At 45.0% G+C, this 144,179-nt stretch overlaps 1 protein-coding gene across 10 annotated transcripts; it reads right to left on the bottom strand.

Moving 5' to 3' along the window:
• Positions 1-24,979: 24,979 nt before the first annotated feature.
• On the bottom strand, positions 24,980-125,540 carry KIAA0232. 10 transcript variants are annotated; one of them, XM_054682744.2, is made up of 11 exons: positions 125,304-125,413; positions 122,578-122,733; positions 83,374-83,873; positions 65,845-65,982; positions 50,807-50,873; positions 49,530-49,611; positions 43,851-47,133; positions 41,771-41,842; positions 36,351-36,459; positions 31,272-31,369; positions 24,980-27,553 (listed from the first exon to the last, which is right to left on the bottom strand). In XM_054682744.2, exons 3-11 carry the CDS (start codon positions 83,602-83,604, stop codon positions 27,374-27,376), a joined length of 4,260 nt encoding a protein of 1,419 aa, XP_054538719.1. In that variant the 5' UTR covers positions 83,605-83,873; positions 122,578-122,733; positions 125,304-125,413; the 3' UTR covers positions 24,980-27,373. The 10 variants fall into 10 exon arrangements, with proteins under 10 accessions (XP_054538719.1, XP_016806755.1, XP_063665416.1 ...); XM_016951266.4 differs by lacking the exon at positions 122,578-122,733 and having other exon boundaries at positions 125,304-125,492; XM_063809346.1 differs by lacking the exon at positions 41,771-41,842.
• Between the last annotated feature and the right edge of the window lie 18,639 nt (positions 125,541-144,179).

Below are 144,179 nucleotides of genomic sequence, written 5' to 3'. Positions count from 1 at the left end.
CATTAACATCCCTCGCAGTGCTGCATCACAGAAACTTTATAAATGCTTAAATTTCTGGGGGTTTTAAGTAAAAATAATACGAGGCCTCCTTCATACCTCTTAAAACAAGGCCTCCCCAGCTTTTTCTAAGTAAACCCTAGTGGAAAAGTACAGACTGCTTCAGTCGTGACTTAATTAGCAATTTTTTAATGCGTTGGATTAATAGATCTGCTTGGGGCTCCCAAATCCCTTCCAGCCCTAATTCGGAGTCTTAGGGTCTAAAACCCTACAATGACAAGGAACCATTGTTCTGTATCCAGAACCGAAGTCTGTGGTCCTGCAGATTTGCACCTGGCGCCCTCTGCCTGCTTTTTCCTCACTCGCCATCCTGCTGCGCCCACTCCGTCTCTCCCGGAGCCTGTCATCACCTGCACCTGCAGCGTGATTTGACCCACGCCTTACCTGTTGCCCTCAGCGCCCAGACATGTTCTAGACAAATCTTCATTGCAACTTGAGTCTGACAAAATTAAGAACACGGCGAACAGGATTTAGCCGTGTGGCTGTGTGCGGTCACTTCACCTTTTGGCACCTCCCTCACCCCCATCTCTGATGTGCAGATAATCCCGGGATCAGGGCGGTCAGCCCTGGATCTCAGCTCTGCTGGTCCTTAGGCGTAGACCCCCATCATAACTGGCTAGATGAAGCCATCTCATTCCCCATGCAGACTCTACCTGAGGTTTCCAGAAGGATTATCTCCCCGCAGTAAAGCCATCGCTTAGTGTGGACAAGATCCAGGCCTCTTAGCTCCCTCTCATCAGTTCAGGCAAAGGACCTACGCATGGGAGCCCCTGGGCTGGCTAACTCCTCAGGTCTCCCGGAAGGCTTCCCTGCTCCTCCCCAACCTTCCCATCTGTACAAGAAACATGGCGTCTCCACCTCCCAAGTTGAGTTGTAGTGAGGATTAAACAAGTCTAAATGAAATGAAAGTTTCTAGCATGGTTGGAGAACTCTTGGCACGCCCCCCTTCTCCTAGGACACCCCATTGAGGGACCTTTTCCAGCCTGACCTCGGAGCCTTCCGAAGCTTGCTAGGCAGGAAGGAGCCAGCTCAGCTTGGAGTTGGGGAGGGGAGTGCCTTTCCCAGGGTGTTCAGTGTCCATGGAAGCCAGCCCTGAGCACCCGCTCGTTGCCCGCTCGTTGCCCGCTCTGGCTGGGTGCTAGGGACACCAGGGTGACCCACAGCCCACAACTCCTGCTCTTTCAGGGCTTCCAGGACAGACAGAGGTGGCATCTTGAAAATGCAGCCTTGGCCCTGCACCTTGGCTCATGCCTGTAATCCCAGCACTTTGGGAGGCCAGGGTGGGCAGATGTCTTGAGTCCAGGAGTTCAAGACCAGCCTGGGTGACATGGCAAAACCGCCTGTCTACAAAAAAATACAAAAATTAGCCGGGCTTGGTGGCACACACCTGTAGTTGCAGCTACTTGGGAGGCCGAGGCAGGAGGATCGCTTGAGCTGGGGAGGCAGAGGTTGCAGGGAGCCAAGATCACACCACTGCACTCCAGCTTGGGTGACAGAGCGAGACCCTGTCTCAAAAAAGAAAAGAAAAGAAAAGAAAAATGCAGCCTTGTTCCCTTGCAAGGAAAATGGTTATCTGACCAGACGCATGCCCCAGGAGAGTCATCAGCAGGTGTGAGAGCTGGCAGGACCCTTAGCATCAAGTCCCCTCTGACTATTCAGAGGGAGAACTGAGGCCACAGAGAGGTGTGAGGAATGGCCCAAGCTCGGGGGGGTGGGAGGTGCACACACAGTGAAGCCAGGGGCTTCCTGCCCTGCCGAGCACCCCCGCATCTCAGGAGATTTGGGGATCTATCTAGTTTCCCCAACACACGTTTTGCCCCAGCCCTTTCTCAGCCCCTAGATGTGAGCTCCATTGTGGAGGGTGCATGAATTTTGCTGGTACCTGTGTCTCTACCTGGAACCATCCCAGGTGCCCTGGGCTGTGCTGGCTGATTCACCTCTATTACCACAGTTGATCCACACAAGCTGCCAAGCCGGCACCTGGACTCTCATTTTCCAGGCAAGGACACAGGCACCAGGTGGTGAGGCCACTCAGCCCAGGGCTCCCAGCTCTGCCCCCCGCGTCCAGAAGCTGCTGCCCAGTCTCCATCCTCCCTCCCAATCCCCTTTTCCCAGCTCAGAGCCACCAAGGGCAACAGCATGAATAAAAGTAACAGCAGCTGTGATGCCACACAAGGAGCTCAACTGGGCAGTGGGCCCATCCCTATGGGTTAGGGGCAGCTTGAGAAGCATTAATTTCTTTCAAAAGAGCTTCCCTTTGGCCCAAGGACTGTCAGCAGTCCATGAAGAAGCAGATCCTTTCTGCCTCCATAACTTGGAGTGTCATCTCCTTCACCATGGAGACAGGACTTCTCATTTTTAGGACACAATGCCTGGAATTGAGGTTTCTCTTGTTGGTTCTGGAAATTGAGCAGTATGAGGAAAAAAACAAAGGCAGGAATAGCCCAGATGGCTGCAGATCAGCAACCTCAGGCACACAGAAGGCAGCAAGAGACACCGAAATGGAAAAGTGCCAAATAGCCAGGGGAGCCTCCGAAAACCTCTGCACTTGGCGGCAAGCAGCAGCACTCAGGCCCGCACGCCAGAGCCCAGCCGCTGGCATCTCACGGTTAACAAAGGCACTTACCTGTGTCCTAGCTTGCAGTCCATTCAGAGCAGCAAATTCAGGGAGGCAGAACTCCTAGTAGCCGCACATTCACCAAAGGGCAAAGGCATGGGTGCAGCCAAAGGTGGCACGAACGAAAACTTTCTAACACACAGAATCCCTTTGGTCTCATAACACAACCGAAGGGAGCCATCCTTTTATAAAATGACCCCCAAGTTGAGGCAGACTGTCATCAAAAAATGTTCACCACAGTTTTACCATTCATAAAGTGGCAGCAGTCACATGTTACAAAGGTAACATAGACATAATGTACACGTCCAGCAATGAGGGACGGGAATGAAGTAACTCAAAAGTAGCCATCAGAAAAATCTTTAAAGAATTGGGCTGGGCGCGGTGGCTCACACCTGTAATCCCAGCACTTTGGGAAGCCGAGGCGGGCGGATCACGAGGTCAGGAGATCAAGACCATCCTGGCTAACACGGTGAAACCCCGCCTTTACTAAAAATACAAAAAAAATTAGCCAACATGGTGGCGGGCGCCTGTAGTCCCAGTCCCAGCTACTAGGGAGGCTGAGGCAGGAGAATGGCATGATCCTAGGAGGCAGAGCCTGCAGTGAGCCGAGATTGCACCACTGCACTCCAGCCTGGGTGACAGAGTGAGACTCCACCTCAAAAAAAAAAAAAAAAGAAAAAAAAGAATTGACAGCACAGAGGAAATGTGGAAGCTCCCCAAGTGTAATCAAAGTATGTGAATGCACTCCATTCACAGCAATCAAAGAAGATGGGAAGAAACACCAACATGGGCATCCCAGCTCAGGCAAGTATCTGCTGCCTGCGGGCTTTTTCTGTTGTTGTTTTTGAGACAGGGTCTGGCTCTGTCGCCCAGGCTGGAGTGTGGTGGCACAATCACAGCTCATTGCAGCCTTGAACTCCAGGGCTCACACAATCCTCCCACCTCAGCCTCGCCAGTGGCTGAGACTACAGAGGCACACCACCATGCCTGGTTAATTTTTTATTTTTTGTAGAGATCAGGCCTCCCTTTGTTGCCCAGGCTGGTCTCAAACTCCTGAGCCAAAGCAATTCTCCCACCTTGGCCTCCCCGAGTCCTGGGATTACAGGCGTGAGCCACCGTGCCTGGCCTAGGGAAGGTTTTTTAAGCTCCTTTTCAGAGATGAGAAAACTGAAACTCAGAGAGGTTGTTTGCACCACTCATAGGCCGCAGATCTGGAAGCTCTAAAGCTCCAACTCAAGATATGCATAACATGTGGAAGAGAATGACTGAAAGGAAATGTACCCATATTTCAGTGGTTACCTCTAGAAAGCAGTATTACAAGTACGACGTATTTTCTTCTTTGGACACATCTGAATTTGCCATTTTTGTTATTGTTGTCTTTGAGACAGGGTCTTGCTCTGTCGCTCGGGCTGGAGTGCAGTGCTCACTGCAACCTCTGCCTCCCAGGCTCAAGTGATCCTCCCACCTCAGCCTCCCAAGTAGCTGGGACTACAGGTATGCCCCACCACACCTGGCTAATTATTTATTTTTTTTCAGATGGAGTCTTACTCTGTCACCCAGGCTGGATTTCAATGGTGCAATCTCAGCTCACTGCAACCTCCGCTCTCCCAGGTTCAAGCGATTCTCCTGCCTCAGCCTCCCAAGTAGGTGGGATTACAGACGCCTGGCTAATTTTTATATTTTTAGTAGAGACAGGGTTTCGCCATGTTGACCAGGCTGGTCTTGAACTCCTGACTTCAGGTGATCCACCTGCTTCGGCCTCCCAAAGTATTTGGATTACAGGCATGAGCCACCAAGCCAGGCCTATTTTTTGTGGGTTTTTTTTTTTTTTTTTTTTTTTTGGTAGAGACAGGGTTTTGCTATGTTGCTCAGGCTAATTTCAAACTCCTGAGCTTAAGTGATCCACCCACCTTGGCCTCCCAAAGTGCTAGGATTACAGGCAATAGTCACCGTGGCTGGCCTGCTTATATTTTTTGACTTTTAAATTTGCTCGCAACAAACATATGCTGTATTTATGCTATATGCTACGCTCACTGATGGGTAACCAGCAGGCCTAGAGAAGCACAGGAACCTGGGGCCATCAGGCAAGGGTTCCCAGCCGTCTCCCCAAGGCCAAGAGAAGCAAGACAAGTACGGCTTCCATTTTATGAATGGGAAAACTCAAGCTCCAGGAGGTTAATGAATCAATACCAGGCCAAACAATCTTTGCCATTACTGGGAGCGAGGCTAGTAGAGTTGTGTGTCTGCTGGGCTGTGAGACCTGCCCTCTTCCACAGCATCTCAGCCCCAATGCCTCCATTGTACTGGGGGCGCTTGAATCCAGGTAGATCTGGCTCAAAACCTAAGGTCACTCATTCCCACAGCATCCCAAGTAATTGATTGGAAGAAATCAGGATTCGTTTGTTTTCTTTTTATGAGACAGAGTTTCGCTCTTGTTGCCCAGGCTGGAGTGCAGTGGTGCGATCTCGGCTCATCGCAACCTGTGCCACCTCCCAGGTTCAAGTGAGTCTCCTACCTCAGCCTCCCGAGTAGCTGGGATTATAGGCATGTGACACCACGCCCGGCTAATTTTGTATTTTTAGTAGAGACTGGGTTTCTCCATGTTGGTCAGGCTGGTCTCGAACTCCCGACCTCAGGTGATCCACCCGCCTCCACCTCCCAAAGCGCTGGGATTACAGGCGTGAGCCACCGTGCCCGGCCAGAAAGAAGTTGTAATGAAACAACGGGTCCTCCAAGGACTGGAGCCCATGGCCTGAGGTTGGGGGAGGAGACTTGGGGGATCCCGAGTGGCCCTGGCTCAGTGATTCCTAAGAGGCACCCAGTGCTGGAGGCCATGAGGCTCTAGGTGCTAAGAAAACAGAAAGCGCTTGGGGACGGGGCTCCAGGTGACAGCACACCAAAGTGGAATTTTCCAAATAGCCTTATCTTTAAAGGCGTCACCCAGCTGCCTGCTGCCACCACCATCACAAAGAAAAGCCCGATTTAGAAGCAGGCAGGAGTCAGGGCTCACGTGGAGCTGCGTGGGGGCTGAAGAGAAGAGGCGGGCAGGGGATGCAGGCCCAGCTCCTTCCCACTCCCGTGGGTCCTCTGCGGGGACCCCCGCCCCGCCACACGTGAGGCCCCGTGTCACCAGGCCTGAGGTCTCCCCAGGCCCACAGAACCACCCGGGCATCCCCAGAAGTTCCTGAAACTCTCTGGAATCCCTGCCTTTGCACCCGCTGTGCCCTGACCTGCACCCCCAGCGCGACCCCCATTCTCCTCTCATCCCTACTTCCTTCGGTGCTTGGCCGGGTCTCCCAGGTGCTCTGACCCTCAGGAAATCATTCCTGACTCTCATCCGCCTCCCCACCCCCGGGCTGCCCCTGGGCTCCCGCAGCCCCTCCCTGCGTTCTTGAATGCCTTCGTGTTCCTGGACCCTGGCACCCAGCCCAGGGCCCCCACAGGAGGGAACAGCAGCAAAGGCTTGCTGAGCCCCGCACGGTGTGTGCGTCCACTCTTTTCACCTTCACACCCACAGGGACAGAAAGGACACTTAGGCTCACACACGGAAACCTCCCTGCCCGCAGCCCCACGGTGGCCTGTCCTTCCTCCCCACTGCAGCTGGCTGTTCTCAGATCTCATGGAAACACTCTTGGGTGCCTTCTTGCCTGTCTCCCTCCAGAGCTGCTGCCCTTCCTCTTCAGGGCGGGAGCAGGCCTCAGTTCCCCATCCCTGCCCCAGGGGCTTCACTGGAGCCCCAGGCCCGGGGACCTCCTTCTCAGCCACGACCACCTGCCAGGAGACGCCCCCCGCAGCTGCCCATCTGCCCACAGATGTTCTAAGCCTCCCCCGTGCCAGGCATTGTGCACAGAGTGATTGCAGGGTAGGATCTGTTCTTGTTTTAATGGTGGTGGGAGAGGACGTAAAGGGGAGAGGATGCCTGAGATGGGCCTGGAAGGGTGAGGGTGAGTTGGCCAGAGAGGAGCAAGGCAGGGGCCACCCAGTGTCCCAGGAGGAGGGACCTCATATTTCTGGGGCAGGCTGGGGCGACACAGTAGACAGAAACACATCCACCTCCAATGCCGCTTCATTTCTACCCACCAAGGCCACCAAGATGCTCTGTGGGGCCATCAGCCCCGATCCTTCCTATACCTCCTCCCACATCTGGCTCCAGCCTAAACTTGCAACCCCATCCTTCACTCTCCCACCCCGTCTGATGTGCAGTTTCCAAGCACACCAGTCTTGGATGCACCAGTCCAAGCTTCCCCTGTCCTGTTCCCCTGCCCGGACCTCCCTCTTACCTTCTCCGGCCATCACAACCCTGCCCCTGCCACGTACCTCCCCACCCCTCCCCTGACTGCCCGTGCCTGGCAGAGCCTGGCTACTCCCTCCAGAGGGGCCTCCAAGGCCCCTCTGTGGCTGGAGGCAGCAGCAGAGTTCAGGGCTCCCAGCCCCGCGCGGCACGGCCGGGGAAGGTCTTGGTAGTAAATGTCTGCTGAATGACCAGTCCTCCTCCTCCCACACAACAGGGAGCGGGTGGGACTGCCTTTGAACTCCAAAACTGGCCAAGAGATTTGCCAAGGAGCACACCATGAAGGGTGCCGTCCGGAGGTGTGGGTGGGGCTGGGGCCTGGCCCTGTGGTCTCCAGTCTTTTCCGTGAGTGTCCCTCTCCCAGCCCTTAGACATTCGCCTCTCCTAGACATTTGCCTCTCCCGGTCCCACTCCATGGCCTCTAGCACTGTCTGACCCTCTGCGTCCCCCATTAGACTGTGAGCCCACCCTGGCACACAGGAGCTCAGGACAGTTGGAGGCTGGTGGGTCCAGGTTATAGGATCTCATCTCCAGACATTCCCAGTCCCGGGGAGCCTGGCCCTCCTGGAAGATCCGAGCTTCACCCAACAAACACAGAATCATCCTCCCCGCAAGGTAGAAACCCAGAACAGGTGGGCCTGGGGTTGGAAACACAGCGGGGGCTGGGGTTCAGGGCAGGGAAGGAAGGAGCCACTCACCTCGCCTCCCTGAGGGTCCACCAAGCACCTTCCCTGGAGGCCCAGGAACAGCAGGCTCCTCACACCCACAGCCAACCCAGCCTCCAGCCTCCGCCCCCGGAGCTCAGGCCTCTCCTCATCACCAGCACCTGCCTTCAGCCTAGACTCAGACTCAGCCGCCCCTGCCTGGAGGAGAAACCGCTCCAAGGCTTATTCCTCGTGGCCTGCCAGCTGCACCCACTTCTCTCCAACCCCACATGGTCAAGCTTCCAGAAAGAGTGGTCTACACACACCGGTCTACACTGCCTCCCACCCTTTCTCACAGCATTTTTTTTCTGTTGTCCAGGCTGGAGTGCAGTGGTGCCATCACGGCTCACTGCAGCCTCAACCTCCAAGCTCAAGTGATCCTCCCACCTCAGCCTCCCAAGTAGCTGGGACCACAGGTGCATGCCACCATGCCCAGCTACATTTTTGGTTTTTTTTAGAGACAGGATCTCACTATGTTGCCCAAGCTGGTCTCAAACTGCTAGGCTCAAGCAGTCCTCCTACCTCTGTCTCTCAAAGTGCTGGAATTACAGGTCTGAACCATCATGCCTGGCCCACAGCATTTTTTTAATGGACGGCTAAACCCCTCACCTCAGCTCCCCAAAATACAAAAAATTAGCCAGGTATGGTGTTGCGTGCCTGTAGTCCCAGCTACTTGGGAGGCTGAGGTGGGAGGATCACTTGAGCCCCCGGACGCAGAGGTTGCAGTGAGCCGAGATCACACCACTGCACTCCAGCCTGAGCAACAGAGCAAGACCCCGTCTCAAAAACAACAACAAAAATGGAAAATTCAGATGTGTTCAAAGAAGAAAATACATTGTACTTGTAATACTGCTTTCTAGAGGTAACCACTGAAATATGGCTACATTTCCTTTCAGTCATTCTTTTCTAAATATAATATTATGAGTTGGAGCTTTAGAACTTCCTGATCTGTGGCTTATAAGTGGTGCAAGCAACGTCTCTGAGCTTCAGTTTTCTCACCTCTGAAAAGGAGCTTAAAAAACATTCCCTAGGCCAGGCACGGTGGCTCACGCCTGTAATCCCAGCACTCTGGGAGGCTGAGATGGGAAAATGGCTTTAGCTCAGGAGTTTGAGACCAGCCGGGACAACAAAGGGAGACCCCATCTCTAAAAAAAAAAAAAAAAAAAAAAAAAAAATTAACCAGTAACCATGCATGGTGGCACATGCCTGTTGTCTCAGCTACTAGTGAGGCTGAGGTGGGAGGACTGTGTGAGCCCCAGAGTTCAAGGCTGCAGTGAGCTGTGATTGTGCCACTGTACTCCAGCCTGGGCGACAGAGCCAGATCCTGTCTCAAAAAAAAAAAAAAAAAAAAAAAGAATGCTCACAGACTAAGTGGAAGTTATATGAGACAGAATAATTTGGAGTGTTAGTAGCCAACCAGGACAGGTAGTGGCTGCTTTGTGATGATGAGTAGAGTGTAGGTTTATTAATTTACATCTATCATACGGCCAACTCCTCATTTTCCAGATGGAGAAACTGAGGCCCAGGGAAGAAAAAGTTACAGAGTGAAGGAAGACCAAGGCCAAGAACCCACCTTTATTGTCTCCCACCCAGGACCCACTGGGAACCTCTCCTACAGCCTATTCTGTGCTGTAGCAAACAGTAAAGGTTCTCGAATGTGCCTGTTTCTTCCAGGAAGCCGCCTCATCTGGCTGAGATGGTTTGCAAAGCATTTGTTTATGCATAAATGATTGTGGTTATTGAGCTTCAGTGGGAAACAGTTGGAATGTCCAGTAAAGGTGTGGCCAAGCGTCAGCCCTGCCTCATGATGTGAAGCATCCTTTAGGTGAGAGATTTTATTATTTATTAATTTTAATGTTTTTTTTTTTTTTTGAGACAGAGTCTCTTTCTGTTGCCCAGGCCGGAGTGCAGTGGTGCGATCTCGGCTCACTGCAAGCTCCGCCTCCTGGGTTCACGCCATTCTCCTGACTCAGCCTCCCGAGTAGCTGGCACTACAGGTGCCCGCCACAACACCCGGCTAATTTTTTGTATTTTTAGTAGAGACGGGGTTTCACCGTGTTAGCCAGGATGGTCTCGATCTCCTGACCTCGTGATCCACCTTCCTCAGCCTCCCAAAGTGCTGGGATTACAGGCGTGAGCCACCATGCCTGGCCTATTTTAATTTTTTAATTTTTTTTTTTTTTTGAGATGGAGTCTAGCTCTGTCACCCAGGCTGGAGTGCAGTGGCACGATCTTGGCTCATTGCAACCTCTGCCTCCCGGGTTCAAGTGATTCTCCTGCCTCGGCCTCCTGAGTAGCTGGGATTACAGGCGTCCGCCACCACACCCAGCTAATTTTTTCTATTTTTAGTATAGGTGGGGTTTCACCATGTTGGGCAGGCTGGTCTTGAACTCCTGACCTCAGGTGATCCACCCACCTTGGCCTCCCAAAGTGCTGGGATTGTAGGTGTCAGCTACCATGCCCAGCCTAATTTTTTAATTTGTTTGAGAGGGAGTCTCACTCTGTTGCCCAGGCTGGAGTGCAGTGGCTCTATCTCAGCTCACTGCAACCTCTGCCTTCCAGGTTCAAGCAATTCTCTTGCCTCAGCCTCCCAAATAGCTGGGATTACAGGTGTGCGCCACCACACCTAGCCAATTTCTGTATTTTTAGTAGAGGTGGAGTTTCTCCATGTTGGGCAGGCTGGTCTCAGACTCCTGACCTCAGGTGATCCACCCGCCTCGGCCTCCCAAAGTGCTAGGATTATAGGCGTGAGCCACTGCGCCCGGCCAAGATTTTAGAATATCTTAATGGCATGAAAGGCATGAGTTGTTTAACTCTGTGACCTTCTCGCTCACAGAGTAAGATGTAAAATTAGACCTAAGGAATGCTGTCAATTGTGAAAAATGTCCACAGAAAACAGCCTGTAGTAGAGTTTTTAGCATGTGTACTTTACACTTTTTATTAATTTTGAAATTTTCTATCATCTTATTATATCCTTTACAATCAAACAATTTCATTAAAACAAGGTAGTTCAGGAGAACAGAATACCAGGTTTGCAGGGAGAACATGTTCACCCATTCACAAGTTCTCAGGGCCAGGCACAAGGAGAGCAAATGCAGGTGGAGGGCACCTGTAATCCTAGCTACTCAGGAGGCTGAAGCAGAGAATTGCTTGAACCCGGGAGGTGGAGGCTGCTGTGAGCTGAGATCACGCCACCACATTGCAGCCTACGTGACAGAGTGAGACTTCGTCTCAAAAAAAAAAAAAACACAAAAAAATGCAGGTGGAGTCCCACCCTTGTGGAAATCTGTGGTCTTAGGGGGAAAGGGAGATGCTGATCAAATATTCACAAGAATCAGAAAGATACTGCAACTGTGGCAAATGTTATAAAAACATACACTGGGGGCTGGGTACGGTGGCTCATGCCGGTAATCCCAGAACGTTGGGAGGCCGAGATGGGCGGATCACGAGGTCAGGAGATCGAGACCATCCTGGCTAACACAGTGAAACCCCGTCTCTACTAAAAATACAAAAAATTGCCGGGTGTGGTGGCGGGCGCCTGTAGTCCCAGCTACGCAGGAGGCTGAGGCAGGAGAATGGCGTAAACCCAGGAGGTGGAGCTTGCAGTGAGCCGAGATTGCGCCACTGCACTCCAGCCTGGGCAACAGAGCGAGACTCCGTCTCAAAAAAACAAACAAACAAAAAAATACACTGGGGGCACAGGAGATGATTGGTTGGCTGTGTCTCCACCCAAGTCTCATCTTGAATTGTAGCTCCCATAATCCCCACGTGTCATGGGAGGGACCCGGTGGGAGGTAATAGAGTCATGGGGGTGGTTACTCTCATGCTGTTCTCATGATAGTGAGTTCTCATGAGATCTGATGGTTTTATAAGGGGCTTTCTCCCTTTTGTTCGTTCTACTTCTCCTTGCTGCTGCCATGTGAAGAAGGACGTGTTTGCTTCCCCTTCTGCCATGATTGTAAGTTTCCTGAGGCCTCCCAAGCCATGCTGAACTATGAGTCAATTAAACCTCTTTCCTTTATAAATTACCCAGCCTCAGGTATGTCTTTATTAGCAGTGTGACAGCAGACTATACTATATTGGCACCATAAGGGAAGCTGATACCTGAAGGCTGGTTGGCATTAGTCAGGGGGATTGAAAAGAAAAGACACCCTTGGCAGCAAAAACAGGGTACCCTGTGGTGCTGGTGTGTCCTAGTCCATGCGGGCTACCATGACACAATACTGTGCAAGAGCTTATCAACAACCAAAATTTATTTCTCACTGTTCTGGAGCCTGGAAGTCCAAGATCAAAGTAGCAGCAGATTGGGTGACTGGTGAGGACTCACTTCCTGGTTCCTAGATGGCGCCTTCTCAATTGTGTCCTCACACGGTGGAGGGGGTGAGGGGCCCGTCTGGAGTCTCTTTTATAAGGACACTAATCCCGTCTATGAGGGCTCCACCCTCATGACCTCATCACCACCCCAAAGCCCCACCTCCTAACACTAGCACAGTGAGGGTTAGGATTTCAACATATAAATTTGGTGGCGGTGGCGGGGAGTGGATTAGACATTTAGGCCATAGCAGCAGGGAGCAATAAAGGAGGATCTATCTGCTTGGAGCTGAGATGGAGGTAGATGTGAGGGGATGAGATCAGATTTGCATTTTGCAAAGATCATCCTGACTGCAGGGCAGAGAACGGCTGAGCGCCTTGAAAACTCGGGAATTCCAGTTTCCAAATGCCCAGAGCTCCTGTGAGTGGCAGCAGTGGGGGCTCAGCCTGCAGCAGGGTTGTCCGCTGTACCAAGCAAGTAACTGTCTAGCTTCTCAATGAGGCATCTTTAGAGGAAGGAGAGTGTCTGCCTCCTGGAATGTTCTTGAATACCACAGCAAGGAAAAGCCTTCAAGGGAAACCTCATGATTCTTTTTTTTTTTGAGATGGAGTCTTGCTCTTGTTGCCCAGGCTGGAGTGCAATGTCGCTGTCTTGGTTCACTGCAACCTCCACCTCCCTGGTTCAAACGATTCTCCTGCCACAGCCTCCCGAGTAGCTGGGATTACAGGCGCCCGCCACCATGCCCAGCTAATTTTATTGTATTTTTAGTAGAGATGGGGTTTCACCATGTTGGCCAGGCTGGTCTCAAACTCCTGACCTCAGATGATCTGCCAGTCTTGGCTTCCCAAAGTGCTGAGATTACAGGCATGTGCCACTGCGCCTGGCCTTTCTTTTCTTTTTTCTTTCTTTATCTTTTTTTTTTCTTTTTTTTTAAGAGTCTTGCTCTGTTGCCCAGGCTGGAGTGCAATGGTACAATCTCGGCTCAGTGCAACCTCTGCCTTCTAGGTGCAAGTGATTCGCCTGCCTCGCCTCCCACGTAGCTGGGACTACAGGCGTACACCACGCCAAGCTAATTTTTGTATTTTTAGTGGAGATGGGATTTCACCATGTTGGCCAGGCTGGTCTCGTACTCCTGACCTCAAGTAATCCGCCTGCCCTGGCGTCCCAAAGTGGTGGGATTACAGGCGTGAGCCACCACACCCAGCCAATTCTTTTTTTAATGAGACGATCTGGTATTGCTAACTGAGGTTGGGGCTCAATCAGAAATGGATGGCGGGCATTTATTTTCAAATTTGACAGGCAAGGAGGAAGTCATCCATACAGGAGCTAAGCTGCACCCCAACGGATACAGGATGGCGCAGGGAAGTGAGACTCTGGTGGCAAGAGGAGGCCCGTGCAGATCCGTGGAGCCCTCAGCTGCTTCTCCGCAGGAGCTCAGGGACTGGTGGGAGGCCCAAGCTCTGAAACGGTGGGAGAGGTGCCTCTACCACACCTGCCCAGCTGGTAAGTTCAGTTCAGCAAGGTGTCCGGCAACCCTGGGAGGGGCGTGGATGCTGAGTTTACACTCCCTCTGAAGCGGGAGGCCTTTTACTGGGAAGCACTGATGGAGAACCCTCCCCGGTCCATCTGCCTCTGGGAGAGGGGTTGCCCTGCGTGCTCAGCACCCGGCAGCCTGGGGATTGCTGTGGGATCCTGGAGAACTCACCACGGGTTCCCAGGCAGTGGGTACCAGCAACGTCCCTATCTCCTCCTCCCTCCCCTAGACGGCCACCAGGCTGTGAGGGGTGAGAATGAGATCCAAGCATCTGCTGCAACTTTTCCTGCTGATTCTACCTGGGGTCTCCAGAATTATGCCCCATTGCTGGCCAGAAAACCTATTTCCATCTCTAACATTTTAAAAATCTTTTTTCTTTTTTTTTTTTAAGACAAGGTCTTGCTCTGTCACCCAGACTGGAGTCCAGTGGTGCAATCATAGCTCACTGAAGCTTTGAACTCCTGGGCTCAAGCGATCTTCCTGCCTCAGCCTTCTGAGCCACCATGTCTGCCTAATGTTTTCTTTTGTAGAGATAGGAGTCTCACTATGTTGCCCAGGCTGGTCTCCAATTCCTAGCCTCAAGAGATCTTCCAGCCTTAGACTTCGAAAGCCATTTAAAAAAATATTTTCAAACAAGTTTTATTATGGAAAATGTCAAATACATACATAGTAGAGAGAACAGTATAATGAACCCCTGAGGCCTACCCTAACAGTGATCAATATTCTGCTCTTCTCACCTCCTCCCCATATTCTTCCTATTGTAAATTTCCCTGGATTCCTTTAGAGTGTATCTCAGATACGTCAGTTCACATGAAGATACTTCAGCTTGTTCTATACATGTCTCTAGAAGTAAGACTTTTTTGGAAGTGTAGTCATAATACTGCCAGCATTCTAATAACACTGACAATTCCTCAGTATCTCCCACTAGCCCAGTGTTTCTCTAACAGTGTCTTTTTACAGTTTGTTAAATCTGGGTCCAAAGTCCACATACCGCACGTGGTTTATATTAGGGTTGCACAGTGGTGAGACCTGGTTTTTTTTTTCAGTGTATTGCAATGATGACTTTGCTAATTCCTCGTGTACAGTTACAAAGGGCCTTCCCTTCCATGAATGAGTAACCAAACTCACTGCCACGCTGGAGCTGGGGTGGGTGATCTCCATTTTCTCCAGACAAGGACACTCAGGGCAGAGGAGGGCAGTGGCCTGCACAGGACCCCAGCTCAGCCATCCCTGCACCAGGCCAAACCCATGCCCAGTCACCAGCCCAGTGCTCCATTCACATTTGTACACTGAGCTCATCCAACTGTGAGAAGGAAGAAAATACCATGGTGATCTTCTCTGAAAAGCTACAGAAGTTCTAGCAGATTCTCTGCTATGCATCAGTGGATTTTTTTTCCCAGACCTGTTCAACAGGCAGTATTTTTTTTATCATGATTTGTTTTTTTGTTTTTATTTATTTAGAGACAGGGTCTCACTCTGTCCCCCAGGCTGGAGTGCAGAGTCTCTCACGGCTCACTGCAGCCTTGATTTTCTGGGCTCAGGTGATCCTCGTACCTCAGCCTCCCAAGTAGCTGGGACCACAGGCATGTGCCACCGTGCTCAGCTAAAGTTTTTTGTATTTTTTGTAGAGATGGGATTTTGCCATGTTGCCCAGGCTGCTCTCCAACTTGTGGGCTCAAGCGATCTTCCTGCCTCGGCCTCCCAAAGTGCTGGGATTACAGGTGTGAGCCGTGGTACCCAGACTGCACCAGCAGATTCTAAAATCCCTAACCTCGGAGACCACTGCTTGCCCAGGACACAAATGGTGCCCCTGCTTACAACGTTTTCGTGCCCCCTGCTGCCTCCAGGGTGAAATCCAGATGCCGCTAGGAAGCATTCAAGGTGCCCCAGCCATCCCTCTATTCTCGTTTCTTCCCACATCGCCATACCCATCCCAGACAAACCCAGCTGTGACACTGAAGTTCATATTCTGATAGACCACTAGAGACTTCTGGTATGGCTTGAGCAGCTGATTTTAGGGGGCACCGAGGAAGAAACTGGCACCTGTGGAGCACCCATGTGTGCCAGGCCCCTCAGTCCCGGGTGCTAAAACTCCAGTTTTACAGAGGAGAAAAGGGTGGCTTGCAGAGGGCGAATGACCTGCCGAAGGCCACACAGTGGGAACCAGGATTAATTTCGAGCCAGGCACTCTGGCGCCACACACTGGGTTCTTCCTGCTCCCTCCTCCCACAGGGCTGGGAGTGGGGCTTGACCCTGGAAAAGGGGAGGGCGTGCACTTCTGTCGGCCAGGGCTCCTCCCGCCACGCCCTGTTCAGCTTCACAGTCCCTGGGAGGCTGTGGCCCCCAGAGGTTTCCGCTGCTTTCTTTGATCTGCAGCCACTTGCCGGAGAGCTGGACGCTGCCAAGAAGGAAACCACACACTGTCAGCGGCTCATCTGCAGAGTCATGGGGTGGAAACGGACCCTTCTGTGTCTCCTCCAGATGAAACGCGTAACTTATTCTGCAGGAAGGGCTGCACCCCGAGTGTATAAACCCTGACTCTGCCTCCCTCCTTGCCCACCCTGCCCCACGCTGCTGGTCAGGACAGAGCTGGGACCAGCCTGCTGACTTCATGAGGCTCCTGGGGGGGCCACCAGGCTGGGGAATTTGGGGGCAAGATAATGACACATCTTCTCATGCAGAGAGTGGGGCTTCAGCCCAAATCCCTCAAACTCCTGAAAAGTGGAGAAAGAGGGTGGAGCAGCAGGCTGGGGAGGCCCTCTGGAGTTTATCTAGGAGAGGTTAAAGAGGAAGTTGTGATGCTATCATTGCCAGAGAACTAGAGCTGAGGGAGGGTGACTGATTCAGAAAAATAAAATGTACTACCAGCATCAGGGTTAGGGCCTAGTACGTAGTAGGTCCTTGATATACGTTGTTGAATAAAAGTTTCCAAACCCTGTATGTAACAGCTTGGGGCCTAACCCTGGAGAGTGGCTACGGTGACTACCTCATTCTTCTAAATACTTTCAAACTGGGCCATGGAACTCCTTGCTGCCTAGTCAACAAGCTGAAAGTAAACCTTAGTAACACAACCCTTGGACTATGATAGAGTTTGGACATTTTGTTCCTGCCCACATCTCTTGTTGAATTGTAATCCCCAATCTTGCAGGTGGGGCCTGATAGGAGGCATTTGGGTCATGGAGGTGGATCCCTCGTGGCTTGGTGCCATCTCTGCAATAGTGAGTTCTAGTGCCATCCGGTTGTTGAAAAGTGTGTGGCACATCCCCTGCCCCCACTTCCTCCTGCTCCGGCCACGTAAGACACGCCTGCTTTAGGCTGGGCATGGTGGCTCATGCCTGTAATCCTAGCACTTTGGGAGGCTGAGGCAGGCGGGTCACCTGAGGTCAGGAGTTTGAGACCAGCCTGACCAATATGGAGAAACCCCATCTCTACTAAAAATACAAACATTAGCCAGGCGTGGTGGCACATGCCTGCAATTCCAGCTACTCAGGAGGCTGAGGCAGAAGAATCGCTTGAACCCAGGAGGCGGAGGTTGCAGTGAGCTGAGATCATGCCACTGTACTCCAGCCTGGGTGACAAGAGCGAAACTCTGTCTCGAAAAAAAAAGACATGGCTGCTTCCCCTTCCCCTTCTGCCATGATTGGAAGCTTCCTGAGGCCTCCCCAAAAGCCGAGCAGATGCCGGCATCATGCTTCCTGTAGAGACTGTGGAACTATGAGCCAATTAAGCCTTTTTTCTTTATAAATTACCCAGTCTCAGGTATTTTTTTTGTAGCAGTGTGAGAATGGCCTAATACAGGGTGGCACTCTGTTGAATTTGGGGGGCATCCCCTCATTGTTTGAATGACTTTCACCCCAGGTGGGAGGAGTCCCAGGGCATCCCTGGGTACCGGCATCATTTGTACCATAAACGCTGGATGCCACCAGTTGCCAGGCCCAGTGCCCCAGCCCAGAAACCACCCCATGAACTTTCACTCTGTCCTTGCTGAGGGAGGCGTCTCTGAAGTGGCAGTGGCCCACCCACAAATTTTGCAGTTGGGGAGACCAAGACCCAGAGACTTCTTTTTCTTCCTAATTAGCAGGTTAATGCCAACATGAAGACACCCTGTATTAGTCCATTTCACACTGCTATAAAGATATAACTGAGACTGGGTAATTTATGAAAAAAAAAAGAGGCTTAATTGACTCACAGTTCTGCAGACTGTACGGGAAGCATGGCTGGGAAGGCCTCAGGAAACTTACAGTCATGGCAGAAGATGAAGGGGAAGCAGGTACATCTTCACATGGCCAGCAGGAGAGACAGTGAAGGGGGAGGTGCTACACACTTTCAAACAACCAGATCTCCTGAGAACTCTATCACAAAACAGCACTAGGGGGATGGTGCTGAACCATTAGAGACCACCCCCAAGGCCCAATCACCTCCCACCGGCCCCACATCCAACGCTGGGGATCACAATTCAACATGAGATTTGGGTGGGGACACAGAGTCAAACCATATCACAAACAACCCCAACCTGTCTCCATTCCCACTGTGTTGACTCTGGAAGGTCAAGGCACAGGTCAGTAGGAAAACGAGGCCTCCTGCTCCAGTGGGTGATGCCACCGACCCTGGGAAGAGGCGGGAAACCGTCTGCAGGTGGAGGAATTGAGTTCTGTAGGAGGAAGTCAGTCACTCAGAGGCCCAGGTTCTCCAGTTCCTCCCCAGCTTGGGAAGAGGCAGCGGCAGGTGGGTGGTGGAGCTGGGGAAGGAGAGGCAGGGAAGTGAGCAGCAAAGGCTCCCTCGAGGTGTCTGCAGAACACCCGTGCGTCATGGCAGAGAGGGGCCGGGCTCACCCCGTATCCCTGGTAAGGTCTTATGGGGCAGCAAGGGCTGCAGCGGGACCTCCAGGCGAGGGGTGTGGCACTAAGATCAGTGAGGGCATGGGGGCAGCGACCACCCGCATGAATGCAGTGCAATGCTCTAGCTAACAGCCAGGACCTGCAAGTTCGTTTTGTCACCCTCGCAGAGTCCCTAGTCTGTCTGAGCAATTCCCCTGTCCCTCAGTCTAGGGTGGTGGTAAGGCCTGAGCAGAGAGCCCGGGGAAAGCCACCAGCGTGTGCCAGGCAGGCCAGGGAGGGAGCTCCGGCGAGTGTGGCCACTTCTGTTATCAGGGGCTCGCAGCTGGCAGTTTGTGGGAGGTCGAACTGGTTATGTTTGACATATGTGATCACCAGGAATTGGATCTAGAGCAGAGCCACAAACAATGCCCTCAGGCACCACAGGGTCCGGCCCCTCGCTGCATAGGAAGGCCCAGGAGAGGGTCAGGGCTCACTCAAGCCCCCAGTGATCCCTGAGGCGCCGCGACCTTGAGTCTGCGGTCGCAGCGCCCAGTCCGGGGTTCTCGCAGTGCCGCCTCCACTTCACTGAAGAGCGCTCCTGGCTTTGCGCACAAAGCGCGGGCAGCCTGTGGTGTCACCCTTGGGTCCCCAGCCTGCAGTCTCCTGGAGGACAGGCCTGTGCCCAGCCACATGCGCGGGTGAATCCTGAGCGCCCCAACGGGGGTTCCCAGACTTTAGTTCCGCGGTGGCTTCCGGCTCCCGTCTTGAGGGTCTGAAGGTGTGGGACTTGGCCCCCTGGGAGTGGCGGCGGTAGCGGGGGACAGCGCTGGTTTGTGGAGGCCGCAGTAGTGTGAAAGCAGCACTGCACTTGGGAATCAGATGAGCCATCGGCAGACCCCGGCTCACACCTCTGCCGGGTGCTCCTGGGCCAGACCTTTGGGTTCTCAGCCTCGGTGACAGACACCCTGAGACTGCTGGGAAAGACGCAGAGATGATGGGCCGTAGGTAGATCTGCTCCACCCATAGCAGCTCGGTCAGAGCAGGGTAGACCCGAGGGCTCCAGGAACTCGTGGAGCGGGGACTGACCTGTCTCCCTGCCCAGTCCCAGGACTCACGTCTTCCTCCTCCCTCTAGGGCCCCGGGCAGGAGGGACAGCACTGCTGGTGCCCACTGTGAGGGCTGGGAGGGACCACATGGGGACGGCAAGAAACCCTCAGGAGGGAGCCTGTATTCTATTCAGGGAAATGAGCAGACACTTTGCCTGCCAGTTCTCCTCCCCTAGCCCTGGGAGGGAGAAGGGTCCCCATCTCACAGTTAAGAGAGCCACTGGCTCAGGGTCACAGCTCACGAGGAGGGGGCTCTTCCTATCACCCCTCCTCAGGGGCAACATCCCCACACAAACTCACACATCAGGGGCTCCTGGCCTTAGCGCTGCTGAGGACCAGCATTTCGTGTGCTCCTCAGCCTCAAAATGTAGCCTCACCTGGAAGGGGAGGGTCACTGTCCCCACCTGCGACAGGGCCAGAGGGTGGGGTCCTCCCCACCCCTGGACTGTGATAGGAAGTGGGAGACCGTGTGCCTGCCCCCTCACTGCAAGGCCAGGGCCCTCCCCACCATCTTCCCCAACGGACGTGGTGGCCAGAGCCCTCGGCCCCAGTGGGCACACTTGGCTCTGCTGCTGCCCTGGCCCCTGCCCTCTGGTTCAGCCACCACTGGGAGCCAAGGACAGCCAAAGGAGTTGGTCTCCTGTCTCGAAGGGATAGCGTGATGTCCCTTCAGGGCGAGATCATGGTGACAGCACTGTGGTCAGCATTCAGGGATGAATGGCCTCTGTGGGGCTGACCCCTGCTGACCCCCGCTGACTAGGCAGGCCTGGAGCTGCAGATCCAACAAGGGCCCTTAGAGGGCTCTGCTAGCACAGGGGGAGGGCAGGGAGTGAGAGACCGCCTGCAAAGAGGCAACTGTCTCCTTAGTTACTGGACTCGGTGCTGCAACTTCTCTTTTGCATTTCCGTTTTTGCTTTTTTTGAGTCCAGTGTGAAAGGAAAATAAAAACGTGGGACCGTAATTCACTGTGCTAAAAGGAAATACTTAAGATGAGAATAGACTCATGCAAGAAGCTGCGTTTCCTTATGTTCTTAAGCAGATAGCTACAGCGAAAGGGCCAGACAGGCCGGGCACGGTGGCTTCACGATTGTAATCCCAGCACTTTGAAAGGCCGAGGTGGAAGCATTGCTTGAGCCCAAGAGTTCGCGACCAGCCTGGGCAGCATGGTGAAACCTCTGTCTACAAAAAATACAAAAATTAGCTGGGTGTGGTGGCGCACACCTGTGGTTCCAGCTACTCGGGAGGCTGAGGCCGCAGTGAGCCAAGATCAAGATCACGCCACTGCCCTCCATCCTGGGTAAGCGTGAGATCCTGTCCAAAAAACAAAACAAAACAAAAAGGCCAGCTATCTCCACAGGTAGCTACTCTGTGTTCACTGTATCTTATGTAAAGTGAGGATTTAGTGCGTACAAGTCAAATACCTAATTGACTATTCCCCTACCTGCTCCTTTTCTCTCACAACCTGTGGATTCAGTCATGTGACCACACCCTCCCCCTTCCCCCTCCAGCCCACTTTTCCCCTTTAAATACAGAAGCTCTCAAAATCATCTTTGGAGAAAGGCACAGACCTCTCTCTCTCAGGTGTGTCCTGAGTCTTGGCAAAATACACTTCTAAATTAATTGAGGTCTGTCTCAGGTACTTTTTAGTTTGCACTCTAGTATTTATGCAGATGGACTATTTCATGTTTATAACCAACCCTTAGGAGAGAGGTCCAGTTATGATCTCCATTTACATCTAAAGATACCAACGTGTGAGACTGAGTAACTCGCCCAAGGACACACAGCCGGGGCTGACACAGCAGGACTACCTGCAAGTACGCAGACAATACATAACTTTTTTTTTTGAGACGGAGTCTTGCTGTCACCCAGGTTGGAGTGCAGTGGCGCGATCTCAGATCACCACGACCTCTGCCTCCCGGGTTCAAGTGATTCTCCTGCCTCAGCCTCCGGAGTAGCTGGGATTACAGGCGCCTGTCATTATGCCTGGCTAATTTTTGTAGTTTTAGTAGAGACGGGGTTTCACCATGTTGGCCAGGTTGGTCTCGAACTCCTGACCTCAGGTGATCCGCCCACCTTGGCCTCCCAAAGTGCTGGGTTAACAGGCATGAGCCACCGTGCCCAGAGACAATACATAACTTATCATGAGTGGGATTTTGTGAGATGGAGGTTTCAGTGTTAAATGGACTCTGCAGTCAGTGCCCAAGGTGAATCCGGGCTCCAGCATCCACCAAGTGTGAGACTGCAGTGCCTAATGCCCCACTGTGCCTCAGTTTACTCATCTGTAAAACAGAGCAGCTGTAGCTCCCTCATAGGGTTGCTAGTTAACACTCAGAGTGCTTAGAATGCGTGGCAGCCAGTAAGCCCTCAGTGTCAGCTGTTGACTATGATTAGCACAGACAATAGCAGCGCCAACCAAACGTTAGGTGGCAGCATCATTACCAGCTTGATAATTGAGGCAACTGTCCCTGAACATGCTATTAATTAACCACACCAGTGGCACAAGGCTAGCAGCGGGCTCTGAAATGACAGCTCATTTCCTAATCTCTGTGTTCACAACAGTGGCCAGCTTGTGATGCCATCCGACTGGCTGCTTTCAAGAGCAACCAGGGGCAGGGGCTTCCTTTCTGTTCCTGGACTGCTGGTAGATGCAGGCCTCCTGGGCACTGCCACAGCCACTCATGGCCAGAGTGGCATCTGTAGTGGCAGCGGCGGCAGCAGCAGCAGCAGCAGCAGCAGCAGCAGGCACACAGGGCAGTGGCCAGAGCACTTTCAGTGAAACAGGCAGAGGCCTTTACACTCCACCCCGGGCTGTTCTAAAAATACTTAGCTGTGGTGTCAGAATTCCTGGCCCGAGAGGGGAGGACTGCCTGAGCTCCGGGAGGTGGAGGCTGCAGTGAACCGAGATAACACCACTGCACTCCTGCAAATCGGTGGGGTAAGGACTTTAAAAATGGTGTTGGGGGGTGGGCCAACTACATCCTTTAGGGCCTGTGCTATTGCCAGGTGCAATGGCTCAGGCCTGTAATCCCAGCACTTTGGGAGGCTGAGGTGAGGAGGATGGATTGAGGCCAAGTAACTGAGACCAGCCTGGGCAACCCTGTTCCTACAAAAAATTAAAAAATGAGCTGGGCATGGTGAGGTGTGCTTATAGTCCCAGCTATTAGGGAGGCTGAGGCAGGAGGATCACTAGGCCCAGGAGTTTGAGATGACAGTGATCATGCCACTGCACTCCAGCCTAGGTGACACAGTGAGACTGTCTCCAAAAAAGAGCTATGCACAGATTTCAAAAATTTTTTGCACCAAAATAAACTTGTATTAACTTGTTATAACATGTCTTAAGATCTAGTTTGAGGCACTAAGAAGGGTACGACTGTTTGAAAAGAGCACCTATCAGAGCAACATGAATTCTGCTAAAAATGGAAGCAAGGACATCAAATTTATGGTGATGCTTGGGTGGAAGAATGGTGAAATCAGTGATTTTTTTTTTTTTTTTTTTCCTTGAGACAGAGTCTCACTCTGTTGCCCAGGCTGGAGTGCAGTGGCGTGATCTCGGCTCACTGCAGCTTCCGCCTCTCAGGTTCAAGCCATTCTCTTGCCTCAGCCTCCTGAGTAGCTGGGACTACAGGCACATGCCACCACGCCTGGCTAATTTTTTTGTATTTTTAATAGAGACAGGGTTTCACCATGTTGGCCAGGATGGTCTCGATCTCCTGACCTCGTGATCCACCCACCTCAGCCTCCCAAAGTGCTAGGAATACAGGCGTGAGCCACCACACCTGGCCCAAAATCAATGATTTTTTTACAAAAAAGCTTATGGGGACAATGCCCTGCCCCCAGCCAAAATCAGAGGTTTGCCAATGGGTAACTTGTTTTAAGAAGGGATGAGACAATGGTGAAGACCTCATCAATTTGTGAGGAAAAAATTAATCTTATTCATGCCTGAATCAAAGAGGACCAGTGATTAACAGCAGAAACAACAGCCAACACCACAGACACCTCAGATGGTTCAGCTTACACGATCTGACTGAAAAATTAACGTTGAGCAAACTTGCCACTCAGTGGCTACCAAACCACTGCACTCAGATCAGCTGGAGACAGCAGCAGAGCTTTCAGGGGAAACTTTCAACAAGAGGAATCAACATCCTAAAGCATTTCCTCTGAGAACTGTAACAGGAGATGGAACATGGCTTTACCAGCACAATCCTGAAGACAATGTGATTGTGATCACAGCACTGGCTACCAAGAGGTGGGAGGGGTCTCCTCATAGCAAATGCAGACTGGTCAAAAGCAGAGGCCAGGCAACCATTTTCTGGGATGCTCAAAGCACTGTGTATGTGCTGACTTTCCAGATGCCCAAAGAATGTTAACATCTGCTTATGACGAGTGTTTTGAGAAAGTTAGCCAAAGCTGTGGCAGAACAATGCCTAGGAAAGTTTCACCAGAGCCCTTTTCCACCATGACAGTGCTCCTCCTGCTCATTCCTCTCAGCAAACGAGAGCCATTTTCCAAGAGTTTTGATGGGAAATCATTAGGCATCCACTTTGCAGTCCTGATTTGGCTTCTTCTGACTTTTTGTTTCCTAATCTTAAAAATCTGTAAAGGGCACCCATTTCTCTTCAGTTCACAATGCAGAGACTACACTGACAAGGTGAAATTTCCAGGAGCCTCAGTTCTTTAGGGATAGACTGAATGGTTGGTATTATGTCTTATAGTAGTATCTTGAACTTGATGGAACTTATGTTGAGAAATAAAGTTCATATATTTTTATTTTTCTTTTAATTCCATTTTCCATGAACTTTTAAAAGTCCCCTCATACATGTTTACGGATGTCCATAGAAACGTTATTCAGATACTGAATAAACAACCAAAAAAACATTGTTTTATCAATGAGGAACCTGTTAAATCTACATAATACAGCTATAAAAATAATTATGTAGTTCTATAATTACCGACATGAAGACATCTGAGTAAAAACCTATTTCTGATGTTATAGAAGAACAAGTATAGTACACTCTTTAATGTAAATTTCTCTATGTATGCATTCATATATACTGTACATTCAGAATCCTGGAAAGGGGCTTGCACAGATGTTACCAGTGTGTCTCAGAGTGACAGAAGGACATATGAGTTTTCCTTTTCCCTTATACTTCTTTAAAAACACACTGATTTTTTTTGCACAATGAATATCAATCATATTAACATATAAAGATTTAATTTTTTCCCCAGAAGAAAACAAAAAGATTGAGCTTTGTGTACCATCTACGGACAAAAATGCTATGTGTTTTGCAGACTCAGGTAGTAGTCCCTGCGTGTGCTGGGGGTGAGATGGGGAGGAGCCGCTCATTTCTCAGCAGGCCACACCACTTTCTTCCCTAGCAAAGCTGCACAATGTTTTCAGCAGTGTCTGCAAGGAGAGCTAAATGACCTCCATCTAGAACAAATGTAACCTGGGCACTTGCTCTTCCACGGATGCTCATGAGTAAAAGGAAGCTGGAGTTCTTTACAAAAGAAGCTTTGCTATGAGAAATAAAAACAACAAGCTGTTTTTTACAATTTTTATTTGGTGTTAACTCCACAAGAAAACAAACAAAAAAAAAATCAGTTACTCTGGTGTACGTGAAATCAGAACAATACAACCACGGGAAAAACAATCTCAGCCCAGGAATGGAAACTGGTACTTCAGTGCTATGGAAATGCAATGCGCTTCATACCACAGTGCGTTTCAGCGTTTGCCAACTTTTTAAAAAAGCTTTTTCTTTGTGATCATCCATTCACAAAACTAAAAAGCCACACTTTCATCTCTGTTGCTGAAAGCCTCTGAGCTTCAGCTACTTAACTATGAAAACAAATAAATACATAATTTGTGAATCCCTTTGCTCACTTCGAATCCATCCCATTCACCTGTGGAAGGTGCTGCATCTTCTCACCTGTGTCTGAGGAAGTGTGCACCTTTGCCACCTGGAGCCCTTTCCTAATAAACAGCAGCTGTCCAAAATCAACTGTGCTCAAGGTTGTGTCTGAAATCTATTTATTTGGTCTTTGCTACACAAGCAACGACTTCTAGAATAATCGTCACTGTAGTGATATGAGGAATTTACAACTTTCAATCCTTTTTTACTTTTGCTGTTAAATTATATTTCAGTGCAGATGCTTATCAATTTTTAGGAAGCTCCAGAAGAATGAAAAATACATAAAAACGTATCTGAAGTTCGTAAATAAATAACAGCAACATAAAACCTTACACATGCGCGCACGCACACACACACACACACACACCCACCCACCTTAAAGTGTCAAAAGATGTGTTGTATAAAAATAAACCCTAACACGTGGGAAGATCGACCCGGCGGGCACACCAGGTCCCTCTCGGTGAGGACACACAGACCCTCAATGACTCCACAGTCTTTGATGGTACTTTCTTTTCTGTGTTATCAATTAAGAAAAAGGCAACAAAACCCAAATGTTCAAAGCAAATCATAGATTTCACAGCCAGTTCAGCTCCCAGCTAATAAATTATATGTGTGTTTACTGCCTGCCCAAATGAGTGGTGAAGCTGTCTAGAGCGTATCAGACTTTTCTGCCATTCCTGATGCTCCAGGCATGCTACGCTGATTTCACAGATTAGGTTTTTTTTGTTTTTGTTTTTTAAACAATGAGTTGGTTAAAAAAGAAAAACAATGTAAAAAATGTAAAATGTTTCGGTTGTGCACATACTGCTCCTCCTGGCTTCCGCCTGTGGCACAATGCCATGAGAGCCGGAGGAGCGGATCGCCATGCACAGACGCGACTCACAAGATGCGCCGGCTCCCCGGGCTCACCAAGGAGAAACGGGAGCCAGTCCCACGGAGCGACAGTCAGCAAAACCACCACACAGGGATGTGGAAAACTCATGACTCTACCCGCCCCAACCCACCACACACAGAACTTGCCCAGAACATTCTCTCAAACACAAAATGAGATCGAAGCTATACTACATCACAGCCAAGGAGCGGCTAGCTGCAGCAGCCAAAGATTTCTCTGGGTGATGAGGTGGCCTTTACTGCATGTCAAATGTTCACAATTTCAAGTTTTGGGGGTTTCAATTCAACATAGGTCACCAGAAAGTAACAATCTGCAACTAAGGTCCTTATCACATATGTAACACTCACCACAAAGAACCCTGCATGGGGTTTTGGTGTAAATGTAACTGCAGTATGAGAGCAGGTAAGGGGTGGGGTATGCACCCTTACCCCACTGTGTCTCGCATACGACCCCACACCCCAAATCCTTGGCTTCTTCAGTTAGCAAGAAAGTCACGAACCATAGTATCTTCCATGATACTTTAGGGGAAAAGAAATCCTAAGATAGAAAACACAGTATTTGGTGAGTCTTGAAAAGCACACCTTTGCGGTTCCTACTTGAAATGTACATGAGATTTTGCTGAATGGAGACCACCGCTGAGCCACCCAGGCTTCCCTCTCGCCTTCAGAAAGGCATCAAGCCACTGTAGGGTAAGAATGGATATCCCAGTTCTTGGAGAACAAAGCCTAAATGCTCCAAAGCTGAAGTCTCTGAAGAGCAGAAGTGGTTGTTGACACTGCAATGCTAGTAAGGTCATAGTGATATAACCGCAGTCGGAAGGAAAATTAACTGCAGTTAAGATGCAAAAAGCAGTGATACTTCTAAGACAAGCACATGCACACCCATTCTTGATTTGACAACACAATCTAGTCTATTTCAAATAGCCAAGAATTTAACAGCTGGGAAAAAAAATCTTTAACAGGATAGCTGTCCTCAACTCTAAAATAAGCAAGAAGAGAAAGATAATTATTACCAATCTGAATCAGTTAATTGAAGAGGAAACCTAAGTTGTTGTTTTAGATTAACAGGTCTCACTGAAGAGTAATTTTCCATCACATATCATTTTTAAACAATAATTTGTACTATTTTGCAGGTTTAGAGATGAGTTCGAGAAAAGAGCTCCTCTTCACTAGGGCCCACCCACTCGCCTCCGCCTTCTGAGCCTGTCTCTTCCGAGGTGGAGCTGGCGCTGGAGCACATCTTTCCGCGGAAGCCATCTGACTTTGCTCCAGAATCTCTCTCTCCTGTACATCTTGCTTCATAAACAGAAGACACCTAAGATTAAAACAATTTTCAACACATCAAAAAGACTTTTTTTTCCCAAAAGGGTGAGATACTCTATCTATATACAGAGAAGAAATAATAAATCATCAGTGTTTTCCTGTGGAGTTACAAAAATGCAGAGTTTTACTGTTTCAGAGCAAAACTGCCTCTCTTCTCTGATCCATGAAGGATCCAAAATCCTAATTCCACATGTTCAGTCACTTGGACAAAATGTTAGCCATGTTAGGGTAGGATAAAGAATTATTTCATTTTCAAAGTCTTTGAGTACCTGCTATGCACCAGGAACTTTACTGGGCACAGGGACTCCAGCAGTGGAAGGCACATGCCAGGCTCGCTGGGGAGATGAACGAGCAAACCAACATGTGCCAGTTGCAGTGACACAGTACCGATGGTGAGGGGGGCACTGCAGACGGGTGTGTTGGGAAGGGAGTTTGCAGTGACACAGTACAGATGGTGAGGGGACACTACAGACCTCTGTGTTGGGAAGGGAGTTTGCAGTGACACAGTACAGATGGTGAGGGGACACTGCAGACCTGTGTGTTGGGAAGGGAGTTTGCAGTGACACAGTACAGATGGTGAGGGGGGGCACTGCAGATGGGTGTGTTGGGAAGGGAGTTTGCAGTGACACAGTACAGATGGTGAGGGGGCACTGCAGACGGGTGTGTTGGGAAGGGAGTTCTTTGGAGAAGAGGCCCGCTCAGCTGAGAAGCCAGCCATGCAGAGGTGCCAACACTCTGTGGTGTGGGACTGTCTCCCCTACACCAGATGGTCAGCATCTCTGGACCCCAGGACATGAGATGCAGTGGTGGCCCCTCCTCAGTCACAGTCATTACAAAGCTCCCCTCACCCTGCCATAGTAACTAGCAGCACTCCCACCTCATTTCCAAATGGCAGCATTGTCCCTGGTTGAGAACCCCTGAGGCAGAAGCACAGAAAAGGCACACAGAGTAAGGGGAGAGCAGAGACAGATGAGGTCAAAGGCAGACGGGGGCAAAACATACAGGGCTGTAGAGGCGTGGCGGGGAGTTTGGATCTGTCTCAAATGCAACAGCAAAGCGACATCATGGTTAGCAGTATGGGTCCTAGAGGCAGACTGCTGAGGTTCAGAGTTCAGGTCCACACTGAAGCTGTGGCTCTCTGGCCTCGGATACACGGCGCCTGATGTTTTTGTGCTTCAGTTTCCTATTTTGCAGAACAGGCATGACAACAGTACCTACCTCACAGGGGCGTTGTGAGGACTGAACAAGATACTGCTCGTGAGGTCATTCTGTCTGCTGTGTGGACAGAAGGCTGGAAAGGATGACGGAAGCAGGAAGGACAATGAAAAGACCATGGCAGCCGTTCAGGAGCAGGGACAGTGGCTTGAACAAAGTGGTAATGATGGAGAGGAGGAGAAGTGGGAGATGCGAAGTGGCTGACGGGGGCAACGGTCAGGACTGGCAGGCAGACTGTGTGTGGAAGATGAGAGAGAGGACGGGGGAATATGTCTCAGTTTGGGGTTTGAGGCCGGAGGGATGATGTGAACTAGTCACTGAGGAGAGAGCTGGTGGGGGCCTCAAACATCTGCCTTCATGTGTGGAGCCGGACAGGCCAGTGGGCAGCAGGACGTGGACGATGATGCTACAGGTGCTTGGGCAGACAGTTCTCACAGGACTTGAATGGACACTGACTGATGGTTAATACTGAGTGTCAACTTGATCACATGCCCTGTGATTCAAGTTAACGGGAAACTACAACAGCCCAGTCCAGACAGGATACAAACGGCTCAGACTCTTTAGGAATGAAGGTTTAGGTCACTCCACCGGGAAAAAACCACAACCTGCTGAGGTGCTTGCTGAAGGCAAAGGGAATACAGAATGGGTAGTAGAAGAAGGTAGTCATCAATACCAGCTACGACCACGTGACCAGGTGCAAAAACCAGGACTGTAATTGTCTTATTTCCTCCTTCGTTAAAAACACGTTTGTGCATGTATACACTTGTACTAAGAAAATCTCATTTTATTTTTTGTCCTTTATCATGTGACACAAGATGTATGTATGTATGTATGTATGTATGTATGTATGTATGTATGAATGAATGAATGATGGAGTTTTGCTCTGTCACCCAGGCTGGAGTGCAGTGGTGCGATCTCAGCTCACTGCAATCTCTACCTCCTGGGTTCAAGCAATTCTCCAGCTTCAGCCTCCCAAGTAGCTGGGATTACAGGGGTGCACCATCACGCCCGGCTAATTTTTGTATTTTTAGTAGAGATGGGGTTTCGCCATGTTGGCCAGGCTGGTCTTGAACTCCTGACCTCAGGTGATCTGCCCACCTTGGCCTTCCAAAATGTTGGGATTACAAGCGTGAGCCACAGCGCCCGGCTGACATAAGATTTATTGACTTCATATCAGCATTTAAGTATTGTTAACTCTATGTAATAGTACTTGGGTTTGGGATTGGTGCTTTTCCGGTTGTATGAAGCATAGCTGTATTATGTTAGGTATAATTATGACCTTATTGTCTTTATTTGAAGATTACATAAAATTTCAGGAGATGTGTATGGGTTCAAATTGACAAGGGGTGGACTTGTTATGGTTAATACTGAGTGTCAACTTGATTGGATTAAAGGATGCAAAGTACTGATCCTGGGTGTGTCTGTGGGGGTGTTGCCAAAGGAGATTAACATTTGATCCAGTGGGCTGGGAAAGGCAGACCCACCCTTCATCTGGGTGGGCACCATCTAGTCAGCTGCCAGCGTGGCTAGAATATAAAGCAGGCAGAAAAATGTGAAAAGACTAGACTGGCCTAGCCTCCCAGCCTACATCTTCTCCCATGCTGGATGCTTCCTGCCCTCGAACATCGGACTCCCAAGTTCTTCAGTTTTGGGACTGGGACTGGGACTGGCTCTCCTTCCTCCTCAGCTTGCAGATGGCCTATTGTGGGACCTTGTGATCGTGTGAGTTAATACTTAATAAACTCCCCTTTGTGTATATATATACCTATTCCATTAGTTCTGTCCCTCTGGAGAACCCTAATACACTGACGATTCACACCAAATAAAAAGAATTTTCCTTAGATTCATTTGCCTGCCTGCCTCTTAACCGGGGAAGGTCTAAGACGAGACCAAACCAGGCGGAGGCCCCGCTCCCGCCTTCGTGGTGCCCACAGGCTTGTGGAAGAGGCAGACATGCAGAAACGGAACGCAGGTACATGCTCTGGCTACAGCAAGAAGAGTCGTGCACAGAGTGCAGGAGGACACGGAAAGGGCGGGATGGTTCTGCAGAAGCCGGGACAGCGGCAACAAGCACACTGGCAAGGCTGCCTCAGGGTGCACTTTCAAAGAGGACAAGGCTAGGTCTCCCACTTATTAGGTAAACAAAAAAAAAAGAAAAAAAGAAAGATGAAAAGTGTGCCCACCCAAGGAGCAACAGGGTCAGCTCTGCATTTGTAATGCAATGCCCTCGGGCAGTAGTGTAGAGCCAAGACTGGGGAGAGAGCTGGGGATTCTTCAGGAAGCACTGGCAGTCAACAGTCAAGGGGGTTTGGAAGCGGGGGAGAATGCAGACTCAGAACAAAGGCCAGAGAACAGGAAGTCTGCACCCACAGGCCTGGCTGGTTCCTGGGAGAGGTGGGGTCCACTCACATGACTCCCAGGTTTTTGACTACAGTGACAACTGGAGGTGGTGGCTGTTTGTAAGTTAATGACGAGGAGGAGGACAGTCCACTTACCCTATTAAAATCTAACAGGCGCTCTTCATTACTGGGTGTCTCTTTAGCATCTGGATATTCTTCTAAACCACTCTCTCCCTTGGCATTTGTGTAACATTCTTAATCATTTGGAATGGAGAAGGGAAAAGAGGGAAAGGGGGAAATTCCATTAAGACACAGTTATGAAACACACATTCTTGTTTCATTTTTCACTAAAAAGCTACATCAGTTAGGTCTCCCAACCCTTCGGAGATTTTAAGTCGTCACTAAAAGCACAGCCAGGCAGGTGTGTAAGAGAAAAAAAACGCTATGCTGACAAAAAATTCTTGGTTTGGTGAGTTAAAAAAAGAAATAGGCCAGCATAACCATACACTCCTGTTATTCTACCAGGAGGCACTCATTGGACAAGCTTCTATTCACACCTGTAATGTGATCGGCCCTGGGAACACAGGACAGAGAGACCCACAGGGCCCATGCTCTCCACAACAAATGGATGGAGGAGACAGATGGTGCATCATAGCACGTTCATAGGACAGAGGAACAAAGGAAGCTCAGACAGGAGGGAACGCAATGGAGAAACGACACAGGGTCACGTCCTTGTGTGTTCTTCCTCAACAACATACTGAACCATGTATCACATCTATGAATAGGAAAAAGAAATGGTGCTAGCGATTCCATCAGGCAAATGGCCCCACAAAATGGGAAAGAAACTGGGATGAGAAGAAATCAAACAAATCCAACGAGCCCAGTAGTTCTCAACCCTGGCTGCATATTCTCATCATCCAGGGGCTTTAGAGAGGCTTAGACTCCTGCCAGAGATTCCAAATGAACTGTCCTGGGCAGGGGCTGGGCACTTTCTGAAAAGCAGAATTGCTCCCAGGCAATTCTAATGCACTGAGAACTGCTGGTCTTCATCCAGAACAGCCTCTTACTCCCCTTACCTCCATGAGAAACATAGCTGGGGCAGAGGCACAGTGCAGAGTAAAAGGAGGAACTTGGCCAGGGTTTTGGACTCTGGCGTTGACATTCATGGTGCATTAAGTCCTTTAGCACCCTTGAGCATCTACTTCCTCAAAACCAGATCACACCCCCCATCCCCTGCCACAGAGTTGCCACAAGGTAGTTTGACGAGATGACATGCCTGCCCCTTGCACAACACCCCAAAGGACAAGGCTGGAGCAAGTGACTGCTGCACCCTTCTACCTTGGCACAGGGTAGCGAGGCTGTGCCAAGGGTAAGACCATCTGGGCCCTGCTGGGCTGCTTCCTGCAGCTGCACTGGCCACATGGAAGACTCTCCACAGCTTCTGTTCTCTCTGACGGCTCCAAGAACTCCAAGTTACTAGTTGAGGTTCATGAGAATACCCCAGGCTCTGGGATTAGACAGACTTCAGTCAATTCCAGGTCATGCTATTTACTTGTGATGTAACTTTGCACAAATTATTTAACCTCTTTGAGCCCTAGTATCCTCATCTCTAAGATGAGAACATCACCATTTTCCCTCCTACATTTCTGTGCAAATTCAAAGAGGTGAAGCCTCAAGCACAGTGCCGGGCACACACATTGTACCCATGACCGCTGCTGATCAAAGCCATAGGCTTGGAGGCGTGGTTGCCCTAGGGCGGCTGGGGAGGATGCCATGTGTCCTCTGCTGAGGCTGGGAGGAACCCTGGCTTCATCTCTCCTAAGGAGGCATCTTTTCCTTGGCTGACTTCTCACTCCATGGCCCACTCCATATGGCCACCACTTATACTGGCTGAGGGGCATGGAGTGGATAGGACATGGTTTCCTTGACAAGGATAGCTCAGAGGCAGGCAGGCCCATCTCCACACCCCACTCCTTCATTTTCTCTTCCTGCTTTAGGAATTCTGTACATACAAGAGGGTTTTATTGTGCCACAGGGTATTTGGAAGAGGTGATGCTGAACTGCTGCTGATTAGTCTTCATGATGCTCAAGTTGACCACCACCCTGTTTCAGGCTATGACATGCCAGCCACTGTTCTAGGCACTTTACCTTACAATGAGGGCATTCTTCTAGCCTCCTTTTATACATACAGACTACAGAGGCACAGAAAGGCTCAGTCAGCACCCAAAGCCTAATAGCTGGGGAAAGAGGCTCTGGATTCCAATACAGTTCTCAATCCTGGGCCTTTCACCGCCTGTCTGTACTGCTTCCCTGCAGGACTCTCTGTCTTTAATGCTAAAATCATCCAGACGCTTACATTACTCAAGTCTTGAAAGCACTGAAAATCCAGGGGCGTGAGCTGTGGAGACTGCTGTTTGGGACGGCACTCCTGGTGCACAGAGTCTACAAGGCCCTCTGTGGTCTGGCTCCCAGCTGCCTGACTGGCCTCATCCCCACCACACTCCCATGCCATCCCTTCTTTGCCAGTCATGCTGGGGCATACCCAATGCATTCCTGTCCCTGCACAAGCCACTGCTGCCTGGCACCTCTCCCTGCAGGCAGCCCCAGCTGTCACATGGTCTGTGCCCTATTTCCTCAAGTCCCTGTTGAGAAGGTACCTGAGCAGGGGGAGGACAGGGACACGATGTTTGCCTATGCATTCCCAAGTCTAGAACAGTGCCTAACCCAAGTGCTGAAGGGATGCACATATGAATACGCAGCAAGGCCAGCAGGGGGCAGACTGCACAAAGCTGGGGCTTTCTTATATGGTTACCTGAACAAGCTGCCTCTTTTCTGAGCCTGTTTCCTCGCCTTACTGTAAAGGGGACAATGCTACTCTTCCTTTCCAGAGATGCTGTGAGCTCCCAGGTCAGCCCCTGGCTCAGAGCAGCAACTGCTTGTGATGAATCATAGCCAATATTAGAAGCATTAGGAGTCCCCAGCCACTTCTGCTGAGTAGGTAAGTGACTCCCTGTTTTCTTGGCTATCCTTCTGAGACTAAATGCCCCAACCCACATAAGCTAAAGAAGGATGCTTCATGATGCTACAGGGCAAATATGCAGGGACTTAACTCACAGTGTGAGCTAAAGGTCATTCAAAAGAAATAATTACCAGTATTTATGCACTGAGAGTTTCTCTATATACCACTTCACTGTAAAAACAAAAATATTATGTACAAACACCAGTATCTACTAAGAGACTGTACAGATAACCAGGAACCTAGAGCTAAGAGGTGGAACTGGATTCTTTACTAACTAATGACAGAAAACTGGACTAAGGGTGCTAAGGTTGCCCTTTACTAAAGAAACATGAACTCTGTGTCTCAAAATCATCCTATGCCACTGCAAGGAATTGGTTCTTTTCCACAAGGTGGCATCCTCCTCTCCCTCCTAGCTCTTCCTGAGAGGTCCTCTGTGGCACAGCTGTGGCCACATCCCACCTTCATTCCATTAACTGTGTCTGTGTCTTATACTTGCCCAGTTTACCAGACTGGACACACATGAACGGAAGCTCTGTGTGTCCTACTCCTCCTACTGCCCTGGCATCTACCTTGGTACCAAGTGCAGGCAGCTGCTGTAGAGGGCAAAACTTCTGGACCACAAGAATCACAACCTACATTCTAGCCCATGCTTAATAGTTAACTGTGTGATTTCGGGCAAATTACAGTACTAAACTTGAGACTCAGCTTCCTCATCTGAAAACTAGCGGGGGGCATCTCCTAAGGTTCTTGTGGGAATTATGTAAAAGAAAAGCTTGAGAGCACCTTGCACGTAACCAAGGCTGTCCAGATACGAGCTAATGGTAGGGCGGCAGCAGCAACGGGCCTTCAATAAACGCTGTTCAATCAACGAAGACGCTAACAGTGAAGACTCAGCTCTACGCTCTCCTTATGACCCAGCTGAACCTCTGGGAAGGAGGAAGGCAGGGTCTTGGGACGCTGTCTGTGGCTACAGACCAGAGAACAGCAAACGCTCCACTCCTAAAGAGTCAACCTGGCCAAGCCGGCCTTCCATCCCATCAGCTATAGCCCATGCTGCCGAGGGATGCCAGGGAGGCTTTCCGAGGACAACACAGGCGTGTGCGGGGCATCGTGGCTAGTGAGAGAGAAGTCACTTGGCTCCACACTAACTACAAATTAGCTGAGGGGATGTGACAAACACGTGAACCCGTAAATTTAAATGCAATAGATTTGCATAACCCCTTCAGGACTCTGACAGGAGACTGGTGTTAAATAAATGTGGTAGCCAATAGAAGCCCAGGAGACCACAATCTGGACAAGCTGAACTTCCTGAGCTAATCAATTCTGGTTGCATCCTTAGTTCCTACTTCTCCCAAAATTTCAATTCAGGGTTTCTTAACAACTTCTGGGTGTCTACCTGGAAGGCCTCACAGACTGCTCATTCAAAAAATACCCTAAACTAAAATCTTCCTCACCGCATCAGCACCCACTCCTGTCTCCCTCTCTACCTAGACTCCCATAACTACTCCTCATAGAAAGTAATCCAACAAACTCCTCCTCTACAAAACCTCTCCGTCCTGTTTCCTTTTCTCTGTTCCCGCTTTGATTGCCTCAGTCCAGGCCTTTAGCGTATGCCTCCCAAACTACTGCAAGGGCTTAAAACCCTGGCCAATAGCCTTCAGTTTTTCAATTCCATTTCCACTCTGTTACTAGAATTGTTCTAAACAACATCTGACCTTGACAACCTCCAATTTAAATCCTGTCAACGGCATTCCCTTCCTGCATGTCAGACGCTACCTAACCTAGCCAAGCCCTCAAACCTTCTGACAGGCTCCTGCCCTGTCTGTCTCTCCCGCGTCAGCTACAACTCAGCTGAGCCATGGGGCCCTGTGCTTTCCCCTGGCTGCCACCCTCCTGCCTCTGTGCAGGCAACTCTCTTCACAGGGACTGCCCGCTGTTTCCTCCTCTGTGACTCAGTGGTGGCTTATACACACCTCATCCATGGTCAGTAATGCTTGGATATATTTCCATGCCTTTCCCCTCCATCAGATTGTGGCTGTTTCAGAGCAGGGCCCAGTTCTCATTCCTCTCTGTGTCCCCAGTGCATGACAAAGTGCTACCCACACAGAAACCTCTTGGTAAATGTTTCTTGGACTGATATTCATAGAAAAAGAAATTATTGCTCTTAACAAATTACAAATTGGAATGAATAAATGAACTAACAAAGGTCTCCTTACCTTCACACTCTGATGCAGGAAAAAGAGGAGAGTACAAGGCTTTTTCCCACCAGGTCTGTTTTTCTTGACTTCTATTCATTCCTTGTATATCAGTGTTCAATACAGGGAACTGTTTAGATTAAACCAAATATAGAAAAAGTTTATAAACTTTCAGGTTAGAGGAAGAATATTCAAGCATTATTAACTATAGATTATAAACCCAGAACTTTTAAACTGGTGAGGTTTTTTGATTTTTCTTTCTTTCTTTTTGAGATAGGGTCTGGCTCTGTCACCCAGGCTGGAGTGTAGTGGCACGATCTTGGCTCACTGCAACCTCCATCTCCAGGGCTCAAGTGATCCTTCCACCTCAGCCTTGCAAGTAGCTGGGACTACAGGCGGGAACCACCATGTCTGGCTCATTTTTTGTGCTTTTTGTAGAAATGGGGTTTCGCCATGTTGGCCAGGCTGGTCTCGAACTCCTGGGCTCAAGCAATCTGCCAAGCTTGGCCTCCCAAAGTACTGGGATTACAGGCATGAGCCACCATGCCCAGCCAACTGGTGAGTTTTTATAATGTTCTGAAAAAAAGTGCATTTTAAAAGCCAGCGTGTTCACAGTGTATAAAGAAAGTATTGCTTAAGAAGTACTTAGATGGGAAGCGACATGAAAATCTTAACTAAAAAAACTCTTACAAGCCAAAAATATAATGTAATAAAAACGCTCCCAAGCAAGGCAAACTTCTAGATTCCCCAAGTGCATACAGGTAACGGGGAAGCCCTGAGCCTTTACTGGCATGAGGTGCTCTGAAGAGAACAGGGGGAACCTTCTTCTCCCTCATATATTCAGGCAGAAGTAAGTAAAAGAAGAAATGGAATCAAAGAAACTTCTTTTTTTTTTTTTTTTCCCAAGACAGAGTCTCACTCTGTCACCCAGGCTGGAGTGCAGTGGCACGATCTCAGCTCACTGCAACTTCTGCCTCCAGTGTTCAAATGATTCTCGTGCCTTAGCTTCCTGAGTAGCTGGGACTACAGGCATGTACCACCACCCCGGCTAATTTTTGTATTTTTAGTAGAGACAGGGTTTTGCCATGTTGGCCAGGCTGGTCTCGAACTTGTGACCTCAGGTGATCTGCCCGCCTTGGCCTCCCAAAGTGCTGGGATTACAGGCGTGAGCCACCATGCCTGGCCCAAAGGAAATTCTTATAGGCACAGTTATTGACCTAAGTGTCTTAAAATTATCTTGCTTAGGTGCGAACCAGAAGGAAACTAAGGCTAAAACCAAATTACAAATTCAAATTCCATGATTCAAATTTAAAATAGGAGATAGCCATCCAAATGAGATGAGAGAATGACTCCTGAGAGCGGGAGAGACTCATATCCTTCACATCTGGAAGCTGCCCAGGCCCAGAAGAGGGACCTAGCCTGAACCCAGGCTCTGTCCTTTCCCAGTGGGATTCTCAAGTCCTGGCTGGGCCCCGCGCACCTGCTTGGCCAGTGAGAACTGGATAGTGTGGCCAATGGCAGACAGACAACAGCTGTCATCAGTGACCAAGAAGAGTCCTTGTAGTGTGGTCAACAGAAGACTTGTGGCAGCTTCAGTCACCATGTATACCTGGCATGCTGGCAGTCAGGGCAACCCCCTTCAGTGTGCCTTCCTCACTGTGCCTGAGAGAGTGAGCCTGCCCCAGCTCGCCCAGGGTGAGGCTTGGCCACTGCATCTTTCTACCACCCACATCCCCTAATACTGTGTTCTCAGTAGACATCTGCTTAGTGGACAGGCCTGTGAAGACTGCACCCATCTTCATTGTTTTAAAAGACACTTCACTACGTGTTCAAGTTTAAAATCTAAAGTGTTTTAGAAACAAATTTTTCATCAGTTTCCTAACAGGATTTTGTTATGCTTCTAACTTAATTATTTATGGGTCTAAAACTGTTCAATTCCGTAATGAGTGTCTGTTATGTAACTAAAAGGGAAACACTTCAAACTTTTGTTTTCACTTAACTTTTCGGAAACACTCCTAAGTCAAAAACTGAAGAAGAATTGTACTGTCTACCCACAGCAGTCAGTTAACCTTTGCTAATTTCTCCTACAACTTATCCTAACAATAAAAATTGGTACTGCTATTAGATAAACAGATGCTGGGGCCAGGGGAACGGACAGGGCTGGGCTTCCCGCAAACAAGGTGGCACCACGCAAGGCCTGCAGTTCTTCCAAGGTGGCTAACAGCACCTGTCATGCAATTCCCTGCACTCTAAGACCTCTTCAGAAAGGCCTTGCCTGTCCTGTGAGATTACTTAGTGCTACTCAGGGGGAGCAAGGAAGATGCCCCAGCCAGAACTCTCTCCATCACCTCCCTAAGGCGCTATTGAAGATAAATGGATTTAGAGGTTAACAGGTTCTTATTTGAGAAAGAAAAAGCTCTTTGCAGGAATGATCAGTTTAAATACACTGCTTATCTTTTCATCCTTTCTTGAGGATTAAGATCAAGAAAGGGAGTGAGTTCATGGTGGGGGATGGGACAGGTCAGGGAAAGCAGGCTAGAGGGGCCAGGAACCTGGGAGCAGGGGCAGCATGAACCAAGACGAGTTTAGATTCCAGCAGAACCCGACTGTAAGCTTCCTGAGGGGCGGGACCACGTCTTCCTCATCTTTGCATCCCCAAGTATGGGGCCCCGCACAAAGCAGATACTCAGTGTCTGCTGACGTGAAGAAAAGTTTCCGCCAGGCCAACAGTCTCTGACTATCTCATACATCATTTCTTCTCTCTCTTGCTGAAACCACTGTGAAGGGCACACCAGTTTCTACCATAAATTTCGGAGTCTTTTTTCTGCATCCTCCATTTGAATGTCAATTCCTATGGCAGGGACTTATTTGTCCCGTTTTATACTAAACATATTCAAGGAATATGCATCTTGTTATGACATCTCTCCACTCATTTATAACTTTTAGGCTGGATCATGCTATATTCATCTAATACATCATCGAATGTATTAATTCAACTTCTGCTGTAGCTGGGAATGAAAAGAATGAGGAGACAATGGAGGAAGCTGAAAGCAGATCAGAAGGTCGCTGTCATGGACAGGCAGGCACAGCAGCGGCCTCGGTGCTGCCCTCCCTTTCCTGCCAGGCATCCTCTCAGCTCACTCTCTTACCTCTAAGTATTTCCTTAAATTGCACCTTGGCGAGGAAGCCTGCTCTCACACCGCCCATAACACAGCAAACTCCTGCCATCACTTCCAAACCCAATGCCCCTCGTCCAGCGATCCTCCTTTCCAATAGCATTTATATTGTAACACACTATATAACTTAACATGTTTATTGTCAGCTCCCCAAGGTGGGATGTGACTCCACCAGCACCAAGAGCTTTGTTACTTATTCCCAGCACCAAGAATAGTACCTGGCCGAGCAGGTACATAAGAAATACTTGATGAATGAATGAAACAGTGAAAAGAAGACATAAACTTAATCCAAAAAGCCTAACCAGAGATGTTTTTAGCAACAGATGTGAAATTGAGAAATTCTTCAGAAGGTGGAAGCTGGGTGAAGGAAACAAAGGCTTCACAGCTGTAAATTCTCACAGAATACTCCTAGCATGGATAAAGAGAAAGGTGCTTGGTTTTAGTTTTACTCTGGGAATCTTGCCCCTTTGCCACAATCAGCTCTCATTTGGGTCACACCAGGAAAAGCAAGACTTCCATGTACCTTGTTCTCTGGGAAGGAAGAAATGAAACATCAATGAAGAGATACTGAGTGCAACAGAGACAAACAAGAGACACAGAACTGCTGGTGTAAGTCTTCCTCAGTTCACAGAGGTGCAGAGTGGTGGAAAATGCTTTGCCTGTCCCCCACACTGGGATCTGGGGCAGCTGTCTCACCTCTCAGAGCCTATGTGTCTTTAGAAGTGGGGAAAATAACCTACCGCATGAGGTCTACATGGGCATCCAGTAGGACAGTGGTGACAGAAGCCTCTACATAGATGGGCCGGGTGGCACATCACCAGGATGACCCCTGACCCTCACTCCTTCTTTACTCATCAGAGCCTTCCTGTCCCTCCAGACCTGCTGACCTCCACAGCACAGTGAGCTCCTCTCCTGAGTGGACTGAAATTCCCTGAAGACAGCAAGTAAGCCTTTTGCTTATTTTCTGTGCCTCAAGGTACTTGGTACTAAGTTGGCAACCAAGGAAACGACAAGAACATTTTCACCACAAATGTATGTCCAGATACCAAGGCACACTGTGCTTCATCTGTGCTACTCTTAACCGTATGGCTTATACTCCAGAGACCGTGAGATCCCTGTTCACAGCTGCCCTGCACACATCAGCAGATTCAAATCTCTTTACCCTTGCTTCTGCTGTTCCTTCTGCCTGGACTGCCCTGCCTCCGTCCTTCTAACTCTGGACACTCAGATATGCTCAAGAAACCTACCTCAACCTTCACAGGCTGGAAGGGTTCTCCTGCAGGTTCCCACAGCATTCTGTGCTCCCGTCCACCATTCTACCTACAGCACCTAAAACTGCACTGGTCAAATGCCCTAAAACGTAAAGAACTGACTAGGTAGATTACGGTATATCCATACAATGGAATAGTGTGCAGAAAATAAAAAAAGGAAGGGTGATTACAATAAAGTACCATTTCAGCAAAAAGAAAAAATAGGAAGAAATACATGTGAACATTTACTTGTTTATACGCGCAAAAAATATCCTTGGAGAATACATCAGAACTCACACTAGTGGTTGCTGCTGGGGAGGAAACCTTTCACTGTGTATGTACATATACACTTGTAACTTCTGAATTTGAACCATATGAATAAATTACCTATTTCAGTTAAAATAAGTAACATGGTACAAGTCGGTCATCTTCACTACGCTGAATTCTGTATGGGCAAGGACAAAGTCTTATTCATCCAGGACACCTACTTTAGCAACAGGCATGTAAACAGGTACTCACTAAATGTTTGCTGAATTGAACTAAACTTTTGAAAATAATCATATTATTTTCATGCTCTTAGACACCAGTTCTATCGGAAATCCTACACTTTCATCATCTAGGTCTGAAACAGATGGGGTTCTACTGATCTTTAAACAGACCTCCCAGATTGCTTTCTGAAGACTGTACTGACTCAGGAAAAGGGCCGGAAGCACATCCTCTTAAAAGCACCCTTCAGACTGACCAAGCAATGTGACAGAACAGAAAGATGCAGGTTCTAGTCCCAGGCTGGCCCCAAACTGTCCCTTCAGGTCACTCAGCCTCCTCCACATCTCAGATGAATCTATGAAGTAAGTTTCAACCTGGCTTCTAAAGTATAACAATGCTGCCAAGAGAGCAGTGCTGACAACATCTAAACTATCAGACAATCCCAAAATGTCCTCTGGGAATTTTTTTGGCAGCTAAGACCTTTCAAGGAAACCCGGAATTCTGATAACACATAAATACATCAACATACTAGAAAGCGAAGGAATATGGTAGTGGTATGATGTAGAATCTTGCTTCTTTCCTCTTTTTCTTTCTTCCCAATCTGGAACCAGGTGAAATACAAAGTACATAAAGGAATATTTAAGGATGAAAAATGGGGCAATAAACAAACAGATAAAGGCTAACAATATTATTGGGTTTTTTCTTAGCAGTGTTTCAATGGGATTAAATTCATCCTCTGCGGGTCTCTAGGTAGCTGATTAGAGCAGTGCCTCTCAAGTCGCCTGGGGGCTTCCTAGAATCACAGGCAAGCAGTCCCACACCTGGGCACTCTGATGCGACAAATAAGTAAGGCATGGTCCACAGCCACAAGGAGCTTATAGTCCAGGATATAAATAACTCATGAGAAATGGAAAATGCAATCAAAAAGAGGCATAAAGTGCATGAAAATTAACAGAGGGGCAAAATTAATTCTGATGCAGAGTGGGGCTGGAGCAGGGGAGAGAGGGAATTAGGGAAAGTGTCAGTGAAGGAGGTGGTATATGAAATAAGTCTCATGGTATGGGTAGGATTTGGATGTGCAATGGTGGGTAGGGTGTGCAGGACAGTTGGGAGGAAGTGCAACACTCATCTGCTCTCTGGCCACAGGTGGCATGGCTTCTAAACACCTCCATCTCTTTTTTTCAATAAGCTGGGCCGGATGCGGTGGCTCATGCCTGTAATCCCAACACTTTGGGAGGCCAAGGCAGGTGGATCACTTGAAGTTAGGAGTTCAAGACCAGCCTGGCCAACCTGGTAAAACCCCGTCTCTACTAAAACTACAAATAATTAGCCGGGCGTGGTGGCGCATGCCTTTAATCCCAGCTACTTGGGAGGCTGAGGCAGGAGAATCACTTGAACCTGGGAGGTGGAGGTTGCAGTGAGCTGAGATCGCACCACTGCACTCAAGCCTGGGCGACAGAGCGAGACTCTGTCCCCAAAACAAAACAAAAACAAAATTAAATAAGCTGTTTCTGGAGAAAGGCTAGGCACTCACATATCGAAAACAGTGGAAAAATGGGCAGACCGCTGTGCTTTTTTTGTGAAACAGTTTATTGTCTTAAGTGTTATTTCTTGCACAATCAGTTTAACCTCAAGCCATTTCTTGGGCATACAGTGGAGGGGTACAATGACTCTCATTAACACAACTTAATGTGATCCTCATTCCATAGCCTTAACATATAATCCACATAGCTTCTGGAATATGTACTTTGTATAAAGCAAGATACATCTATATAGGTTCTGTGGAAGAAATTTTGTTGCATTTGGGCTGTGGGTGAATTTCTACATGTACCACAATGTATTTTTGAGAACTCCATAGAGATATAATTTGTTTTATATGTAAAACACAAGTTTTGATAAAGTGATCAACTTCTAAGAGTCAGTTAGACAGGCTTGCTACACTTTAATAGCAGCCACTTCCTGATTCATCAACTTTGAATGTTAGAACACTTTCATGTTAGGTTTTTGCTTTAAGCATAATACATGTATTTTTTTTTTTTTTTTTTTTTTTTTTTTGAGATGGAGTCTCACCCTGTCACCCAGGCTGGAGTGCAGAACACGATCTCGGCTCACTGCAACCTTTGCCTCTCGGGTTCAAGTGATTCTCCTGCCTCAGCCTCCCAAGTAGCTGGGATTACAGGTGCCTGCCACCACGCCTGGGTAATTTTTGTATTTTTAGTAGAGACGGGGTCTCACCATGTTGGCCAAGCTGGTCTTGAACTCCTGACCTCAAATGATCCACCCACTTCGGCCTCCCAAAGTGCTGGGATTACAGGCGTGAGCCACTGCACCCGGCCAATAACATGCATCTTAAGACAACACATAGGAATCTTACATCCTGTGATTTTTAAAAGCTTTTTCTCTCCAGAAAAACTCTACTGTCTAGTTCAAATTTATAAATATCAAATCCATTTTAAGCCCTTACACGTAAAATTAGAACAATTTAAGTTTTAAGACATTTAAGCTAATTTCCCAATAATTTAACCCTATCTTTCATTGACTGGCATGTCTGTTCTTGGGTTAAACTCTGATCAAATCCTTTTGTCAAATACCAACACGCAGACACATACCTCTTCCAGCTGTCCCGAAGAAACTGGATTATCTTCATAAGCAGGAAACTGACAACCTGCTTTGCAACCACAAAAATTATTAATTTCTTCCTCGCATTGTGCCATTATTTTACAATTTGCTTCTGAGCTTTCTAAATCTATTTCCAGGGATTCATTCATGCTACATTCCAAACACTGATTTTGCTTTCCTACTGACAGAATCCCAGTTGATTCCTCCTGGGAATCCAGTGATGTCTGAGCACTCTTTTCCATCCCAGATTTTTTTAACCTGGGAAGGAATTTTCCAGACTCAAGCTCTGATTTTCCATAGTAATGGCCTTCTTTCTCTGCATCTTCTTCCAGAGGTTTGAGATCTGCCTGCGGATCTTCAAATATATCAACTTGAGAAGGAATGGGAATATTTGCTTCATCTTTCTCAGATTCAAATTCTGACTCGCTTCCTCCTCCTGGGGACAGTTCGGATGCAGAAATTGGGCGAAAGTGAGTCCGAGGAGAGATCCGAATAGCCCTGTATTGTGTTCTGTCAACACCACATATCCTGGGGTGAAACACTTCACTGTCTGAATCAGAACAGAGGATTGATTTCGGTTTAAAACTGGGGCTGAAAGATGCAATCCCTTCAGGTTCAAATGAGCATTCTACATGAAGAACTTGTGAAAATGGATTGCTTAAGTCAAAGGAAGAAAATGAGTATTCAAGTCCAGGATCTTCGACTTGAAAGTTGCCACAAGCTCCTAGTAAGTCTTCATGGAAGATAAAAGAAAATCCCTTATTTAACCCATTTTCCCCACTCTTCGGCTGATCATTCTGTTCAAATGACACGAAGGGTTTCCATAACTGCCTGTGCCCAGGAGCAAAACTGTTTCCTGGGGTCATAAAGACATCTGTACCAGCTATCGTCACAACATCAGAAGCTGCACACTGTAACAGACTTCCTTTTGTGTGACTAGGTGGTACGACTGCCCATTCCCCATCACTATTGAAGGTTTTGAGTTCTCCATAAACTCCTCCAAGAATGAATGTGTTTTCTTTATCTTGGGCTACATCCCAGGGTTTAGAGGGTGTTGTATAATCACCACCATCCACGTTTGATAGCTCACTAGAAGCAAATGCTCTTTTCTCCAGGCTCTCTTTCTGTCCCTCCCACAGATGGTACTCTGACCTCCGCACAGCCTTATCAGGCTCCTGAAGGGTCTCCAGTTCAGCTTCAGCATCTAGACAGCAGCAGTAGTTATTTACATCTGCCGAAAACAACTCAGCATCAGTTCTTTCTATTTCTACTGTAGCCACAGAATTTGTGTCTGCCATCTTTGTCCAAATGTCTTTAATAACCCCTGAGCTGTAGCCATCTCCATGTGGACTTTCATTACATACTTGTGTAGTTTCAAAATTTTTGTTTTCTGTTTTTTGTTCTAGCTGAATACCACAGACGGATTCTAGTTTAGATGTTTTTTTGAAAACTAATGTAGGAATCTCACCTAAAGTTCTACTGTTTTGCTGGCAAGTTTCATCTTGCAAAAAATCTAGAAGTTCTTCATCTACATAATTTGACGAGACTCTAGGAACTACATAATTAATATCTTCGGCATTAAACTGTGTGGATTCTTCAAACTGAATATTTAATGTTTCATTGTCTGAACGTGTTTCTTCTGAATGGGACCATGGACTACAAGTTCTTGTTGAAAGATTAGAACAGTGTTCATTTTCTTCAAAGGCACTATTTTTGGTCCATATTAGCAATCTAGACTGTGTTTTCCCAAGCATATTAGCACTAGAATCTGTATTTTCATTTCCCAAGTTGAGTGTTTCAAAAGAAAATGGTAAAACAGAATTACTGCATTGCACTTCAAACACTGAAAAACAAGAGTTTATACCAGATCCTTCATTAATATCTGAAAAGAGCTCTTGATTGCCAGCAAGCAGGTGTGAATTGAGCACTGTGCTGTCTAAGATGGGAGAGAGTCTAACTGGAGAGTCTCCTCCAAAACTCTCCCCATCAGCATCACCGGAGCTGGATGAACAGCACTCCCAAAACTGAGCCAGATTGCCAAGGTCCTGCAGGAATAAGCCCTCAGCACCTACGGAGCTGGTAGAATCTGTCCATATTGCACGTTCCCCTTGCAACTCCATACCATCTAACACTATGCAACATTCTGCCTCAAAATCTGTGTTCTCTTTGCTTTTCTGTCGAATCATATTCAAAATCCGACTTTCTCCTTGCATTGTTTCTGAGGCACCAGGATCCAACATGGATTGATCAATATCCACTTCATAGAAGTGCGTTAATTCTGATAGATGAATATCATCCAGGTATTTATTGTCCTCTGGTAGAGAACATAATGAGGTCCCAGTGAGGTCAATATCCTCATTTATAACTGCAGGCATTTCTACAAAATGACCATCAATGAAAGTACCTGCTGCGAGGTATGTTTTATGAAGATTATTGTTGCTGATACAAAGACCATGCACTGATTCAGACAATTCTTCCACTGCCTCTGATGTCAGATCACTTGTATCCTGTCTGTTTCGGTATGTGGTCTCTAGTTTACTTTTTCTGCTCAGAGGAACAAAATATTCAGCAATTGGCTCGGTGTACCACAAGGGCTCCTCTTTATACTCTGTGTCCTTTCTGTTCTCCATGTACAGGTCTTTTCCTTCAGTGCTCCCAGGATCTTTTCTCCCTATTTCTTTTAAAGGTCTCTTACCCCGCTTGCACAGCTGTTTGACAGAACCACTGCTGCTACTGCTACTACTTCCAGTATGAATGTTCCTTTCAGCCTTTTCACCGTGCTTCAAAGAAAGCCTGCTTTGCCCATTCCGCCCTTTTTTGTTTCGAATCTCTCGTGCCTTGTGTCTTACTTTAACATACTTCATGGATGCTTTTAATTCTCCCTGATTCCCACTGGAACTTGAGCCTGCTTCACTGGAGCCAGAAGACCATGAGCGAGGGCGAATCTTTCCTTCAGGTTTATGTCGGATTTGCTTTTTGTACAAAGCAGGCTTTTCTTCAATTGTGCCATTACTAAATTTGTTTTCCTTCTCGTTTTTGCTTTTGCTCTGGGTTTTCTCATGCACAGTGGTGGGTACTTCACTGCTTCTTTCCTTGGTGACTTCACTTTCACTGTTGCAGTCCTTAGGAGAGGAAGTATCTGTGCTAGCTGGTGGGGCTGTGGATGATGAAGAAGAGCTAGAGTAAGAACAGACTTTAGACTTGTTCCACACAGTCATGATTTCTTGCAGGCAAACTGGTTTCTCAGAAAGTGGTGGAAATGCTTCATAGTACCTGAAAAACAGAGGAAAGACTTCAAAACACGAGTATGCAGATTTTTTAGATACAGTAAAACAACATTACCAACCAGAAGAATGGAATATTTCATTTTAGTAGTGTCAACATTCACATCATCCAAGAATCATTAACTTTACAATAATTTATAATACAGTAAAATATGCTTAAGATTAGTCCCATGCATCAAGCACCATTTTGCTCAGCACTGTGACACGCACTGTAAGATTACTGAGAAAATATGTAAGATGACAGTCTTTATCTTCAAAGTTTGCATTTTAATTAAGAAGTCAAAAAGGACAAATAGTAGAAGAAAGAATGCAGTCTCTTCAGTAAACATTATCTGAATTTGAATCTCAGCTAAGTCACTATTGCTTGCGACTTTAAGCTCATTATTTACTGCTTCAGACTATTTCCTCAACTGCAAAATGGTGATCCTATGACTTACCTCCCAAAGTTACTGTGAGCGTTGAAAATATATGCAGTTAAAAAGCTCGGTAGCAATCAGTCAAGAGTATGAGCTCTGAAGTCACATTCTCTGAGGTCAAATCCTGGCTCTGCCTGCTTTACTAGCTGTGTGACCTTAGGCATGTTACTTAACCTCTCCATAGCTCAGTTTCCTCACCTACAAAATAGAGCTAGTAATATTTACCTCTCAGGGTTGTGAGGAGTAAAGGAATTAATATGCAAAATGAGTTGGAACAGCAGCTTCTTACGTAACTGCTAGCATACTGCCTGGCATTGAAGCAGGCCCTCAGAAAGGGTAGGAATGATCACATTCAAGTATTCAGAAAGAGGATGTCGGTGAGGCCTACAACAATTAAAGTGGGCCACAACTGAGCCTTGAAATTCCAGATTTATTCCACAGGTTTAGTGAGTACTACCTGTGAGGCCTGAGAGCCTGTGTGAGGACACAAAGACACACATGTTATGCTCACAGAATGGAAAACTAATTAGAGCTGTGATCACTAGAAATGCAGCGTAGAAAAAGCCAGGGAGGCTGGTTTCAGGGGGCTTGAAAATGAGAAAGTATTTTTGATTTGCTAGGAAACTGGGGGCCACTGAAGATTTCAGAGCAGAACAGATTGCAAAGGGCAGAATTTAAAGTCACATTGGCTACTGGGGACTGTTGTTTCAGAGGCAACGCTCAAGGTCACACATGAAGTGGTAAAAGGCCATGTTTTCAAAGGGCCTGAACTTGATTCTCTTTCTCAGTCTATGTCAGAGTTGACCAACAGAAACATATTTTGAGCTTCATATGTAATTTTAAGTGTTCTAGTAGGCACATTAAAAACATAAGAAATAGGTGAAATGCACTCCAGTAATATATTAACTAAACTCCTGATATTATTTCAACATGTAATCGATACTTTAAAATGTTTAATACTTTACATTTTTTTTATATATAGTCTTTGAAATCCAATGAGAATTGTCCACTGACAGCGCATCACGGTTTGAACCAGCCCCATTTCAAGTGCTCAGTAGTCACACATGGCTTGCAGCTACTGTGCTGGACAATACAGGTCTATACAAACCAAGGAAATGCTATTTTTTTCTTAGGTTTCAGAGGTTCGAAAGATTAAAATAAAATGTATAATAGGGAAGTCTGTTTATAATGCAGATTATTTTAAGACTAATTATTTACGAAGAAAAAAATAAAAGTATCTTTAGGAAGCAGGTTTGGCAGGTCAAGGATTGCCTATGTTCCCTCTGCAGTAAACAGTGGGAACTCAGTGTTCTTGCTTGCGAACATGGATAATCATTTCTTTTCTTTCTTGTTTTTTTTTTTTTTTTTTTTTTTAAATAAGACAGAGTCTCGCTCTGTCGTCCAGGCTGGAGTGCAATGGCACAGTCTCAGCTCACTGCAACCTCTGCCTCCCGGGTTCCAGCAATTCTCCTGCCTCAGTCTCCTGAGTAGCTGGGATTACAGGCATGTACCACCATGCTCAACTAATATTTGAGACAGGGTTTCACCATGTTGACCAGGCTGGTCTCAAACTCCGGACCTCAGGTGATCCACCTGCCTTGGCTTCCCAAAGTGTTGGGATTACTGACATGAGCCACTGTGCCCGGCTGATAATCCTAATTTCTCACAGCTGTCTCAAAGGGCTGTTGTGAATATTAAAGGTAATAGTACATACATAGACTTAGCAAATAATAACCTTCTATGTTTCACTCATTTGTTCCACAAATATTGAATATGAACACCAAGGACAGAACCATCTTATTTCACCTTTGAATTCTCAGTGTCAAGCATATAAGCGCTCGATAAATGTTTCTTACATTATATATAATGAAACTAAACAAGATGACAAACAGAAAACGGAAACCATGTAGCAGTTATTCATTTGATTTTAACAAATGCACACTTTATTACCGAATACAATCTTACATACATTTCCACTTGATCCTTTGCTGGAGGGGATAATTCTGCCTCTGGAGAGGGAGACCCCTCTAACTTTTTGTGAATCTTCTCTTCTGTTATGAAACAAAAATTAAGAAAGATTTGTCTTATATCTAGTTAATAAATGCTAATGTATTTCAAAGTTTCTCAACTAATTTTAACAAGAAATAGAGACTTTGGTGCTTAAAAGGCAAACTCAATACCGATCTTTTTAATAAAAATCTATTTTTTCAGTGTGCCAGAGGGAATTCTCCGATTAAACCACATTAGCATTAGGCCAAGAGGTGAGAGTTGTTCATCTCGTCGCTGATACAGTGCTCTAGAGGCACTTAATTAAGAGACTGAAGTCCCCTGTGTACTTATTAATTAGACCAGAAGGACAGAACATCTGTTTAGATTCCAAAACTATTTTCTCACAAAATTCTACACTCATAGACTTTACATTGACTCATCTTGACCAAAACTAATCTGTAAAGAATATTCTTTATTACAATTTGCTCTATTACTTAACATGTAGGTGAGCAAGGGCTATTTCAACTGAAACAGGAAAAAAGGGCTATCCCTTAGTTTAGCCTAGGATACTGCCTTAGGTTACAAATCAACTGTGCCCTTAAGAGGCAGGCTCAAGGCTTGGTGGGCAGCAAAATGACCATAAAGAGGGCAAGGAAACAAGGATCCTCACCCTTAATATGAAGGTCTCGTTCTTAGGGATTGCAAACAAGTTAGAAAAAGTATGAGGAGGATTCATATATCGAAATAACTAAATAAGCTTGCCAAGTCTGTGTTTCCAAAAAAGCTGAGTCAAAACAGAAGTCCCTTCCAAACCTGAAGTAATTCATGTCTTAACATCTTAATTTAATGTCGTAATTTAGCAGTCTTAACATCAACAGGCAGATATTAACAGAGGGGCAAGGATGGGGAAAGGAAAGAGACAATATTGTTCCTGATCTCTGAGCTTCAACTTGAAGCCAACGACAATTTAAAAAACCCAAAAAACAGAAAACCATGAAGTGTTTCCTATCTCTGAGGGCACCTGTGGACTAAGTCCCTCCCTTGGTTGCAGGAATCTCTATGAGTGACTGCTGGGACTGACACTGAAGCCACTAACAGAGCTGCAGATGGAGCATGAGGCTGGCCTAGTGACACACACTGGACACAAAGACTTTGTTCTGGTTGTTTTCTTTTCTGATCAATTCTAAGATTTTCCCCAATCCAGATTCCTCAGGGATGTAATCCTGGCTTGTGTGCGCACAGTGCTTTTGACCTCACCTTGCTTACTCTGAAGGTCTTTCAGTCTGGAGCAGAGCTCCTCCACTAAAGTCTCGATACCAGAGCTCTGCATGACAACAAAAAGACACATTAGGTTACAGCCAGGTATGTACAAATCAGGTATTTGTATACTTTTGTTTTAATACACAGGTTTTACAAATCATCCACATTCCAAAATAAATATATTACCAATATTTACGTGAATACTACAGTTTAAAAATTATAGGTTTGTAGATACAAATTGGTATACATGCTTATTACTAATAAGGCATATTAAATGAAACTTAGTGATAAAATGTGAACATATTCATGTACCTCCCAGAATAGCTTCTGTTTTTCCAAAGGTGTGTCATCTTGCTCATGGGGCAGATTTAAGGGCCTAAATGTCCATCATACGACCAAAAGTCAGTCACCATCAAAAAGAGTATTAAATATTTATGTGAGCGAGATCTTATACCAGACTTAAAACAAAGGAAAATCACAAAACCTCATCTTAGTTCTCTAGGAGCTCACACCCTGAAAAAAACAAGGTGATTTTTTTTTTTCTGTTTTAAAGAAACATGAACACTCATGATTAAAACAACAGAAGTCCAGAAAATGAAGCCAATATTGCAAATGTGAAAGCTTTGTCTTCTTTTCAGCATCTGGACCAGATTATCGACTTCTGTACAAAGCTTGGGAGTTTAAAATTTAAGGAGAGTACATAGAAGAGTCTGGATTTGGGAGGGTAAAAATAAGAGTCAACCTTTAAAGAAAAATGAATGTTGAAAACAGGCACAAGCAAATAATCTTTCATTAGTAGACTTTAACTTTTAAGAGTCTCAATTTCTCACAGGAAGAAAAAAAAATTTTTTTACAGTGGACAAAAAAAGTCAATGTATTTCTCAGAAACTTTAGATTTATTCAGTGACCAAAGTCCTATTTAAACTGGAATCAAGTCCTTATTGGTGGGCATAACCCAAACAGATGCGCGTGACGGAGAGTTCTGCTAAGCCAGTGCCCTCACTAGGCCTTGACGGGCTAAAAATAGAACTTTACCCCATTCACTTAACTCAAAATGACTCAGCACAAATATTATAGATATCCTACATAAGAAATCCCATGGTTACACAGTTTGAGTAGCAAGAAACAGATTACAATGAAAACAGTTAACTGTAAACATCTAGAGTTACATTCTGTCCACGTCATACCACAGCTTTTAATAGGAAGATAGAAAAATAGGCCAGACAAGAGTTGCCCTTTCCTTTAAAAACACTCTTAAAAACCATGGCAGATATTAGTCATAAACACTGTTCAACCACAAACAGTTGCACCAGAAAGCACCTGCTTACCATAATGCTCAAGGTGTGACAAGGACGGCAATTATATTCCATTTCCTTCGGATCGTGAAACCAACACCAGTGTCAGCTGACACGCTGCATACTGTTCTGTACAGCAAGCCTATGTCACTAGGTTTCTAAACCTAGGGCTAGTCTCGCAATGCAGAACACTGAACCTCTAGGGATCACTTATTAAACGTCTTCCAATACTCTAAAATGGGGTCCCATTTAATCAGAATGGTCATTACAACCTAGTGACTACGTATTTTTTCATGCTTTGTCTTAGAAATTAATTACATATACACACATATATTTATTAATATATGAGTAAATATGTATACTATATGAGTGATATATATATATTTGCTGTCATATATAAACATATATTTTTTTTGCTCTCATGTTTAAACAGCAAAATAAGAGCTTACTCTTTACTCTCTGTGTAAAAGCAAGCTCTACCAACCAGGTTTTTCTGTTCTTTTCTTGACTACCTGTAGCATCTTATATATTTTTTTAAAAAATCAGCTGGGCGCAGCGGCTCACACCTGTAATCCCAGCACGTTGGGAGGCCAAGGTGGGTGGATCACTTGAGGTCAGGAGTTCAAGACTAGCCTGGCGAACATGGTGAAACCCCGTTTCTACTAAAAATACAAAAAAATTAGCTGGGCGTGGTGGCAGGCACCTGTAATCTTAGCTACTTGGGAGGCTGAGGCAGGAGAACTGCTTGAACCCAGGAGGTGGAGGTTGCAGTGAGCTGAGATCGCGTCATTGCACTCCAGCCTGGGCAACAGAGCGAGACACGGTCTCAAAAAAATAAAAAAAAATAAAAAATTAAAAATTAAAAAATCATGAGAACCCTGGGTCACCATCACAGCAAGCTGGGAAGCATAGAGGCACAGCAGAAGCTGTCATCACCCTTTGTTGTCTCCTGGCAGGTGTTCCAAAGTGTTAATTTACAGTTTTAATGAGAAATTTTTATTCACTTTCCCAATTATATAAACCATTAGAAAATACTAATAATCAAATTTCAGTAGCATAGCATATCCATAAGGCCATTCAATAATATTTTGAGAGCCTATAGTATCTTAAAAAACAAAGAAAGATTAAGTTATATCTTAATAACAACTCTAAGGAAGCACAAGCTATAGGTGAAAAAAATGCTACCATTCCACCACTGAACTCATGAATTGCTTTTCCTAACTGTAAAATGGATAATATCCACCCATCTTCCAGTATCCAACACATGTAAAACACTCTGCAAACCGTTAAGAGCACTCTAAAATTCAAATTACAGTACTCCAAACCTGCAAAGTGGCGAGCCACATACAGACACTGGCAAGTTTCAGGACACGCTCAGTGAGCAACCCTCAGAATGCATGGCCAGCCAGCCACAAGTTTACCATGCACTGGCTCATTCACGCACCCAGTGAACAAATGGTTATGAGGACCCCTGTCCTCCTGAGATTTACATGATAATCACTCTAATTTCTCTGAGAAGAGGACTCAGTGGAATGTATTTGGGTTTGGGGCTTGGAGTCATGCTGGCCTGGGTCTGAATTCTTGCCCTGCTACATTCACTGGGCAGCAAAGGGCATGTGTGCCACTTCCTCTTTCTGGACCCAAGAATGCCACCACTTCCCTCCCAAGATTCAGTAAAAAAAAGCTAACATGACACATGTGAGGAATCCAGAGTCCCTGTCACCTTAGTCACTTAAATGTTGGTGTCATTTCTAGATTTTGTACGTCTTTAATTTTCTACAATCTTGTTTTTTGATTCATCACTTCAAAAATGTCTTTAATTTTTGCTATGATTTGATTTTGAGGTTGGAGGAGTAAAAAGGTAATTAACCTAATGCATACCACCAAAACCCCTCTGGATTCTCCCTGGACTTCATGGCCTGCTCCTTCTCTCTCTGACCAACGCTAGGTTCTTGCTACTGCTACACTCTCTGCTCCTGGCTGTGGGGTGGGGTTGAAGAGTTAAATGATGATGGAGACTGAGCCTTGGTCAAACACAGCAACTGGTGTCCTATTACTTCATGAGGGTCTTATTTGTTCCCTGACAAATTCCTATCACTTCCCATCCCTACAACATTTCCAGTATTTCTCCATCTTCTCCATACTTCCCCATCCTTCTCAACTTGGACCTTAGTTATTAAGTGTAAAGTAAAAGAAAGGCAATTTGACTTATTCTGCCTCATCTCTCCTCTCCATACTCAAAGGTTTCTGTGCCATATTAATCATCTTACAGGTTTCTCTTTTATGGAGGGTTCATTTAGACTGGATATTCCCTAAATGCTGGACAGGTGCCGCCATAGTGTGATCACTAACCTACATGATACTCAGTGTTAACTGCCTGTTCCATTGGCACATGGCTCAATGGAGTCAAAGAGATCTGGTTCTAAATTTCACCCCAGGGTTAACCACATGACCCTACATAAATCATTTACCTATCAAAGCCTCAGTTTCTACATCTGGAAAAGGGTGCTAGTATTATGGACACATTTCCTAATAGCTGGTTACTGAATTTCCTATACTGGTCCCCTAATTTCTTTTGTCACCTGTTTACCATTTCTTCATCTTTTTGTTCTACTTTCTGGAAGATTTCCAGAGCTGCCTTCCAAACCGTCTATTGAGTTTTTCATTTCTATTATCATGGTTATAATTTTTAAAGGATCATCTCGTCCCTCAAATGTTTCTTCTTTCCAGCAACCTCTTCCTCGTTAAGAAATCTTCCACACTTCTATCTTTGGAAGATAAACCTATTTGTCAGTCAGGCACCAGAAAGGGATGGGGGAATCAGTCAGTCCCCAATTTTCATTATGGTGTCTCATGCTTTGCCTCAGGGGTGCTTAGTATCCCAAAGTCCAGAACCTGTCTACTTAATCTCTCCAGAAAGTAACTGTCAGAGGAAAGGCTGTTACTCTGGTGCCCCCAATGAACTGTGCCTCCCAGCACTTGCCCCTAGGTTGGGCCCCTCCCACAGTGACTGGGTTTCACAGTAAGATGTTGCCGAGTGTGACAGATGCCCTCCTGGAATGCTACCTTCTGAGTGTTCTCCATCTGCCATGTGGGGAAAGGTCACAGCTCCCAGCCATGCTTGCTGAAGCACCAGTCACATGAGGAAAGCAATCCTGGATGTTTCAGCTCCACCTGCCATCACAGACCCCAAGCAAGAACAGCAGAAGAACCTCCCAGCTGAGCCCTAGCTAACTCACAGAATTGTGGGTAAATAGTTGTTTCAAGCCACTAAGTTTTGGGGTACTTAGTCATGTAGCAATAACTGAAGCACAGGCTTTCAAACACTCCTATTTTCAGCCCAGCCCTGCACATGGAGCTCTTTTACAGTTTTTCAGATCTTAGTCTTTAGCTTTAAAGCAGAGTTGGAAGATTAGTGGTAGGAAACCCAACTAGATACTGATAGAATGACTACTGGTGATCATAGTAATTGTTTCACTGGAAAGCAAAGGATCAATTCCATACTTTAATGACTGGAAGTTTTAAAAACCTTTTTAAAATTTAGAATTAAATTAATGTTAAGCAAATAAGCAAAAGAGCACCAACTGAGAAGACTGAGAATATGTGCCAGGGGTCACAAACTCATGCCTTCAATAGCCAGAGAAGCAATACAAAGTGAAAAAAAACTCCTCTAAATAAAAAGCTGTTTCTGCCAAGGCCCCTGTATGAGAGCTGTGATTCCTATCCTTGAACACGGAATGGTCTAAAAAATTGGCCTGTCTCCAGCTCTCACGCACATTTGCTCTCTAGAAAATGATACAGAGTAGGAGAGAAGTAGCCAATGGATAAATATCTTCAAACATGACCTAGGGCACAGATTATATACTCTTTAGAATGCTGAAAAAAAAAGAAGGTTAAAGTTTTCAACAAAAAATAGAGGATATCAAACTGTTATAATAATTAAATAATGTGATCAATCGAGGCTTAGAAAAAGGTAACCCCGCTCTTTAGCAGGGTGATGTAACATAAAGGGAACACGATCTGGACTTATGAGACCTGCTGTGCTGTGTGAAGCTGGACAAGTTATTTAACTTCTGAGCCTCCATTTCATCATTTTACAAAAAGAGGAAAATACTTCAACTTGATTTAAGTCCTTCAATTTTCTTAGTTCATTATAGCACCTTACTGATTCAGGCAAACCCCTCCCCGCTTTTTTTTTTTTTTTTTAATTTTTGAGATAGGATCTTGCTCTGTCACCCAGGCTGGAGTGCAGTGGTACGATCACAGCTCACCATATCCTTGACCTCCAGGACTCACGTGTTGCTCCCACCTTCTCAGCCTCCCAAGTAGCTGGGGACTCAGGCGTGTGCCACCACACTTGGCTTTTTTTTTTGTTTTTTTTTTTTCAGAGATGTAGTTTCTGCAAAACCCCATCTCAAACTGGTTTCAAACTGCCAGGCTCAAGCGACCCACCCGCCTCAGCTTCTCAAAGTGCCGGGATTACAGGCATGAGCCATCGCACCCAGGCAAACCCTATTTTTTATGATATGCAAAAAAGTCCTGTTTCTTACTTTCATATGGAGATGGCAGTTTCTTTTCCCTTTAGATATCTAACAAGTAAACTTCCTGAAGGATATTTGGCTACAGAAGCTCAGAAAGCTATGAGCTGAATGTCTGGATACTACTTGTTTCACTTCATGGTTCAATTAAGAAGAACAGTCACAACTTAGACCAGTTATTTTTAATCTAGGAAGGATGAACTCTTAAGGAGGCCACTAATGGGCATGTAACAAAGTAATTCATATAAGAAAAGTTTAAGTATAACATTCTGGTTAGGGCCATAGCTTTCATCAAATACTCCAGTCTATAAGGCTGACAGTTACAAAAAAACACTGACTTCAGTCAAGGAATCTGATGCCTAAGTATACATGCAAGAAAAAGTACTGTACATACGCACAAGGATAAGCAGGTAAGAATGTTCCTTTCGGCCGAGCATGGTGGCTCACGCCTGTAATCTCAGCACTTTGGGAGGCCGAGGTGGGCGGATCACGAGGTCAAGAGATCGAGACCATCCTGGCCAACATGGTGAAATCCCGTCTCTACTAAGAATACAAAAATTAGCTGGGCGTGGTGGCATGCGCCTGTAGTCCCAGCTACTCGGGAGGCTGAGGCAGAGAATCGCTTGAACCCAGGAGGAAGAGGCTGCAGTGAGCTGACTGAGATAACGCCACTGCACCCCAGCCTGGCACAGAGCGAGACTCCGTCTAAAAAAAAAAAAGAATGTTCCTTTCTACTTTCTTTATAATAGCCCAAAATGAGAAGCAATTGAAAGGCCCATTACCAGGAGAACAAACAGTGTTACATAGTTCACAATGGACAACTATTTAGGAACGAAGAATGAAGACATTATAAGATCATGTTATCAATATAGATAAAATTTTAAAATTTTTAACTAAAAGAAGTTACAAAAATATATAGAGTATGGTATAATTTATAGAAAGTTTAAGAACATGCAAAATCATGCTGTATTTGTGTACACCTTCAAACAGTATTTAGTAAACATACGAAAATAAGCATGGGAAAGACAAACACCAAGCGGGGTATGATGGTGACCTGAGAGGGATGACCAGGAAAGTCATTAGGAAAGCGTACATGGGTCTCCAGCTGGGCCCCCAACACCTGGCTTCTTCAACTTCAGTGGGCACACAGGGATTCACTGGGCCATCATTTGGCCCTTTCTGGTCCTCAAACTCTTAATCTGTTTTCATACCCCAGCCCCTAACCCCACGCATGTCTATTTTATAGTGCCTCCTTCTCAGATTTTTACAGCAGCCCCTTCCACTTCTGTGTCTGCTCTCATATTCTCACTTTTCAACATTTGAAAGATCAGAAAACTTCCTGTTAAAAAATCCCAATTTTCTACCTTTTCTAAAAAGATATCAGAAGATCTGGGCTAGATTAACAAAAAGAAAATGGGCTATTTCTTGCCTGGTCCTCATAAACCACTCTACCCCACCAACCCTAGACATGCATATTCAGTTTATTCAGCTGCCTGTTCAAAAATCTCCATTTAGCTGTCTCCTAGGAGGCATCTCATATGTTAATCCTTATTCATACCACAAAGATGTTCCTTCCTTAGGTTCCTTTTCCTTAGTAAATAGAAATTACTTTTTTTTTTTTTTGGAGACCGAGTCTCGCTCTGTCACCTGGGCTGGAGTGCAGTGGCGTGATCTTGGCTCCACCGCCTGGTTCAAGCAATTTTCCCACCTCAGCCTCCTGAGTAGCTGGGACTACAGGCATGCACCACCACATCCGGCTAATTTTTTCTTTGTTTGTTTGAGATGGAGTCTTGCTCTGTTGCCCAGGCTGCAGTGCAGTGGCACGATCTCAGCTCACGGGAACCTCCGCCTCCTGGGTTCAAGTGATTCTCCTGTCTCAGCCTCCCAGGTAGCTGGGATTATGGGTGGGCGCCACCACGTCCGGTTAATTTTTATATTTTTAGTAGAGACAGGTTTTTGCCATGTTGGCGAGGCTGATCTCAAACTCCTGACGTCAAGTGACCTGCCTGCCTCCCAAAGTGCTGGGATTACAGGCATGAGCCACTGTGCCGGGCCAGGAATTATATTCTTGCAGTTGCTCAGATCAAAACCCTTGGCTGTCTTCCTTGTCTCCTCCCCTTATCTCTACCCCACATCTAATCCTGACAGTCCCATCTTCGAAAACAGATGCAGAATCCCCCAGCCATCTGCCTTCTGGACCCCTGCAACTGCATCTTCACTGGGTGCTCACAATCTGCCCTCTGTCCCTCCAGCACAGCTCACTCACCGTGTTTAGTTAGTCTCAGTGCAGCAACCAGTATGGTCTGATCAGCATCTGACTGGCAAGTAAATCAGGTTGCACTACTCCTCTCCAAACCCTAACACTTCACAGCTGCTCAGGGGAAAAGCCCAAGTCCCTAGCATGGCCCGTGTGTCCTCAAATGCTCCAGCTCCACTGCCATCTATATACCCAAAGACATAGGACTTAGGCTTCCTCAGGCAGGACTGGCTGTGATCACACAACAACTGTGAGCACTCTCAGCTTTTGTAATCACTGGCTTCTTCTCAGGGGGTTCTGGTCTGTAGAGAGAGCACAGCATCACTTCCTGCAATGTACATAATGTATTCAGACAGGCACCTTACACATTTTAAGTGCTCAATAAATGTTATCATTGTATTGATGCTCTTAGTATTACCCAGAAAAGGTTGGGTTCAACAGTCCATGTGTCAAGACACAGTATATAGTCATCCCTATATTGGGTCGCTTCCAGGACCCCCTGAGGATACCAAAATCTGTGGATGTTCAAGTTCCTTATATAAAATGGCATAATATTTGCATATAACCTACACACGTCCTCCTGTTTGTTTTAAATTATTTCTAAATGACAAGTAATACCTAATACAATGTAAATGCTATGGGTGTAGTTGTCATACTGTATTTTTTAGGGAATGCCAGGAAAAAAGTCTATATGTGTTCAGCACAGACACAATCATCCATTTTTTTCCAAATATTTTTGATCCACTGTTGGTTACCTCCACAGATGTAGAACTCATGGGTATGAAGGGCCAATTGTATATGGTCAAAATTAACCTTGAAGGTAAACACTGCCGTGACATACTTTACATGGTTTTCTGTAGATATAACCCTGTACAGCATATAAATAATGCATATACAAAATACTAAGTTGTACTCTGTACTTTTACTGGCAAAAAGAATTTTACTGGTAGACTTAGCTCAATTGAGAATATAAGCAAGTGAATGTTAAGACTCTACTCTACTTAGGGTGTAAGTCCTCTAAGGCTCTTTAAATAACAATAGGACTGGTCAGCTCCCCAGGGTAAGCTGCAGTGCTGTTACCTTCAAAACTAACACCCCAAAAGAATGGTATTATGAAAGAGTTATTGCATTTTAACTTTATTTACTCCTCAAACAGGGCCTCATTAAGTTTCTAATCTTCTAACCATCCTCAAAGTGGGAGATAAAGTACTAGCTTTGATTCAGTTTTAAGTGGCTCAATAAAAATAAAACAAATATAAGTAGTTTTTTTTTTAAGGGGGAAATGAAGAGTGGTTTGCATATATTTAACAAATACCAGGTATATGCCAGGTCCAGTCATAACAGGAATGAAACAGACAGCTTAGGATAATAATCACCTAAAAAATATGCATCTGGAGGAGGGCTGAATTGCCTATGGCTGATTCACAATACCATTCCTCTTTACAGACCCCATTACTAACTGCAATCAAAGCATATGCAAAACATTTTATCGAAAACTTGCATGTTATTTGCATATGTAAATGAAAGGGAATTAGCCAAGGCAGTTTTCAGCTGGGACCTAAAAACCAATAAAGCCCATCAAAGGTCATGATTCCCTGGAGAAATATTCACCAACTGCTCTGCCAACTTTTACACGGGGACAGCCAAATTTTAATCAATGTATAAAATTAAATTCTGACACAACTGAATTGCCCTTCTGTTTTGGCAATGTCTCTCATAAAATAATGAGCTGAGCAGGCCAAGAGAAGTGCCATAATGTGGGGTACAACTTGTTACAAGGATAAAGTGGAGGCATGGTGTAGTATCACAAGTATGTAAGTGGAGCCAGAGAAGTAAGCCATTCTCCTTAAACCATGACACCAGTGAACAGTCTGGTAACTATGGATGCTTTTATAGAAACAGTTCACATTGTAACTATAATAGTCACATACACGCATGGTCACATGTGTCACACACACACATAATAGTCACACACATAATGAGAAAATAATTCATCTCACATGTAATGCATAACATCACCAGTACTTCCTACCTATACTTATATTTAATATAATAATATAACCTATATTATTGTCTTTTAATTGCCATTAGCATTTTAATCGCCATTAGCATTTTAATCTACTAGATTATAAACTTGAACTGTTAGTGGTTTTTGATTGTGACCAATTAGTAGTGACTGTCTAAAGAGCTGTACTGAGAAGCACTTTTAAGAGGGCATTTGGACTGGATGGGAAAGCATAGCACACAGTACCACAAACACGATCATCCTCAGGAAATGAGCATACTTATATGCAAACATTCACGACAAAAACACAAAATAAAATTGTGCATTATAATTTTCGATGTAGGTCCTCTTTGCTCCTTTCTTTCCATTGAAGCCAATAGACAGATTATAAAAAGAAACCCAGGGGACACACAGATGGCCTACCATTCATAAACTACCACACATTGATTCTTTCTATTGCAGCAGGCAATAGTTAAAGAGGGTTCTTTTCATTGGCTCCCCAAGAGGCCAGTGAGCTGGTTTAAGGCAGTGGTCCCCAGTGTTTTTGGCACCAGGGACTGGTTTCGTGGAAGACAACTGTTCCACAGACCAAGCAGGTAGGCATGGGGTTCGGGATGAAACTTCCACCTCAGGCATTAGATTCTTATAAGAAGCGTTCACCCTAGATCCCTCGCATGCTCAGTCCACAATAGGGTTTGTGCTCCTATGAGAATCTAATGCCACAACGGATCTGACAAGAGGCGGAGCTCAGGCGGTAAAGCTTGCTCGCTGTTCACCTCCTGCTGTGCAGCCCAGCTCCTAACAGGCCATGTACTGGTACCTGTCCATGGCCCGGGGGTCGGGGACACCTGGTTTAAGGGATCTATAGATTGATGCACAAACAACAGCTCTGGAGCAGGGACTGGGACTTGAAGACTCTCCTCATTCATTCCATAAGTAATTACCGAGCATCTGGTTATGCCTGGCACATTCACTTCCTCAGCTAATTTTAATTTGGTAAGATTTTTAAAAATCGTTGTTACGAAAAAGCAATCCAACAATCTTTTTTTTTTAAATAAAATGAGAAGGAAAGAGCAATAAAAGTACAAATATGCTTTACTGGGGTTGAAAATAAAAATCCTGCCTATGACAGCCAGACAAAGGAAAGCATTTTCCCAAAGCAATAACCTAAAGAATCAAAGATCTTTATAAGCCACAACCATTCCCTTGCACTGTTTCTACCTCATACTAAGTTCTTCACATCACACGACATACTCGGCTAGCATGAATTACACGCAAATTCAACAAGCTACAGGAGAAGGGTCTTGCATTACTCACAGAAGGTTTTTATACCCTTCATCTTTTCAGTTGATTTCAGCTGCCCCTGTCATTTCCCCAGCTTAACCGTGAGTCAAAGGCTAGGCTCATTTCTCAGCAACTTTGGTCCAAAAAAGAAATAAGATCCTTTCTCAGTTTGAACCTGCACTACCCATATTTTCTTTCCGACTATAACTCAGCAGCTTCTTTGGATTTTGCTCAAATAATTTACCTGAATTAACTTCTCACTTGTTAAAAAAAAAAAAATCTGCATTCTGAATTCCTTTAAAAGCTCTAAATTACTTATCAATCTACAAATTATCAATTTACTCCCTTTCGGTGTCATAAAGAAAACACCATTTTGGCTGGGCATGGTGACTCAGGCCTGTACCGTGCAGTTTGGGAGGCCGACGCGGGAGGATGTCTTGAGCCCAGGAGTTCAAAACCAGCCTGGGCAACACAGGGAGACCCTGTCCCTGTATTTTTTAAAAATTAAAACAAAAAACCAAAAAACCCACCATTTTAACCACAAAGTTTTCTCTGCCAAGTTTTCTCTGGGCACGTCACTCACAGCCCCTGCTGAAGTGATGAACCTCCAGGCAGCCCTGCCCCCTCACCAGGGCTTATCAAATCAGGCTGGCTCAAGCCTGATTAAGCCCAGGCTCAATCACCTGGCTCAAGCCCAGCCAATCAGATTCTCTCTCTAGATGAATGGTGTTGGACAGTAGAGTTCCATGGTCATGCTGGGCTGGAAGCTGGAATGGCCATTCTTCACTATGTGCTAAAGCAGAGAAAACCAGAGTTTGGACAGAGAGGGAATGACCCTGACTCAGGCACAGAAGGAAATGAGAGATTGTAGCTTGGTTGTTACCGAAAGTGACTTTGTCTATCACATAATTCCCAGTTCAGGTCTCTCGTGAGGCTGCTATACTTTTAGCACTTGGCTTCAGTGAGATATCCCTGTATCCTTTACATATATTTCTATTCTTCCTTAAACCAGGTTAATTATGTTCCTAATTGTTGTAATGAAATGGTGCCTAAGATAGCTGTATGTATAAGTGGTAACTTCCAAACTCCTATCCCATGCTGTATGAAGCAACAATTTCAAGAAATTAAGAAGTTGGCCAGGCGCGGTGGCTCACGCCTGTAATCCCAGCACTTCAGGAGGTGGAAGCAGGTGGATCACCTGAGGTCAGGAGTTTGAGACCAGCCTGGCCAACACAGTGAAACCCCATCTCTACTGAAAATACAAAAATTAGCTGGGTGTGGTGGCGGATGCCTGCAATCCCAGCTACTCGGGAGGCTGAGGCAGGAGAATCGCTTGAACCCAGGAGGTTGCAGTGAGCCAGGTTTGCGTCACTGCATTCCAGCCTGGGCAATAGAGTAAGACTCTGTCGTCTCAAAAAAAGAAAAAAGAAAAGAAAAAGAAAAAGAAATTAAGAAGTTAAAAAATCAGAGGTGGGGGAGAAGAAAACAGCTGGGAATAGAAAAAATAATTGGATGAAAGGGTAGGCTTTTTTAAAAATGAATGTTAGATTCATTTTAAAAAAATCAGTACCTTTCATGTGATAAGCACTCACTGTGCTAGGCAGTAGGAGATAAAAACGATGGGTAACTTGGTCGGGTGCGGTGGCTCACGCCTGTAATCCCGGCACTTTGGGAGGCTGAGGCAGACGGATCACGAGGTCAGGAGATCGAGACCATCCTGGCTAACACGGTGATACCCCATCACTACTAAAAAATACAAAAAATTAGCCGGGCGTGGTGGCGGGCGCCTGTAGTCCCAGCTATTCAGGAGGCTGAGGCAGAAGAATGGCATGAACCCGGGAGGCAGAGCTTGCAGTGAGCCGAGATGGCGCCACTGCACTTCAGCCTGGGCTACAGAGCAAGACTACACCACAAAAAAAAAAAAAAAAAAAAAAAAAGATGGGTAACTCACAGTCCTTGCGCCCAGTGAGCACAGTCAAATGAATAATTACAACTTAGGATGTGAAGGCCATGTTATTTGAGGTATACACAATGTATCATGAGTATATGGCCAGGGGAGTCAGGCTTTCAGAGACAATTCTTTTTTTATTTTCTTGAGATGGAGTCTCCCTCTGTTGCCCAGGTTGGAGTGCGGCGGCATGATCCTGGCTCACTGCAACCTCTGCCTCCCAGGTTCAAGTGATTCTCCTGCCTCAGCCTCCCAAGTAGCTGGGATTACAGGCATGCACCACCATGCCCAGCTAATTTTTGTATTTTTAGTAGAGATGGGGTTTCACTATGTTGGACCAGGCTGGTCTCGAACTCCTGACCTCAGGTGATCTGCCCGCCTTGGCCTCCCAAAGTCCTGGGATTACAGGTGTTGAGCCACTGTTCCTGGCCTCAGAGATAATTAGGAGTTGGATGAGAACAGAAAGGTGGGAAACATTAAGCAAGCCTTAAAAACCGTTTGCATCAGTGGCAGCCAGACAGAATAAACTTCTGCAGATTGTCAAAGATAACAAAGCCAATGATCGCAACACTAGACCATTCAACAATTAGTCCAGGAAGGAAGTTTCTGGAGGTCAGAATCCGCTCAATTTCGCCTTGCATCATAAAGGTGCTTAAACCATACCTTCTCAAATAGTATGGTCAAAGCAAAATGACTCTTTCAGTAGTTATGATCTCACAGATAACATCTTAGAGTGAATAATAAAATAAGAATTCATAATATTAACTGCAAAAGATATTTTTTAATTATTTTGTTATTTCAGGAAACTGAAAGACATGAGAAATATTTTATATGAAATGCTAAAACAATAAAATAATATTGTAATATTTTCTAAAAACAAAAAATATATAAATCATATGCCAATACAGTACTTTTGAAGTGTTTGAACTGCTATTCCCTTCTAGGAATGTATCCAAATGTAATAATACAGACCACTGAAAAACCCCACATAACATATTCTAGACAGCATAACAGAAAAATCAAGAGCGGGCCGGGCGCGATGGCTCATGCCTATAATCTCAGCACTTTGGGAGGCCACGGCAGGCAGATCACCTGAGATCAGGAGTTCAAGACCAGCCTGGCCAACATGGTGAAACCCCATCTCTACTAAAAAATGCAAAAAAATTAGTCAGGCGTGGTGGCACGTGCCTGTAATTCTGGCTACTCAGGAGGCTGAGGCACAAGAATCGCTTAAGCCTGGGAGGCAGAGGTTGCAGTGAGTTGAGATCACACCACTGCACTCCAGCCTGGGCGACAGAGTGAGACACTGTCTTAAAAAAAAAAAAAATCAAGAGCAAGGTAAACATCCAGTAATAAAGATTATATTATAATATTATACTGCTGTTGAAATATTATTTGATGAAATGCAACTGAGCCACTAAAAAGAATAAAGACAATGTAGTAACAGGATGAAATAGTCGAGTTGGAAAAAGGATATAAAATTTTGTGTATACTCTTAATTAGAATAGCACATATAAAAGAAAAGCACATAAAACTTCAGAAAATATAGAAAAATACCATAAAGGAAAAGTGGTAATGTTCATGTTACTTGGTAAAATAAGTAAGTACTTTGTTTTCCCAGTTTTTGGAGGTCAAGTTGTCATATTTGTAAACTTAAATCACCCCTTCTTTTATTCTCTTAAGTGTTAGAAACAAAATGTAAACTTACTTCATCAGAAGCAGATCGAAGACACTGGACAGCAGCCTGTTTTTTCATTTCTTCTAGAGTTAGATCTGAACATTTTTTCTTACTCTTTCCCCATTTCTTATAAGCTCCTTTTTCCCAGCCCAGGAAGATGTCATTCTCCTGCAATGAAATTGCACCAGGTTAAATGACCAGGGCTAACTTGGACACTACTATGTTCCACCTACCACACACACTCAGTCACAAAAAGGCCCCTTGCATTTCCATACGAGTTTTAGGATCGGCTTGTCTATTTCTGCGACAAAGGGAGCTGGCATTCCAAGACGGATTATCTTGATTCTATAAAACAACTTGGGGTGTACTGCCATCTTAACAGTATTGTTTTCTGATCACAAACATGGGATGTTTTCTATTTATTTAGGTCTTCTTTGATTTCTTTCAAAGATGCTTTATAGTTTTTGGTGCACAAGTCTTGCACTTTTGTCAAATTTTTTCTTAAGCATTATATTCTTTTTTATACTATTGCAAATGGAGTTTTTTCTTAATTTCATTCCTTAGGATTTTCTCTATATTCTATACAAGATCATGTCTTATGTGACTAGAGTCTTACTTCTTCCTTTTCAATCTGGATGTCTTTTCCTTACCTAACTGCCCTCTTAATGCTGATTTATAAAAAAAAGTTTATGTATTTCATCTTTGAAAATGTCTTCACACAAATAGAAATTGCCAAATGCTGGTATTAATCCACAAGCATGAGTTTAACTGAACATATTTGGTTAGAAGGCATTTATAGAATTCTGTTAAATTTGTATCTTGATATTTGCCTTCTAGCATGTCAGTATATTGTAGATTAATACTAAGGAATGAAAGTTAATGAAAGCACCTTGCTAACTTAAGTAGGCAAATAGATTTTGAGATAAAGAAATTTCCTTTGCACTGCGTATCCAGTATGAAAAATGCTGCTGGAAGAGCAGTTTGAGCCTGGACAACTTACCCATGATAAATTTGTGTGGGGATGGAGATTTCACTTCTTGTTTTAACTTTTGACAGAACAAAAAATGTATGAAGCAGCCTGACATTATTTATGATTCAAATAATGTTAGAGTGACTTTATCACATTATTTAGGTTGAATTAAGAAACATCACATCTGTAGCAAAAGCTACATAAACAACAGTATATCACACACACTTGTTTGCATTCTGTTCTTTATACTTGTATTTGAGAGGTCCCTCATGCTGTTTTTTTAAGGCTTAATGTACTATGTTAATGTATCATAACTTAACCAAAATTTAACAGCATTGAATTGTTAATCACAGCTTAAAGAAATGAGTATAAAAAGAACCAAGATATTTCTATTTCACTTATTGTTATCCTTTTAGTCTCCTATCCTGTACTATTAAAAGTCTGCTTATGACTGGGGGCGATGGCTCATGTCTGTAATCCCAGCACTTTGGGAGGCAGAGGTGGGTGGATCACGAGGTTAGGAGTGTCTCAAAAAAAAAAAAAAAAGTCTGCTTATACATAAACATAAAATATTAGACATTTGTCAAATAGTTACTCAGTCCTAATCTTAAAGAAACAACATAATTATCAAGTACCAAAAGCAGATACAACTAAGGAACTCCCCAGCATGAGAGTCTATTATCAGGTACTTTTCTAGACACTACAGGGAGGTCACGTAAGGCTAGAGTTCTGATTGACTTTTCCATGCTGTCTTTATCAAAAGGGAGATTGGGAACTGGGGGAGAAAAAGCACATGCCACTTGGAAATACACCAGCAGTCACTGGAGGCTAGCTGCTGAGCATACGCCCCTGCCTAACAGTGCCTAAATGACCAAAACCACAATGTGTCTGCATGGAATTAACACTATCCCCATCATCCCTTTGGCCACAAAGATTGGCTCAGAGAGAGACACGTGGCCAATCAGAAATGCACATTTCATGGTCCTTGCTGGGAATGCGGAGAACATGACCTCTGGACAGTGTGTGAGAATATGATCCCAGAAGCATGCTCATTGTCACCACCCTTTACCCTACAAGGAGCTGGCTGCAAAACCAAGCTGACAAAAAGAGGTAGGCAGAGAGGCAGAGCAGAAGCCTGAATGACACTGGGAAGCTCTGAATCAAACCTAGCAGGGGCCAGCCCAACTTCTGGACTTTTAGTTATTTGAGTCTTTTTTCCCCCGTAAGCCAATTTAGGCCAAACTTTGGGTTGCTTGTGAATGAGATACAGTCAGATTCTGAGGAGAGCATTCAGTAATAAATCCACTGATATATTGCTCAAAATAACCCCTATTTGCCCCTAAAAAATGAGCCGCTCCAATCAAACAAGCATAATTTCAGGTTAACTATATTCCTGTTTTTCCTACTAGGTCTTCAGCCCACAGTGATGACCTCCTCACTGACCTACCTGCCTTCAGTGGCCCAAGCCCGTCTGCCCACTGCCATGCCATTAAGTCCTGCTGGCTAAACTCGATCTACAGGTCTTTTGTCTCTAGGACATAACTAGAAATGCCCTCACACAGCACATCAGTCTCTTCAGGGTCTGTTTCCTGTGGGCCTGCCCCACTCTGACCTTCGACTACCCCCTCCTCAGCATACTCTTTTCTGACCTTACAGCATCAGGCCCCTCCTATTTCTGTGTCTTTGTACACACTATCCCTTTATACACACTATTCCTTTATTCTTCCTTCAAGGTGATTCCTAAACTGGCAGTTGTCACTCAGGGACCATCCCTAGTTTTCTCTGTATTGATGCATTCACATTTGCACATAAAAGCAGAAATGTCAGTTTTAAAACATGGGATATTTATATTTAAAACTTCTCTATTCCATGAGAACATTTTACACACACAAAAAGCGTTAATGGTGTCTTGGGAAGTACAGGAATTTGTGTACCCATCATTAGCACCAACTCTCACTCTGAAATTATTTTCATATTCCTTATATGTAAAATTTTATATATTTTCTTCTGCCTAACGTAAGTGCTAATGCAAAATCTAAACCTGACGGTGATGGGAAAAAATTTAATCAATTTTCATATAAGAGCTAAAATTAATCTTATTAATCAATGTCATTCCTAGAAGCTTGAGAGGAAGAATCCTTAGCTTTATTTATTTTACTTCTGAGACAGAGTCTTGCTCTGTAACCCAGGCTGGAGTGTAGTGGCGTGATCTTGGCTCATTGCAACCTCTGCCTCCTGGGTTCAAGAGATTCTCGTGCCTCAGCCTGAGTAGCTGGGATTGCAGGCATGCGCCACCACACCTGGCTAATTTCTGTATTTTTAGTGGAGATGGGGTTTTGCCATGTTGGCCGGGCTGGTCTTGAACTCCTGGCCTCAAGTGATCTGCCCACCTCGGCCTCCCAGAGTGCTAGGATTACAGGCGTGGGCCACCTCACCTGGCCAGCTTTATTTATTTTAAACGTATCAATTCATAAACTACCAAAAACATGTATTAGCTTCAAGCAACCTTTATAACAATTTTGAAATGGACTTTGTCTCAAAAAAAAAAAAGCTGCTTTGAAAGTACAAGTCAGTTCCACCCCAACATCAATCCTCACAGGTAACTACTGTCAACAGTTGGCATATATCTTAACAGATTTATTTTAAATGTGGAATTTATCCCACATAGCAGAGTATATACAATGTAAATGTACAGTTTTAAGAATAATAATATATCTATCAGGTAATAGTCAGACCTAGAATACTCCCAGTAACCTCAGAAGCCTCATCTGTCAAAAGCTATCTTTAGGCAGGGCATATGGTGGCTCACACCTATAATCCTAGCAATTTGGGAGGCAGAGGTGGGCAGCTCACTTGAGCCCAGGAGTTTGAGAACAGCCTGGCCAACATGGTGAAACTCTGTCTCCAAGAAAAATACAAAAATTAGCCGGGCATGGTGGTGTCCACCTGTAGTCCCAGCTACTTGGAAGGCTGAGGTGGGAGAATTGCTTGAGCCTGGGAGGCGGAGGCTGCAGTGAGCAGAGATCACGCCACTGTGCTCCAGTTTGGGTGACAGAGTAAGACCCTGTCTCAAAAAAAAAAAAAAAAAAAAAAAAGCTATCTTTGTTACCCTCATACTTACTAGTTCGGGTAAGATCTTTTAGAATGGAGATAATTTTTCTCAGAATCTGAAAGGTATTGCTCCATATACTCTCAAATGCAACACTATAAGTTAGAAATCCTAATTCTACAGAATGGGAGTAAATTTTTGCAATCTATCCATCTGACAAAGGGCTAATATCCAGAATCTACAAAGAACTTAAACAAATTTACAAGAAAAAAACAAACAACCGCCTCTGCCTCTCCCTCTCCCTCTCCTTCCCCCTCCCCCTCTCCCCTTTGCACGGTCTCCCTCTAATGCCCAGCCAAGGCTGGACTGTGCTGCCGCCATCTCGGCTCACTGCAACCTCCCTGCCTGATTCTCCTGCCCCAGCCTGCCCAGTGCCTGGGATTGCAGGCGCGCGCCGCCCACGCCTGACTGGTTTTTGTATTTTTTGGTGGAGACGGGGTTTCGCCGTGTTGGCCGTGCTGGTCTCCAGCTTCTGACCGCGAGTGATCTGCCAGCTTCGGCCTCCCGAGGTGCCGGGATTGCAGACGGAGTCTCGCTCACTCAGTGCTCAATGTTGCCCAGGCTGGAGTGCAGTGGTGTGATCTCGGCTCGCTACAACCTCCACCTCCCAGCCGCCTGCCTTGGCCTCCCAAAGCGCTGAGATTGCAGCCTCTGCCTGGCCGCCACCCCGTCTAGGAAGTGAGGAGCGTCTCTGCCCGGCCGCCCATCGTCTGGGATGTGAGGAGCCCCTCTGCCCGGCCGCCCAGCCTGGGAAGTGAGGAGCGCCTCTTCCCGGCCGTCATCCCGTCTAGGAAGTGAGGAGCCTCTCTGCCCGGCTGCCCATCGTCTGGGATGTGGGGAGCACCTCTGTCCAGCCGCGACCCCATCTGGGAACTGAGTAGTGTCTCTGCCCCGCCGCCACCCCGTCTGGGAGGTGAAGAGCGTCTCTGACCCGCCGCCCCTTCTGAGAAGTGAGAAGCCCCTCCGCCCGGCAGCCGCCCCGTCTGGGATGTGAGGAGCCCCTCCGCCCCGCCAGCCGCCCCGTTCGGGAGGTAGGGGGCAGCCCCCGACAGGCCGCCGCCCAGTCTGGGATGTGGGGTGCGCCTCTGCCCAGCCGCCCCGTCTGGTAAGTGAGGAGCCCCTCTGCCTGGCCGCCACCCCGTCTGGGAGGTGTACCCAACAGCTCATTGAGAACGGGCCATGATGACGATGGCGGTTTTGTCGAATAGAAAGGGGGGAAGTGTGGGGAAAAGAAAGGGAGATCAGATTGTTACTGTGTCTGTGTGGAAAGAAACAGACAGGAGACTCCACTTTGTTCTGTACTAAGAAAAATTCTTCTGCCTTGGGATGCTGTTAATCTATAACCTTGCCCCCAACCCCATGCTCTCTGAAACATGTGCTGTGTCCACTAAGGGTTAAATGGATTAAGGGCGGTGCAAGATGTGCTTTGTTAAACAGATGCTTGAAGGCAGCATGCTCGTTAAGAGTCATCACCACTCCCTAATCTCATGTACCCAGGGACACAAACACTGCGGAAGGCGGCAGGGCCCTCTGCCTAGGAAAACCAGAGACCTTTGTTCACATGTGTATCTGCTGACCTTCCCTCCACTATTGTCCTATGACCCTGCCAAATCCCCCTCTCCGAGAAACACCCAAGAATGATCAATAAATACTGAAAAAAAAAAAAAAAAAGATAAACGACGCTTAATACAATTATTAAGCACAATAGAGTGAGAAACAAAGAAATCAGGAAAAAGTGAGAACAATATTTCTACAAGTACAAGAAATGGGGGGAAAGTGTTAGGACTCAAAGCCACCAAACTGCGTATTCCAATTTTCAATATACATATATGATTTGCAAAGCCAAACAAACAAACAACCCCATCAAAAAGTGGGCAAAGGATATGCATAGACACGTCTCAAAAGAAGACATTTATGCAGCCAACAGACATATGAAAAAATGCTCATCATCACTGGTCATCAGAGAAATGCAAATCAAAACCACAATGAGATACCATCTCAGACCAGTTAGAATGGCGATCATCAAAAAGTCAGGAAACAACAGATGCTGGAGAAGATGTGGAGAGATAGGAATGCTTTTACACTATTGGTGGGACTGTAAATTAGTTCAACCATTGTGGAAGACAGTGTGGCGATCCCTCAAGGATCTAGAACTAGAAATACCATTTGACCCAGCATTCCCATTACTGGGTATATACCCAAAGGATTATAAATCATGCTACTATAAAGACACATGCACATGTATGTTTATTGCAGCACTATTCACAATAGCAAAGACGTGGAACCAACCCAAATGTCCATCAATAATAGACTGGATAAAGAAAATGTGGCACATATACACCATGGAATACTGTGCAGCCATAAAAAAGGATGAGTTCATGTCCTTTGCAGGGACACGGATGAAGCTGGAAACCATCATTCTCAGCAAAATATCACAAGGACAGAAAACCAAACACTTCATGTTCTCACTCATAAGTGGGAATTGAACAATGAGAACACATGGACACAGGGAGGGGAACATCACACACCGGGGACCTGTTGGGACGCGGGGAGCTGGGGGAGGGATAGCGTTAGGAGAAATACCTAATGTAAATGACGAGCTAATGGGTGCAGCAAACCAACATGGCACATGTATACCTATGTAACGAACCTGCACATTGTGCATATGTACTCTAGAACTTAAAGTATACTACTAATAAAAAGAAATCCTAATTCTTTGGGTAAGGCTTGTTTTTTCTTTGGAAAAATCGTAGCTTTGTCCTTGGTGGTCTAAAATTTTGAAACCAAACACCTTGACAGAGTGGTGGTTCTACCATCAAGAGAGTGATGCTTCTTCCCCTTGAACGTGTGTGGGCTCCAGTCGGCTCAACAGAGTGCAATGGAAGTGATTCTATGTGACTTTCAAGGCTCGGTGGTAAAAGGCCTTAAGCTTCTACCTGATTCTCTTGGGCTACTCGCTTTGAGGGACCCAGCCAACCACATAAGCCTAGCTACCTCCTGACCCACATGAAGAGGCTCTGGTCAACAATCCCAGCTGAGTCCAGCCCTCCAGCACACCTGCCAAGATGACAGACATGTCAGTAAAGCTATCTTGGGCCTTCCAGCTCAGCCTGTCTGTCAGCTGAGTACCAATGAGTGACTTTGGGTGAATCACCCAATTGAGCCCTGCCCAAATTCCTTACTTACAGATTCTGTCATATGATCGTGTTGTTGTTGTTTTAATGCTACTAAGTTTTGGGGCAGTTTCTTAGGCAACAACACTCTTACCACAAATAAAAGTATTTCTTTTGTGCTAAACAACTCTCTTTTAAACTCAAGAGAACCACCCCTACCCCTCCCATTATAACTTTTACAGTGAACAACTCCAGGTTCATTCTATCTATATGTACCATCAAAAGATTTTTACTTTAGTTTCTTAAAATTTATTATTTTTTTAACCTGGTCATCATGTCACAAAAAATAAGAGTAATTGCCACTGGAATTTGTCAGTCTTAAAGAACACCTTTTCAAGGGACCCAATTGTGTCAAAGGTAATAATTACATCCAGAAATATTATAGTGACCATGTTTGCTGAATGCATAATTAGGATATATGGCAGGGCTAAATATTTCAAATTGAGATTGTTAGGGTAAATGTTGGAAATACTGTATCAGCAGCTTATCTTTGCCTCTAACAAATGCATTAGCCTACCTGCTAGAAGAGGAGTAGTTAATAGGAAAATAACTATTTGAAGGAAATATTTGTATGAATAGCAACAATAATAGCAATAGTTGTCAATATTTACTGAGCACTTACTTTGTGTCTAGTATTCCTCTAACGATATTATCAGTACATAAAATGATGCCTGGCACCTATATGGTCAATAAATGAATCTCCTTTAATCCTCAGTAACGATATTAGATATGCACATAATTTGTACAATTTATAAATGAAAAGACAGCTGTAGTGCCAGCTACTTGGAAGGCTGAGACAGGAGGACCCTTGAGCCCAAGAATTCGAGGCTCAGTGAGCTCTGAGAAACACTGCACTCCAGCCTGGGCGAAAGCAAGACCCTATCTCTAAAATAATAATAATAATAATAATAATAATAATAATAGAAATGAAGAGTCAGGCACAGAGATGTTAACTTGTCCAAGTCAGTGGTCTAAGTTGGAAAGTAAAGAAGGTGGGGTTAGAACCCAGGTCTTCAGACTCCAAGGCCTATGTTCTTAACAATGTGATACTGACTTACAGTAAGCGGGGGAAATCTCAAAAGGGAAAGAGAGAACAGGAGACTGCAGGTCTGAAAGTCACTTGGGATAAAAATCAAGGTGGTATTAAAGGAACTTTTGGTCTGGGTCAGTGGTACAAGTTTTTTCACCCTATAATCCTTCTGATATCTCCTGCTTAATTCTTCATGAATTATCCAGTGATGTATATGCTATTTCATACCTACTACCCAGAATGGTTTTTGTCACTATGGGAGTCAAAGTGAATACTGGCATGTATATACTCTTCCATCAGTAGCATGAACACTTTCTTCTTCTTCTTTTTTTTTTTTTGAGATGGCGTCTCACTCTGTTGCCTAGGCTGGAGTGCAGTGACACAATCATGGCTCACTGCAGCCTCGACCTCCCTGGCCTCAGGTGATCCTCCAACCTCAGCCTCCCGAGCAGCTGAGACTACAGGCACACACCACCATGCCTGACTAATTTTTGTATTATTTGTAGAGACAGGGTTTCTCCATGTTGCCCAGGCTAGTTTCAAACTCCTGGGCTCAAGTAATAGCATGGAATAATTCTTAGGAAGTTTTCAGGGATAGGGAAGGTTCTAGAAAGATACTCCTGGCTTTCTTTCTGGAGCTCTGAAATGCTGATTTGAAATAAGAGAATAAAAATAGGAAGTGTTGTTTAAATGCAAATAACAATGCTTGTGATGTAGAAGGTTATTTAATTAAAGTCTGTTGAATGTTTGTTGAAATACAGTGTATGCAGTGACACACACGAGGAGCGCTTTATGGTCAGACTTTTATAGTTCCTATTGTTAAAGATTCTAATAAACTGTAACAGGAAACACCGCAGATGCTAGCTTTTCAAGAAGCGTAATGCTGAACGGGACACGCTACAGGAGTATGTTACAAATAGGCTGAAGGAGCAAATAAGGTTTGTTGAATGAAGAAGGGATGAGTCTCGCCTAGCACTCAGGACTGGGATTATTATTATACAACCTATGGGCAAATACAGATAATGTAATAATCCAGTTACATTTCTAGAAGGATGGACTCTGAGCTAGTAGATACAATTTGATTAGGGGATTTAAAACAAGCAACAGTAACTTCTCTGCAGGGCAGGCCCCAGTGTGTGATTATGGGGTCTACACCCACTCCTAGCATGCTTCCCTCCTACACACAAGTCACAGACCTGAGAAAGAAGCACGTGGCTATCCATTTGTCTAATACGTATCTGAGCCTCTTGTATATTCCAGGAACTGTTTTAACGGCTGGGAATCCAACAGAAAACATAGCAGAAAAGGTCCCCAACTCTGGCTGGGCGTGGTGGTTCGCTTCTGTAATCCCAGCACTTTGGGAGGCCAAGGCAGGCGGATCACTTGAGGTCAGGAGCTCGAGACCAGCCTGGCCCACATGGTGAAACCCCATCTCTACTAAAAATACAAAAATTAGCCAGATGTGGTGGTGGGCGCCTGTAATGCCAGCTACTCGGGTGGCTGAGGCAGGAGAATTGCTTGAACCCGGGAGGTGGAGGTTGCAGTGAGCCAAGATCACGCCACTACACTCCAGCCTAGGCAACACAGCAAGAGTCCCTCTCCAAAAAAAAAAAAGGCCCCAACTTCATGAATTACATATGCCAGTAGGGGAGACATAATTAAATCACAAGTAATCATATAATTTCAGGTAATAAAAAATGTCATGAAGAAAAATAAATTAGGTAAGAGGGCTGAGAATGGGAGGCTTCTATTTTAAATACAGTGGGTCAGGGAAAGACTGAGGATAAGACAAAACATATATCAAAACCAAACTATGCCATTAAACAAATAAATACTCTCTTTTAAAAAGTAATTGGTGGCAGCACAACTCTCTTGCCTAGATTAACTAGAAAAGCCAGTAACGACATAAAGACAAACCAAACCTACATCACCTGCTCCAGGGCATCAGAGCCCTGCTGAGGTGCCAGGCATGGAGAAGACAGTGAGTGCCAAGGGAAAGGTAGGTGTGGGCATAGGGCACTGACATCTGCAGCTGCTTCCTTCCTGGGGAAATATGCTGACCTAGGCCCGGGACAAGAGGCTGAGAAAAAGGTGGCCCTTTGAAGAGGCAAAGAAAGCAGCAGAACTTGGAGTAAACTCTTAGGGCCAGAGGGAGAACACCTGAGATACAGATGCCAGGGTCCAAGCAAGAGGAAGGGGTTGGAAGCAGAGGGCACTCTGCTGGCGTCCCCTCTGAGCATGTGAGGAACTCTAAAGCTGTGTGGGACACGAGGGGGGCTTCTGGGTTGCCAGTAATCTTCCATTTCTGTGTGTGGCTATAGTTACAGGGATATGATCTTTGTGAAAATTCATCAAGTTGTACATTTTTCTGTATGCATTTTATGCCTCAATAAAAAGTTTAGGGAAAAAAACCTCTTATTCTTGTACAGAATCCATGGTTGTTCTCTATATGGAACAGTTAGTAAAGTTCTGGGAGTCCTAAGATCTAAAAAAAGAAATCTAACCATCCAACAACACCTAAAGCCATCACTCAGATGGAGGGGCCATCATGAAAGGATACTTTTGGAGGTGGTCTGCAAAGAAAAAACTTCTAGAAAAAGACAACAAAATCGGCCAGGTGTGGTGGCTCACGCCTGTAATCCCAGCGCTTTGGGAGGCCGAGGCGGGCGGATCACAAGGTCAAGAGTTCGAGACCAGCCTGACCAACATAGTGAAACCCCCGTCTCCACTAAAAATACAAAAATTAGCTGGGCGTAGTGGCGCGCACCTGTAATCCCAGCTACTTGGGAGGCTGGGGCAGGAGAATCGCTTGAACCTGGGAGGTGGAGGTTGCAGTGAGCCGAGGTCGCACCACTGCATTCCAGCCTGGGTGACAGGGCGAGACTCCGTCTCAAAAAAATAATAAATAAATAAATAAATAAATTTTAAAAAACAAAAAATAAAAAAAAGAGAAAGAAAGCACTACTTTGTACAAAGGTAGTTAGACAGGACTTTTTTGGGGTGGTTCAGCACCCTACTTACTCATTCCATATTTCCCTTGGAGAATCATCCTCTCCAATTCTTAGTCCTTGTGGTTCCAGGTGCTTGTACCCTAGCCACCCAAGTCTTGTCACTGCAGTGATCAGGTCAGGAACAGTTCCATAGCAAAGCTGACCTATTAGGATGAGAAGCCTGCTCTTTCTGCTGGACACACATACACAAAAAAGGGTATAAGTCTGAGCTTACAGCGGGCAGGGTAGGGGTGAAGCTTGAGAATAAAGAAAACAGGCCGGGCATGGCAGCTCACACCTGTAATCCCAGCACTTTGGGAGGCCAAGGTGGGTGGATCACTTGAGGCCAGGAGTTTGAGACCAGCCTGGCCAACATGGTGAAACCCTGTGTCTACTAATATAAAAATTACCCAGGCGTGGTAATGCACGCCTGCAATCTAGCTACTCAGGAGCCTAAGGCAGGAGAATCACTTGAACCCAGGAGGCAGAGGCTGCAGTGAGCTGAGATCGCCCCTGCACTCTAGCCTGGGCAACACAGTGAGTGCTCCACCTCAAAAAAAAAAAAAAAAAAAAAAAAGACAACAGAGAAGGCAAGCTAAAAGACGGGGCACTGATTTTACTGTAGGCCCTGGATCAAGTTGCCACTGGGGTCAGCCCTAATTCCCAGATATTTCAAGTTTTTTAAACCAGTAAATGCTCCAAAATTTACTAGCTGTGTGGCCTTGGGCAAGCTATTTAACCACTGTCAGTATCTCCACCTATGAAATACAAATAATAACAGGATGGTGTAAGGAAGATTAAATGAGTTACTGTGAATGGAAAATAAGTGCCTTCAACAGTAGCTGGCACACAGCACATGATACACATGTGTTTGCTTTTACTATTACTTCTCTTTAAGCCAGATTGAGCTGGGTTTTCTGTTATCATCACAGACTCCTAATAAGAATAATAAACAAAGAATGCATTATGCTGAGAACATCAATGTATAACAAGAAAAGTTTTAATAAACTCTCAATGGTAGTTTAATTAGCTATAAAGGAAACGAAAGCATATTTGGGGTTATAAGAACAATACTGAAACACACCCTCATCTGCTAGTGCATCCCTTCCCACCTGTGACAGATCATGGGGAGACCTACTGTCAACTATCAATCTAGCACAACTTCTGGGCAGGAAAAGTTAACTCCCATTTTAAGTTATAATGTTACTGAAGTTCTCCTTTTAGTCGTTTTTGAGTAAGACTGTAAAATGTTTTAAACTAATGTAACAAATGTGTTGTAAGATGTACAGGATCTAAGCTTAATGCTCCAGGTCACCAGTCAATGCACATTGCCATGCCATTCACTTTCAGGCTGTGGGAGCTTAATACTTACTTTCGAGGTTTGGCTTGCAGACTGAATAAGGCAATCCTTACATATTATTAAGTGGCTGGTGCTGCATCTTACATGCTGTGATGTTCCTTATGTGACCAGGCTACTGATTTTTAAAAGATGGAAGGCACTGTGGTAAAATGTCAACTACTAAATGTAGAGGGGATCACTGAGTTAGGAAAATCACCACTTTTCAACCACCCAACTAATAACTGATTCAGGCAAGGAACATCAATGGATGGTAAAAGTATCAAAGTCTCCCTGCACAGATCGCTTATTCATTACAAGGAGAAACCTGGCAGACACCATCTGAACCATGATAAACCAAGTCAGCGTCTCCAAGAATGATAAAGACTGTCATCACTGGCCCTCTGATGTGATATGCAGAAAAAAAGAAAACATCATTATGCAATGCTACTACCATAAACGCACAAGCCAACTCTAAATACGAGGAAATATCCGAAAAACCCAAATTAAGGGATGTTTTGCAAAACTGGCCTGGACTCTCCAAAAGCATCAATGTCATGAGATGCCAGGGAAAAACAAGGAATTATTACAGATGAAAGGAGATTAAGGAGATGTGGCCATTAAAGTCGATGTATAATCTCAAACTAGATACTAGATGAGGGAGAAAACTGCAATGAGAAACAATATCGGGACAGGTGACAAAAACTGAATATTGACTGTATATCTGACAATAAAGTTTTATCAATGCTAATTTTCCTGAATTTTGTAATTGTAATATGACTAAGGGAAAGTCTTTGATCTTAAAAAGTACATGCTAGTTTACTCAGAGAGGTCAGCATGAAGAGAAGACAGAAATAAAGCAAAAGTAGAAGATGAAGAAAAGTGGGCTAAAGGGTACAAACATACACGTAAACAAAGAGTCACTTCTAGTATTCAACAGTATGGTAGGGAGACTACAGCTAACAATATTTATTGTATATTTCAAAATAGCTAGAAAAGAATTGGACTATTTCCAACACAAAGAAAAGATAAATGTTTAAGGAGATAGGTAACTCAAATACCCTGATTTGATCATAACATCTTATATTCATGTATCAAAATATCATAATACCCACAAATATGTACAACTATTATATATCAATAGAAGAAAGCAAATGTGTGAAAATACTAACAATTGATGACTGAAGAAAACATGAGAGCTCTCTGTACTATCCTAGCTGTTAGTGAGGTCTGAAATTATTTCATTTTAAAAAGTTAAATTTATTTATTTTTTAAGAGACAGGGTCTCGCTGTGTTTCCCAGGCTGGAGTGCAGCGTCATGATCGCTGCTCACTGCAGCCTCCACCCCCCAGGCTCAAGCGATCCTCCTACCTCAGCTTCCCAAGTTGCTGGGACTACAGGTAAACCCCACTGCATCCAGATAATTTTTTTTAAGAGATGGGGTCTCACTATGTTGCCCAGGCTGGTTAAACTTTTTTTAAAAAGATTAATATATGATTTCTGCCCATAAGGATGTTATAACCTACTGAGAAACAGAATACATTCCAGTAACGATAATGAAAAGCTTTACAGTAAAATATTACCAAGTTTGGTAGAAGACATTGCTTTCATCAGAAATTATCAGACAAGGTTTCAGAGACAGAGGTGACCTACGCTTTGAAAGATGGGTGAGAAAAGCAGTTTATATAAAATAAAAGTGATATGTAGTGATTTCCTGATTATCTTAGAATATACTTCCCAGACAGAGTAATCATGACAAAAAAAAAAAGGAAGAAGAAACATTTATGGAAATAAAACTACTGGCACAGTGACGGTATCTCCATATTACAAGGCAGTGGTTCTCTGGAACTACATTGTAACCAGCCCACCACCACAAATGTGTTTATAACCCTGCCCAAATTAGAGGTTTATAGATGATTCAGCCTTAAACAAGACTAGGATCTGATCAGCTTTACTTCCTTATCATCCTGCACAACTGAGACCAGACTGATGCATAAAATCTGTTTTAGAACTCAAGAGCACTGCGTGTTTGCTTTAGCCTAAAACAGAGAAGTGATGGGTCTTCAAACTGGCTGCTCATGGCTAGACTAACTCAAGGACTAAGGGGTGAGCGAAGATGTGAGGAAATGAACACCCAGGAGTACAGTGGTTTGGCCTCCACTCGAGGGGCTGCATTATCACAGGCATGAGCCAGAGATCAGGAAAGGTGGCACACATCTTCACCCAGGTCTGTCAGCCTTGCTGTTAGCTGGAGTTCTGAATGACAGAAGCTAAGGCCCCTTCCACTCTCCTTACTCTTGCTAGAAGAGAACCATCCTTGTCTTCTGCATCCTCTCTGCCTGGGGAAACCGTAAGCACATCCTCCCTTTGAGTCAGGCATCTGGCTTTTGCCACCTTTAACAAAGGACTGTAACTTCACGGAAAAGCAATGCAGGGGATAAAGGATTCTCAAGTCATGTCTTACTAAAACAGGTATCATTTAAAATTTGACCTTCTTCATTGGCGTGGGACTTGGCACACATGGCTGTTACTTTGGACCAAGTAGAAAAGTATTTTAGGGCCTTTTATTTCCCTACGCATTCTCCTTGTAACTCCAGACATGTTATGTTTTCCCTAACCTTTATCTGTCCTGTGTCCTGAGGAACGAACCGGAACTCTGGAGGGAGGATCAAACACAGCTGCAGATACTGACAGTTCATCTTATCTCTGACCACAACCCCCTAGAGTTAGTAAAGAAACCAGAGGATTCACAAGTCTGATCAGAGATGTTATTACTATAATCTTATTAACATCTGGCCTGTTTTATCCTATATGTCCTGTAGCACCCAGCACATACTTTGTGCTAGTAAATTTATTGGTGTTGATTAAATATTGTAGACTGATAATAGCTGACATACAACTCTTAAGAAATGAGAAGTTCAAGTCCTACTAAAAAACTATTCTTTCCAGCCTAGGCAACAGAAAGAGACATAGTTTTTTAAAAATTAGCTGGGTGGGGTGCCACACACATGTGGTTCCAGCTACTCAGGAGACAGAGGCAGGAAGATCGCTTGAGCCCAGGAGGTTAAGACTGCAGTGAGCTATGATCACACCACTGCACTCCAGCCTGGGCAAAAGAGCAAGACCCTGTCTCAAAAAAAAAAAAAAAAAAATCATTCCCTATGAGTACATGCTTACAATAAAGTACATAATTTTTGAATGATGAGAAATATTTTCCTCATTTCTGGAAATTAAAGTCCTTCTATGTTTGTAGATTTAACGTCTTGCCTGTAAAGGAGCATATTTGACATTTACCAGAAAGATGATAACAGAGCTCTGGTAAGGAAATTATACAAAATACTGACCACCAAAATAACACATTTGCTGATTATTAGGTTATAAGCTAATCCCTTCAAAACCTTACTTGACTTAATGCCAGCCAAGGCAGCAAGCAACCTGGAAGCAAGAAAAATGCCGCTGTGTCCAGCTAGACATGATGAGAAACCCCTCTCATCAAACATGCTCTGCACAACTGAGGTATAAAACATGTTAAGCTGGCTGGAAAGAGTAGCTCCCATCTGTAATGCCAGCACTTTGGGAGGCTGAGGTGGGAGGGCTGCTTGAGCCCAGGAGTTCAAGGCTTCAGTGAGCTATGATCATACCACTGCACTCCAGCCTGGGTGACAGAGCAAGACCCTGTCTCAAAAAAAGTTAAGCATCTTGGTGAAATCCTCTGTATGTGTTATTTATAGGACTTTGAAGTTTTTTTGTGTGGTCTGGAGGGGCAAAGCCAGTATCTCCTGACAATGAAACCCTTCCTGCTCTCAGCGTGGGTAACGATGGTTTAAAACAGCAACAAAAACTGCCCACAAAATACCCCCTTCTTTTTACTGTCTATAAAAACCAAAAGATTTTATGTGAAATTTGTAGACAGAAGTCACCCAGAGCCCATTTATTTAGTACTGATGACTCTGGTTCCCTCTGGCAGGCCTCACTTTCAGTAGCTCCTCTTAAGAATGAGACTGAGGTTAACATTTTTTTCAAGAACCTGTATTTGGTTTCTCTTGCTTTCTCTTTCTCTCTCTCTCGTGTATGCGTGCGAGCGAGAGACAGGGTCTTGCTCTGTTGCCAAGGCTGCAGTGCAATGGCGCAATCATGGCTGACTGCAGCCTCGACTTTCTGGGCTGAAGTCATCCTCCCACCTCAGCCTCCTGAGTAGCTACGGACTACAGGCACATGCTACCATGCCTGGCTAATTTTTTAATACTTTTTGTAAAGACTGGGTTCTATGTTGCCAAGGCTGGTCTCAAACTCCCAGTTTAAAGGGATCCTCCCGCCTCGGCCTCCCAAAGTGTTGGGACTGTAAGTGTGAACCACCACACCCAGCCCAATTTCTCACTATAAACTCAGCAGCAAAGTCAAATAAAATGTGTAATGACCAACTTGCAAGGTGACACACCCTGACTTATAGCAAAATTGTGTGCTTTACTCAACTTTAAGTCTACTGATTTGTCATACATACTGACTAATAAGCAGTTAAACATCATTCTTGCAGATAAAATACAATATTAAATTTGGATGGCAAGAAGTATAATAGACGCAATGTTTAAATATCTATTCATAATGTGTGAGTTTTCTAAATAGTAGAAATCAACATTCCAGAGCACTGCTACTCAAAGGCAGCAGGTCACCAAACTATGACCAGTCCATGACAAGATCTGGAGTCTATGCCAAAACGTAACCAACAGTGAGAAAGTCTAACTATGGAGAAAATAACTGCACTTAACAGGGTGCTCGATGACACAGGCTGATTGACACTCCAAGGCAATCTTACCATCTGGTCACTGACAGGTTAAATGTTTGCGCACACACACGAATAGCTCAGTTTTCAAGTATAAAAGTGCTTGCTTAAGAGGAATGTATACATACAGATACAATCAGTTTTCACGAAACACTTAACATATGTAAATACCTGTTCCTGCAGGTCGTAGTCATAGCTGTCATGCAGCAGAAGACTGAGGACATACCGAGTGTAAATCATGGCATCAATGCCACATTTCTCGAGCTCTTGTCCCAGCCAGGTCTGAACTGGACCCAAAGCATGAAGCAGAGACATTTCAGAAACAGACACAGGGCCTGGATAAGAACTTGAGGAGCTTCCAGATGGCAAACCATCCACAACAACTGTACAGATAGGGTACATGAATTTAGGTTGCCGACATCCTTAAAATGTGAAGCATTTTCTGCAGGTGATATTCTGTTGGTATCTGGAGGGGATTTTCACTCCAGTAAAAAGTAGAGATGCTTGACATGTAGGATAAGCATTGATTTTTGCTGGTAGTCAGCCACCTAAAACAGACTTTCCCTCTTCAGGCATGACTAATGAATCAACATCCTGATAGCAACATACATGTAGATGTGATTTTCTACTTTAATTTCACATTGAGGCCAAATGGAAGTCTCCGGCAGAACCTACAAAAACGAGAGAGGAAAAAAAGTATGCATTATATATAAATAATAAATTATTGACCTTTTGAGGAAAAAAAAATCAAATAAACTGTCCCTCTTTATTAAAATATTTTTGGTATCTTAGAACACTGATTTTTCCCCCCATCATCTTTGATATTTTAAACTTCTAAAATGAATCCAGGCACTGTGGTACCTTCCCGTGTACCAGCAAGTTGGAAGGCTGAAGCGGGAAGACTGCCTGAACCCAGGAGTTCGAGGCTGTCCTGCACCATGACTGTACCTATGAATAACCCCTGCGCTCCAGTGTGGGGAACATATTGAGACATTGTCTTTATAAATAAATTTTTAAAAAAACTTAAAACAACATTGTGAACTTTTAAAAAGCTTAGTATCATTTAAAATAAATGAAAATTCAGGAGTTGATGCTCTGCTTCTGCTCAATTATACCAATTTTTTTTTTTTTGCTATCTCAAGAGATTGGACTAGTAAAATTTTGTTTCTGTAATGCTGAAAAACAACTAATAAATCACTAGTTCATATCTAAGTATAACGGAAATAAGTAGATGAAGAGTAATTTCATTGAAACATGGGTAAAAAAATTAGTTCTTTATGTTTTATATAAGTAATCAATTACTTTGTAGGGCTCGAAACTTTAGGACTGGTCATCTCTGATTTCATACAAATAAAGGTGGAGTACCAATCTGTTTTACAACCAGGCTATACTGTTACAACTATTGAAACTTGTCTTCTTGCTGGAGAGGATGTGGAGAAATAGGAACACTTTTTACACTGTTGGTGGGACTGTAAACTAGTTCAACCATTGTGGAAGTCAGTGTGGCAATTCCTCAGGGATCTAGAACTAGAAATACCATTTGACCCAGCCATCCCATTACTGGGTATATACCCAAAGGACTATAAATCATGCTGCTATAAAGACACATGCACACGTATGTTTATTGCGGCATTATTCACAACAGCAAAGACTTGGAACCAACCCAAATGTCCAACAATGATAGACTGGATTAAGAAAATGGGGCACATATACACCATGGAATACTATGCAGCCATAAAAAATGATGAGTTCATGTCCTTTGTAGGGACATGGATGAAATTGGAAATCATCATTCTCAGTAAACTATCGCAAGAACGAAAAACCAAACACCGCATATTCTCACTCATAGGTGGGAACTGAACAATGAGAACACATGGACACAGGAAGGGGAACATCACACTCTGGGGACTGTTGTGGGGTGGGGGGAGGTGGGAGGGATAGCATTGGGAGATATACCTAATGCTAGATGACGAGTTAGTGGGTGCAGCGCACCAGCATGGCACATGTACACATATGTAATTAACCTGCACACTGTGCACATGTACCCTAAAACTTAAAGTATAATAATAATAAATTTAAAAAAAAAGAAACTTGTCTTCTTATATACCTAGGTTGAATTTCTTAGTTTTTATGACAGATGACACACTTTCAGTTTAATGGCTTCCCCCCAAATTAACATACTTTCAATAAGTGAAAGTAATCTAACAATGGCTTTATTAAATCATAATATTCTTTATATTAGAGTTCTGGTTAATTTACAAACCACTAGAAAATGAAAACTAATGTAATGAAAGGTAAACCTCCTAAACTCAACTTTTGCATGAATTTTAACAGATAATAAGAGGGCTACCAAAAATTACTTTCAAAGTATTGTTAATAAATGTTAGTAAAAGCATCAAGTCAGAAAGACAAATACCATTACCCAAAGATTTAAGACTGAGTTTCTTGCATTTATCTATCACTATGTAGTAAATTTTACACACATTAAATATAAAGACAACAGTTTTAAGTTCACCACAGGACTAAGTTACTAAATTAATGTGTCACTAATACATGTTTTGCTACTTTTAAAATCCTCTCTACTATATTATCTTTTCTGAATTATGACAACTAGATAAACTAAAGCCAAGATTTTCTGTAGCTTTCACCAGCTGAACTTTTCCAATTGACTTTCAAAACATTTTCCATAATTCATTTAACATTTGGATCTCAGGATGCCAGAGAGATTGTCAATTAAATAACACACTCAATTCTGGAGATGTGCAAGAAATATGAAGAAAACGACCCCTAGAACACTATAATAAAATTACTCAAACTTGTCATAAACAGAAAAATTTTAAAGCACTCAGAGAAAAAAGAAACATTAAATATAGCAAACAAAAGATAAGTATGACCTCAGTTTTCTTGTTGGAAACAATGCAAGTGAGCAGATAATGGAGCAAAAACTTTAAAGTACTAAAAGAAAAAAAAACTGTCAACCTAGAATTCTATACTCATTGAAAGTGTCTTTCAAAAAGATACTTGCACACTCGTATTTATAGCAGCACAATTTGCTATTGCAAAAATATGGTACCAGCCCAAATGCCCATCAATCAATGAGGGGATAAAGAAATTGTGGTATATGTATACACATATATACACACACACACACATATATACATGTATATATATATACACATACACGTATATACACGTATCTATATACACGTATATATAGATACGTGTATATACGTGTATATATGTGTGTATATATATACACCATGGACTACTACTCAGCCACAAAAAGGAACGAAGTAATGGCATTTGCAGTGACCCTGATGGAACTAGAGACCATTATTCTAAGTGAAGTAATATAGGAATAGAAAACCAAACACTGTATGTTTTCACTCACAAGCGGGAGCTAAGCTATGAGGATGCAAAGGCATAAGAATGATACCAGTGGACTTTGGGAACTCAGGGGGAAAGGGTGGGAGACGGGTAAGAGATAAAAAGACTACAAACTGGGTAGAGTGTATGCTGCTCAGGTGATGGGTGCACCAAAATCTCAGAAATCACCACTAAAGGACTTACTCATGTAACCATCACCTGTTCCCCAAAAACCTATGGAAATAAAAAATAAAAATAAAAAGCAAAAAGCTAAAAACTAAAAACTTTCAAAATGAAAGTGAAACAAATGCTTTCTCTGATATGCAAAAACTGAAGGAATTTATCGCCAGCAAATGCTATGGATTTAAATATCACCTCCAAGCCTCATGTTGAAATTTAACTGCCATTGTGATGGTATTAAGAGGTAAGACCTTTAAGAGGTGATTAGGTCATGAGGGCTCCAACTTCATATCACAGGAGTGGGCTCCTGATAAAAGGATAAGTTCAGCCCCATTTCTGTCTCAAGCACTCTCGCCTCCTCTTACCCTCCCCATCATGTGATGCTTTCTGCCATGGCATGACCCTCACTACATGCCAATGCCATGCTTTTGGACTTCCCAGCCTCCAGGAACTGTGAGCCAAATAAACTATTCTTTATAAATACCTAATCTGTGTCATTCTGTTATAGCAACAGAAAACAGAGTAAGACAGAACAAAATGTGGATCCATTCAAGGGAACAAAGAGCACCAGAAATAACAACGTTTGTCTTATTATTTAAATATCTTTAAAAGACAATTGCTTAAACAAAAATAATACAAAACATTGTAGAGCTTTTATTTAATAACATACATACAAGTAAAACATAAGCCAACAGTAGGATAAAGGCCAGGAGTGGAGAAATGTAAGAATACTATTATTAAGTTCTTGTATGAAAATGGTTTATCATTTGAAGACAAATTCTAATAACATAGCTGTTAATAATAATGAATGTAAATGACCTAAACACATCAATTAAAAGGCAGAGATACACTGAATTTTAAAACAGCAAGACCTAATTATATGCTGCCTATTAAAAAAAAAAACCCTCCACTTAATTTTTTCCACAGAATTCAAGTTTATATTCCTGAATGTCAATCTGGTAGATGTAGCCTAAACATGCCAGCTTTTCCCCAAACTTCTCTACCTGCTCTACCCAAGTAAGATGTGGCGTCTTTTTTCTTTTTAACTTTTATTTTAGATTCAGGGGGTACATATGCAAGTTTGTTACCTGGGTATGTTGCATGATGCTGAGGTTTGGGGTATGAATTATTCCATTGCCCAGGTACTGAGTACAGTACCCAACAGTTAGTTTTTTCAACACCTACTGCCTCCCTCCCTCATCACTATAGCAGTCTTCAGTGTTTAGTGCTGTCACCTTTACATCCACAAGTAACTGATGTTTAACTCCCACTTCTAAGTGAGAACACACAGTATTTTATTTTCTGTTTCTACGTTAATTCACTTAGGATATTATCCTCCAGCTGCATCCACGTTGCTGCAAAGGACATGATTTCATTCTTTTTTTTAATGGCTGCATAGTATTCCATGGTATATATGTACCACATTTTATTTATGCAATCCACTGTTGATGGGCACCTAGGTTGATTCCATATCTTTGCTAGTGTGAATAGTGCCGTGATGAACATATGAGTACATGTGTCTTTTTGGTAGAATAATTTCTTTTCTGTGATGTAGCCAGTAATGGGATTGCTGGGTCAAATGGTAGTTCTGTTTTAAGTTCTTTGAGAAATCTCCAAACTGCTTTCCACAGTGGCTGAACTAATTTAGATTCCCACCAACAGTGCATGAGTGTTCCCTTTTCTCTGCAGCCTCATTAGCATCTGTTTTTTAACTTCTAATGACAGCCATTCTGACTGTTGTGAGATGTTAACTCATTGTGGTTTTGATTTGCATTTCTCTGATGATCAGCGATGTGGAACTTTTTTTCTACATTTGTTGGCTGCTTGTATGTCTTCTTTTGAAAATTGTCTGTTCATGTCTTTTGCCCACCTTTTAGTGGGGTTTTTTTTTTCTTGTTGAATTGTTTAAGTTTCCAATAGATTCTGGATATTGGACCTGTGTCAGATGCATAGTTTGCAAATATTTTCTCCTATTCTGTAGGTGGTCTGTATATGAAATGGTGTATCTATTAATACTGTACACCGTTTACTCTATTGATAATTTCTTTTGCTGTACATAAGCTCTTTAGCTTAATTAGATCTCATTTGTCAATGTTCGTTTTTGTTGCAATTGCTTTTGAGGACTTAGTCACAAATTCTTTCCTAAGGCCAGAATGGTGTTTCCAAGTTTTTTTCCTAGGATTTTTATAGTTTGAGGTCTTACATTTAAGTATCTATAATCCATGTTGGGTCAATTTTTATATATGCTGAAAGGTAGGGGTCCATTTTCATTCCTCTGCATATGGCTAGTAAGCTATTCCAGGACCATTTATTGAATAGGGAGTCCTTTTCCTGTTGCTTATTTTTGTCAACTTTGTTGAAGATTCGATGGCTACAGGTGTACACCTTTATTTCTGGGTTCTCTATTCCGTTCCATTGGTCTACACATCTATTTTTGTACCAGTACCATGCTGTTTTGGTTACTGTAGCCTTACAGTATAGTTTGAAGTCAGGTAACACAAAACAACTAGTTTTGTTCTTTTTGCTTTGGATTGCTTCGGCTACTCTGGCTGTTTTTTGGTTCCACATGAATTTTGGAATAGTTTTTTTTTTTTTTCCAGTTCTGTGAAAAATGATATTAGTAGTTTGATGGGAACAGTGTTGAATATGTAGACTGCTTTGGGCTGTATGGCCATTGTAATGATATCAATTCTTCCAGTCCATGAACATGAAATATTTTTCCATTAGTTTGTGTTATCCATGATTTTATCATCCTTCTTGCAGAGATCTTTCACCTCCTTCGTTAGATGTACTCCTAGGTAGTGTGTGTGTGTGTGTGTCTATTGTAAATGGGAGTGTTCTCTCTTGAAGGAATCACTGAACTACTGCCAGTCCACGGAGCGTATTCTTTTTTTTTTTTTTGAGACGGAGTCTTGCTCTGTTGCCCAGGCTCAAGTGCAGTGGTGTGACTTTGGCTCACTGCAACCTCCGCCTCCTGGGTTCTAAAAATTCTCTGCCTCGGCCTCCCGAGTAGCTGGGATTACAGATGCCCACCACCATGCCCAGCTAATTTTTGTATTTTTAGTAGAGACGGGGTTTCACCATCTTGGCCAGGCTGGTCTTGAACTCCTGACCTCGTGATCCACCAGCCTCGGCCTCCCAAAGTGCTACAATTACAGGCGTGAGCCACTTCGCCCAGCCCGGGAATGCATTCTTGATTTGGTTCTTGGTTTGAATGTTATAGGTGTATAAAATCCACTTTAAATATAAAGACACAAATAGGTTAAAAGTAAAAGGAGAGAAAAAATATTACACTAACATTAATAAAAAAGCTAGAGTGTCTACATCAGTTTCTAACAAAAGTAGATTGTGGTGCAAAAAATACTAACAGAGATAAAGAAGGTCAATTCATAATGATAAAGGGATAGATGTATCAAAAGGCCATACCAGTCCTTTATATTATACATCTAACAGCATACTTGCAAAACATATGAAACAAAAATTGGTAGAACTGCAAAAATAAATAAACAAGTCCACAATTACACTAGATCTCAAAACCTCTTTGTCAGTCACTGCAAGAAGAAATACACAAAAAAACCAGTAAGGATATAGAGAGAACAACATTATTAACCAACTTGACCTAAGATAAACTGTATCTCTGGCCACAGAAAAGGTGCAATAAGCTTAAAAGAATTCAATCATACATGCATGTTCTCTGACCACATGGAATTATAACTGGTAACATAAAGATGTCTGGAAAAGCTTCCAAATATTTGAGAACTAGAAACATATTTCTAAACAATAGGGGAGGCCAGGCACGGTGGCTCACGCCTGTAATCCCAGCACTTTGGGAGGCCGAGGCAGGCGGATCACGAGGTCAGGAGATCGAGACCGTCCTGGCTAACACGGTGAAACCCCGTCTACTAAAAATACAAAAAAATTAGCTGGGCATGGTGGCGGGCGCCTGTAGTCCCAGCTGCTTGGGAGGCTGAGGTAAAAGAATCACTTGAACCTGGGAGGAGGAGGCAGCTGCAGCGAGTCGAGATCATGCCACTGCACTCCAGCCTGGGCGACAGAGTGAGACTCTGTCTCACAAAAAAAAAAAAAAAAAGTGGGGGAAGAAGAAATTGGAGAAATTAGGAAGTACTATATTTTGAACTGAATGTAAATGAAAACACAACCTATCAATATTTTTAGGATGCCACAAAAGCAGTCCTGAGAAAGAAATGTAGAGCACTGTCTATATTAGAAAAGGTCTTAAATCAATGATCTCAGTTTTCACCTTAAGAAACTAGACAAAGAAGAGCAAACGAAGCCTAAACTAAGCAGAAAAAAGATCAGAGCAGAAACCAATGAAATAGAAAGCAGAAAAACAATAAAACCAAAAACACGTTCTTTAACCTCTAGCCAGACTGATCAGGAAAGAGAGAAGACATAGATTACCAGTATCAGGAATGAGAGAGGTGAGATCACTACAGATTCTATAGGTATAAAAATGAGAATAAGGCATATTAGAAAAACTTTATACCAATAAATTCAATAACTTAAATGAAATGGAAAAATTCCTTGAAAGATACAAACTACCAAAGCCTACTCAAGAAGAAACAGAATGAATAGTCCTATATCTATAAAGGGAATTGAATTTATAGTTTAAAATTCACAAAGAAATTGCTAGGCCCATATAGTTTCAAAGGTGAATTCTACCAAATATTTAAGAAAAGCATAATTCCAATTCTATACAAACTTTCCCAATACTTCTCAAATCATGTTATGAAGACAGCATTAAACTGATACCAAAAGCCAATAAAGATATTACAAGAAACAGGCTGAGCGCGGTGGCTCACGCCTGTAATCCCAGCACTTTGGGAGGCCGAGGCGGGTGGATCACGAGGTCAGGAGATCGAGACCATCCTGGCTAACACGGTGAAACCCTGTCTCTACTAAAATACAAAAAAATTAGCCAGGCGTGGTGGCAGGCGCCTGTAGTCCCAGCTACTCGGGAGGCTGAGGCAGGAGAATGGCGTGAACCCGGGAGGTAGAGCTTGCAGTGAGCCGAGATCACGCCACTGCACTCGAGCCTGGGCAACAGAGCGAGGCTCCGTCTCAAAAAAAAAAAAAAAAAGACATTATAAGAAACAAAGAAGACCAATATGCCTCATGAGTACAGATGCAAAAATTTTACACAAATTTTCAGGTAATTTAATCCAGTAATATATACATCAAACCCAGAGGATACAAGGATATCAGAAGAATGCTGTTCTACACAATTGCCTACCACAGAACCTCCAAAATATTCGTTTCACTGTACAACTCAAAGGCCTTGAAAATTGACACCATGAAAGATTGTATTCACTGTAAAGACTGATATATTGTTTTAGTTTTATTATGTTTACTTTAAAATGTGATCTCAAGCCAACCATAAGATTCTTTTTGTTGTCGACAGAGAGTTCACATTTATTTAGCCAAGTGAAAGGATTCAAGGAAGTGAGACAAAATCAGCATACGAAGGCAAAATAAAGCAAAGCATATTGAACTCCCACATGATCTCAAAGCTGGATAAAACCTTTGCTTGCATTATTATCCTTAAGAGAACCGTTCTTACAACTTGTCCAAAATCTGATTGCATGTAATTTTAAAATAACTGGTTATATCTATAGTCATGAGTGATTAAAATCTACACAGTACAGACTGCAGAGGACCAAGGAAAAGAAAGAAAAAGAAAGTAAAGGCTGACAAGTAGCTTCAGACTACTCTACATCCATCTATGCAGTACTTTTCAGTGGATAGTAATAACTGGGGTTTTTAGACAGAAGCACCAACCATACGATGGCTTCTTCCTGTACCATAATGACAGATCTAAATGTTCTTGAAGCTAAAGAGTATTCATTCTCCTTGCTTTAACTCAAACTGTTAGCAGATGACCCATGTACAGAATACCGGGCACTAAGCTTTCTCTACCTAAGCAGCAAGCCTTTGGTAGAGGGGTAAACATTTGACCAAATTAGAGACTATTTCTAGTTGTGAACTGAAAGGAGACTCCTAGGTATGTTGGTTCACGAATTATCTGTTTAATTAAAACTTACTTCACGTATGATCCACCATGGTGAAACTTACCTCTAATGGTCACAGCACTGAGGGTCAGTGTTGGTTTTGACAAGCACAGGCAAAAACCCATGTTTATTCACCTGGCATGATGAGGAACACAACTGGCAAACACTCAAATTTCAAACTGTCTATCTGCCTTTACACTCATTCCAAACATGGAATTTAGTCAATACGAAGTTAAATTTTAGTTTAAATTCTATAAAAAAGTTTTAAAGAAAAAGCACCACTATATATCAAGTTTTTTTTTTTTTAACGTTCCCTTCCCTCTTCAGAGGCTTGTGCCAAGAGAAAAGGACCTTCAAATCATCTTATCTTTCTCTCATGCAAAATTAGCCCAAATCATCCTAATTCATGTGTATTCCCACATGAATACACTTATTTTAAAATTTGTCTTTTTTACTTTAAAGTTTAAATCGTTTCTATTAAAAATGTAAAAACAATATAGATAGTTCCCATAAAAGTTTATATATCATTTGAGTTATCTTTAATTCACGGAGGTAGGATGGCGAGTGGAAAGTACACTAGTTCAGCAATCATAGTATCTTAGGTTTTTGCACACAGTCCCACCTCTGCCACTTAATAGCTGGCTTTTGTGCCCACAACTTCCCAGGGTCATTGTTTTCTCATCTGTAAAACAGAATAATGTATACTGACTCTTCCTACCTTTCAACCTCTCACAAGACTGTTGCATGGGAAAATGAAAAGTCTATCTGTGTATTTTGGGGTATCTGCATTTCTCCAAATAGCATACAAATTGAAGGTATTGTTAAAGACTACCACACTCAAATTGTTTTTATATGCTTAGTATTACAGGTTCTGTTACTAATAGGATTATATGAAGAACAGTAATTATTTAAAATATGTTAGCCTTTTAGAACAAAATACTCAATTTCTTTACTATCCTTAAAAAAAAAAACAACCAACTATGAGATCGTCTTCATTTATAATAATCTAGTTCTAGTCCTATCAGGGCCTTTCCTCTTTCAGGTAACATTGCAGTTCTCTACAACAAAGTTCTAATATGACAGTGCAAAGAACCCAAGGTGGTTAAGTGCAAAGGAGGAGGAATATGGAAATACAACAACCTCTCTTTGCTGTCCAGTTTTCTACTTGTTTTAGAACACAGACATCTGCAGAGCAATCTCCACACATTTAAACTATGTTATCCCCAAGCAGTCCAGAGAGCTCAGCACATACATATACTTGCAGCTGTACGCCTAGTACACAACTGCAAGCCCTTTTAAAGACCTTAGGATTAAAAATAGCCTTGGTCCAATGAAAATTATCCCCCAAAGACTGGAACAACTCTATGCAGGCTCTGGGGTCAATATTAACATTGCTCTGTGCTGCCCGGCAGTGACAGTGTGATGGAGTAAGGCGAGAACAGACGTCAAGCCAGGCTCACTCCTATGGCAGCCCCCAGGAAACCCTGCACTAAGTTTAAATACATGCCACTTCGGGTCTCCAGGAGTCAGAGCCCTGGGCATGAGAGTTTATAACCAGCCCAGGGACTAAACTAAATTTTTAAATAAAAGTATTTAATTATTTATCTAGTCTACATCTTTTCAGGGTGATATAATAAACCCCAAATGGTTTGTCCATTAAGGGGGAGAAAAAAACAACAGACCTGGCCAGGCGCGGTGGCTCACGCCTGTAATCCCAGCACTTTGGGAGGCTGAGGCGGGCGGATCACAAGGTCAGGAGATGGAGACCATCCTGGCTAACATGGTGAAACCCCATCTCTACTAAAAATACAAAAAGTTAGCCAGGCGTGGTGGCAGGCACCTGTAGTCCCAGCTACTCGGGAGGCTGAGGCAGGAGAATGGCGTGAACCTGGGAGGCAGAGCTTGCAGTGAGCCGAGACTGCGCCACTGCATTCCAGCCTGGGCAACGGAGCGAGACTCCGTCTCAAAACAAACAAACAAACAAACAAAAACAGATCTAAGTACTTAAATTATTATATAAGTAAATACTTTCCAAGAAGTAGACCAAACATAATGCCACACTTCACACAAGTAATTTAATAATGAAGGGTTTTTTGGAGCAGTGAGGAATTGTTTTGAAGAAGTTCATAAATCTTCTCAAAATCTCATCCCTTATGTAATAATGTTCCGAGAAACATGGTGCTATCTTTTTATATTCTATATGACATATATTACTAAAAATAATTCAAATTACAACTCCTATTGGTGTTCCTAATTATTTAGAGTGCACTAATAGCATTTCTTATAAGCTATGAGAGACATACTATCTATAGTTCAGTTTCTTTAGTGTTCAAGTACAGCAGACATGTGGCCAAGTTAACTTAAATATTAAGATAGTTCCCTTTTTTGTAATACACTGTAAATAATTTTAGGTGTGATTACAACATATGAAAATTATTTCAAAAAGCATACTCTCTTTCTGACATGGCTGCATAAATACTATCTGTGGACTGTTCTCTCAATTTACTTTTGTTACAGCACAACTGATCAAAAAGAGCACCAGAGAGTAAACAGTCACAAACTGGGCTTCTCTGGGCAAAATTTAAAATGTGGACCTTGTGGAGAAAAATCTGGGCAGCTCTATTCAACCGATATATTCACTTGCCGATATATATTAGTACCACAGCACTTCTTTCTTTCTTCTCATGTTTATCATATATATCTTTATTAGCAAAGTTTTAAAGTATTTTTATAATATAAAAATAGAAGTAGACACTCATACATAATTTCAGCACCTAATATTCACTGTTAGTATTTTGGTGTGCTTATTACTAGTGTTTTTTCCTTTGCATAGGACTTTAAATTTATTATTTCTATATATTAAATAATAACATACATATACTTTCATATTCTGCCTTTTTCACCTGGCATTATGTCACCCCCATGGCGTTCTAAGACCCTTACTGCACTGCCCAATATGGTAGCCACTAGTCACATGTGGCTATTTTAAACTAAAAGTCAGTTCTTCAGTCACACCAGCTACAGTTCAAGTGCTCAACAGCCTCATGTAGCCGGTGTGCAAATATAGTACATTTCCATAATCACAAAAGTTCTACTAGACGACACTGGTTTTGACTCTCTCCTCTCTAGCAAATGACTATGTTGAGCTTAATAAAGACTCATTAAGCTCTTTCAATGGAGTTCATATGCCCCTCCTCACGTTCCAGTAGGTTGTCCAAGACACTACCTGGAAGAAAGGCTACTGATCACAGCTACTCTGAAATAACACAGTGTGCCCAGAAAGAACTGTTTGAGAGAACTGGAAAACATCTACTTTATGTTTGATAGGTCTCAAATTTCAAAAGGTCAAATTTCATTACATTTCAATGTAATCATGGAAGGTTCAATGACAAAGTCAGACTGTATGGAATAACAAGAACAACTAAAGCCTATTGACAAAACAAAGAGAGAACTGATAATTAGGATAAGGGGTCAATAACAAACTGAGGGAAAAGGTTAAAATAGGGTAGATTATGCAACAGAAACAACTCCCAAATTACAGTAGCCTAACACAAAGGTTTATATCTTAAAAAAAAAAAAAAAAAAAAAATTAGGCCAGGCACAGTGGCTCACACCAATAATCCCGGCACTTTGGGTGGCCGAGGCGGACAGATTGCTTGAGCTCAGGAGTTCAAGACCAGCCTGGGCAACATGGTGAGACCCCATCTCTACCAAAAAAATACAAAAATCAGCCAGGCATGGTGGCTTGCACTTGGAGTCCCAGCTACTCAGGAGGCTGAGATGGGAGGATCACTGGAGCTCGGGAGGCAGAGGCTGCAGTGAGCCAAGATCATGCCAAAGCACTCCAGCCTAGGTGACAGAGTGAGACCCTGTCTCAGAAAGAAAAAGCAAAACTTATAGGGTACAGGTGCAATTTTGTTACATGCATAGATTGCATAGTAAGTCACGGTTTACGCAATACCTGGCTTTCTATGTCTGGCTTGTGCCTTATCACTTAAGATAATGACTTCCAGTTCCACCAACGTTGCTGCAAAAGACACGATTTCACTCTTTTTTTATGTCTGAATAGCATTCTATTGTGTGTATACACCACATTTTCTTTACCCATTTATTCACTGATGGACACTCAGGTTGATTCTACATCTTTGTTATTGTGAATAGTGCTGCAATAAACATACGAGCACAGGTATCTTTCTGACACGTTCTTTTCCTTTGAGTATCTACCCAAAGTAGATACTCAACAGTGGGAACGCTGAATCGAATGCTCATTCTATTTTCAGTTCTTTAAGAAATCGCCATACTCTTTTCCATAGAAGCTATACTAATTTATATTCCCACCAAAAATGTTTAAGAGTTTCCTTTTCTCTGCATCCGTGCAAATACTTGTTTTCTTTTTGTTGTTGTCGTTTTCTTTTTAATAATAGCCATTCTGACTGGGGTAAGATGACATCTCATTCTGGTTTTGGTTTGCATTTCTCTGATGACTGGTGATGCTGAGCTTTTCTTCATATACGTGTAGGCCATGTGTATGTCTTCTTTTAAAAAAAGCCTATTCATGTCTTTGCCCACTTTTTAATGGGATCTTCTTGTTTTTGCTGCTGTTGAAGTGTCTGAATTCCTTGTATATTCTGGGTATCAGTTCCCTACCAGATAAATAGTTTGCAAACATTTCCTCTCATTCTACAGGCTGTCTCTTCAATCTCCTGCTGATTTCTTTTGCTCTGCTGAAGCTTTTTGGTTTCAATAAGGCCCATTTGTCTATTTCTGTTTTAGTTGCCTGTGTTTTTGAGGTCTTAGTCACAGATTCTTTGCCTATATCAATGTCCAGAAGAGTTTTCCCTAGGTTTTATTCTAGTATTTTTATAGTTTCAGGTCTTACGTTTAAGTCTTTAATCGATCTTGAGTTGATTTTCTGTATATGGTGAGAGACTGGGGTCCAATTTCATTCTTATGCATAGGGCAATCCAATTTTTCCAGCACCATTTCTTTAAGAGGGTATCCTTTCTCTGATGTATGTTGTTGGTAGCGTTGTCAAAGATCAGTTGGCTATAAATATGTGGCTTAATTTCTGGACTCTCTATTCTGTGCCATTGTCTATACATCTATTTTTACACCAGTACCATGCTGTTTCGGTTACTATACCCTTTTAATATAATTTGAAGTCAGGTAATGTGATACCCCCAGCTTTGTTCTTTTTGGTCAGGATTGCTTTGGCTATTAGGGCTCTTTTTTGATTTCATATGAATTTAGGATTTTTTTCCTAATTCTGTAAAACATGACATTAGTATTTTGATAGGGGTTACATTGAATCTGTAGATTGCTTTGGATAGTACGGTCACTTTAATGATATTAATTCTTCCAATCCATGAGCATCGGATGTTTTTCCATTTATGTGTCATCTACAATTTCTTTTATCAGTATTTTGTAGTCTTCCTTGTAGAGATCTTTCACCTCCTTGGTTAAATGTATTCCTAGGTACCTTGTTTTTTAATAGCTATTGTAAATAGTACTGCCTTCTTGATTTCTTCCTCAGCTAGATCGTTATTGGTAATATATAAATATTACTGATTTTTGTATGCCGATTTTGTATCCTGCAACTTTACTGAATTTACTTATTAAATCTAGGAGGTTTTTTGGTGGAGTCTTTAGTTTTTCTAGATATAAGAGCATATTATTGGCAAACAGGGATATAATGTGACCTCCTCTTTTCTAATTTGGATGCCTTTTATTTCTTTCTCTTGCTTAATTTCTCTTACTAGGACTTCCACAAAGGTTTACATCCTTCTCATACTATGTGTTCATCCTGGATTGGCAGGGATGATCAGGGTAATCACTCATCATAATCATTCTGGGACACAGGGTGACAAAATGGCCATTATCTTGAACCCTGCTAGTCTAGGGGCCAGAGAAAATAAGATCTGCACCAAAGCTGGCACTGGTACTTTGAATGCTTCCTCCTGGAAGTGAGCTACTCACATTTTATGAGTCAAAGCAAGTCTCTTAGCCTCACTTCACTTTAATAGGGCAGGTATCACTAGCCCTAATGACCACTTCAAGGGGTAGAATATGAGGCTGTTAATATTAAGGAAACAACTCTGAAGTCTAACATTATTGAAACCAGCATTCTGGTAAACATAGACAAACTATCAAAGACAAAAATAATAGGATCATAAAAGTTTCAGAAAGCACAGACACCGCTGAAACACTAACACCCAACTGGCAATGGAATCATTCCTGCCCTGCCTTCCTGAAGAAGCCCTTTCTAATTATTTAAGGGCATACCGCTGTCTTCCTCCCAACACTTATAGAGTGCTGGCTGTCCTCATGGCCTGCTGCCTTGTGATGATGTCCTTTTATACTATTCTCTAACCGCCTCCTGGGAATGGGTTCCTCATCAAATAGGCTTAAAGTTCTTCAGGCCAAACTGTGACATCCTCCACATGTACCATTTAGTAGAATGCTTAGGCCTTGGCAGGTGATCAAAACTGTGCTGAACTAACTACTTCCCAAATCTAAACGGAGGAGAATAAATTCTGAAAAAGAGAAGTTTGGTAAATAAAATGATATTCATAATACTAGCAGGTGGGAGAAAAAACCAACTCAGATCACACTCTGAGTCCACAGGCAGGGACTAACTAACATAGGAATTTTAACTCATTCTCTCACGATCCCATGTACTAGAGGTTTCTTGTGTACAAGGCACTGTGCCTGGTGTCAGTGATATCGAGACAATCATGACTCTCTCAGGATTTTCCTTTAGGTATTTACCATCCTGTATTAGCAGGCTTTCGCCTTAGGTAAAGCAACTTGTACTCTTCCCACAGAAGCCCTCTACCATTCCCTTTGATCTAGTATGGTACTTCTGCAAGTCATGCTTGAACTCTCTATATTTTTAACTGGTCCTTTCTCACTACAAAGTTCATACTCACATTGCTGGTGTGCTCGGTACCAAGACACTGCATTACCTGCAACTGTCTTTTCATAATTATTCAATTTGGGTGTTTATAGGACTTTCACACAAGGAAAAGACTTGAGGGGGAAGGCATAAAGGATATATAACATAAAGTAAAAGAAAGAATATAGAAAAGAGCATAAAGAAAACAGATATTTGAAATATTAAGACTCTGGCTTTTGGGCTCTATTACTTTTCACCAAAATCCTAAATACTATTTGCCTGGCAAGCCAGAGAGTGCAAACATACAATTAAGTAGTTATACACGTATAAATAATTCTTGTCTGTTATTTTCTTTTTTCTTTTTTGAGACATAGTCTCACTCTGTTGCCCAGGCTAGAGTGTAGTGGCATGATCTCAGCTCACTGAAACCTCTGCCTCCCAGGTTCAAGGGATTCTCCTGCCTCAGCCACCCGAGTAGCTGGGACTACAGGTGCACATCACCACACCTAGCTAATTTTTGTATTTTTAGTAGAGATGGGGTTTCACCATGTTGGCCAGGCTGGTCTCCTGACCTCAAGAGATCCACTTGCCTTGGCCTCCCAAAGTGCTGGGATTACAGGCATGAGTCACTGTAATCCTTGTCTGTTATTTTCTGATCTCAGCACATGAATTTGGAACTGAAGATAATGCTTATTCTCTTTAGTAGGTAGCCTGGCTCCAAAGCCAATCTACAGCCAGAAGAGAAAATCCATAAAGAATCTACAACCCAAACTGGAATTCAAGCACTGAAACAGGAACCAAGGGCTATAAACTATGTAAACTGGTTTACCCTAGGTATCTGAAAAGCTACGTAGAAATGGACAATCAGACCTACAGTTTTCTTCCCCATTCTAGAAGTGTGTCAAGTCCCAGGAAATGAATAAGGCTTTTTAAAAAGTAATGTAATCAACAAAACTAGTGTGAGACTTGAGTTCTTTCTACAAAAAGAGGAAAAACTGCATAAAGATTGAGAAATTCCATGCTTACTAGTCATCAGAAATAAACACGTAAGTATATATGCTCCAGTGACAATTAAAATGAATTATTAATATTTTCATAAACAGGATTGTTCTTATAGATAAGATTATTACTTGATAGCAAGAGAAGTAGCAAATGTTTTCATAAATTGCAAGCCTGTAACAGATTTGGTTAATCTGGTTGATCTTTATGTTTAAAAGATAAGGAAGAAAAGCTGGATGCCATGGTGTGTGCCTATAATCCTAGCTATTGGAGAAGCTGAGGCAGGAACAACACTTGAGCCCAGGTGTACAGGGCCAACTTGGGCAACACAGCAGGACCCTGTCTTAAATAGATAGATAGATAGATAGATAGATAGATAGATAGATAGATAGATAGACAGACAGACAGACAGACAGACAGATAAAAAGGAAAAACCAATTTTGTAATGATAAAGTGTAGGTGAAAGCGATCAGTTCTACATAGATTCAGAAGTACTAAACAGACTTCTATTAAAACAAAACAAATGAGGGCTAGATCTAGTGTGTAATGAGACTAAATAAAAGGGAAAAGCTTTCTATGCAACCTGGATAAACTTTCCTCTACTGAGGAAATGCTACTGTCAAATGCTCACAGACCTGAAAGTTTCGATCAGCCTGTATGTTCTTATTGTTTTAATTCTTTTTTTTTTTTTTTTTTTTTTTTTGAGAGGGAGTCTAGCTCTGTCACCCAGGATGGAGCGCAGTGGCATGATCTTGGCTCACTGCAAGCTCCGCCTCCCAGGTTCATGCCATTCTCCTGCCTCAGCCTCCCAAGTAGCTGGGATTACAGACGCCCACCACCACACCCGGCTAATTTTTTGTATTTTTAATACAGACAGGGTTTCACCGTGTTAGCAAGGACGGTCTCGATTTCCTGACCTTGCGATCCACCCGCCTCGGCCTCCAAAAGTGCTAGGATTACAGGCATGAGCCACCGCCAGGCCTCTTATTGTTTTGTTACTGTTTGAACTTATTGTTCAATTGTACTATGGAGATGAACTGCTTGTGCAAAGTTACATTGTTTTATGTCTAACTTATACTTGATTCCAGTTATTTGATGATTCTTATTCATCTGTTAATATTTCTGGTTTGAAAAGCTGGACTGCCATATTAAAAAAATTTTTTTACAGGTTATCAAATTATAATAACCAATGTAGACATTTAGTTCATTTAGACCAATTAGATGTCAAAATTCTTTAGCAGGGCTACAAAATGGCAGTTTTTATGCCTTCAAAAAGTTATGGAGATTTAAAAAAATGCCTTTTTTACCTAGCAGGGGTAAACCTCACATCAGACACTTTACAGGACAAGAGGATAAAACATTTGGGCCCAAGGGGAAGAGGAAAATGTATACACTTACAACTGAAGCAAATCCTCCTCCTTCCTTGCAAAAGATAACAAAATAGCAACTAAACAAAATGCAAAAACAAGATAAAACAAAATTATTATGAAATTCTAAAAGCTTTTGGAAAAATTGTTGGAAAAGGGACGAAGCAACTAAATTTTAGAAATTTAAAAATTTCAATTAGGAAAAATGGAAACATCTACAGATTAAGAAATGCAAAATTTCAAAAACCCTAAGCTTACTTGGAAAAAAACTAAAATAAGTAATTTTTACACTTTTTGAAAATGCAAAAAGCTCCAACATGATGAAACCCACTTTGTCAACGTTGAAACATTTTATCATATAAAATACTATATCATAGTGTACCAAAATAATTTTACAATGTGATACTGTTGGTCCTCAAAATGTCTGGGCATATAAATTCTACAGCTTTCAACTACTAAACTCAAAACCACAAATATCTTCTGAGTTTCAATGAGTGAGGTAAAGGTAGCATGAAATTCTGTAACTCACTGGTAAGACAGTGAGTTAACATTTTTTAAATTACTATAAAAGCCACAGCCAAGTAATACAAATTATAGTTCTCCAAAACGGACTTAGGTAAGAAGCAATACTTCATTAATGTGTTTATATCTGTCAATAATCTAATTCTATATGAAAAGTTTATATGGATTATCTGATTCATATCCTAATAGTTAAAAATTTTAAAGAGTCCAAATAAAATTTTCTGTTTATGCAAAAAGATACACACTAGAGAACTCAGAATAGGATCAAAGTAGTACATATGTTCATTTCTCATCCATTAATTATATGCTTCCAACATTAAATCAAGCCTTTAGATATGGTTCTGAAGATAACTATAGTAATTCTTCTGGACCCTAGGAAGATATTTAAATAAACAGTGTCATCATTCAAAGGATAACTTGCTACACAGTTTCCCCAAAGTATACTCTGGGTGATATAAAAATATATTCCTTTGCCATAAACGTCTTCATTTTGCATAAATTAGGGAAATATCAAAGCTGAAACAAGAGCAGGTTTATTGCAGGACATCTTGAAACCTTTAATAGGCTAATATGCACCCGGAACCTCCAAGAAGGAAACAAAGTAGTGGAGAACATTCATTCATTCATTCATTCATTGACCCGTTTTGCTTCCTTGGAACACAGCTTGGGAAACAGGAGATGTTCTAATCAGAAAGAATTTTCTCCAAGGCCCAAGTTATTAACATAAGCAAGGCATAGATCACCTGACCGGAGGTTTTCATATCCTGAATTCCCAGGATTAAAAAGTTAAACTGAAGATGTAATTTAGGAATAAGATCATTAATTATATTCATCTCCTTTCCTTTAAATAACTTGCATAAATTGTACTATTCTATACAGTAAATCAATTAGTATTCCCTTTTATATGGTATCAGAAACTTCCACATTTTCCCATTTCCCACATACACTTAGGGACTTACTGGTTGTCTTCATTCTCAACGCATTCTCCGGAACGGTTACAAGGGCAGAGTCCACCGCGCCCTACCTTTATCAGTGCACACTACCTACACAACAGTGAAGCCGGCATTTTAGTATCAAAGACGTACCTACCATCATTAAAATGATCTTAGGTTTCTTAACACTTTACAAAGCAATCACAGTTTTTAATGGACCAAAAGACAGCTGTCTGATAATGGGATGTTAATGGCAGAGCTTCCACTAGGTAATGAACGCAACTGGTCAGTGGCTCTAAATTGAGGATGGCAGAGTAGGGCACACTACTGTTCATGTACCAGAACAAGAGGGAGCACTCCAGGGGCTGGTGGAGGGAGGCCCGCTAGAGCAGGAATACCTGTATTTAACAAACATTTGCTAAGTATTAGGTACAGCTGCTAAAAGTGTTAGAAATGCTACCAAATTTAATTGCACTTTAAGGCATCCTTGAATCTGGGAAACACATTGAGAATTCCTACTAGCTGTGATATTTATCTTATGGAACTCTCCCCAAATAAATAAAATAGATATATTTGTCAAAACCTCAAATACAAATACTTTAAAGACAGGTTAACATGTAACATTCTCAAAAACACATTTTAAATACTCAGCAAAGTGCCACACTTAACAAAGGTGATACATCTTGGATTGGAATTTTATGTTAATTAAAACCTTTCCCCTCAAAAATGACTATCTGTAGAGCCCTATAAGGATATCTCCTTAAAATTTCAGGTATGTTCAAGTCACAAATACTATGTTACAAGGTAAATGTAAAGGAAGAAAATAGGTAGGAAAAATACCCACTGTATGGCTCAGAAAAGGAAAAACAAACATGGAAAGAAAATAGCTAACAATCCAAACATTAAACATAAAAATCCACTTCCAAATGACTCATGTCAAATATAAAATTGGTTATTCCTTTTTTATAAATTCTGGTCAAGTTCTTTAACATGAAATACTTGACTCTGAGGTTAGTAAAAAGTATTCTCTTTAAGTGGATATGAAATTAGACAACTCTAGAAAGAAATTACTATACTTGAAATTTTAATCAGGGTAATCTTATCCAAATGAATCCTTCAAGTATTTTCTAACTACCAGTAACTACGTAACTACTGGAATCTTCCAACTATTACCTAACTACCAGTAACCAGATAACTTGAGAGCTGTGTGACAGACCCTTGAACATTCATGTTTCAATGTTTGGCATTCATGTTTGATAATGTCAAAGATTTGCGTAATTTATCAAAAGTCACCCCCTACAAATCTTTCTCTTACCTTGTCTTCTCAATCTATATTTCCAACTACTCATGGAATATTTCCATTTGAACTTAAGGGAGCTGGGCTTCAATTTATATGAGAAAGTCCATATATATATATATATATATATATATATATATATATGCACTCATTTTAATTTCTTTCAAGAGGTAAAGTATTCTTCTGTCATCCAGGCTGGAGGTGCAGTGGTACAATCATAGCTTACTACAGCCTAGAACTCCTGGGCTCAAGTGATCCTCCCACCTCACCTTCCACAGTAGCAGGGACTACAAGCATGCACCCACCAAACCTGGCTTTTTTTTTTTTTTTTGGTCAAGACAGAGTATGTTGCTCAAGTATGCCCAGTATGTTGCCTAGGCTGGTCCTGAACTCTTGACCTCAAGTGATCCTTCCATCTCAGCCACCTAAAGTGTTGGGATTACAAGCATGAGCCACTGCTCCCAGCTATATGCACTCATATTCGACTATTACTCTTCTTTCAACCTTCTGTCATTTTTTCCTTCCTTGAGAGAACCTCACACCAATTAATTTCATTCCTCTGTGCTCCTCACATCACCAACATACCACACCTTGCTCTATACCTGAATCACCACTCTGTATTCTATGTTATAGCAAAATCCCCTTTCTGTCTTTATGTCCTTGGGAAAGACGTGAAGATGAAGCATTCTGGTTGGAGTCAACTTCCATCAGAAGAAAAGGTTAATTGTGCACTGTAACTCTATTCGTACATAAGACACACACACACACAGTTATTTAGTAAGGGGGCTGGTGGGTTGGGGGGGGTTGAGAAGAGTCACAGAGAAAGAGGAAGAGACTTACCCCATATTTCTCCAGAACGCCAACCAATGAGTCAAATGAAATCAATCAAAAAATTTCTAAGAAAAATATTGTCCAACCATGGCACACTGTGATGTACAACCCAGACCCTCAACTGAAGGCCATGCAGCCCCAGCTGCTGGGAGTGCTCCGTCAGCCCCTTCAAGTACTGCCGTGGCTACAGAGAACTGCCTCACCCGACATCTTGCCCTCTTCCAGGCAAGTCATCCTGACTGACGGAGAGAGCGTACAGGCCTGGCTACCCAGCCCAAGCCGGGACAGCTCCCACGGGCTATTCTAATGGGGTTGGCCAAGGCTATGCTATAATTGGGCATGCAAGGTAGTTCAACTTCTCCATTCCCTGAGTCTGGACCCTACGAGCAAGCCCTAATCAACATTCTGCATGCTAAATTGTCTGCATCTGCTTCCCAAAGTACCCGCCTTCCCAGAGAACCCAACTTGTGACACTCATGAAGGAACTAACAGCCCTATCAGGATCAAGGGCCCCTTTATTGCATAAAAACAGCAGAAACCACCACCATTTAGTGGGTATTTATTATGTGCAATACACAGTGAGGGATACAAACTTTATCTGGAAGGTAATGGTGGCATGTATACAAATAACTTCTAAAGCTAAAAGAGTGTGATTTCAGCACATGCACAAAATGATCATCCTCGCAGGCCCTGTATTTTTCTTTGTACTGCAAATAAACCAGAATCCACGTTTCTACTTTATGAAAACCCTATGTTCTACATTTAAAAACATGGATATGCTAATTAAAGTCCTAAGCACTGTAAGCCACTTAATAGCACCTTTCTCTTTTTTTTTTCCTTTTCGTCCTGTCACCCAGTCTGGAGTGCAGTGGAGCAATCATAGTTCGCTGCAGCTTGGAATTCCTGGGCTCAAGCAATCCTCCCACCTCAGCCTCCAGAGTAGCTAAGACGACAAGTGTGTGGCCATCAAGTCCAGCTTTTTTCTTTGGTAGAGATAGGGTCGCACTATATTGCTCAGGCTGGTCACGAACTCCTAGGCTCAAGCAATCCTCCCACCTCAGCCTCCCAAAGGGCCAGGATTACAGGCATGAGCCACCATGCCTGGCCTAGTGGCATCTTTTCGGTCTCCTATAACCACCATCCACTTATTCTTTGAACAAAGGTGAACTAAACAAAGATGAAATGAATCTCTAGAACGGCACTGTCCAATGAATATGGCAGCCACTAGTGGCTGTTTACATTTAAATTAATTAAAATTAAATGAAATTGAAAATTCAGTTCTTTAATGGCACAAGCCACATTTCCAGTGTTAATAGCCCCATGTAGCCAGTGGATACTGAATAGAAAAGACAGTGAACATTTCCATTATCAAACAAAGTTCTACTGGACACAACAGGTCTAACACATCAAGATTTGGGGAAATGGTGACAATTCCACATCCTGGTTCAATACCCAGCTGCTGAACTTAATTTCCTACAAACTAAGAAAATTACAAATTATCCTATGACCAAATTATCAAGAACTCTGTCTATATTTATATTTGTATTCCCACTACATTCCATGTTAATAAGCTGTTGGAAAAGCATTGCTGAACTGAACAAACCCTTAAGAACCTGCCTGCCCTTCCTAACTGGGCTCTTCGTATCACCCCCCTCACATAACCTTTCAGAGTGATGAGCCCAGGAGCCAACCTGGCTCTGCATTTTCTATGTGACCCAAAACTATATAAAATGTTACCAAATGACATTTCTGCCATTCTGCTTACTTCATTTACAGAATTCAAACAAGTATAATGAGCAAGGTCTTTTCCTCCAAATTTTCTTTTTTTTTTTTTTTGAGACGGAGTTTCCCTCTGTCGCCCAGGCTGCAGTGCAGTGGCATGATCTTGTCTCACCACAACCTCCACCTCCTGGGTTAAAGTGATTCTCCTGCATCAGCCTCCTGCGTAGCTGGGATTACAGGTGCATACCACCACACCCAGCTAATTTTGTATTTTTAGTAGAGATGGGGTTTCTCCATGTTAGTCAGGCTGGTCTTGAACTCCTGACCTCAGGTGATCCGCCTGCCTTGGCCTCCCAAAGTGCTGGGATTACAGGCATGAACCACCACATCTGGCCCCAAATTTTCAAATATTATAAAATCAGAACACATCAAGAAAATAGAGCATATGTAAGTCCAGGCACGATGACTCAGTACTTTGGGAGGCCAAGACAGGCAGATCACCTGAGGTCAGGAGTTCGAGACCAGCCTGGCAAAAATGGTGAAACCCTATCTCTACTAAAAATACAAAAATTGGCCAAGCATGGTGGCGGGCACCTGTAATACTAGCTACTCGGGAGGCTGAGGCAGGAGAATCACTTGAACCCAGGAGATGGAGGTTGCAGTCCGCCGAGATCATGCCACTGCACTCTAACCGGGGCGACAGAGTAAGACTGCATCTCAAAAAAAAAAAAAAAAAAAAGAAAGAAAGAAAGAAAAAGAAAACAGAGTATATGCAAAACAAAAGCCAGCCAGGCGGAGTGGCTCATGCCTGTCATCCAAGCACTTTGGGAGGCCGAGGCGGGGGGATCATGATGTCAGGAGATGGAGACTATCCTGGCCAACATGGTGAAACCCCGTCTCCACTAAAAATACAAAAATTAGCCGGGCGTGGTGGCGGGCACCTGTAGTCCCAGCTACCTGGGAGGCTGAGGCAGGAGAATCGCTTGAACCCAGGAGGCGGAGGTTGCAGTAAGTCGAGATTGTGCCACTTCACTCCAGCCTGGCAACAGAGCGAGTCTCCGACTCAAAAAACAAACAAACAAAAAACAAAAAAACCCAACTAATCTCAAAGCAAAAACCCAATGTGTAAAAAACAGAATTCTTAGTCTCTATTATAAGAGTCTTTCTAATAGTTATGTAGTCTTAGGCTATGCCATCCACGATTTTGACTTGAGGCCAAATTGATACTTTCTAGTAGACATGAATTTTATGTTTGTTTTATCCCAATTCCTCTGACAGACCTAGCTTTAATGAAAAGAGATGAATTTGAGGAAATGACTCACAATTTTTCAGAAATTGTTTACCCCCAACTTTAACACCTGCTGTGGACTGAACTGTTTCCCCCAAAAAAGGTATGTTCAAGTCCTTACTCCATTACCTGTGAACATTACCTTATTTGAAAACAGGGTCTGTGAAAATGTAATCAAGTTAAAATGAGGTCATACTAGATTATCAGCCACCTAAATTGGATAAGAGACTCTAATTCAATGATCTGATGTCCTTATAAGAAGAGGGAAATTCACACAGAGACATGCAGGGGAGAATCCCACGTGAAGACAGATGCGGAGACTGCAGTAATGTACCAATGCAAGCCAAGAAATGCCAAGTATTGCCAATAACCACCAGACGCTAAGAGTAGGGCATGGACCAAGCTCTCTCTCAGAATCTCCAGAAGGAACCAGCCCTGCCAACACTTGGATTTTGGACTTCTGGCCTCCAGAACTGTGAGAAGATACACTTCTGTTGTTAAAAGCCATCCATCAAAGTTTGGGGTACTTTGTTGTAGCATCCCTAGGAAACAAACACAGCACCTCTGACTTCCTCCCCTACACCTGATGAAACTGCATTTCTTCTCGTGCAACTTTTATCTTAGTAAATAGTACACAGCAGCTGGGCACGGTGGCTCACGCCTATAATCCCAGCACTTTGGGAGGCTGAGGCAGGAGGATGGCTTGAGCCCAGGGGTTTGAGACCAGCCTGGACAACACAGGGAGGCTCCATTTCTACAAAAAAATAAAAAATTAATTGGGCATAATGTCACATGCCTGTAGTCCAAGAGACTCAGAAGGTTGAGGTGGGAGGCTCGTTTGAGCCCTGGAGGTCAAGGGTGCAGTGAGCGATAATCACACCCCTGCACTCCAGCCTGTGCGACAGCGAGACCCTGTCTCAAAAATAAAGCATGTAACTGAGAAGAAAGAAAAGGGTTGGTGTCAGCATCAGAAGCATGACATATTTAAGCTTAGAAAGGGATTATCTAACCTAGTGTTGTTCAAATATGTCTCAAAGTAGTAGTAGCCAATGCTACACTACACAGGTTAAGGTGGGACAGGTGAGGAGCAGGGGATGGCCAATACCCATCACCTTGACCCCTGGCTCATGCCTTAAGTACCTAGGCTCTCTATAGTTATTTTATTCCTTGTTCATTTAATCAACATCTGAGCACCTACTCAGCATCAAACACTGCTTTCACAACATGAAAAAGCATAAGCTAAGCCAAACCTCCCATTTCATGGATTAAGAAATTTAGACAGGTATTTAGGGTCTCACGGAGAGTCAAAACCAGGGCCATCATGTATGTGCCCTATCTCCAAAGCTGGTGCCCTTTCTATCATACTATTCACTCCTCGTTTAACTTGTAGCCTTTCCTTCAAACATTTTTATTTCTCTCTCTCTTTTTTTTTTTTGAGACGGAGTCTGGCTCTGTCACCCAGGCTGGAATGCAGTGGCGTGATCTCAGCTCACTGCAAGCTCCACCTCTCGGGTTCATGCCATTCTCCTGCCTCAGCCTCCCAAGTAGCTGGGACTACAGGCGCCCGCCACTGTGCCCGGCTATTTTTTGTATTTTTAGTAGAGGTGGGGTTTCACCGTGGTCTCGATCTCTTGACCTTGTGATCTGCCCGCCTTGGCCTCCCAAAGTGCTGGGATTACAGGCGTGAGCCACCGCGCCCGGCCTTTTTTTTTTTTTTTTTTTTTTTTTTTGAGAGGCACGGTCTGGCTCTGTCACCCAGGCTAGCTGGAGCACAGTAGCGTAATCATGGCTCACTGCAGCCTGGAATTCCTGGGCTCAAGCAATCCTACCACCTCAGCCTCCCAGGTAACTGGGACTATGGGCATACACCACTACACCCAGCTAAGTTTTTTTTTTTAAGAGATGGGATCTTGCTATGTTGCCCAGGCTGGTCTCGAATTCCTGGGCTCAAGCGATCCTTCCTGCCTTGGCCTCCCAAAGTGCTGGGATTACAGATGTGAGCCACCATACCCGGCCCTCTTTATACATTTGTTGAGGGTTAAAGCGAAGTCTTTTTCCCTGCATTTAGCATATCATATCCTTCTTAAAGTTTTTAGTTTGGCCATTACTGTTCACTGTCCCAACAGGCCTGGAGACATTTTGAGAAGATGACAGGCCTGAACCTCAAGACAGAGAGAAAATGGCAACCAGCTCTGACCCCACTTTAGCCAATGGCAAAATGCAGGGTGCTACCTGATCCTTTTCAACGTCATCTTTTGCCCACCCTGGCAAGGCCTAAGTAAGTTCCAGTCAGAGGAGCTTCAGTTTCCATGACAGTTGCTATCTCATGGCTTTGGAAAAAACTGTTAAAACACTGCTCTTAAATGTGCAAGTGTGTTTTTTGGGAAATGAAATAATAAAATACAGAGGAAAAAAGTGTAATGTCTAAAGAAAAAACAATCTGCCTGATACTACACTGTTATAGCTACCAACATATTAAAAAGAAGTCGACGTGCTGCATGAGGAAGGCTCTCCAACTGACCGTTGTCAGTAAATGTCCCAAAGTCTGTTCCTATGAGATGATCAGGACAGAAGGCAGTGCCAAAGGATGCTGACTAACATAACCAAGTGACCAACATATAAACCAGAAAACCAAGAATGGAAACGAAGCCCTCCCATCACGGTAGCTAAGGCCACTCAAGGAGCCTACTTGAATATTCTCAAAGACACCCTACGAGCTCAGAAAGAGCAAAAGGAAGGTAAGATATTCTTATGGCAGTTTTACTAAGAGAAGATTACAAGCTGAAAGAAAACCGTGTGTCCAAAATTTTAAGGGTCATAAGAGTCACCTTCTTGCACTAACTGTGTCAAATCTTATAAATGTGTGCTTCCTTTTCTACTATCATGATTGATTCCTCAGATAGGCTATGTCAGAGCTTTCTTTAAACAGGTGGCATGAAACTCACTTAAAAAAGAACAATATGGTCGGGTGTGGTGGCTCACGCCTGCAATCCCAGCACTTTGGGAGGCCAAGGCAGGCAGATCACCTGAGGTCAGGAGTTTGAGGCCAGCCTGGTCAACATGGCAAAATGCTGTCTCTATTAAAAATACAAAAATTAGCCAGGGGTGGTGGCACACGCCTGTAGTCCCAGTGACTTGGGAGGCTGAGACATAAGAATCACTTGAACCCAGGAGGCAGAGGCTGCAGTGAGCTGAGATCGTGCCACTGCACTCCAACCTGGGTGACCGAACAAGACTCTGTCTCCAAAAAAAAAAGAACAATATAGGGAAGGATCTCGATCCTATCCTGATCCTACAGACCATCTCCAGGACTCGTTCACTTCTACGAATAACCAATTCCACATATTACATATTAATTAGACCTAGTTTCTGATACTTTCCTTTTACTCAAGTTCTAATCAAATTTTAGTGCAGCTCACTTACACACAAACCACACCTCTCATCATCCTCTCCTCACCCAGTCCACACCCTCGCTGGCTCCTCCGCTGGCTGCTCCTCCTCTTCCCAGCTTTCCAGGCTCTGCCCTTGGACTTCTCTATTTCCATTTGCTTCCTCCACCAGTGCCTTCAAGAGCAAAATAATGCCAGTCATATATGTAATTAAAATTTTCTAGGCCAAGTGCAGTGGTTCATTCTTGTAACCCCAGCACTTGGGGAGGCCAAGGCAAGCGGATTGCATGAGAGCAGGAGTTTGAGCTCAACCTGGGCAACAGTGAGACCCAGTCTCTACAAAAAAAGTAAATTAGCTGGATGCAGTGGCGCATGCCTATAGTCCCAGCTACTCAGGAGGCTGAAGTGGGAGGACTACTTGAGCCTGGGAGACCAAGGCTGCAAGAAGCTGTGAATGTACCACCGCACTCCAGCCTAGGTGACAGTGATGTCCTAGCTCAAAAAATAAATACATACATTTCTAGTAGCCATATTAAAAAAGAAACAGGTGAAATTAACTTTAATATGTTTGATTTAACCCAATATATCCAAAATAATATCACTCCAAATATAATGAAGGTAAAAATTAATGATATATTTTACATTGTAATTTTTCACACTGTCTTTGGCATCTGGTGCATAATTGACACAGCGCATCTCAATTCAGATTAGATGCATGCAAAGTTCAAAAGCCACATGAGGGCCGGGCGCGGTGGCTCACGCCTGTGATCCCAGTACTTTGGGAGGCCGAAGCAGGCGGATCACAAGGTCAGGAGATCGAGACCATCCTGGCTAGCACGATGAAACCCTGTCTCTACTAAAAAATACAAAAAAATCAGCTAGGCGTGGTGGCGGGTGCCTGTAGTCCTAGCTGCTCAGGAGGCTGAGGCAAGAGAATGGCATGAACCCGGAAGGCGGAGCTTGCAGTAAGCCAAGATCATGCAATTGCACTCCAGCCTGGGCGACAGAGTGAGACTCCATCTCAAAAACAAAACAAAACAAAACAAAACAAAACAAAAGCCACATGTGGCTTGTGGCTGCCTTATTTAACTGCGCAATCTGGCTTACCTCTTCTAGTCCCATGATTATAAATACCACCTATGCAGAGATTGCTCCATCCTTTCTCTCTACCCTGCTTCTTTCTCTTTAATTCCAGAACTCTAATGCTACCAAGCTACTAGACAAGGCATCTCAAACTTATAACATGTCTAAAGCCAAACAACACAACCCTGAATTCTCACCACCATTACCCTTGCCATGACCCTCCCCATGTCAGTCAAGGGCAACCCCACGCTATGATGGCTCCTCCTCGCACATCCCACATCTCGTCCATCAGCAAACCCTCTTAGGTGTACCTTCATCATGGATGCAGAACCAAGGCCTTTCACTTGCTCTCCTCTACCCCTTGAAATGCTCTGCTCCTCAGGTATCTCCACATCTTTCTCTCTTCCTCTTCAGGTCTCTGCTCAAGTGTCAACAGAGGCTTTCCCTGTCCACCACATACGATGCAACACCCCATCTTCTGCTCTGTTTTTCCCCTTGGCACTAATTTTCACTTCACATATGCATCTACTTGCTTATTTGTATTATCAGTCTTTCTACCCACACCCACCAGGACAGGACCGTGTGCAGCCACTATGAAGGTGCCCTGCTCAGATCACCCTTCAAGAGAAGCTGCTACAGGAAACTAAGCTGACAGCCTCAAGTTGCTACATGTTCAGAGCCACAACAGCACTGACACCAAGCCATGCTTCCATCAGGCTGCCCCCAACTAATGGTTTAATCCGAAAGGGATAACAGACTCAGGCCTTTCTGTCCAGTGCGGGATGCACAGCTTCAGCATGAGAATTCCCTATCAGCTTGGTCAAGACTTTCTCAGAACTGTACAGTGACCTGAGGCTGTTCCTAGCCACTCTTCCTCTCCTCTCTTCACGGGAATCAGACCAAGTGGAAGTCAAAAGGCTCTTCCTACATACTACTCCTGCTTCCTCTCGCCTTACCCTTAATTCCCCCAATAAACCTCCTGGATGTCTAATCCATCCTGGCATCTGTACCTAGCCCAGTGTAGGCAGTCAACAAATACTTTATGAATGAATAGATCTCTAGGTAGAGTAGGGAAGCGGAAAGAACATGAACTTTTAAGTTGGAAGGACGGAAGTCTGGGCTCCTGCTCTGCCATATATTACCTGTGACCACAGGGAAGTTTTTCGGAATCTCTCTGAGTTGTAGCTTCCTCATTTGTAAAATGACAACCATCCCATCTCTCTCAGAGTTCTCAGGAGGCTTACATTAAATGGTTTATCTAAGGTCCCTAACACAACGCCCTAACAGATTAGAACGGTTAACCAGTGTTAGCTCACTCTCCCCTTATCCATTTTCTGTAGCTACTTCTAAGAATCCTTAGCCCTTTTACTTCACCAAGAATTCTGACCACTTTTTAAGAAAGCACCAAATAATCCTAGTGAATCCCTTATTCAATTGAACCTGATTGATGAATAAACTTTATTTTCATTTCTGACTCACCTATGATGAGCTTAAGGTTTTACTTCATTTTACAAGGTGAAACCTCAGAGATAGCTATCTTAACACTGAAACTTAGGCTGTTTCGCTAAAGCTTCAAGTTAAGCATACTTTTTCAAACACAAACCAATACAAAATCTAAAACTACAGTTCAGTACCAACTTCTTAAGGCTAAGTTTTTTAGAGCCTCTATTTTCTGAAAGTCTGTAGCATTCGTGATCCATTATGGAGTTTTTCAGGAAAATACATACTGACTCTGTGTGGATTTCAAATAAACAGTTTTTTTTTAATGGCTCAAGCATAATATGCAATGTTGTTTATATACACATTCTAAAAAGTCCCCAAGTGGATAAACTAATGGTAATTACTTAACTAATGGTAATTAGTTAATTAGTTAACATTAGGTAATGTTAATGGTAGTCACTCACAGGGAACAGGATTAGGAGATGAGAGGATGAGGGGTTCTTACTACGAGTTTTTATGAAGTCTTCATAGGACTGGCTACATAATTTGTGGGACCCAGTGCAGAACAATAATGTGGGTTCTGAGTTCAAAAATAACTAAGAATGGCCAAGCACGGTGGCTCATGCCTGTAATCCCAGCAGTTTTTGGGAGGCTGAGGCAGGCGGATCACGAGATCAGGAGATCGAGACCATTCTGGCTAACATGGTGAAACCCCGTCTCCACTAAAAATACAAAAACATTAGCCGGGCGTGGTGGTGGGCACCTGTGGTCCCAGCTACTCAGGAGGCTGAGACAGGAGAATGGCGTGAACCCAGGAGGCGGAGCTTGCAGTGAGCCGAGATGACGCCATTGCACTACAGCCTGGGCAACAGAGTGAGACTCTGTCTCAAAAAAAAAAAAAAAAAAAAGAAAGAAAGAAAAAAAAAACCCTAAGACTATCAAGACTACAACAGCAGATCATTGAAGCAAGCAAGGGCCCTGTATGATGCAATTACAGGCTCATAAAGCCAACCCTGTGCCTTTATAAACTTTATGAGCCTAATATTCTATGTGCAATATAAAAAATCTGTGCTTAATTGTATGAAATTATATCACAGGACTACTTCAGAAAACAAAATATCCGGCCTTAACAAAAGTAGTAAAACTAATATAGCCACCAAGAAAATTTTTAACATGACAAATGATTATTCAGAGTAGTTAGAAACTTGTTGGTCAATTTTTTTAAGGCTGCTGAGAGTAAGGCGGTTACTCATGAAAGTTCACTAAGACATATGTACGAAAATGTTTACTGTAGCACTGTGTTACAAATAACAAAAACCTGGAAACTCTTCATATCAACTAGTTAAATAAATTCAGGCACCTTCACACAAGGTAATACTAGACATATTAAAAAAAGAACATGGTAAAGCAAATCTGTACCTAAAGTAGATCTGTGTATTAGTCTGTTTTTGCACTGCTGATAAAGACATACCCAAGACTGGGTAATTTAGAAAGGAAAGAGGTTTAATTGACTTACAGTTCCACGTGGCTGCGGAGGCCTCACAATCATGGCAGAAGGCAAGGAGGAGCAAAGTCACATCTTACATGGATGGTGACAGTCAAAAGAGGAGAGATTATGCAGGGAAACTCCCCTTTTTAAAACCATCAAATCTCATGAGACGTATTCACTATCATGAGAACAGCATGAGAAAGACCTGTCCCCATGATTCAATCACCTCCCACCAGGTCCCTCCTACAACATGTGGGAATTCAAGATGAGATTTGGGTGGGGACACAGCCAACCCATATCAATCTGTATGTCTGATATGGAAAGCATTCCAAGATACAAAGTTTAGTGTTTGTTTAAATAATGACACAAGAACACTCTTTACCATGATTCCATTTTTTAAAATTTATCTGTGGTCTTCAAGGTAAGATGAATACAGGATGGGAAGGGAAATGAAGAAAGATACTTATTGTTCATGTTAAAAAGTCGGCTTGAGTCCAGGCATAGTGGTTTATGCCTGTAATCCCAGCATTTTGGGAGGCAGAGGCAAGAGCATCGCTTGAGTTCAGGAGTTCCAGAACAGCCTGGGTAACGTGGTAAAACCCCATCTCTACAAAAAATTTAAAAATTAGCTGGGTGTGGTGACGCACAACTGTAGTCCCAGTTACTCAGGAAGCTGAGGTGGGAGGATCAATTGAGCCTGGGAGGTGGCCAAGGCTACAGTGAGCCATAATTGTGCCACTGCACTCCAGCCTGGGTGACAGAATGAGACCCTGTCTCAAAAAAAAAAAAAGGCTTTATAACAGCTACTTGTATTCCAATGTTTTGGCAAATCATACAAAACACATACTTTCACAAGTTTAATTTAAACTTTAAAGTATATAAAAACAGGTCAGGCACGGTGGCTCATGCCTGTAATCCAACACTTTGGGAGGCCAAGGCGGGCGGACTGCCTGAGCTCAGGAGTTCGAGACCAGCCTGGGCAACATGGCAAAACCCCATCTCTACTAAAAATACAAAACATTATCTGGGCATGGTGGCACACACCTGTAGTCCCAGGTACTCAGGAGGCCAAGGCAGGAGAATCGCTTGAACCCGGGAGGTGGAGGTTGCAGTAAGCCAAGATTGTACCACTGGACTCCAGCCTGGGTGACAGAGCAAGACTGCCTCAAAAAAAAAAAAAAAAAAAAAAAAAAAAGTATATAAAAACAAGAAACTCCTTCAGACGGTACTGGCAAAAGATTAACAAAAGTAGAATCAGGAATCAATTATCTATGATGGTAACCAAAGAAAGCAGTGGCAAGGAAAATAACCAAAGAAAGAATTAAAAACGTGTCTACTCTATTTCAACTTTCTCTCCATTAAAATATTCAGGGAAAATGCTAGCAAGGAGCAACACACTAATCAGACATCTAATAAAGGGCTTGCCTGGCATGGTGGCTCATACCCACAGTCCCAGCACTTTGAGAGGCCAAGGCGGGAGGATCGCTTGAGGCCAGGAGTTTGATATCAGCCTGGGCAACATGGCAAAACCCTGTCTCTACATAAAAAGAATAAAAATTAGCCAGGAGTGGTAACATGAGCGTGTAGTCCCAGCTGAGGCAGGAGGATCACTTGAGCCCAGGAGGTCCTGGCTGTAGTGAGCTGTGATCGTGCCACTGCACTCCAGCCTCGGTGACAGAGTGAGACTCTGCCTCAAAAAAAAAAAAAAAAAAAAAAAGACCTTTTTTAATTTAAAAAAAAAATTAAATAAAAAAAGGAAGGGCTTGAAAAAATCTCCAAACTGGGTGAACAATTCTGAAATAATTACGGCTGGTTTTCCCTATCTTCTCCCTATTCAACCAGGGGCAACACTGAGGAAGAGACAGATATGGAGAAAGCCTGGCAATAGGTAAGCACTTAGGGAAGATGTCAGAAACAGAAATCTCAATAGTCATTCCAAATACCAAAGAGGAAGTTTCTACTGCTTAATGTATATTAACAAGATGTAAGATTAAAGTGAAAACATTCGCTTTCCTGAAAATAGCATACTGTATAGTGTAAACTTTGACAATTTCTATTTTCCACTCTTTTTTTTTTTTTTTTTTTCTTGAGACAGGGTCTCGCTCAGTCACCCAGGCTGGAGTCCAGTGGTGCAATCATGGCTCACTGCAGCCTTGATCTCCTGGGCTCAAGCGATCCTCCTGCCTCAGCCTCCTAAGTAGCTGGGACTACAGACATGTGCCACCACACCTGGCTAATTTTTTAAATTTTTTTGTAGAAACAGGATTTCCCCATGTTGCCCAGGCACATCTCAAACTCCTGGGCTCAAGTGATCCTCCCACCTCGCTTTCCCAAAGTGCTGGAATTATAGGCAAGCCAGCATGCCTGGCCAATTTTCCAGACTTTCTTAAGCCATATTCAAAAAAACCTGCTCATCTACAGACAGGTTTGCCTGTCTTCAGAGTAATTTAGGACCACCATCATGAATCTGTTTATGCAAAAGCCCTCTCCAACTTAGTCACAAAATTAATGAAAGAAGGTAGATGCAAGTTGAAAATGAGATGACTGGCCAGGCACGGTGGCTCACACCTGTAATCCCAGCACTTTGGGAGGCCAAGGCAGGAAGATCATGAGCTCAGGAGTTCAAGACCAACCTGGCCAACATGGTGAAACCCCGTCTCTATTAAAAAATAAAAAATTAGCTGGGCATGGTGGCACGCACCTGTAATCCCAGCTACTGGGGAGTCTGAGGCAGGAGAATCACTTGAACCCACGAGACAGAGGTTGCAGTAAGCCAAGATCACGCCACTATACTCCAGCCTGGGCGACAGAGTAAAACTCAGTCCCGGAAAAAAAAAAAAAAAAAGGCCGGGCATGGTGGCTCAGTCCTGTAATTCCAGCACTTTGGGAGGCCAAAGCGGGCAGACCACGAGGTCAGGAGATAAAAACCATCCTGGCTAACACGGTGAAACCCCCTCTCTACTAAAAATACAAAAAATTAGCCGGGCGTTGTGGCGGGCGCCTGTAGTCCCAGCTACTCGGGAGGCTGAGGCAGGAGAATGGCGTGAACCCAGGAGGTGGAGTTTGCAGTGAGCCGAGATCGTGCCACTGCACTCGAGCCTGGGCGACAGCAAGATTCTGTCTCAAAATAAAAATTAAAAAAAAGAAAGAAAATGAGATTTTTTTCTTTACACACACACCAGAAATAAATATGTGAACACTGTCATAATAAACTAGCATATACAATTAACCAGTGTATCCAACCACTAGTGTCGTCTCCACCTATTCAAATTAATAGCTAAAAGCTGCCACTTACTGAGCATTTACTATATGCTGGGCCCTGTTCTGAGTGTGTCACGTGGATTCACTAAGTTCTCATACAAAGTTATTCCAACTCTATCCTCCTCCTCCTGAAATCAGAGACTGTAAATTTTGAGTTAATTCAGTCAAACATTTAACAAATGAGTACTATGTAAAAGACTATATTGCACACTAGAGGAAATCAGAAATGATTAAGATTTTCCTCTACATCTCTCAAGGAGTTTATAATCCAGGAAAGACCTTCATGTATATAAACTAAAAAGTCATAAGGAAAAAATAGATAAGTAGAGGTATCAGGCTAGCACTGTGTGGGAGAAAAATAATGAGTTAATTCTGAAAATTGGGTTACAGAAATAGAAGTAGCAGCATTTAAGCCAAGACTCCAAGACTCAGAAAGAGAGAGAAAGGTGGAAAGGATATTTCAGAGTAGTCTGCCAATAACGGAAGTGGCCAGAGGTCTTGTGTTGAAATATAAGGTGACAAGAAGAGATGCAGGCTGGGCGTGGTGGCTCATGCTTATAATCTCGGTACTTTCGGAGGCCAAGGCAGGCAGATTGCTTGAGCCCAGGAGTTTGAAGCCAGTCTAGGCAACAGAGCAAAACCCCATCTCTACAAAAAATTAGCCAGGCGTTATGTGCCTGTAGTCCCAGCTACTCAGGAGGCCAAGGCAGGAGGAAGGGAGGTGGAAGTTGCAGTGAGCCAAGATGGCACCGCTGCACTCCAGCATGAGTGACAGAGCAAGACCCTGTCTCAAAAACACAAAAACGAAAAAGAAGAGATCCAATAAAAGATTAAGCTAAAAGTAAGAATGAGGCTAGATAGCAAAGATCTTACAGTGATTTCCTAACTCTTTAACATTAATTCTCAACCAGGGAAGGAGTGTGGTAGCACTTCCAAGGTAAAAATCTTGGGAGGAGAAAGCCCATAACCTTACCAACAAAACTGTCATATCCCTTAGGTGTGATGGAATAGAGGGAAATGTTGAGAACCTCTGGTGTATACTTGGGAAAGGGGTCATGATATGATTTGATTTGCCTATTAAACAATTCTGGCAACAGAATAGAGGAGGAGAGACCAGAAAAAAGAGGCCAGTTGGAGGACTACAGTAACTATCTTCATAAGGAGTAAGAGCTTCAGGGAGGGTAGGGGCAGAGGAAACATGAAAGAGTAAAGAAAAAGACTGATGGAAAAGACTCATGGAGGCAAACCTGGTAAAAATCTGGTCAAGAAAGGAAGTCTCTAAAGGTTTCCAGGCTGAGTAACAAGTAGGACAAAAATGCTATAAAGCAAAACATCTGATTACCTTATATCTGTGTAAGGATGTGCAGTACACAAAGCATAGCCTCTTTAAATGTACTACAAAGTAACAGGAATAACTGTTCTCAGTTCCCAAATAAAGACTGACTGACTTCCAAAGATATTTAACAAACTTGTTCACGGCCAAGAAGCAAACCTGAGTCTTTCAAATCCAGTTCTAATATTCTTTTAAGAAGCCCCCTCAAACGCAATTGCTTTTGATGCATATAATAAATCTCTAAAAAAGAAAACTTTTAAAGAAAAAGCATGTAATCTCTTGGGAATTAAATTATACTTCAAATATAAGGATTTTTTTTTTTTTTTTTTTTGAGAGAGCCTTGCTCTGTCGCCAGGCTGGAGTCCAGTGGTGTGATCTTGGCTCACTGCAACCTCCACCTCCCGGGTTCAAGAGATTCTACTGCCTCAGCCTCCCAAGTAGCTGGGACTATAGGCATGCTCCACCATGCCCAGATAATTTTTGTATTTTTAGTAGAGACGGGGTTTCACCATGTTGGCCAGGATGGTCTCAACCTCTTGACCTCGTGATCTGCCCGCCTCGGCCTCCCAAGGTGCTGGAATTACAGGCGTGAGCCACCGCGCCCGGCCAATACAAGGAATATTTTTAACCTTGTGCTCTGGTTCCCTCTACCCAAAAAACGGGTCGGTGATTTACAGTCAGCAATGCAGGCACTTCATCTATTTCATTAGACCCTACAAGTTTAGATACAGGTGGGAAAGATGACAGTTTTTACTTTGTATAAAATACCACTTATGTGATTATGTGAAAGACCAAAAATAACTGTAAACAAATATTCTAAATAGTAACTATATTCAACATAGTAAAACTACATTTCTAATGTTGTGGGCACCGATGTTTATTAAAAATACTTCATGTGGGTCTTGTGCGGTGGCTCATGCTTGTAATCCCAGCACTTTGGAAGGTTGAGGTGGGAGGATTGCTTGAGCCCAGGAGTTCGAGATCAGCCTGGGCAACACAGGGAGACCCCTGTTTCTACAAAAAAACAAATTGTTTTAATTAGCTGAGCATAGTGGTGCATGCCCGTGGTCCCAGCTACTCAGGAGGCTGAGGTGGGAGGATCACTTGAGCCTGGGAGGTTGAGGCTACAGTGAGCCATGATCACACCACCACACTCCAAGCCTGGGTGACAGAGCAAGATCCTGTCTCAAAAACAAACAAACTTTATTTGGAGACTTAAGCCAGGGTCAGAAAAAATAAAAATAAATATAAACATACTTTATAATATTAACATACTCTTTAAGGCTGATTACAGACTTTGACTTTATTTAGCAAACATTTAAACACTTATGTTTAACATTAAGCACTTATGTTTAAACGCCTGAGCAAGGTGTTGGGGGCAAAATGATGAGATAGACACCACAGCCAGAGTTTACTATGACCAATTTATAATACAACATGATATAGACAATAATGAAGGAAAAATAGAGAACTATGATTGAGGAAAGGAATAATTCATTGTAATAGGACTTCCAAAGGACTCCAGAGAGAACAGAATATTTGATAAGAACTTTTAAGAACTGGAGGGAGTGGGAGTGAGATAGGACATTCCAATAAGAGAAAAGAATATAAGCAAAGAAGGTGTGAAATAGCTTGGCATGTTCAGAGAACCAAGCGCAGTCTTGTTTAGCTGGACAGTGTGGAAAGGGGACAAAGAGGACAAGATAAAGTACAGAGATGACTGGGGGCCAGACTGCAAGGGGCCTGCATTGTGATGCTGATATCTCTGAATTCTAAGCTCCAAACCACAGGCAGTCTTAGAAGCCTACTGAGCCAGAGGCTGACAAGATCTGAGCTCAGGAAAGATGACTCTGGCAGCCAGGCAAAGTATGGATAGGAAGGGGTGGGGAGGAGCCTGAAGACAAAGTTAAAAGCTTTAAGCAAAGCAAGCAATCTGAGGTTTTAACACTTACACTAGGCGAGTATTTTTAAAGGGTTTGTGTCTTGACGAAATTTCACGTCTTCCCTCAAGCGATCATCCCAACTATTCTGTGAAACAGGTGTCATCAATCTTCCCATTTTACAGATGAGGAAATTAGCTCACAAGCCATTAACTGCCAAGTCAAATGCTACAAAAACAAGGACAAAGCGCAGGCTCAGCACTTTTCCACACAATGAAAAATAAAGAACAAGAACAATCTAACTTCTTTCGAAGAGTGCTACCGTACAACATAGCACAGAGTAGGCTAGCTACATTACCCTATATTACCACTGGAAGTGTTAAAAATTCATCTAATCAGCCAGGCGCGGTGGCTCACGCCTGTAATCCTGGCACTTTGGGAGGCTGAGGCAGGCGGATCACGAGGTCAGGAGACAAAGACCATCCTGGCTAACACGGTGAAGCCCCGTCTCTACTACAAATGCAAAAAATTAGCCGGGCGTGGTGGCATGCACCTGTAGTCCCAGCTACTCCGGAGGCTGAGGCAGGAGACTCGCTTGTACCCGGCGGGCGGAGGTTGCAGTGAGTGAGCCGAGATTGCGGACTCCAGCCTGGGCGACAGAGCGAGACTCCGTCTCAAAAAAAAAAAAAAAAAAAAAAAAAAATTCATCTGATCTTCTTAAATGTTTGCAACTTGTATAACAAGCTAATTATCCTTAGATTTGACTTCTGTTAACGTCATGTTAAAGACCTATACTTTTTCTCCAAAGCAAACAAAAAAGCACCTGCACTTTGAATTCTACTTCCTCTGGAAATAAATAAGAATAATATTCTCCCTTCCCTTCAATGTTTAAAAACTGGCATTTCACTGATGTAACGGGCTTACATAAAAACCATTATACCCGAGGAAGCTGTAAACCACTTTTTGAATGATTAAAAATGCATTATTTAGCAAGTACAGCAATTGAATCTGAGTTACAAGATGTATTAAGTGAAAGGAGCTTCTATAGGTATGCAAGGCACAATCTCGGAAATAGGTTCTGTCATAAGGAAACGACATAGAGATCCTGAGACCTATTTAGGAATGGTTCAATCCAAAATAACTGATGGAAGAATATTTGACCTTGAGGATGCAGAGTGATAGAATCCGCTCCTCCTCCCCGCCGCCCTCACCCGCCTTTAAATTCTAAGTCCACGAAATGGTCAAAGTGTTCTGGAACGGGTCTTATTTTGCACAGGAAGAATCTAGCTTGAGCATTTTACCTCACAGTTTTATCCACAGCATCGCCTATTACCAAAACTGCTTGTCCCTACCCCCTCACGAGCTTTCTAACAGTTTTTAAAACAAGACCCAGAAATGTAAAATCCCTTCTTAGGAACTTGAACAATAAGTCAGAGTATCCAACCCAGATAATTATTAGCAAGAACTACATTTATATAATTTTTTCCAAAGAATCTCGCATGCCTCCTCTCCGCTGAATCTCCCTCCTGTTTTTAACTGGGTTAAGTCTTTATAGCTTGCCTATAGAGGACAAAAACGGAAAGGTGGCAAAAAAGAAATCAAGACACTTCTGCCACGATTTAGGGGTCTGTACCAAGAGTTCGACAGGTCCTGTCATCTGCGCACCACAAGACGCAAGCTGAATTCTAGGGCAACACGAAGCATTCCGACACGACACACACTGGTTTCTCCAGCGGGAAGAAGCAGAGAGCTCTAGAAATGCCGGCTGGAGACGCGTATTGTTGGAAAAGGAGCCGGATCAGGCCCCGCAGCAACTCGGGGCGCCCTCGCGACAGGGTCTGCCGCGCAGCGCACGGATGACTATGGGCCTGTCACTCCTAGCTCCAGCTGTAACCTTCGCCAAACCTTGCGCCGCACCGGCCCCGCCCGCCAGGCCCGCCCCCCGCGCCGCGCCCCGCGCCATAGGCCGGCGCGCCAGTCGCTCAGCCGGCCTCCCGGCCCCGCCCGCCTGCGGCCCTCCTCCCCCGCCCGGCGGTTTTCCCTTCCCGGGGCCCCAAAAGGACAATGCTGGAGGGGAGGGGAACGGAGGGGACGCGAGCGAGCGGCCCAGCCTGCCGGCCTGACCCCGCTGCCGGGGACGCCGGGCGCCTCCCACCGGCCGAAGCCTTCCTCCCGCACCCACTTTCGGGGCTCTACGTCCTATCAAGTCTAAGCACCCCCGCCTCGTCTCCCCCAGAAGAGCCGCCCCGACGCGGCGACACCTGCCCCAGGCAGGAGGCAGCCAACGGCAACCCATTGTGCGGACTCATCGTCCGCTGCCCACCCGGGCGCACGAGCCGCAAGCCGGTGTCCCGGCGTCCTGGGGTCGGGGCGGGGGTCCCAGGGCCCACAGCTCACCCGCACGCCCGGGCACCACCAGGGTCGGGGCCGGTCAGGCCTCCCTCGGCTGGCCCCGGAGCCATCAGCAGCGGCCCGGTCTCCCTTAGGCTGGCCCCGGAGCCATCAGCGGCGGCCCGGCCTCCCTCAGGCTGGCCCCGGAGCCCCCGGCGGCGGCCCGGTCTCCCTCAGGCTGGCCCCGGAGCCCTCGGCGGCGGCTCGGCCTCCCTTAGGCTGGCCCCGGAGCCCCCGGCGGCGGCCCTGTCTCCCTTGGGCTGACCCCGAAGCCTTCGGCTGCGGCCCGGCCTCCTTCGGGCTGGCCCCGGAGCCCCACGGCGGCGAGCGTCCGGCCTCCCCGGCCCGCGCCCACCCGGCCGAGGGGCTGCTCCGCGCCCTCCCTCCCCACCGCCTGCCCGCAGTACCTGCCGAGGCTGCCGGGCGGCGCGGCGGCCGGCGGGGGCGCCTCTCCTCTGGCTCCGAGGGGCTGCGGGCGGCTGCCGAGCGCCGGGCGGCCCTGGCCTGCGCCTTACGTAAAGCGGCGGCGGCGGCCCCAGCGCCACTCCGCGGAGGGCGGGAGGCGGCGCGCCGGGAGCCGCTCCGCTCCGTTACCCGGCAACTGGCCTCAGCGCCCCGCCAACCAGGGGCGCGCTCCATATCCTTCCGCCCGGGTGCCGGGATTACATCAGCGCCGGCCGGTCCCCGCCCCTGCCCCTCCCTCCGGCTGGGCTGCGGGCGCGCGCGGGCGGTGGGCCGCGAGCTGAGGGCGCGAGGGGACAGGCCGGGGCTGGTGCCTGGCGGGTGGGGGTCTAGGGCCCGGGACGCGCCGTGCAGCTTGGCCGGGGCGGCGGAAGCCGCTGGGAGGTGAGAGGGCAAGCAGTAGAGAGGGCAGGCAGGAAGCGGGAGCCCCCCAGCGTGCTGGGCGTCGGAGAGGAGACGCCTCCCGCGGAGGGGCACGTGGGACTGCCCTCGGCAGAAGCCCCCGAACTCCGCCGCCGCGCCCCGCCCCCGGCCCGCGCTGGGGAAGTGGGGCTCGGCGTGCACGGCCCCGCCCGCGGCCCGGTGCAGCCCCCGCCTTCCCGGGCTCGCGCGCCACCTGTCCGCGCCCCCTCCTCGCCGCGTCCTGAGATGGCTGGAGTAGGCGGTTTAAAATAAAGACTTTAATTTTTTGTTGTTGTTGTTAAGGAACCCAGAAGACAAGCTAAAGAAATGTGACATGGCTCTTTTTTTATTAACTAGGCAAAAATAAATTCTGGAAGATTCGAAAGTGGAAACCAAAAATGTGCATTAACCTTTTAATCAAAGTGTCTTCACAGCCACCTACCTTCCCTGAATGTGACTCCTAGGCCTGTTCTAAAAAAGCAAATAAGTATCATGGACCTGGAAAAGGAAGGGAGATTACTTAGAAGAAAGAGGTCCAATGGGAGGAGTGACTTACCTGGGGTCATTTGTTCATTTATGCAGCACCCACTAGGTGCCAGGCACTATGCTTTTCTGTTCAGAACCTGTTGGAGAATTTCCTGCACCAGCTCACGGGCTTGTGGGAGAAGCAGATGCTGAAACACTGGAGAGGGGTCATCTGCTGAGTTGGCTAGATGCTCCATGCATCCATGGAAGGACAAACCGAGGAACTGTCGCTTACGTACTATCTAGAGTGTTTTTCTGCAAACGTATCTTTTTGTTCTTTACAAAAATCGTGGGACAAATCTTTGTCATCCCCATTTAACTGGTGAGGAAGCTGAGGCTCAAAGAAAGTGATTTCACCCAAGCCTGGCTGCTACCGAGTGGACAGGGCCTTCTGACCTTGCTAAACCACCTCTTGCAGGAGACAGAATGTGAACCCAGGCTCCTGGCTCTGAAATACGGGGTTTCGTTTCCTTTACACTACTGTCTCCCTTAACCAGTTTGCTTCTAATTGTATTCTCTGAGCATTCTCTCAGGTGAATGTATATCATCATAAATCACACGTTCATTCAGTCAGTTTCTTCTGAGTGCTTGTTGTGGACCTGGCTCAGTGCCGGGAACGCACAGTCCCTGTGCTCCTGGAACTCAAACTCTAAAAACAGTGTCGAGAATGGAAAGGGTATGGGAAATCCAGGGCCACTTGGGAGTAAAGGAGGGGAGAGTAGCAGAGCTTCAGAGCCTAGTTCACAGGTGCCTCCAGGCTCCAGGATTTCACAGACCAAAGTATGGGGGATTTGCAAAGGATGGTCAGCTTTTGATTTTTGCTACATTGGTGACATATCTGTCATCTACATCATATTTTACAAAAGAGTATTAACAGCAAAATTTTTTGAAAAGTAATAACAGTATATCTCAGTTCTGAAGAAAGGAAACACGGTTGGCACCTGTACAGTGACACACACACACACACACACACACACACACACACACACACAATTGACCTTTTTTTTATTACTTTGCCACAGACCAGTTTTTATACTAGTTCTACCATGAACTAGTAGAACCTGAAGACTTCTTGGAAGAAGAGGTTTTTAAGTAGGAATTACCTTGTATTAATAAGATTTGGAGCTGGTGGGGAAAGATGACAGATTAGGGAAAGAAAGTGTCTTGTTTACTTTGTTTTCTCAACAAAATAGCCCCCTGTCCTCCAAATTATTTTGATAAAAATCCTAGGAGTCTCAGCTGACTCCAACCTTAGGGCCTTTGCATCTGCTGATTTCTGTGAGGAACTCCCTCCCCAGACCTCTGCGTGGCTGGTTCCTTCTTGTTAAAGGCCCTGCTACGATGTCACCTGCCCAGAGACATCTAGATGCCCAGTTTGGAGTAGCCAACCTTCCCAGTCATGATGCCACTGTTATATATTGTTTCTTTATTCACAGCTCTTATCAGTATCTGAGATTATCTCGTTTGTATGTTTGTTTCCTCATTCATCTCAGCCTCCTCACTCAAGACCTGTATCTCACAAGAGCAGGCATTTTGCCTGTGGTGCTTATTTTCATATGCCCAGAGCCCAGCACGGGGCCTGCCAGTTTGTAGGTGCAGGACTGAACTATCATCTGTGATGTAGTCAGAGTGGACATCAGGGAGAAAACAATCCCACCTTCCCTTGAGCAATCAGGAACAGGGCTCTTCTGTATGAGCCCCTTACCCCCTGTAGTGTGCCACGCTGCCTACGACCTTCCTTCAGGCTCCCGAGTAGAGATCAGCCGACTTAAACTCAGGAGAACAGTAGCTTTCTCCCTCTTGTGGGCTAAGATCCCTAGGGAATGCAAATGAGGCCAGAGGACTCCTGCGTTAAGGCAGGGTTGGTGTGGAGGCGGTAGACTCCCCCTTCAGCATTTTCTAAGAAGAAACCATTGTCTCCTGTGTATGTCTGAGATCATTCATTTCATTTCTCTAGTCTCAGGAGCACCTGCCACAGCTTTTTAACCCCTACAGCCGGGTAAGGCAATGCTGGAGGAAGCTGACGACTCTGAGTGCCCTCTGACTTGGATGTTCGATGCTAGCGAGGATTCTAGCAGCTGCCATCTGGGGCAGTGATTGTGTAATGTGTATGCTTAGTGAACAGCAGGGATGAGGCTGGGTCCGGGATGCTTTGTGATGTCGTGTGGCACACGAACTGACGGCAGGCAGGGGCCAGGCCTCTTCGACTCTGTGATCTTGGGTACATAATCTCCCTCTCTGGGCCTCAGTTTCCCCATCTGCACAACAAGGGACTTGGGCAGGAAGATTTCAAAAATCTCCTTTGTTCTGTGCCTGTGTGTGTGTGAGAGAGAGAGATTTAGAAACAAATTTTCAATGAAGCTACACTTTGATAAATGATATACAAATCCTCACCTGTCACCTGACATGAACAATGCCAGCTCCTGTTTACTGACCCCCAGGTGCATGCCAAGTGCTTTGCTCACATTGTCCTTAACTCCCCACAATACCAGGCAGGGAAGAGATGATCCCCATTTTGCAGCCACAGAAGCCAAGGCTTCTCTGGAGACTTAGGTGGCTTGCACAGGCCACACTGCTACTAAAAGGCAGCACCAGGATTTCATTTTAGCCCTGTGCTTGCTACTGGGCCACACAGTATCATTAAAATCCACCATGAGATGACTTTTAAATGAATGAGGCCAAGATAAAACCATGACCAGATAATCTCCCCATTGCCTCCCCATGGGACCAAGACCCTCACTTGGGACACTAACTAGGCATCTCAGTTCAGATGCTGTCAGTCAAGGTGGCCCACATCATGGCCTTCTCTCTTAAGCACCCCAGGCCTGCACCCGCATTCTGACAGCCTCTCCTCTCAGTGGCTCTCCTCTCTTAGGGGTAGTAACATCATTCCAGGCCTGAAGAGAGTTCAAGCCTGTGGCATAGCCTCATGGTCTGACCTTGAGCAAGCCCCTGACCTTCTGAGGGTTTCGGCTTCCTAGTGCAGGAAATGACAGAGGGATAACGCCTTGTTCCGCTTGCCTATCCCTGCAGGGCCAAACCAGATCAGAGGTGTGGTTGTCTCCTGCTTCCAAATTTGTTCCTCACTTCTATCCCTCCACCCAGTCCATGGAAAATCAACAACGTCATCAGCAATGTCACCAGAAGTAGGGGAGAACGGTGATTAAGCACACTGGCTGATTAGCTCACTGATGTGGGTAAATTACTTAGCCTCTCAGTTTCCTCATCTGTAAAGTGGGCATAATAATAACAGTATCTGCCTCAGAGGGTTGTGGTGAAGGGGTAAGTGAATCCACACAGAGGGTACCCGGCACACAGCAAACACTCAATAAATACCAGCACCCATGACCATCCCTCCTTGAAGCCCCCACTACTTAGCTCTGACTGCCCATCTCCAGGACCCCCTCTTCCTCTGTCCCTCCCATTCCCTCCTTTCTTATCCCTCCTTTCTTATACCTCCTTTCTTATCATTCTGCATACCACTAGGGCAGTCTCCTCCACTACAGTAGCTGTTAAGTAACATGAAAATGGAAGGACACCTAATATCTCTCCCCTACTCCGGCTTTTCTCCAAGGCCCAGAACCGCCTCCTGGGCTTGTCCGCCTTGCTGGTGGGACCCTCCCCAGCCCCCAGCATGTTCCTGGCTGACTCACTGCCTTTCCACACAGGGGCCCCTTCCCTCATCGCTCTATTTACAGCATCACCCTCTCCCTGGCTGCCTGAGCTAGAGTCCTAGTGCACCGACCTGGTGAATTTGTTTCAGAGATGACCTTGCAGCCAGACTGAGCTCAAACAGACTTGGGTTTGAGTCCAGCGCAGCCATGTGGCACAGTGAAACCTTGAACAAGTTACTTGCTCTCTCCGAGCTGGCTCGCATCTCTCTAAAATGCACACAATGGGAGGACCCTCCAGCAGTGAACACTCATCTTTTGATCCATCTGCCAGTATATGAAGCCCCTTCTTACGTTTGGTGAATCCCTGTCCCTTTTGGGATTCACCCAAGCAAAGAAGGCTTCCCTACACGGAGCCTGAAGGCCAGACCCTGACCCGACCTCCCTCCTGGCTTCCGACTTACTGTCATGATTATAACCACACAAACCGTTCCCGGGGCTGCTTCTGCATTGCCCAGAAGTGCCCTGCATCTGGACAATTAGCATGTGAAGGAATTGGAAATGATTATTTAGTTATAGGTGTGAGCCACTGCACCCAGCCGGGAACGATTTTGTCAAATGTAATCAATATATGGACGTATGTTTTGGCGGCCAACATTCAACCCACTATACTTAAACATCTTCTGTGGTAATAAAATAGCACAACACCCACCCCTCTGTGTCAACTGACTCACTCCTTCTTTCCTTCCTCCCTCCCTCCCTCCCTCCTTCCTTCCTTCCTTCTTGCTTTTTTTCTTATGCTCTCTCTCTCTCTCTCTCTCTTTTTCTTTGACAGGGTCTGTGTCGCCCACGTTGGAGTGCAGTGGTACAATCATAGTTCACTGAAGCCTTGTAGTCCTGGGTTCGAGTAATCTTCCTGCCTCAGCCTCCAGAGTAGCTGGGGCTATAAGTGTGCCACCACACCCAGCTGATTTTTAAAAATTCTTTTAGAGAAGACGGTGGGGGGGTCAGAGGCACCGGGGGTGTGGTCTCCCTCTGTTGCCCAGGCTGGTGTTGAACTCCTGGCCTCAAGCAGTCCTCTCACTTTGGCCTCCCAAGGTGCTGGAATTGCTGGCATGCACCACCATGCCCACCTGATTTTTTTCTTCTTAGCGCTAATCAACACGTGCTGCGTCATATACGTATTTACCTATGGCTTTGCTCCCCCTTTAACTGTAAGTTCCAGGAAGACAGGCAGGGCTCTGTCTACTTGTTCACTGCTGCCTCCTCAGCTCCTAGAACAGGGCGTCACACACAGCAGGTGCTCAAAATTCATATATATTCAATGCATAAATAAAGATCAGACAGTGCTGAAGATTTACAGCCCTATTTGGGTCATTCCTAAAACACAGGATTGCTAGTAACAGCCGATGATGCTACAGTGTTTATAGGGGAAACGGATATAAATGATAGCTATTAAAATGGATGTTATATTTATGTCGACATGCCATAATTATTTCATACTCTGAGGGCAATGGCAGGAAGCTGGCATCTTCCAGGAAGAAGTGACTGGGAGAAGACCCCTCAGGGAAAGCTCCTGGCATGGAGCCTGCCTAGAGCAAGCACCAGGTCAAAGGCAGGCGATTTGCTTCTCAGAGCCTCCCTTTCCCACATGGAAAAGTTGGACTGGGTGGCAGATCCCTGAGGCTCCTTCCCCTCAGACTGGGAGACCTTGGTGGCAGGAATGTCTACCTGCCCCACTGCTCCTGATGAGAGGCAGCTTCGCCACCACCAGGGTCTGGGATCTGTGTAACACAGCAGCCCCCTCAAGGTCCCTAGGCTTGGGTAGGAATTTCACTCATCCTTGGCCACCAAATTCAGAAACGGAAGGTCCCCAAAATATGACATTCGGGATGGGTTGCTTTAGATGGATTGGGCTGAGATGGTTAGAGTTTTGGAACTGGTGGGCTCCCTGTGGAACTGAGGTCCCAGAAGGGGATTCTCTATAAGAGCAGTGGGTGGCCAATGTACAGCGAAGGGGCATACCCAGAATACAATGGAGCTAGTTCACTTAACTCCCCATCTCTGTTCCCTTGATGCCATGTGATCCAGCAGTGCAGAACTGGGGAAGAACAAGAGTCCCTACACCACTTAATACTCAAAAGTACTCGCAAAAAATAACACCCCTCACCAGGTGGCATTATTACTCTCCTTCATTGAGAAAATTAGGAAACTGGACTTCGTAGAAGCTAATTGCTTTATCCAGAGCCACCTGCATACAAACCTGCAGCGCCACCTGCATACAAACCTGTCAGCCGACCCCAAAGCCCTCAGTCGCACCAAGCCTCTGCCGCACACCCTCGTGCCTTCACACTGGCCGTTCCCCAAGGCTGGGGCACACTTCCCAGCTCTGAGAAATGTATTCATCCTTCAAAGCCCTGCTCATGTGTCCTTTTCAACAGGAAAATCTCCCATGAGATGCTCTGCTATCCCCATCTCTCCTGCCCCATAGCTTAGGCAGACTCCTGTGGTGGTGAGTCCTGGGCTGTGCTGTGATGTGTTCGCTGCCATGTCTGTCTTCCCCACAATGATGGGCCCCTGAATTCTCTATCTCTAGCACCTGTGCTCAGTAAAGGCTTGGGAAACCAGGCTCAAAGCCTGGCCCAGATGCCACCTTTTCCAGGGTGCTTCCGGGGGCCACCAACCAGAGCGCAGCCTTCTCCTCCACCAGGAACTCTTGCAGCCCCACCCCTGAGCACCTGCACCCCATTACCCATCTTTGTTTCTCCGTGTGATCTATTTCTGTTTGCTTACTTCTCTATTGCCTTTACTCCCCAACAGGATGTCAGCCTCAGAGCAGGAGCCTAGCCTAGGACAGAGCTTGGTACGTGGTAGGTGCTCAGCCAACATTTGCCAGTTGGTGTTTGTCTGTAACTTATCCCTACCCTCCAACTGTGGGCTCTCCAAGGATCCTGGGATGGGGTGAGTACTTATGCCTAGTGGAGCTCTCACAACGTGCCTGGGCATCCCATCTCACCCCACCCTAGACCTTAGAGCTGAAAGGCCCTGGATGCCCTCCCAATCTAACCTTTATATAAGAGTGGAGACCCAAAGCCCAGAGAGGGTGAGTGGTGTGCCAAAGTCACACAGCGCAAGCAGCCTGACACCCATTCTCCTGGCTTCATGCCTACTGATCTCTCATCTCTTTCTGTCTCCTCTTGTCTTCCCTTGGTAAAGTATTTTCTTTCCTGAAGCCACCCACTTCTGCTAAATTTTACCCATCCAATAGACAGAAGGCAAGGGCTTTCATGTCGGGTAGTCACTCAAACTTGGGTCTAAATTCTGCTTTTCGTACCTCCCAGAAGAAGGACCTGGGCCGGTTACTTTCTTTCTTTCTTTCTTTCTTTCTTTCTTTCTTTCTTTCTTTCTTTCTCTTTCTTTCTTTTTTGAGATAGAGTCGGATCCCGGCTCACTGCAACCTCCGCTTCCCAGGTTCAAGCCGTTCTCCTGCCTTAGCCTCCCAAGTAGCTCAGATTACAGGCACTTGCCACTAGGCCTGGCTAATTTTTGTATTTTTAGTAGAGACGGGGTTTCACCGTGTTGGATAGGCTGGTCTTGAACTCCTGACCTCAAGTAATCCGCCCACCTTGGCCTCCCAAAGTGCTGGTATTACAGGCGTGAGCCACTGCGCCCAGCCAAGTTGGTTCATTTCTTTTAAATTGTTAATTGTGGTGAAATACACATAACATAAAATTTACCATCTCAACCATTTCTAAGTGTACAGTTCAGTGTCAAGGACATTAACAACGTTGTGCAACCATCACCACCGTCCATCTCCAGGACTTTCATCTTGCAAAACTGAAACTCTATTCCTGTTAAACATTCACCCCCCATTCCCCTCCCTCCGCCGTCCCTGGCAACCACCATTCTACTTTCTGTTTCTGTGAATTTGACTCTTTTAAGGACTTCATATAAGCGGAATCACGCAGTCTTTGTCCTTTTGTGACTGGCTTGTTTCACTTGATATAAGGTCCTCAGAGATCATCCATGTTGGAACATGTGTCAGACTTTCTTTCCTTTTCAAAGCTGCATCATATTCCATTGTAGGATAGAGCACATTTTGTTTATACATTCATCCGTCAATGGACACTTCGGTTGCTTCCACCTTTTGGCTTCTAGGCATAATGTTGCTATGGTTCGTTTCTTCTTTTCTTTTTTGGGGGGATGGGGGCAGAGTCTTGTTCGTCACCCAGGCTGGCATGCAGTAGTGCAATCCCAGCTCACTGCAGCCTGGACCTCCTGAGCTTAGGAGAGCCTCCTGCCTCAGCCGTGGGAGTAGCTGGGACTACAGGCACGCACCACCATGCCCAGCTAATTTTTATATTTTTTATCGACATGGGGTCTCACTGTGTTGCCCAGTCTGGTCTCCAACTCCTGGGCTCAAGCGATCCTCCCACTTCAGCCTCCCAAACTGTTGGGATTGCAGGTGTGAGCCACCACGCCCAGCCTGGTTCTTTTTTTCTTAAGCCTTATTCCTCACTTGCAAAATGGTGTTCCTGTCCTCAGGTGTATACATGATTCACTTTGCCTGTCATCTGCTTAACAAGGGGCTTTATCAGCAGAGTTAAATTACCAGCGTCTGCTGGGTGCCTACTGTGTGCCAGGTGAGCTTCTGCAGACTACCTGTATTTATGCATCAATCCCTCGCTGCCCTATGAAGTGGGTGCCATTGTTATCCCATCTTATGGAAGCAGAGAGAAATACCAACCTTGCCTCAGGTCACAAAGCCAGGGAGTGGCAGAGCTGGGACAACAAGTCAGGCCACTGGCTCCAAAGCCTGGCCGCCCAACCACATACTCTCCATATGACTGAGCTTCTTGTATCCACAGCACCTAACATGTGTTTGTGAGTTCACGGGGGAGCATTCTCCCAGCCCACATCCCGAGCCTGTGCAGCTGGCTGTCTCTGCTGCTCCCAGTGGGGGAGAGTGGGCCACCCCAGGGGCGAGTTCCGGCTGCACTGGGGAGAAGATGAAGGAAAGCACTAGAAGGCTCTGCAGTTCCTGTCCCGGCTTTTGGAAAACAAACACCACCGCCACCAAAACCTGTTCAGGAATTATGTGAAAATTCCTATTTCACACATCTTTTTTTGAAAAACAAATGCTAGAAAGACACATTCTGTCTAGTTGACATGATCAAGAAGAATATCAAACAGCATTCACAGGGAATCCATTTGATTCAACTCAAAGAAACACCAGCATCCATAACTTCGTTTATTTCTGCAGTGGAATGGAGGGAAGGCTGGCTGTGATGCCGCGGAGGCCTTGCCTTAGGGAGAAATTGCTGTCAAGTCACCACACCTCCTGTCTGTGGCTCGATTTATAGCATTTCAGGGACTGTTGGAATTTCTGCCTTGAAACCATCTGGCCTAATTACTCCTGTGGCTGGCATGGGGCCTGGTATTGTTTTTGATTTTGAGGCGAAGGTGCTGGTGGCTCCTTAAAAGAGCCCTTTCCGGTGCCACCCCAAAACTGCAGCCACCTTCTAGGCAGCGTCAGTGTTGGCTGGGACAATTTCAGCCAGCGCCAGGCTTGGAGAAATCAACAGATTCTTTGCATCCAGGAAACAAATAAACAAAACAAACTTCTTTGCCCCTAGGAGGGTTTGCAGGTCAGGATGACAGCAGAGCGTGTAATTATGATGATTATTTTCTGCACAGGGGAAGGAAACAAAGGGCTAGAACTACCTGGTAACTGACAATAGCTCTTGTTTCTGGAGCACCTACTATGCGCCAGGCACTTATTGACCCTCTAACCTGCCTAGTAATCTCTTGGGCCCCTTACCCCCTTTGTCAGGTGAGGAAACTGAGGCTCTGAAAGAGACCGGTGAGTTGCCCAAGGTCACAGATCAAGTAAGCAGCAGAGGCAGGATTTGAACCCAGCTCTCGCCTGTTTAGAGAATGACCTGCCAAGATTTTTGGAGGGGCTGAGCCAAGGATCTGGTGCTGGGGTCCGTGACGGGGAGCCCGGGGACCAGAATTGAGGTTGGGGGTGTCTTAGTTGGAGTCCCTAGAAGCCTTTGGATGAGGATTCAGTGCAGTTTATTACAGAGACAGGGTCTGCAGAATATGACCCCCCAAAGAAGTGTACCTCCTAATCCCTGGAACCAGCGACTGTGTTACCTTACCTGGCAAAAAGGACTTTGCTGATGGGATTAAGGCTATGGATCTTGAGAAGGAGAGATCGTGACCCCTGCTTTATAACCTCCCTTGGCTCCCCATCATCCCCACAGTACCAGGCTCCCTGCTTTCCTAGCGCAACTCTCCATCCTGTCCCTATAGACACCCCAGCCTCCGGATGTACCCAGGTACTTACACTTCTCTCAATGGGCCATGCTTGTCACACCTCTCTGCCTTTGCAAATGCTGGTCCCACTGCCTGGAACGCCCCCCGCCACTCTGCTTAACAACTGTTTTCTCCAGTGTGTCCTCTTTCTGGAAGCTTACCTTGTGTTCCCCCAGGTGGGTGAGGGAGTCTCTCTTGCAATGCTCCACTGCTAGCCCTTTCAGGCCCCCACCCCAAGGTGCCGCGCTGGACAAATATGTCCTACCCACCAAGCTATGGGCTCCTCTGGGGAGCAGCTTTGCCTGCGACGACTCCACTTCCCGGGCACCCAGCCCAGGGCCTGGCACACAGGACGGCTCAGGGAAGGACTCTCCTCTGCAGAGCAGGAGTCATGGGAAAGGCATGCATTGCTGCCCACGGCCCAGCCACTGCCCTCTCAGACCTGGCTATTTTTATTTCTTTTCCCTGCAGAGCTCAGGCCTGTGGGGCAGGTTCTCAGACCAAGCAAGTGAGACCTGCCAGATGGACTGAAGACATCTGCTGGTGCTGCCCCAGCCAGAGGCCGGCAGGAGTGGCCGCAGGGGCTCCTCCTCTAGGGCACAGCCCCAGACCTCAGCCAGGGAGCTTGCTACAGGCTCAGAGCCACCAGGCACCACAGGCGCTGATGCATCCCAATGCTCAGGTCCAGCTTTGCCATGTTCTTGCTGTATGCCCAGAAGGAAATCACGTCACCTTCTTGTCTCCTTGTCTTGGCACATAGTAGGTGCTTGTAGGTGACACTTTCTATGCTGGACCCTCTATCCTTATCAGCTTCATAATTCTCAGCTTCAGTGACTGTGCCTGCAGTAAATGAGCAGCTGCTCAGCACTGTGCTAGGTTCCCCACTTTATGAATGAGGCAATTGAGGCTCAGAGAGGCTAAGTAACTTGGCTAAGGTCACACAGCTGGCTGGTGGCAGAGCCAGGAGTTAACCCTGGGTCTTTGGACCCCATAGCCCAAGTTCAGAGCCAATCGGCTTCATGACTATGGCCCCTGTGATGATCCAACCCCAAGGAAGCTGCAGCCTTGCTCCAATCCCTCCCAGGATACAGCGTGACAGGTGCACAGAGCTGTCTCCGTGAGGTCCCCTTATTTTGTGGACAAGCCATAGGGAGGAATCTGGTTACTCACCTGAGAGGGCCCCTGCCTTCCTCCTGGAGCCACCTGGAGTCACCACACCAGGCAGCTCATCCCTGCTTGGTGACCCAATGTACAGAGAGAGCAGAGCCTTGTCCTAAGTCACACGGCATGGGAATGACACAGCCAGGACTGGAACACAGGCCAGCCCTGTCCTGCCCTGCCATACAAGAAAGGTGGCCTGCCTGCACCTTGTCAGAAGACCCGAAAGCATTGCTGAAATTCCAGTTCCTAAATCTATGGCTTGTTCATCTCTATGGTTCCATCCCAACCACTGCAACCCCAAGGATCCTAGGACAAGGTCCGGAACAAGGTTGGACAAATACATGAAAGAATTCTTCAACTCCTCTGACATTGGGTTATTACTGATTTGAATCTGGACTCATAAAGTAAGGACATCCAGTATGTCTAAATTCTGTGACACCTTGAGGTCCCTCTTGAATGGGAGGCTCCGCAGTGAGAGTCAGGAGACTTCTTTGAATTCGAGTTGTCACATGTACCAGCTGTGGGACACCTGACAAGTTGCTTAACCCCTCTGAGCCTGTTACCTCATCTGTAAGCCGATTCTACCCTGGAGGAGGATGAAAGTGTGATAAAACCGAGGTAATAAAACCTACCATACAGGTCATAGGGCGAATGAAATCAGAGGTAAAAGCACCTGCAGATAAGGACAAAATCACAGCAACCCTAAAATGCACCAGACCCTGTTTCTGTGTAGATATTGTGCGGGCTTGTCCTGGAGCCAGACTGTCTGGGTTCAAGGCCTGGCTCAATTGCTCACTAGCTGTGTGACCTAAGGCACATCAGTTTGAGCTCTCTGGTCCTCAGTTTCCTTATCTGTAAAATGGAGGTGATAATATGAACTACCTCACGGGGTTGTGATGAGAATTACAACCTAGAAGCTTTACATGGAGCTTCTCCATATAAAATGATTAGCACAGTGCTGGATGGGTCAGCTGTCAACAACATCAATAACACTAAGGAACAGACCCAGAGAGAAACAGCTTGGCCACAGTCACCCTGCTAAACTCCAGGCTCCGTCCACCATCACACACAAGCCCACCAGCTGTGCTTAGAAACCACCCACCCTCGGGGAGTGAGCCAGGCTGAGCAGTGGGCCCCCGAGACAGCTGGGGTGTTGGGGTGCTCCATCCTTGGGCCAAGCAAGGCCTGGGGACTCTGTTATCAGCACCACATTTAGTGCCTCAAAATGGGTGTGCCCCTATTGGTCCATACTGGGTGCAGCTGCTTTTGCCCATGCTGGGTAGTAAGCAGAGGGAGACCTGGGAAGAGAGTGGGGGTGGGGAGAGAAAGGGGAGCACACAGAGGCAGCAGCTGCTCAGAAGGGGCATCCCCACAACCGCAGCTGCACCCAGGTATGGGCCCCATCCTGTTAGAGGTTCAAGCTCTGAGAGGGCCCCCGATACCCTGCTCTGGATGGCCGAATCCCTTGACTAGAATCACGGGGACCCAATGGCAATTCTAGATGCCAGGGTGTTGGTTAACAACAAGCCATAGATCTGTTCAACAGCGAATAATTATGTCAACAGTCAGCCTTCCCCAGGACAGAATCCAATTATGGTTAAGAGCTTGGGAACACGTTTCCGAGCCCCTCTGGAATTATGATCACTTTTGAAGGGCCTGGGACAAACTTCTGCAAAGAGTTTCTGTCATATGGTTCAAAGAATGAGGGTTTTGATGTCAGATGCACCTGCCTCTACCACTTACTATCTGTGTGACCTTGGACCAGTAACCACCTCAGTCTCCTCATCTGTAAAATGGGCATAATAACAGTTCCTTCTCATAGGTGTGTTAAGTGAGTTAGAGCGTGCAAAGCCCTTCCTCCCAGAAAATTCTCTTCCCAGCAAGAATGGGCAGCAAATTAGTGATTCTTCAGGCATTTGTGTGTGGGCTGGGAACACCTCTTCCTAGTGCCGGGCTTGTAGTGGGGGCCTGCTGGCCATCACTTGCTACTAGTGCTCATTATGACAAGAGTGATTTCCTGGGAAGCTAAAGCATCGCTGGAGCTTTGCATGATGAGTAGGGCTGTCCCATTTATTTGGCATGGCTTCGGCATCCAGCAGGCATGGGGTTCTGGGTGACCCTCCCTGATGCTTTGGGGTTCAGGGGTTCATGCACAGCTCACTTCTAAAGCGGTGACAGCTGAGGTGATCCTTGCACCGAGGAGCAGGCAGGCCATGGGGGATGGAGGGGGCAGGTCAGGCATTCAGCAGGTGCCATGGGAGTCAGAGCTAAATTCAAGTGCTGACTCCACTGTGTGACTTTGGGCAAGACACTTACTCTCCCCGAGCCTCCTTCCTCTTTTGGAAAACGGCATGACTCATGGCCCTGGAAAGGTTCATCAGAGTCTGCGACCAGCTTAACAGAGGACTGAGCGTTTTCCTCCCATCCCAGAGGCAAGGAGCCCTTTCCCACCCAGCTCTGGGAACCAGGGCCACTGGATCACTGAGGATGGAAGCCCAGGAGCTTGGGAGGGGCCTCCTGGATGGCAGGCTGAGCACCAGGACAATGTCTCGAGCATGTGAGCTGAGAGTGAACTTGGGGCATGTAGCCTGAGCCTACGGTCCTGCCCCAGCCAGCTCCTTCTCCCTCAGCAGGGGATCTTGTAGAAGGAAGGCTGGGTCTCTCCAAGGGCAGGGGGCATGAGGATAGGGAGACCGACAAGCTCAGGGTCATAAAAGGAGAAGCCGGAAGCCTCTGATGGGCCCAGAATCATCTCAGAGACGAGGCCAGGGGCGGGAACAGTGTCCTTAAAACCCTGAACTTTGGACTGTGCCACAATTGTTCCTTGTTAGCTGTGCGTGTGTCCCTTTATAACGAACAGGGTGGGTGTCCTCAGGGTGGGGGGAGGGGAGCTGATGCAGTAATGGGGGCAGGGACTCCCAGTGGAGGATAGAGTGGCGGCTGGCTAAGGACAAAAGGAATGGGCCCCGCCCAGGCCCGTGGGAGGCAAGGGAGGTCGGAATGCCAGCTGAGCCCTGAGAAGTTCTCCACAGCTTAACAGTTGCCAGTGACCTGCTGGTCCCCCGGGGCTGCTCACGAGCTGCCTGCTCTGGTGCCATGAGGCTGAGCCCATCCAGACCTCTCAGGGCAGGTGTTCCCAGCAGTGGGACAACTCATCGTGACTGACCGGATGAGTTGTCCCACCAGACTCATGAGTGAGGAGGGAATAGGGGTGCGCCCGCCGTGCATTGGCAATCTCCCTGGCCTGGGCGGGCGGCAGGGGGACAGGCCACCCCCAAACACTCATTCCAAAGATGGTGGACTTAGCTCTGGGGAGAATTACTTCAGCAGGGACCTCAAAGAGAGAGGGAAAGAATCCTCACCTAAGAGGAATGTGCCGGTTGATTTTATGTATCAATTTGGCCAGGCTCCAGTCACATTTATTCAATCAAACGCTAACCCAGGTGTTGCTGTGACGGTGTTTTGTAGCTGTGGTTGACATCTACCATCAGTTGACTTTAAGAGAAGGGATTCCCCTTGGTGTGGGTGAGCCTTGGCCGGGCAGTTGAAGGCCTTCAGAGCAAAACTGAGGTTTCTCTGAAAAAGAAAAGAATTCTGCCAATCATGCAGCATCAGCCCCTGCCCTGGAGTTTCCAGCTTGTAGGCCCCCCACCTGCAGATTTCAGACTTGCCGAGTCAGACCCCACAATTGTGTGAGCCAATTCTTTGAAATTAGTCTGTTTTCAGGCCAGGCGTGGTGGCTCACGCCTGTAATCCCAGCACTTTGGAAGGCCGAGGCGGGCGGATCACAAGGTCAGGAGATCGAGACCATCCTGGCTAACACGGTGAAACCCCCTCTCCACTAAAAATACAAAAAATTAGCCAGGCTTGGTGGTGGGCGCCTGTAGTCCCAGCTACTTGGGAGGCTGAGGCAGAAGAATGGCATGAACCCGGGAGGCGGAGCTTGCAGTGAGCCGAGATCGTGCCACTGCACTCAAGCCTGGGCGACAGAGCAAGACTCCATCCCCACCCCAAAAAAAAAAATTAGGTGGGCGTGGTGAGGTGTGTTTGTCATCCTAGCTACTCGGGAGGCTGGGAGGTGGGAGGATCACTTGAGCCCAGGAGGGGCAGGCTGCAGTGAGCCATGAATGTGCCACTGCCCTCCAGCCTAGGTGACAGAGTGAGACCCTCCTCAAGAAAAAGAAAAGACTAACCAGGCCTTAGCTAGATGAAGGGGAAGGCAGCAGGCAGAGAGAACGTCATGTGGGGAGGCCCTAAGGTGAGAAGGAGCCCTGTTGTTTTGCCACCAGCTCACTTGTCTGAGTTTCTCATCCAATCAGGGGCTCATGGAGGGGAACCTGTGTCTTGTTCATCCTTGTCTGCTGTGCCCAGCACCCAATTGGGGGCTCATATATCTTGGGGGGACATATATTCTTGCTCATCTCTCTGTCTGCTATGTCCAGCACCTGGCTGGGGGCTCATGGAGGGGACACATGTCTTGCTCATCTCTGTGTCTGCTGGGCCCAGCACAGTCACCCTGTGACCTCGGGCTCATCACGGGTGAGTTTTCTTATCTGAAAAGCAGAGAGAGTGGGAGCAGGTAAGGAAGGGAAGGTAGTCCTGGAAGGTCAAGATAGGGAGTGCAGATTCTTTTCTAAGTTCAGGAGGAAGCTACAAGGCAAAGACAGGAGTGGATTACCATTCTACAACATCAGGCTGCTGGGAACGGGGGTGGAAGCCAGGAGAGCAGATAAGATGCAGGTGCAGTGTTCTAGGTAGGAGGGGAGGGTGGCCTGGGCCAGACTGCCAGTGACAGGAATAAACAGAAGTGGGTGAATTGGAGGCACAACTGTTGGGGTTTGCAGATGAGAAAGAGGGCAATGGATGATGACACCCGTGTTTCTGGTCTAAGAAACTAAAGCATAGTGGCACATTGACAGACGAGGAGGATGTTGGAGGATAGGTGTCAGAGGGTAACTCCGAATGGGATGTGAAAGGCTAAATGCATTTCTGCTTGGGTCTACCAGACATCCTTGGGCTACTGATCACCGGACTAGGATCAGGAACAACTAACCTATCTCTTTGCTCTGCCTTACCTAATTTCTGGCCTCTATGAGGACACTACCTCATAGCCCAAAATAACTGCTGGAGCACCAACCATAATATCTTCATTCCAGGTGGAATGCAGGAGGAAGAAGAAATGGGTAAAAAAAGCTTTCATCAGCTGTGTCCTCTTTTGATTGAGCTTTCCACAAGGCACCCTCATCAATTTCTCCCATGTCTCATTGATTAGAACACAGTCACATGCCACATCTGGCTGCAAGGGAGACTGGGAAATATAGTCTTTGGCCAGACACATTTCTGGCCAGAATAAAATCAAGGTTTCATTGGAAGGGAAGAAGGGAGAAACAGATAGTGGGGAGGCAACAATCTCTGGTACACTGTCCCTTATTGTTCTCTTAGTTCTCCACTTAACCATCTCCCACACCCCTCTGTGTTGTACACAACAAAATTCCGACTCCTTGATATGACCTTCAAGCCCTTCGCTCTCTGACTGCTACTGCCCCAGCCGACATCCCCCAGGCTTCTCTCTCCTTTGTCCTTGTATTTAGCCCCAGACATGATTCCCCCTGGGTGAAAGCCACGTAGGGTCACTCCATGTGTCCTGTGCCAAGGTGTTCAGAAGGAATAGTTACTGCGGTGCTTTCTAGAGCTGTGCGTGATCCTGGGAATTACTAGTGACATTTAAAAAGCGGTTTTGTTCATTGCTGTGCAGTTGCCACCACCATCCCTGCAAGGGCCTCCACCTGCAGAATAAGGCAGCTCCGAGACATTGGGGTGGATGGTGCTAAGCCATGATCCCTTGCAGGAGGAGCTGCTGGCTGCACGGTCCCAGGTGAGAGATGGAAGTTAGTACAAGTTGGTGGCAGATAGTTCTAGGAAGCAAATGAAAAGGAATGTTTTGAGGTGTTTTGTTTTGTTTTGTTTTTATTTATTTTGAGACAGCATCTCACTGTGTCACCCAGGCTGGGTATGGTGTTGCAGTCATGGCTCACTGCAGCCTCCACCTCCTAGGCTCAAGCAATTCCCCCCACCTCAGCCTCCTAAGTAACCGGGACCACAGGTGCCTGCCACCATGTCCAACTAATTTTTTGATTTTTTTTTTTTTTTGTAGAAATGGGGTCTCACTTTGTTGCTCAGGCTGCTCTTGAACTCTTGGGCTCAAGTGATCCTCTAGCCTCAGCCTCCCAAAATGCTGGGATTACAGGTGTTAGCCACCACACCTGGCTAAAAAGGCATGTTTCGAAGATTGATATAGCCAAGGCAGGCAACAGGAATGGGGAGGTCAGTCACAGGCAGAGATCCCTGGGAAGCCACCTGGGGCTTTTCTTGGCCGTCATCAGGTCCTCATCCCTGTTTCGTGGGTGAGGATGATGCAGTCCAGAAAGGAACAGAGGGAGGGGACTGACGACCAAGTACCCCTGTCTACCAGACACTGTGGGCAGAAACTTCTAGGCCCATGGAGCTCTAGGAGGTCAGGCGATTATTCCATTTTATGAATAGAGAAACTGAGGCTCAGAAAAATTAAACCTGTGTGAGGCCATGAGGCTGACTCCTTTATTTTTTTTTCCAACACTTCATTTCATATTATCTTATTGCCTCTTGCTGTTGTCCACGTGTCCTTCCTTTCTCTTTCCCCACTCCCCACCATCTCTCTCTCTCTCTTTCTTTTTAGGTATAATTACATGGTGTAAAATGCGGTTGCATCAAATGCGTTCACTCTTGCTACCAACCACTCCAGTCAAGACACAGAAATTCCCA

Source organism: Pan troglodytes, chromosome 3 (genome assembly GCF_028858775.2).
Source record: "Pan troglodytes isolate AG18354 chromosome 3, NHGRI_mPanTro3-v2.0_pri, whole genome shotgun sequence".
In the NCBI taxonomy this organism is placed as follows: Eukaryota; Metazoa; Chordata; class Mammalia; order Primates; family Hominidae; genus Pan; species Pan troglodytes.
This window is presented reverse-complemented; position numbering and strand designations above follow the sequence as displayed.

Excerpts from the sequence above, each read along its gene's own strand:
- KIAA0232 (XM_016951266.4), bottom strand. The coding sequence starts at position 83,604 with ATGTACCCTATCTGTACAGTTGTTGTGGATGGTTTGCCATCTGGAAGC. Across the intron at positions 50,874-65,844 it reads TTCGATCTGCTTCTGATGAA|AGCTCTGGTATCGAGACTTT; the intron begins GTAAGTTTACAT and ends GTTGTCATGCAG. Across the intron at positions 31,370-36,350 it reads TCCTGCATCAGAGTGTGAAG|AATGTTACACAAATGCCAAG; the intron begins GTAAGGAGACCT and ends CAAATGATTAAG.